Below are 144,179 nucleotides of genomic sequence, written 5' to 3'. Positions count from 1 at the left end.
TTCCAAAAGACCTCAGTTCCAAATTCTGTTTTTTTAAAAAAAGTTTCAGCCTGCAAAGATATGACTTTAAACTACACTTTCAGATTCTGCAAACTGGACTAAGAGCAATAGCCATCTGCAGGTGAAAAGTATTACAGGATATTAGGTAAAACAAGATATTATATACTAAAGAAGTTGACAAAATTTGGGAACCAATAAATAATATTTTATTATCTTATATTATTTTGTGATAGAATTCAAGAGTCCCATTTATTAATATTAAGTTCAAAATGCCATTTATTAATATCATGCCCCCAAATGGTAAAACGATTGTGGCCATTGAATAGAATCTGATGCATGGAAGCTTCTATACACTAAAGGGTCACTTTTCTCAATATATCTGCAGTCAAGGGAACTTTTTTTAAAAAGAATCAAATCAGTGACATCTTTCACACAAAGACTATTAAGAATGTTTCAAAATATATATACAAATGTTAACTTTGTCAAATAGAAGAGGAAAATTTCATATATTTGTGATAGAATGCTATAGAATATTGTGTACCTTTTCAACGTGGGTACACAGTATTATATTTGAGATACTAAAGGTTGACCTTTTCTTTACACTCAAGACTTGCTTGTTAATCACAGGCCCCTTCCGCACACGCAAAATAATGCGTTTTCAAACCACTTTCCCAACTGTTTGAAAGTGGATTTTGCCATTCCGCACAGCTTCAAAGAGCACTGAAAGCAGTTTGAAAGTGCATTATTCTGCATGTGCGGAATGAGCCACAGTGACTGATAAACCACCTCAAAAATGATAGAAGAGTTGTTTTTTATTCCCTGCTTTTTTCCCTACAGTAAGGAGTTTCAAAGTGGCTTGGAACTGCCTTTCCCCTTTCCTGCCCCCCCCCAGTGGGGTGATAGAATTCTGAGAGAACTGTGATAAGGGGCAAAGTCACCCAGCAGGCTTCATGTGGAGGAGTGGGGAATCAAACCCAGTTCCCCAGATTAGACTCCACTGTTCTACACTGAACAGTGTAAAGCCACCATACCACACTGGCGCCATCCTTTCAACCTGTACACATTCTATGGGGCTGTTTAAATTTAAGGAATCTTTCTGGCATCAATTATACTAATCTTGGGGTTTGTCTTGGCCTCGGGGAGGTTGAGGATGCTGACTAAACCCTGCTGCATGCTCAACACGCCCCATGCACCACTTAATGCAAAAATAACACTGCATTTCCAGATATTCTGCTGTATCTTTCACTTATGCTTTTCTATCTTTGGGACACCCTCCTAAGTATAAAGTTGCAGTTCGACCTTGGAGAGGTTCTCGCCGGAGGTTTTGGCTTAACGCCCGGGAAGGGGAATTTTACTGTTTTGGTTATCTTTTACTTGCTTGCTTGCCTATGTGAAACCCTGTGTGAAAACCTGCCTTGTTTATATTCTTTTGGTGGGAGCCTGTCTGATGCCCTGTATAAGCGGTTGCTTGAGATCTGGGGGTTAGTTCTCGCTTGCCTGTTCCTGACTAAGAATGCCAGCTCAATAAAGAACTTAACACGGTTGCTTTTGACTGGACTTTACTGGTTCATTACACTAAGCCCTTTGGGGACAGGTCTCAGGATGCCACTATAAACATTTCAAAACCATCATTGTAAACTGTGATACTAATTGTAAGTCTACTCTTTGAAACATCCTCTTTCCTTGTTGTACAACAGGCTTTTGCTTATTGTGTGAATTGTCTAAATGTGATACCCAAGAAAATAAGTGCAATTTCTTTTAAAGCACTTACTAATGGTAACCGAGCTGACAGATGGGAAGTACAAGATCAGCCCACTCGTTTGCTTTTCACCTGCCAAAGCAATGGAGATAGTGAATATAAACCTACTTTTACAGTAGTTTATTTTGGATAAGAGACTGAGAGCATCACATTACAAGAAGAAAGGGGAAAGCATTAGCAAGTTGGATGTGTCATCTACTGATGTGTCATCTTTTTCTTCCCCACCATCCCAGGGAAAAAATGATATTTTGATCCCTACCAGTCTAGTTTAATACTTTTGTTTGTAAGGGGAAAAAAACACATTTCATCAGATGTAAATTCAGATAGATGGATTTTGTGCATGCTTCTAACTCATTTCTTCTCTATATGAAAATCACATCTCCCTGCAATTGGAAAATAATTTCCAGACACTTTTCTCATATGAAGACATAGAAGTTGGTATACTCCTATACACTCCATGGTAAGATCTATTGATCTACTTCCCTATGTACACACTTATTGACTTTCTTCTAAAGGAAACCAACAAAGGATTACAATGCTTAAGTGCGTATTTTAAAAATGCCTTTCAATAATCCAGCTGTTTGCACAGAAGGAAAATTACAGGAAGCATAGAATACCATCTCTGCCTCCGTTACCCTCTCTAGAAATGAGACCAGGTAATGAAACAAATTCTACATTTAGTTGGAATCTAGTTATGAGAAGGCAAAACTGAGAACCCCTCTGTTGACCCTTTCTAGGAAGGGATATTGAATATGAAAGAAAGAAGGCAATAAGGAATTCATTTGACTATTAGAGTGTTTAATGGCATAGCCCTTGGGCCTGTCACCTTCTGTGTTTTACAGGCCCACTGAACACTGAAATGTGCCTGAGGCATGCACGTAGGTAAGGGGGGGGGGGTTCTCGGGTTTGAAAACCCCCCCATTCATGTCCGAAGCTCCGCCCACCCGTTTGTGGGTTTTTAAAACTTTTTAGTGCTTTTTTGGTTTTTGACCTGCAGGGGGCGCATTGTTTGGGCAAGCAGCACCAAACTTTCAGGGATTGTTTGGGGGACTCTCCTGATGATACTACCCGGGTTTGGTGAGGTTTGGTTCAGGGGGTCCAAAGTTATGGACTCCCAAAGGGGGTGCCCCCATCCCCCATTGTTTCCAATGGGAACTAATAGAAGATGGGGACTACACTTTTGAGGGTCCATAACTTTGGACCCCCTGAACCAAACTTCACCAAACCTGGGATGCATTATCAGGAGAGTCTCTTATTGATACCACCCAGGTTTTGTGAAGTTTGGTCCAGGGGTCCAAAGCTATGGACTTCCAAAGGGAGTGCCCCATCCTCCATTGTTTTCAATGGGAGCTAGTAGAAGATGAAGGCTACATCTTTGAGTGTCCATAACTTTGGACATCCTGAACCAAACTTCACCAAACCTGGGAGGGATCAGCGAGAGAGTCTCTTATTGATACCACCTAGGATTTGGGAAGTTTGGTCCAGGGGGTCCAAAGCTATGGACTTCCAAAGGGAGTGCCCCATCCTCCATTGTTTTCAATGGGAGCTAGTAGAAGATGAAGGCTACATCTTTGAGGGTCCATAACTTTGGACATCCTGAACCAAACTTCACCAAACCTGGGAGGGATCAGCGAGAGAGTATCTTATTGATACCACTTAGGTTTTGTGAAGTTTGGTCCAGGGAGTCCAAAGCTATGGACTTCCAAAGGGGGTGCCCCATCCCCCATTGTTTCCAATGGGAGCTTAGGAAATGGGGCTACACCTTTGAGGGTCCACAACTTTGGACCCCCTGAACCAAACTTCACCAAACCTGGGTGGTATCATTAGGAGAGACTCCTAAAGATACCCTGAAAGTTTGGTGCTTCTAGCTTCACCATTGCACCCCTGACAGCAGGCACCCCCCAAATTTCCCCAGATTCTCCTTTTAAATCCACCCCATTTGGCATGGATTTAAAGAGAGAATCTGAGGTCCTCAGTTTAGAATAAGAAGAGTTTGGATTTATATCCCCCCTTTCTCTCCTTTAGGAGACTCAAAGGGGCTTACAATATCCTTTCCCTTCCCCCTCACAACAAACACCCTGTGAGGCGGGTGGGGCTGAGAGAGCTCCGAAAAGCTGTGACTAGCCCAAGGTCACCCAGTTGGCGTGTGTGGGAGTGCACAGGCTAATCTGAATTCCCCAGATAAACCTCCACAGCTCAAGTGGCAGAGCAGGGAATCAAACCTGGTTCCTCCAGATTAGAATGCACCTGCTCTTAACCACTACGCCACATTGAAAGTGATGCTGTTTCAGGGTGGGGGATAATCCACCCCCAAACAGCATCACTTTCAATGTTGTTTAACTAGGGACCCCAGATTCTCCCTTTAAGGTGGATCTAGTTTAAACACCATTGAAAGTGATGCTGTTTGGGGGTGGATTCCTTCATCACAGTGGCTGCCCTGCGGGGGGGGGGGGGCGCAAAACTCAGATTTTGCACCAGGCTCCATTTTCCCTCTATGCCTCAGCCCAGAGGGGAGGGGCAGGGGAGGGCAGGGGAGTCTGCCATCCCTGACCTCGCAGAGCTGCTTTTATAAGCGCTGGGCCAGGGGCGGGGCTTTGGGAGGCGTGGCCATGCCCTAGGGGTGGGGCGGGTGTGGCCCCACCCCGAACCCCCCCTAAAAAATCTATACCTACATCCCTGGCCTGAGGTCTTTCTGGGTGTAAGAACATTTAGTGAAAAAGTATGTACCCAAGCAATTGTCTTATGTTCTAAAGACAGGGCTACTTTTGTTCACGTGGAAGGAGAAATTAGACCATTAATATTTATCAATACAATCTTCATATTGTCCATTTTAATCTAACACTGCAGCCTATTTTAATTTATTCTCTTTTTTATTTGGTACTCCTCCCCCCCCCCCCTTTTCTCATTTTTGGAGAATTTTATGTTGAACAAATCGGAGATTTTCTTTCATATTCTCTCTCAGATTCTTTGGACATATTCTCAGTTGATCATTCTTCTACCAATTGCTTAGCTTGTTATATTGTATTGTTAATTATTAGTATTAATTATTATCTCACTGATGAACTGAATCACCCAGACTGGGCTCTGCAAGCTAATAGCTATTCCACAACAGAAATCAGAAGAGCTATAAAACAGAGAAAAACGCAGGACTGAGAAAGAGCAGCTGTCCACAGGGAAGGTATTTTTAATGTGCACCGAGGGGATCACCAATCAAATGGAAAAACTGATAGAAAAACATAATCTTCAAACAGTTGTCAGACCCACCAAAAATACAACAAATGCTAAGGTCAGCAAAGGACAAGAAAGATCCCCTTACCTCTGAAGAAGTCTATAGCATATTATGCAGCTATGGACAACTATACATAGGACTACAAAATGCAACATTCTGACAAGAATTAAAAAACATGAAAGGCACTGCCAACTAATCCAACCTAAGAAATCAGTAGTAGTTGATCATGGTGTAAACCAAGCTGGACATTAGGCTCTTTTCTGAATATGCCAGCCATAGATGTGGGAGAAACATTAGGAGCAAAAACTACCAGATCATGATCGCGCTGGCTGGAAAACCCACAACAGCCAGTTGATTCAGGCATGAAAGCTTGCAACAACACTTATTATTTTGTCCTTTGGTAGTGCCTCTTCTATAGCAAATGGAACTCTCCAACATTTTTTTCCTTTGTAGAATTCATTTTCAGAAATCAAAGCCTTTCCTTTTTCTCAACAATCATGCAGTTAAGTCTTGAAAACTCTGTACTTCTTTCCCTGCTACTTTTAATGAAGATTCTCTTTGTTTATTCAGTATAGTGTTTCACGTTTTCTTATGTGTAAATCTGACCAGTGTATCCTGTGGCAATTTATTCTTAAATGCAAAAGAATGCAAATATCTGGTCAATATCTGGAAAGTCTTGAATCTTCAGATAGTCTTGTAGTAGCTTGTAAAAACTGCCATCTAAATCAGCTTTACTAAAAATTTGTTTTACTAAAATGTGTTGCTTCTGTGCTGCACTTACAGTGTTTCAGTCCTGTGTTCTAAGTGATTATCCATCTAAATGCATCTCAGTCCTTGTCTGTCTTTCTTTGATTTTCCCAATTTTGTGTGTTTTCTTGTATGTTTTCAAATTTCTAATAGTCCTGCTGATATCTTCTGTCTCATGCCTTGAATTTCTAAAGATCCATTCTTGTGTGTTCTCTTCTGCTTGTTTAATTTTTTCAGGTGTTCTTTCTTGTGATTCTTTAACTTGATTTGAAACAATTTGATTTTGCTATGTCAGTGTTTCTGAAAGCCTGTCTGATACTACCTGATGGAAACTTGCATGTTTAAGGGCCATCATCCAACTGCTGTAAAGGTGACTTAGCTGGAAATGAGGAGGCAAAGTATAATGCCATGAGCTTCACATTGTGCAATTACTACTATTAGTCTAAGCTAACAGCCCAATCATGAATAGAAGTGCTTAAGGGACTTCAGGAAGTGACATAGCCCTAGGCCAGCAGAAATGCCCTCCCAGGGGCACTTACCCCAGTGGAGGGGCAAATCTGCTGACAGATGGCCACCATTACCCCACTGGCATAGCAGGAGCATTCCAGAGGTGTGCCAGAGGCAGACCTAGCATTGCCTCCAGATGTGCTGTGGCTCCAGGCTTTGGGGGGCATAGGTCCATGGAGCCCTTATAGAGGGCTTGTGGCAGGGGGAGGCTACTTTTCTTTTTTGTCCCCCCACTCTGCCAAAAAGTCCCCCCATTCTGAAGCCAATGGGGTGGTGTGATAACAACATCATCCCAGCCTATGCCTCTGGACTGGGCTACAAAACAACCTGAAGGGTTTTGTGGATATTGGACATCGACATATCAAATATCAGGCTTTGAAGCTGCATTAAGATGCAAGAGAGTATCTCTGTACCATGAATATATCCTCAAGTTGTTTTTCCCTCAGAATTCATTGGCACACAGTTACAGAAATCTTAATCAAGTAAATGTATGAATTTTAGTTGATTAATCAATTAACTCTATATAGATTTGCATGTGAATAAAACAGTTTTCTGAAGAAAAAGAGTATTTTACTTGTGTTTAGATAATATGCTGCAATAAGCACCATCTTAGAAGAGGCATTCAAAGGATAACTCCTCTACCAAGGTGGTGTTTGCCATCAATGGTTTGCTTGGGTTCTTGTATTAAAACATTTAACTAGTGTTGATCACAAGGCTGTTTTCCACTGCCGGTAGTAGAGGGGTGATTTTTCTCAGATTCCATTCTCAGATGCACCCACTGTTCACAAATACCCTAAAAAATAATGCGGGAAGAAAAGTGAGATTTGCAGTGGGGGGGGGGGCAGAATTGATGAACACCCCCTCCCCACACAGTGGTATTGAAAGTGATTTACACAGTGGAAAGTGACTTATCCAATGTTTAAAAATCTGCTGCCTCGTAAAAGGTGCCAACAATTATGAGAGTTTGGATTTATATCCCCCCTTTCTCTCCTGTAGGAGACTCAAAGGGGCTTACAATCTCCTTTCCCTTCCCCCTCACAACAAACACCCTGTGAGGTAGGTGGGGCTGAGAGAGCTCCGAAAAGGTGTGACTAGCCCAAGGTCACCCAGCTGGCAAGTGTGGGAGTGTACAGGCTAATCTGAATTCCCCAGATAAGCCTCCATAGCTCAAGTGGCAAAGCAGGGAATCAAACCCAGTTCCTCCAGATTAGAATGCACCTGCTCTTAACCACTATGCCACAGCTGCTTCCTTCAACTACATGGTTAATTCAACTACATATAAAACAAAAGGCTTTAATGGAAATTAACTGAAAAAGAACTGAGACAATGATACCACCTTTTTCTGCACAGAATATTTAAAATGTCTTATAAACAAGAACCGTTTCAGCAAGAACCATTTTGGCTTTTTTCTCCCACCCAGTGGGGGGAAATAAAGCATTTCAGGCGAAAACAGGGAGTTTTTTCCCTGCCACACAACTGTAAAGCTCTTACTTCCATTTTGTTGAACTTGCTGTTTTGTGCCGCTTGTGATTCTCTGTGCCACCTGTCATTTGCAGAGTTTTCCCAGGGACGTTTCTTCTGCTGGCATCACATCTGGGCAACATTTCACTGATTCAAGTTTATAAATCTACTCAACTTTGCCTGTTGTTTCTGCAATGTGTCACTTTCCCCTTTTTAAAATTTTCAGTGAAGCATCTTTGAAGCCTTGAAGACTCAATACAAAAATCATATTGACTCTTCGAAGCTTCAAAGATACCTCACTGAACATTTTTTTAAAGGGAAAGTGACATGTTGCGCAAATTGACAGGCAAAACTGAGTTGATTCACGCACTTAAATCAGTGACATGTCGCCTAGACATGATGCCAGCAGGGGAAATGTCCATAGAAAAACTTTGTAAATGGCGGGCGGCACAGAGAATCAACCTGCAGTGGTGGAAAATGGCAGATGCAAGTAGCAAAAATGAAATGAGCGCTCTCTACAATCAGGCGGGAAAAATAAAAAATTTCTTGCTCTCTGCAACACAAGTAGGAACTTTTTTTAAAAAAAACATTCCAGGGGGAAAAGTCACTAGTTTAGCATTTTCAAAATAAAATGTTTTCCAAACATTTTGAGCAGTAAGCTGTGTGGACATCCTGCAGGAAATCAGTTTATTTTTTTATCTCAAAATGTTTTATTTGTGTAGTGCAGAATGGACCTCAGTCATATCACAGGAATGAACCATGTGGTTGAAGGAAGACCTAAGCATGCTTAGCTTAGAGAAAAATCTATCAGGATAGAGAAACATCTGCATGTCCAGTCCTTTTATGTAGGCACTGCTTCATATTGTGTCAGCAATCTGCCATTAGCCCTGGACCCTTCTACTAGGTTTCACACAGTGGCCAAGGCGCATCTGAACTAGACCCCAGGTTTAATGGGCAATAGACAACCATCCAATATATTTCCTTTTCCTGCCTCCACTAGCTTCATAGCTTAGCCAGCAATGTGAGTATTTTATAAGCTCTCTGCTGGTATCAGACTGAGCATACTGCCATCTCTTTAGCATCTCTTTATGTTGTCATAGCCACTTCAGCCCTGTAGGACTTTAATTGGTGGTTTGTTTAGAAAACCAGTTAGCCCTAGCCAAACAGGATTCGTCAGGGACAGAGTTGAATAAAATATTCACCCTACTGCGTACACACAAAATGTATCTTTGTCAGTGAATGGGTAGGACACATTTGTCCTATTCTGTGATCTTGGCAATGTCTGTCACTAGATTAAGGATGGTGAGCCACTGTCATGTGCTTTGCTTTTACTAAGGATGCTGCGGGTCTCAGCTTCTTTATGCTAAGAGTAAACTTGAAAAACATAACTTTATTTCCCTAATAATATGATAATTCCTTAATAGCATGTTTAAGAATTCCAAACGATTGACGTTAATTTAAGCTAAAGAGGTACAGTCTAGGTGTGAATAAAGCTGCATAATTACACTGCTCACATGTCTGAATATTAATAGCCTACATTTTTCTTTTTTGCATACATTTTGGACCATATTCTGAAGCTGTTTTGTACATACAATTCCTATTTTCGGGATCAGTAACACGTTTACTCAAACTTTACACACAGCATAAGCTCACTTGGGCATGTAATGGGCATCTGTGAAGCAGTGTAACACAGAGGTTATAAGAATGCTACTGTTATTATAAATGACCAGTTTGAAAGGCATGTCACCTCACATTTGGGAAAGTAATTGAACAATTCCTTTTCACTGTTCAAGAATGGCATTGTCATCAGGAAATATGGTTTATTTCCAGGTAGTTTTGGAATGAAGTCTACCCCATTTGGAATTATTTTCTCATTGGGATTACTTTCCCCTATAAGTTGGGTGATCCCACCATGTGAATCGAGTGGGGATAAATGCACACAGTACAACCCAATAGAAATTACACTGAAGAAGGCTCGCAGCGATTGCGGGTCCACTTTCAGATGAAGTTATAATACATATGGAAAACTACAAACAATACAAAAGTACCCCAAGGTATCTGAAATACAGACCCTAAAAATCTCTTATTAGCTCCCATTGGAAACAATGGGGGATGGAGGCACCCCCTTTGGGAGTCCATAACTTTGGACCCCTGGAGCCAAACCTCACCAAACCTGGGTGGTATGATCAGGAGAGTCTTCCAAAAGATCCCTGAAATTGTGGTGCTGCTAGCCTAAAAACTGTATCCTTTGCAGGCCAAAAAATGAAAAAACACTAAAAAAATACAAAACCCCCACAAACGGGGGGTGGAGTTTTGGACACGTAATGGGGGGGTTTGAGCCCGAGAACCCCCCCTTACCTATGTCCTTGACCTTCAGTTAGAATGGGTTTAGTTGCTTTATGTACAGTATCTGGGGTGGGGGGGGGAACATTAGTTAGACCCTGACCTTTAAGAAGCCCTCTAACGCCCTTAAACGCCAACCACAAACCCAAATTTTTCAAATGACAACTTGGCTATTCATAAGAGGCTAGATATGATACTAGAGAAACTAGAGTTTCCAAAAAGAGAATAAGAACAAACTAGAACAACTAGAAACAGAGATATACAATCTCAAGAGGCAATGCAAAGATACATAAAAGCTACAATAACATCACATCACAGCCACAAACCAAGAAGTGACTACACTTGAAGGGCAGCTGGAAACACATGAGACACAGAATGATGATAATTTAGAAAAATCTGAATGATAGAACACAAACAGAAGGAGCCAACTTTGAGAATACGAGGGCTTCAGGAGAAACCAAAAGAAAACCTAATACAAATACTTTCTCCACTTTTATCTGAAATATGGGACCTCCCACTTCATGAAGTATCTAAAGAAGTTCATCAAATTTACAGAATAAATTCCAGGAGCGCCAAAGAATACAAATCACCTAGGGATATAGTGCTGAACTGCTTGAGGAAGACAATGTCAGACGTGATCCTAAGGAAACATTCAAAACACAGACTTGCCTTAGAAAACGTAGATCTCATCATACTTAAAGAAATCCCAATATACTTCCAGGAGAAAATGAAAGCGTATCATTTTCTCACAGACTTTTTAAGGGAAAACACCATTTCTTACAGATGGCTGTTCCCTGAGGGGATCTCCCTTGTCTGGAATAACACCACAGTAAACCTACAGACAGTTGCAAAAGCACAGGACTTTTTATACAAGAATACAAAGTTCTCAAAGAACACAACAAACCAAGCAAAAAAAAACACCTCCTAGATTCAATAAGATAACAAAATTACACCTAAACACATGACGGATCCAAATCTCCAGAAGATATTCTCTTGTAATATCAAAAGACATATCTAATGACAGCAGTAAGAACAGTGATAGCCAGGTATTGGAAAACAAAAGAATTGCCATCATATGATGAATGGCTGTTAAAAATACAGGACTACAAAACAGTGGACAAATTGACAACTCTTATTCATATAAAATGCCTCAACCCTTTTTTAAAGTATTGGATCCTTAACTGCAGTGGTGGCAAACCTTTGGCACTCCAGATGTTATGGACTACAATTCCCATAAGTCCCTGCCAGCATGGTCAATTAGCCATGCTGGCAGGGGCTGATGGGAATTGTAGTCCACAACATCTGGAGTGCCAAAGGTTCGCCACCACGGCTTTACTGCAATATCTATACAATTCTGACCCTCAAAATATCACCTCATTACTATCTGCATAACTTACGATTATTATTAATCTATTAATTAATTAATTTGTTATTTATTTATTATTGGTATTTACCTATATATTTATTTATAATGATTATTGCATACTTATATCTGTATTTTCATAATGTATTTGTGTACCAAAATCTTAAAATACTGTTCCTTGTGTAACTATTACTTACATATGTAAACTACACAGTTCTTAATTGATGTGGTAGATCTTTCTCTGTTATTACTAGAACCATTCTAAGTTAGAATGACTGTTAATTTATATCTATTCCGAATAATAAGATAAAAAAATGAATTTTTAAAAAAGAAGCCCTCTAGAGGCAAAGCACTATAGCATTTTTTTATTAGTTATCAGTTCCTGTTTTACAGTCTGTTTAGTTCAGGTGTTTGAGGAAGGCAATATCTCAGACATTTAAGTTGTTAAAGATCCATGGTATTTGAGCAATCAAGTTTTGACAGAATTGCAAGGAAACAGAATCCAAATAGAGGACACCGGGAGATGTCAGAAGTGGCAAAGCAGCACAGACTTCCTTAGAACCAGTTAAGGAAAAGTTGGTATCTGCAAATTCAAACCATCTCCAATTGTTTCCAGCATCGAAAGTATTCTTTATTTCGTTAGACTTCATGGGAGGAGTCAAAGTCCTAAACTTTCAATATTATTAAACCGTTTTTGAACTATTGCTTATTTGTCTGTGGGTCTTACACTCTGTTCTGGCGAAATGCAAGGCACCTGATTTTAGTTTGGGAAACAAAACACTTAGTGCACATTCAGGTTCCAGTTAGCTTAATGGGCTTTTATTGTATTACATAGGGCCTTTGTTTTGTACTACACAAGATTTTTATCGGTGTTACTAGGGTTTTACTAGCCTTAGATTTCAATCTTTTCCCTCTAACTGTTTAAATGGAAGATACACAAATAAGGCAATCGACCAACGTATTTGTGTTTGTGCTTCCAGCCAGATAGAGGATGCTCTACATTATGTAATATCTTGCCCTCTATACTTCCATATCAGAAATAAATATCTTACAAACATATTAGAGAAATTGAAAGACAGTGGGGAAAATAAATTGTGTTTTCTTATGGCCAATGTTTTTACAGAGATCACTCAAGAAGTGGCCTCTTTATGTTCTTATCAATTAGGTGTAGAAGGAGAGCAATTGTGTTAGTGTATAGAAATAAGATAGAAGGAGAGCAATTGTGTTAGTGTATAGAAATAAGATGCTGTTTTAACACTATGATTTTAATTTTGTCTTACGCTATATAACTACTGGTTTTACTGTTTTATGTAATTCATATGTGTAATTGCTGACACTATTTTTATGGCCTATGGCTAACAAATAAAATTACACAGAGTTGGGTACTTTTGTATTTGGACATATATTATAATTCTAACAAGACTTCATCTGAAAGTAGACAGCAATTGCTGTGAGCCTTCTTCAGTGTAATTTCTACTGGGTTATATAAGTTGGGTGACAACTGAACTAGCCCTGGCAAATGTAATATGGTAACAAATGTACATTGATAAGAACTTTTCTACAAGTTTGAACTTATCTATTCAATCTCTAAAATTCCGTCTGTGAATGCCAGGCATTACATCAGAAGACGTTTTACCTAATACTGTTATACTGCTTTGCAGATTTGAAAAGTTAAATCCTGGATCTAAGCAAATAATGCAAATGCACTGCCATAAATGCACATTGTAATGCAAATGGATTTTTCAGCTCACATCCAAATAGGAAAAGCCACCCTTTTTTAATTGCTTGACATTGTATTGCAAAATCAAATCCTGCAAAACTAGAAAGAAGAAGAAGTTGCCTTTGGCAATGCATGCTTTTTGAAATGATCTGGCAGGTGTTAATATTTTACCAACAAGAAAGATTCAGAATCAGTGGATTCCTCACCGTCCAAAGAACCTTGTGCATGATTGTACCTTGAGAAAAGATGGTGGGGTGGGGGGGAGACGAGGTCAGACTATATTCTGAGCAGTTAAACTTTGTCTCACGTACTGCAACCTTAACGAGACCTCTCTTTACTTCACATAAAACCAATATTCCTAAACATATTTATACAGAAGATTTACCACTTTAGTAATAGTTACATCCAAGTAAGTAGGATCTGGGTTGCAGTCTAAATTACCGTGTTTCCCCGAATATAAGACAGTGTCTTATATTAATTTTTGCTCCCAAAGATGCGCTATGTCTTATTTTCAGGGGATGTCTTATTTTTTTCTGTGTTCTGTTCGTCGGGCATGCTTCCAAACAAAAACTTTGCTATGTCTTACTTTCGGGGGATGCCTTATATTTCGCACTTCAGCAAAACCTCTACTATGTCTTATTTTTCGGGGATGTCTTTTCGGGGAAACAGGGTAGAATTCTGACCCAAGGTACTTTTTATTTGGGGTTTTAATTTTAATCTGTGCACTGGTTAAATTCAAGCCCCCCCTCCCAGTGATTAGTAATGAGAAGCTTTTCTGATGTGTCCTTTAGAAAGCTGGCCTTGTGTAGGTAGATAGGTTTGCTGTGATAGACAGAAATTCAACCATAGAATTCCCCCTTAGTCATGCAGGGGGGACATAGTTGTCTGACTTTCTAGTAATTAGAGGAGACAGTGGCCCTTTCCCCACTTACCTTAAGCCCCGCACTACTCTCCACAAGTAGCGCGGGGTCCCACTGCACTCCCCAAGTCAGGGGCGGCAACAGCGCAGCCGCCCCGACGCTGCCGCTCTTGCGCCCACTCAGCGCGCGGCATCCCTGGCGCTGGTGAAAACGGCGCCTTTGGATTACCCCGCGCAGAGTGCGGGGTCGTGGGGACGCGCGCCAGGGATGCCGCGTGCTCAGAGCAGCGTGCAGTGATGGCGGCAATAGGAGAAGTGGGGAAAGGCCCAGTGTTGTGTAGTGCACAGCAGCCCCTGACCAGGTTCCAGAAGAGCCCGACAGCAGGGTTAAAACCATAATCTATATTTAGAGCTAACTATTGTTAAGCATTATGACTGCACCAGAAATGAAATGGTCTATTCTAAATTGGTCCTCAGCAAAACCCTGAAGTCAGAGTAGTCAAATCTCTTACTAGTCACTCTCCTTAGATGTATAAGTATTTTATTAATGTCAACATATTGTCAGCTCAAGGCACTATGCTTTAAAAGCTTGTCTTCAGCTACTGAATCTGTCATCCATCTCCTGTGACTTAAGGAACGCTAAACACTTTGAGCTGGGGAGGAGGGGAGGAGTGAGTCTGAAGTTAGTGAATTTTGTAAAATGAGGAACTACATGATTCTCTCTCTTGAAAATTACATGCTATCTGAGACTTCTTAAGTCTTTGGGGATTCTATTAGAATCTGCCTTATGAAACTGAAAGCATTAAGCAGATTTGCACAGCTGAACTTGAGCCTTCCAGGCTTCCCATTGACAAAGGTGTAGATAAAATCTAGGAGGCTGGAACAACAAATCCAAACCTTTCTAATGGTTTACTTAAGATGGTTTCTACGCAATGATGCCTAAATCCCCCACAGTTCATTTAAAACAAAACAAGGAGATGTACATTATGTGACAATGTGGAAATACAGCAAGCTTCTACCCTAGGAGATTAAGAAGGAGGAAGTCTGCAGGCTGATATTTTCAATTAACACCCTATACATTTTCACAATCCATAGCCTGCCTAAAATTAATGGAACTTTTTCCTCTATGCTGCACCAATTTATGAGTCAGTCCCAAACCAGAGAAAGGTGAACAAACATCCTTCCAGGCATACAAATAGTAAGGAGTTTTTTTCCCTTTTCAAAAAATAAAACTTATAAAATAGTGATGAAAAGCAAACATGTCTTCTGTGCAGGAACATGGGATGATCTAGTCTCTAAAAATTTCTTGCTGATCTTTATATTTTGCTTAGTAATTTTCATCTCTGAAACTTCATGACTGCTAAGGTTTATTATTCTTTTTCATATGGGTTTGTTCCTTAAGGCCCAGAGTCTTAATTCTGGTTATAGTCCTCTTCCTACCCTAAGGAACACCATGTATATTGACCAGTGAGTCTGCTCCACTCTCATTATAATTGCAAAGGCACCTGCATTGAGATTAAACTCCCTACTTCCAACGTCTCGTGCACAGTAATCAGAGCAGGTTATTAAAATAGGCTTTGGTAATCTCTGTAGGCTCTTTAATCTTACTTTCTGTGTTTTTATACCCAAATCTCCCTCCTTGTAGTCTTCCTATTTGCGGCGGATGGAGGGAAACATTAATTGAATAGAGCGAAAGTTGATTTAGTAGAGTCTGTTGGACCTGAGCAGAAGTGTACCTCAGTTATTATAAAGCACTTGTTTAGAATAGTAACTAAATAACAATTCTCTCCCCACCCCCCAACTGCATGCCTTAAGCACAAATTGCTCTCATTCCCTTTACAAAGGTTTCTATTATCAACTCTTGGATAACACAGCTGGGAGAAGACAAGAAGCCACTGAAATTTTTCAAGGGTAAGGTAAGCCGCAGCACATATTATTTTGTAAAATATTAGCACAAAGGTACAATTGAGCCCAGCCAGGTGCATATAAGGGCAAACATGGAAGATTTTGAACCTGTATATATTGGGGAGGGGGGGGGCTGCTTCTTATGAGCTGTTTTGTATTCAGGTTTTGCTTAGGGGAATAAGAGACAAGCAACATGATCATCAAACTAGCTCAATGAATCTGTTTAGAATGAGAATGAATTATTTTTAAGAAGATAAAATATGCATGTATTCTTTCTTGTAGCATAGAACCATTCTCCTGAGATACTCATTTGGTATGAACACTTCCCACACCCCACGTTTTTTGGAGGACAATTGGAATATTGCTCTCCGCTATCTGAAGGCAGCAAGTGGTTCTATTGTATTTTAACTAAAAAAATAGGGCTCATTAAACATTGGCTGCATATATTTGCCTTGTGACCTAGGCTGTTTCCGCATGGGCGGAATACAGCATCCCAGGGACGCTAAAAACAGCGTCCCTGGGGAGGGGTTCACACAGTCGGCCTCGCAATCCCTGAGCGGTGTGAAGCTGTTGTTTTCGAACCTCGCTCCCTGAGCGAGGTATTTCGGAAACAGCGGCTTCCAATGGCAGCGGCTGGAAGGCGCCATTTCCTCACCTTTCCTGAATGCCTACCTTGACTCCTGGCTTCCAGCTTGTCACAGAGGCCAGGGGACACGCTCCCCTGGCCTGCGACTCCAGAGCCGTTGCTCCAGGCTGCGGGGGCATGTCCCCTGGCTTCTGCGACAAGCTGGAAGCCAGGAGACAAGGTAGGCATTCGGCAACGGCACAGTCTGTGCGAAGGCTGCGCTGCCGCCCGCCGCCCTCCCGGGACCGTCCATGCGGTGTGGAAAGTAAATTATATATGAGATTGGGGGCCACTTTTTTATATTAACAAATGGGGTCTCTGGACCATCAGATATTTGCCTCTGATCAAGGGATATGAAGAGAGGGAATGGGACTGGTTTGCATCTGGGTTGGGTAGAAGTTGTGTGGGAGCAGTTTAGTGGTTGCTAAAATGGTATTACTACCCCTCAGTTGAAATAAATGTGCATGTAATCAAAACCTCAATATGGCTTCCTTTTTGAAATTTTGACCATAATAACTACCCTTCTGAATCAGGCCAAAGTTTAATGGTTTCCAAAAGCTTCCTGCCTTTGGCCACGCACAAGTAGAGCACAAAAGGGATGACCTCTTATGAGTCCACCTAATCAAGACTGGTATTGTCTGCAACTCCAAAGTAGCGACAGCTCTACAGTGTCTGAGGCAGCGATCTTTCACATTACTTATTTCACTTGATCCTTTCAACTGGCGATAACGAAAGACTGAATTCTAGACTTTCTGCACACAAATCAGATGCTCTACCAATGGACCACAGCCCTTCTCACATTATATCTGATATTCAGAGATATACTGCCTTTGTACATGGAGTTTTCATGTAAGTATCAGGGATAGTATCCATTGATGGAAGAAAATGCTATAACAACTTGATATAAGTCACCAGAAATAATTAGTATTTACTTTTTCTTCTCACAAATTGCCTAAAAATATGTTTTCAACTGACAACCTAATTAAAATTTGCCCTCACCAATTAAAATTTGTTGCTACCAATTAATCAAATAACACTTCTGATGATTAATGCTTGTAGTTTAAAATATTTCATTTTTTTTAAAATGTTGAGCTATGAAACAACACTCAGCCTGCTTTCTGGACTGAGTACCCCTGAGATGGTATGACAAAAGAGCAAAATGTTAGAGGACTAAAGATTCACAGTGAGCTTAGAAAGCAGTGTTGCACTTACCTGTGACTGTTATTCATCAGGTGGTCTTCAGTTCAGGAACACATGAGTACAGTGCAGGTGTATGCCTGCAGTAAAAAAGGACTTTCCAACGCTTTCTAGAAGATGCATTGAACAAGGAGCACACCTCCCCTCCATCTCTTGCTGGCGTTTCCTCCCAAATAACATTTGATGGGGTCAGGGACAGTGCTCATCCCTCAGTTCTCCCTTGGCTGTCATGAGGTGTGAAGCAAGAAAGCCCTCATTGGGGAAAAGAGGAATGTATACCTGCACAGAAGACCACTTAATAAACAAGTTACACATACAACACTCAGTGGTGGGATCCAAAAATTTTAATAACAGGTTCCAATGGTGGTGGGATTCAAACAGTGGCGCCGCCGCACACACGCACCTCCAGTCCCTATTGGGCAGGGAGGTTGCTTTAGTAACCCCTTCTCGCAACTCAGAAAAAATTAGTAACCACTTCTAGAGAAGTGGTGAGAACTAGTTGGATCCCACCTCTGACAACACTGCTTTCATTGTGGCTGGAGGCCACAACACATTGTTGTGGCCATGTGCAGTCCCACATGGGAGATTAGCAAGTGCACTTACCAAGGAGGTAGGCGTGGGCTGATTAGTGAAAGAGTGATTGAAGTACCACTTCCCCCCACAGCCACCTCATTCCTGGAATCCAAGTCAATGAAGTAGTATTTGATGAAGGTTGAGGGGGTAGCCCAGGTTGTTGTCAGAGTATAGCAATACCTCACTGAGCATATTGTGTGCTGGAGAAGATCAGTGTGATCTAACTGACAGCTCACCTGGCTGATGCAAGAGGCAGTGAGTTGGACCAAACCAGATCAAACTGGATTCTACGGGACTATGTGACCTTTACACTGCTTGGTCAATGCTTGTATATATACTGAACAGATGTGACTGTGTGCTACTGGTTAGGGTATTCTATGTTGGCATAGCATGCTGTCCGTTTGTTCCTTGCTTCTGTAAATACTTGTATATAGCTGCACTATACATAAACTGCACTTCACTGAAGAGGAACTGCTTCTTGTAGTGTTTTGCTATCGTGGTGTTGCAGCTGAGTGCCAAAGCTGTTTACTCCTACTCTCGGTAACAGGCCTACCGCTGTGCCACGGGTCTACTCGCTAACAATTGTGGCTCTGCAGATGTGTCGGAGGGATACCTTTGCAAGGAATGCTGCAGAAGAAGCCTGGGTCTGGTGGACTGAGCTTTCAGGGGAATCAGGCATGCCACCTGTGCTTCAGCATATGTTAGTCTCGTTGCTGAGACCATCTGGATGTTTGGTAAGATGTTGCCTCTTCCTTTTTGGGAGCACTGAAGCAAATAAACGAATTGCATTATTTTTAACATGATTTGTATGATTCAAATGAAAAAAAAGCAGGGTTCTTTGAATGTCTAATGAGTGGAGTGTTTCTTCTGCCAATGAGGTCAGGGATGAAAAAAACATTGGTAGAATGATGTCTTGGGTCAGCTGGAAGCAAGAGACCACCTTTGAAAAAAAAGTCAGACTGGGATGCAAGACTACCTTGTCTGCATGAAACTTGAAAAAAAAATAACCCCCCGCCCACCCTGTGGTCTGATGTAATACATAACAAAACATGCACAAACACTTGAATGACAATAAAGACACTTCATAGGTGGCCATGGCTTCTTGTCAGCACTAATGATAAACTCCACTGGAGTTTAACAGATTTTATCAGCTAGTATAGATTGAGGAACCCCTTAGCAACTTCATTGATTGGGGAACTGAGAACACAGTGAAACCACTGATACCATTATGACATGTAGAGATTACAGCTAGGTGAACCTTGAGTGATGAGATTTCAAAAACATTGTCTTAGAGTGACAAAAGGTACTCAAAAGTCTGCAATAAGGGATGCGACTCTGGATCAAAGCCATTCCTAATCATCCAATCAGAAAACTTCTTTCACATAGCTACATAAAACGTTAATGTTGCCAGCTTGTGATAACACAACCAAAACCTCTGATACTGTCTGATCAGGTGCCTATTGCCTTATCTGTTATGTGGTTGGCATGTAACCAGATTCTTCTGGACCAGAATAGTGTAATTATTATGCATGACATTTTGTCTGTCCTTATTTTAGTTACTGCCCTGTGGATAATACTGAAGGGGGCAGGGATATAGAATAGGAATTCATGCCATCAGAATTGGAATGCATCCCTAAATGACCCCTTCTCTAAATAATGTCCATTATTGAGTGAAATTGGGCACTTTTAGGACCAAAGCTCCTGAAGAATAGATCTTTCTATTATGTTCAATTTTTTTCTTTGTCCTTGGGGGGCGGGGAATGTATGCCTCCTTTGTGTCTGGATGGTATGGCCTTGGTGAAAAGTGAGTCTGCCTATGGGTGATGAAATAAGCATTTGCAGCCATCATCTCTGATCTTGTAGAAATGTTCAGTTTTTCCATTTGATGCAAGTGTTGAAGAAGGCTTGGTTCATGTTGTTTGAATGTCACACATGCTCTGAATTAGGGGCCGGGCTACTGGACCTGTATCTAGAGCATAAAGGATGTCCAGGGATTAGCAGGTTTAGTATTAGCAGAGTGATATTCCATGTTCAATGCTTTCACCATCTTTATAATGTTCTCCGAATGTGTCCTAAGGGAGGAGAGCCCATCTGGCTCCAAGGTGACAAAGATTGTTGTGATGTATAGGATGCTTGCCGAATTCTGAGTCGATGTCAAGGTGAGGAATTAGGAGAAATTCTTTTAGTGTCGAGGTGGTGATATATCCTCTCAAGGCAGCAAAGAGAACTGAGGAACGAGCACTCTCACTGCCCTCGTCACACACTCCTTTGGATGGGAAATACCAGCATGTGGCAGAAGGGAGAGGGGGAGCATTCTCGGTTCAGTGAGTCTTTTAGAAAGCTTTGAAAAATCTTTCTCCATGGCAGTCCTGCGCCTGTGCAGCCCCTATGCAGAGACCACAACATCCCTTTCATATTTATTTTACATCGTATGTAATCTGTTTGGAAATGACTGTGGGAACCAATGTGTTCATGTAGTATTCATATGCATGAGCATACAGACACCCCACCCTAGATAATTAATGGTCTATTAACTCTCTGGCAAAAGTAATCAGGAATCTGTAATTGATTAATTCTTAGATCCATTAATCAGGCACTTGAAATAAGAACTCATTTTCAAAGTAAGCATTAACAGTAACCCTGATCAAATGAGACTTTCACACTGATTTGATTTTTATTTGCAGAGGTCATTGTTTTATTAATGAAGGGAAAATGAACTGCAGAAGATGAATTAAATAGCTGGACTAGTGTATGGCCAAAAATGCATATGATGTAAGCTGCTCTGGGAATGAACCATCATGCTAAAAATGATGCTAACCGCAAGCAACTCTCGCTCTCTTTTTAATGCAGACTTCAGAGCCAAACTAGATGTTCCATGAAACACATGATTGCCATAAGGATTTGCAGCTATAGATGAGGCTTCCCTACAGAAACTCACAATTTAGATCAGAACCATGGCATGGGGGGTGGGGGGGTGGGGGTATTTCAGTCTTTCCCCTCATCATTTTCTTAAGCTGAAACAGGGCCAGGAGTATTTGTATGCCCAAATACTCAGTGTACATAAAGTTCTCAAAGGGGGGCAAATAACATCCCTAAGGTTGAGCTTTCCAAGCTCAGTTTTTTTGGCAATCAATGATGGTGAAGACTGATAGAGGAGGGCAGAAAAAGATCGATTTGTGGCAGGAGCAAGGGAGAGACTGCCAGAGGAAGAAAATATAGGTTGGTTAGTGCATGGGTGGAAGGAAGCAAATAAAGGGGAGAAGCTATAGGGGCTGCCAGACTAGGGGAAAAGAATTAGTGTGGGCAGGGATATACGGGGGAGAACAGAATGCCTTCTATGAGTCCTCATGGGTCCCCTGCCTATTCAAGTCCTAAATTCTGTCACATGCTCATTTATTACTTTACTGGAGCTGTGGCTACAATTGAATGATTGCCAATAGGAACCAAGCTTTCTGGAAAACAGGATTAGGAGTGGGGGCACTCATCCTGAGAACAGCAGGCTCTGGGCAAATTCCCTGGGGCTCAAGAGTCAGAAGTGTTGGAACATCAACTAAGACTCAGGCCAGGGTCTACTGGAAAACCACATTCTACCTATGTCTCTATTAGAATTTCCATTTGTTGATATGTTAAAACATATCTATATCTCACCTTGGTTTGGGTTCATTTCAGATGTCACTCACCAGAGTTTATTTGGGACAGCCATAAACATGCCTAAGCGCATGAGCTCACGGTTTCTTCTCTCACAGGGCACCAAGAGTGAAAATAAAATTGTAACAATGACATCAGAATGGAACTACATTCTCTGAATCTTAATCAGAATTCAACTACTGTTCAAGGCAACTTGTGGCATTCACAGAAAACATAAGGGCCAATTCAGATGTTCACTGACTGGTAACAGGCTTCAAGTACACAAGCCATTAAATTATGTACTAGTTGTACTGTTTACTATGCTTAGATATAGACAAGGGTCTTACTATTCCTTCATACCTGACTTGCCTGCAATGCATTTTTTTTCCTGTCTCTTCTGCCTGGAGGATGCAGATGCTTCCAATATGGAGATAGTTTGCTATCAAGTAGAAAGATGAACAGGAAATGTGAGCTACATATTACTCTGCTCCCCATGTCATACATGAAATCAACCTTTAAAACAGCAAAAGATTGGTGTTTATTATCATTAAGGGGCCAAAACTGACCAGAATTTGTCTCATTTTTACTCCCTCCCCCAAAATAAACCTAGACTTTGAAAGCATTAAAATATTTTAAAATAAATTACCCTATTTACACTACATTTAAAATTTGAGTTTCATTCCCTCATCCACTTATTTTCCCTTAAAATGTTTTCCAGCTTGTTTCTTCATCAAGCACAGCAAAATTAAATACATGCATAAGTCCCATGACAAACAAGCATACAGCACAGTTGGAGCGCTGGCAGGTGTGTGAATCTTGTGTCCACGCAACAGCCAACAACTGAATACTTTCCAGGGCTTGCCAAGATTTATTAGCACAGGGAGCAGCCATGGTTTTGCACCACAATCAAGCTGTGACTCGCAACAGTTTAGCCTGTAAATATCCAAATAAGAAAGGAACAAGCTGCAGCACAGTGCTGGAGCACATAATTTTCATGTACAAGGCTTCATATTCAACCTTCAGTGTTTATATTTAAAGGAATTGGAAAACCCTGAGACTATGGAAAGTTAACCAGTGCTGAGGCAGATGGTCATTTACTTGAGTCAATAAGCAAACAATAAAACTAAAGGCGAGCAGCCTAAAAAGATACATAGACCTCTATGCAGGTTTATAATGGTCCATAACCATAATCTGATGTATAGACCTTGAAACAGCTGTAGAATATAAGTCACAACTTTATCAGCAATTATGATAAGAGGTTTTGCTTATAGGTTAAAGGTTTTAATTTCCAGACATAGAATCCCTATAGTTTATATTATTTAAAAAGCAAGCCCAAATCATTGCTACAGCATATAAAGTTCCTCATTTCACATCTTTCCTTGAAGAAACTGTGGATCTTCATCAATCACAAGTCAGAGCCAGATTTCCTTATGTTGTGGGATTCTTCCTCCTCTTCTCTTCCAGCTGCTTGAAGAGTGTTTGAATCACAGTAGATTTCACTGGCTGGTTTTTCTATCTTATATCACCCCTAAGTATCTGCTCAGGCAAGATCCTCATTGGCTATAATACGCTGATCTATTAAGCAATCCAATCTCATGATCTAAATAGGAGACTTGCACCAGATTTGTACCAGTTAAGCAACTCCGAAGGCCTAGATGTATAGGTTAGTGTTAAGACCAGGGAGTCCCAAGTTTAGATTCCACTCTGTCCTCAAACTCACTGAGAGACCTTGGGCCAGACACTCTTTCTCAGCCTCATCTATCCCAGAGAGATGTTGGAAGGATAAAATTGGAGGAAGGCAAATCATGCCTGAGGTACTAGAAGGAGGGGCAGCATAAAACATGACAGTCCTATGCTTGTCCTGTTTTCAGTTGCCATGAGAAGGGGAAAAAATAGTTTTTGAGCTGCTTAACAATGAAAGTGGAAAGAGGAATTTATTCCTGCATAACACACTGATCCTCTCTTCATTGTTTTAATTCCAACTTCCTGTTTACTGACCTGACTCTTCAATTACTCTGTTTGGAGAAACTATTCAACACTATCTGAAGAAATAACTGGTCCCTTAAGTTCTAAATGCATATTGTACTCTTGTTACCTTTTGCATAATATAAATCCATCTATTTTAGATGCCCCCCCAAAAGAACACTATGTAGTGAATCTCTGCTATCAACATAATTTCTGCAGTCACATTTATTGCTAAACTAGTGTAGAATCTAGAAGCCTCGACTAATTTTGTATTCCCAAAGTTCACAAGTATTAGCCTTTGGGAATGCTCTGGGTCATATATTCTTTAACTATAGAGAAACAGTTGTGCAATTTATATTTTGTTAGGACAAGGATCGTAAACTTCTGTAGTTCCAAGGACAATGGTTTCTTAGCCAGAACAATCTGATCCTCCTCATAACCATTCTGGATTTCTGACGGGGCATTGGGTAAACCTGAAAGGGAAAAAAAACTGTGGAAAATTTACTTTTCTTGGGTTTTCAGTCAAAACACCCCAGGCTATTCCACCAGAGCTGAATAGACGACGTGGTTCTTTTACCACAGACTAGAGTAGGCTTAAAGTGTGCCCTAGTAATACTGAATAAACTTGTCAACTAGAACTGTTAGCCTTCAATTATTCAAAAATGATAATATACTTTAATAATAAAATGAAAAAAATAATTGGAAGAGCAATGGAAATTGTATTGAATAAGTCAAAAAATTTAAGTATCTGGGAGTAACATTCCAACATAATGGTATATCATTGGCACATACCCAATCTATAACCAATATTACACAAAGAAGTGCCAGTGCTCTTCTCAGATTCTTTCGAACAGAAAGATCTGGCCTAAAACTTGCATAATTAAAGCTATTTTCTGCTAAAACATTAGCCCAGCTTACTTGTGGGACACAGGTTGGTCTGGCCAATAATTGGCACTAGAGATGGTCCAGCCAGGCTTTCTGAGAGTAGTAGTAGTAGTTTGGATTTATATCCCCCATTTCTCTCCTGTAGGAGACTCAAATTGGCTTACAAGCTCCTTGCCCTTCCCCCCTCACAACAAACACCCTGTGAGGTGGGTGGGGCTGAGAGAGCTCCGAGAAGCTGTGACTAGCCCAAGGTCACCCAGCTGGGTGGGAGTGTACACCCAGGTGGGAGTGTACAGGCTAATCTGAATTCCCCAGATAAGCCTCCACAACTCAAGCGGCAGAGCTGGGAATCAAACCTGGTTCCTCCAGATCAGAGTGCACCTGCTCTTAACTACTACGCCACAGCATTATTCAGTGCCTCCAAATGTACAGCCAACATGATGCTTGGGCAGGAGGCCGGCTTGTGCAAGGTAGAGATGAAAATTTGGCTAATTTTGATCTACTATTGTCTGACAAACCATTTAAACCCTACTGGCCCAATTCCTTACCTACTTGTGTTGTCCCCTCATACTTACGAGCACTTGGAATAATGAATAAATTACAAATGGTTGGCCTAGATCTGGAACAACTTCTGGAAATGGCCTTGAGAAAAGCAAAATTCCTGGTCCAGCAATATCTAATTGACACTGAAATCCAAAATAAAAGTACACTCCTACTGAAGGCTTACAGCATGTTATAATCACAGACAGGAATATCAGTTGCCCCTTATCTATTAACCATTACTCATGGTAAATATAGATGGATTTCTTTCAGGGCCCACTTTGATGCTCTCCCTTCTGCTGTTCTCTATGGCAGATCTCATTATTGATCCATGGAGCAATGTTGCTGCCTAGGATTAGCCAATGTAATTGAATCAGTTTATCATTTAGCTGTCAAAAAATGGAATGTTTTGAAAAGTAAGAAGGTGGACTAATTATTTTATATGCAAAGAGAAGGATATATTTTTTCTGTTGCACAAAAAAAAATGTAATGAAATATTTTACTCTGATCTGTCCTAGTATAAACAGATGCTGTTCTATAGACTTTAATAAATTATATGCATGTATGTATGTGTATCCCTTGAATTTTAAGGGACACCAGGATTTTAGTGGATTTGGTTTTGGATTTTATTGAATGTTTTCAATTAATCTCTGCAAGTCAGCCCAAGTCCTTTGGGGAAGGGTGGTCTAAAAATCAAAGAAATAAAAATAAAATAAAATCTAGTTCTGCTGCATCCCTGCTTTACAATACAGGGGAAAAATACCTGCTAAAGTAAAATCGGCCAACCCTATAACAACTGAAAAAAGCCAGATTTGTTGTACCTAATTTTCTGCAGTTGTCTTCACCCAAGTGCATCATTTTATTTAAACCAACAACGCTCAGTGTGCATATGAAGACAAAATGTGAAGGTGCATAATAAAACTTTTATGCAGGCAGAATCCGAGAAAGGCACCTGGTAAGTCTCGTTATGGCATGTATTCTGGTTACTTATTCTCTGTTTCCCATTTAATATTAAAATACATACCTTTAAATTTGTTTGAATGAGACATTTCCCTTGGGCAGATTATATGCTACAAAGTCCAATGCCTGAATTTCTATCAAATTTCCTGTGATGGAATAAGTTGCTTACCTTATTTTCTCAGTATATGAAAGTTGCAAGATTTCATTAAAGTAATAAGATACCACCAGAGCATTATGCTTAAGGCACAAGCGATGCAACTGAATCTAGGCCAGGGACTGAAATACTTTGCTTTGGATGATTATTTCTTTTGCCTATTGCTTCCAATAATTGTAAAGAATCCAACTGGTAGTAAAATTTTCCACGACCCAGATTATTTCATTGAAAAAGTGATGCACAATGAATGACTTTTTGATTCCTATCAATATCCTTCCTACAGGGAAATTTCTTCAGTAGCCCCCTTACTGGATTGTGCAAACTACAGGAAGGTATAAATCTTGTTGGCTAGTCATGTCTACTTATTGCTTCCTAAGAATAGCAGACCAGACCATTTTATAACACTTAGTTCATGTGCAAAGTAATTCCAATCTGTATTACTGTTCCAAATTATACCGCACGAGGACAGGGAAATACATATATCAACATCAAACCAGATGCAGGGTAGCCATGTTCTTTGAAATGTGTAGGTTATTTAAAACCTCCTACAAACTATAACTTTAGGGTCTAACCAAAGGATTCAGACTTAAAAGGCAATCCAATTTCAAAACTGAAATCTTCCCAAAAATTATCTTCAGGAGCAACTTCACTTTTTTCTTTGGGGCAAAGGAATAACACAGATGTAACTAACATTAACTGTAAATTTTATATATGGAAACTTTCATCACAAGCTAAGTTAGGAATACATATGGGGGTTTCAATAAGAGTAGATCTTGTCTTCCAAGTTGTGAGAATAACTAAAACTCTGGAAGATTCCCCACTGTGGAAGTCAACAAGGAAAACGTTAATGTGCTGACCTATGCGTGCCTTTGAATCTCTGGGATATTGCTCACAACAAAAAAAGAGATACCTATGCTATTAGGCAGCATTTTAGTAGATAACAGAAATGCATGTCTAATATTTAAGTGCTTATTAGAAATGTGATAGATGTTCAGAAATGTTGCTGTTGTGCTGGAAAACACCCTCTGAATAACAAGGAGTCCAAAATGAAAAATTGGATGCAATTACTAATCAGGAAAAACGATTCTAATAAATCATTCAACATTACATTTGCTCTTCATCAGCTAAACCCATGGAATCTTCAGTTATTTACATTTTTAAAAGGCTCACCTGGCTTTGCAATGATATTCATATCATTTCCATAATGTGTCACCAGATAAAGACAACATATCAATTGCTTATTAATTTCTTGAACTTTTATCAGATCATAATGAACCAAAGGAGAGTATGAGTCATTTCATGTTAATAATTAATTTTTTAATGTACCATCAGCTGTAAATGTTATACTAAGCCACAAAAAAGAAAGGTTCAGTCACTGATATAGTTTTATACAGGCCTGTGTAGGCTTTTAAAAATACTGAAAATCTAAGCTTTTCTAAAACACAAAAAGGTACAATTCCAGTCTTTGTACTTCATTCACGTTTCTACCAACCTCATCACTAAGCCTTAATGAAATTTAAAATAATATGTTTTAAAACAGTATTAAAAAATTCCAAAGTAAAATTTCAAAATGCTAGTGTTGGGAATAGAGAGGCCATTTAAAATTATTCCCAAATTCTCCGCTTTCAAATCTCACAAATCAATCTTTAAGATTTTGGAGGATCTATCAAATTTCCTATGTTTGATGGAAACTGCTATACAATTAGTACTGTTACGGAATAAGTCATAATTTGTCTGCTACATTAAGAGGCCCCCTTTTCTGGTGGGTGGCTCATGCATGCACATGGAGATTTTGGGTTTTTCCCTGTAACAGCTGATATATGAAGTGGTGGGAAGTCTTTCCCTGTTAGAGTAGGGAATTAACAGGAGCAGACTTTTGGCTTAGCTAGAGATCAGGCCACGCAAGACTTTGATTGTCTATGTATATGAGTCTCAACTTTTCCAAGAAACTTGAAGAAGAGTGAATAACGTTTAACCATTTTTATTCTGAGATAGTGGGGGTACACAAGCACACAATAAAAACAGCAGAACACACACACAGTCCTAGGATATAAGCAGTTGTGAAGGGATAAGTCTAGAACAGATGAGGATAATATGGGGAGTGGGGAATAAGAGTTATAGTCACCTGTTCTAGGAGTGGAATGGTCTGATGAACAGAACTGAGTGACCTGTGCTTAGTTCTGGAAGAATGGCACACGGTGGAAAAATATCACAGACAGAGAGGTGTCTATTGATATTGACTACTGGGAGAGTGAGCTTCTTATACGGAAAAAGGGTCCCTCAGCGTTATGCAGAGAGGTTCTTAACCTCCCAAGATAAAGAAAGTTCCTGCCTTTCCAGGGAAAGACAAGAGATAGACATTAACCTTAATGGTTGGGTCGCTGGTCTAATGGTTTGAGACATCAGCCTGATGTTCCTGACTCGGGAGCGTCTCCAAAGGGGGAAGAGCTGATGAAATTACGCTGCAAAAGAATAACAATGTAAATGAGGTGGTTGTTAAGGTTATTAGTCAAAGGAAGAATAATCAGTTAGTACAACACTGGGCAGGTAAGCACATTAACACATCCATTGTCTTCACCTGGGTTATGGTCCAGGGCTGGAGATGGGAACTCTTTCCAGGGTGAGGTCTTTGTGTTCACTTAATCCTGTCAGCAAGGGTGTGAGAGAAGCATTAGACATGGCTGGTTTGGAGTGAGATAAATCCAGACATAGTTCTTTGTCTTTAGGATGAACTGAGCCAATGCAAGGAATGGGCTCCCCATTGTGGCATTGCATTGCTAGGCACCCCAAGTGTTGGCTTAGGAGGGTAGAGATGCCACCGTCTTCCAAACAGGGTCACCTTGGTCCACCATAGATTGGTCTGGCAACACAGCAGCTATAGTGTTTCATGGATAAATGTTTACAAAAGCAGCTTGTCTACTAGTGTGGAAGTACTGTTAGAAAGAAACTGCCTTCAGCACTGATAATTTTCCCATCTGTATTTTCCAGTTTGTTTCTTTGGATATGTGTGCAAAGAACTGAGTTAGCAAATAGGAACAGATGTTCCAGTACAGATGACTGCACATTTGTCACACAGCTAAGTTTACAAGTATTGGATACCATCTTTAAGAAAAAACCCTAAATCCAACCACACATTGGAAGTTCACTAAGTGCGGCCTATTAACAGGGTATATAGATTTAAAACATTAAGGGCCAAGTTACATGGTGACTTTTAAACAGAAGATCAATTTATGGATATTGGCTGCAATACAACATGTAGAATCAGTTAGGCCCTATTGAAATCAATAAGCCACAATCGTATATAATTGTGTGTTGAGTCTGAAACCCAGTGAGGCTAAAGAACAGACATCAAGATTTAAAGTAATTTGGTACTATTAAACTGTTCAGCCAAAGTTAAATATAAATCCTTAAAATGTACAAAAAAATTATTTGCTCTTGGGAAACACATAGAGCCAATTACAGTTTGAGCCCAAAGAGAAAATTGCCTCCATTTATTTAGGAAAAAATAGTATAAAATATTTGTAACATCTACAAACTCTCCGAGTAATGCTCTCAGCATCTTCAGTGCATTTAAGGAATAGAAAACACCACCTTCTTCCCTTTTCCTCACTCCCCCAATCCAGAATACAGCATTTCTGTTTGAGTGAGCTGGACTGTTTCAGTTTTTCAACCCATGAATGTATCTTATGATTAGTGAAAATTTTTAGCAGACACAGAAAATGGAAGATGAAACTGCAGCAAAAGCATGGCAAACCTGGAATTCAATTAGTGCATAAATCTATTTGAAAAAAACAACAACAGAAAAGATAGAATTTACAAGCTACAATAAAAGTTATGTCTTTAAAGCCATAGGTTATAACAGGGTGGGAAATGTTTAATAGTGATTTATATCTGTGCTTCAGCAAAGCACATATTAAGTAAACAGACAATAAGAATTGCTATGGTTTCCACAGCATTTGATTTTCATATGGTGTAAAGTCAGACAGTTATAAAATCAGATTATTATGCTTTTCCCACCCTGAAGAGAATAAACATGAATTCAGAAGCACAGTGGGAGTGAAAAACAAAGAAGAGAAGAGAGAAGAGAAAGCAGAGAAAGACAGAAGTGGTGAATACAGAGCTACAGAAGTGTTTATTGAGCATGCTACAGAGGCAAGCACGTACACATAGGAAGAAATTAAACAACCATCAAACCTCCCAACTTTGTTAGAAAATTAATTTTTAATTGTGCCGTTTTCAAACTATACTGAAATTTTACATTTCTAAAGATGTAAAAACTCAACTAATAGAAAATATACATGACCTTTTTCTACATAGATAACAGAATCTATGACTCTTGAAACTAAGTACATCAATTGCAAAAAGTATTGGTCATTCAAACAGAATCAAGACAAGCAGTTCGGACTGACAGAGGAACTGTTCTCAAATTTAATTTGTTCCTGTAGATTCTGAGCCATGTTTATAGTAAAGTCAGATCCATTTCTAGATACAAAATATTTTGAAGAGATTTATTAAAACTGAATATTACAATGCAAGGTAAATTAAGACTAAAGGCACATAAACTTTGGTCCCGCCTGGTTGTCAGCTTTGTTTTTGTTTGTTTGTTTATATATAAAGAAAACTGTCACAAAAAATTATTAATCTTTCTGCAAAAGTTTGCAATACACTTTCTTCATCCTTGAAATACATGCACCAACTCCTGAACTAGCTAGACCGGTCCGCACATGCTCAGAAATCCACAACCATATTTCAAATCGTAATTACTAACTAAAAATGGCAATATATATTTAAATGCACATAAGTCATGTCAACTTCAAAAACATCTACAAAAATATTCAGCCACAAACAAGACATTACTTAGTGCCAACACTTATATGATACGCCCCCCCCCCCACCAAGTGTGTGTACAAAAAAGGTTAAGACTTTACAATGCTTTTCCCACAGAAGGCTCAAAGCCATAAGAACAAATGGATAAAACAAAAAGAATAAACTCCCTGTCATTTAACAAAATTAATTATCTGTACCTTGTTAATTCTGACTAATATCTATATTCTTAACTGAACTACACCTGGAATATACAAGGCCATTTTTATTTATTTTAAAAAAAAGGGGGGGGGGATTAGCACAAGTCAAATGTGTTGCATTTTTCATGAAGTAATGCAACATATTAAAAAATATGGTTCACAAAAAGCCAATCAATTCCAAGCAGGAGAAACAAAGCTTAACCCTTTTTACACACTCCTGCCTAATATACATTCGGCATAAACCCACATAAGGTAGGTGTAACAGTGTCCCTCTGAAATCAATAGTGAAATTAAATGTTTTAATGCTATTGATTTCAATGGGATGGAGGCACACCGAACACTAACTGGATTGTACCCACTAATTCCCATGTAACAATGTGCCCCAGACAACCAAATTTTTAATTAGTAAATGCAACTCTAGCAACTCTAGGTTTTCCTTTTTTAAGGCACGTATGTTAACTAAGTTGAAAAACTATGGGATTACTTTGGAATCCCTTTTGAACAAAATGGTTTCATAAACATATGCAAAACCAGCAGGTAATACCACTGCTTCTTCCATATAAATCCTTTTTTGTTTTCTTTTTATACATAAACAATCAAGGAATGGTAACAGCATGAAAAACAGATATCCATCTCTGGTCCCCGCTTTCCTGAACAGTCATCGATGACAACACTAAACAACGTGACACAACCTTATTATTTTGATCTCTTTAGCTTCAAATGGTTGATTTAGAAAAAGAAACTCTCAGATGATGATTTTCTCCAAGATTGTAATTATGCAGATCAATCAAAGCCTGGATAGCTTCTTCTACCGTAGACATCTGAAGAAGAGCCATCTTGTGATCTCTTCTGGAACAAAGCAATAGAATTAGACACTGAAACAGTACTAGAAAGTTGCAACATAAGCCAGAGATGGTCATTTTCTTATTTTAAGCAAGATCTGGAACTATTATCTTGTTTTAAATTAACTTCCAAAGAAAATGTGCTTACTGAAAAAATTTAAATGCTTTCACAGTGCCTCCAGTATTAGCAAACAGTGTACGCAGATCATCTTCTGATACTGATGGTCTAAACAAAAGAATGGGTGGGAGGGGGGAGAAAGGATAAAAAAAACAAGTTAGAAACTAGTATTTAAATCTGATGCAAACCCTCCAGGTAATTTGTTGACTATCACTTACGGAATATTAGATAAGTGAAGAGTTGCAGATGGAGGAAATATATTCTGAAAATTTTTAGAACCAGGTTTCTTGAAGCGATGAAGAGGCGAGTTGCCAAAATCTTTAGTTAGCCCTTGGTCATCAAGTCCTTCTCGAGGTAGCTGTACTGTCTGATGTTTAGAAAGAGTAACACGAATAATCTTTCCATACATTTTCTGCCCATTAAGATGACTCATGGCTGGAAAACAAAACAAGGATACTAAACTAATCGTTCCAGGTTTTCTATTAAATTCAGTGTTAAAATTTCTAATATGGTCAGTGTTAAAAAAAAGTTTAATGGCAGTCTTTGTCAAATTAATATGCATACTGAAAATCTTTTCATTACATGGTTTGCCTAGAGCAAATTTAAAAGTGCTGTTCATACTGTAACGTATCCAGGAAAGCAAACATCTACATAAAATCTTTTCAAGAAGCATTATTTTTTTAATACATAAAGATGATAATTCACATACACTTTGTATCACAAAGCTTAAATCTTTTTTCTAGTAAGCCATTATTATTGGCTAGTAATGTAATAAATAATGTAATGCAAAGAGAGATTTCTATAGGATTTTAGTTTATTCAGAGATATTGTGCTTACAAGGCAGACCAAGATTCAAAGTATCTGTGTATGGTAGTCCAAATACACCAAGACATTTGAGGTCCCTTGTTCCCCAATCTTTAAGATCCACTCCTGAAGAATCTGTGGTGTTTGATGCAAAATGAGGGACTGAAACAGGAAAGGGAAAAAAACTGCAGCTTTTCCCCCACCCAAAACAAAACTACCACCCAACCCTTGATATGAACACAAAAGTCCTTTATGTGCTCTTTGGATTCTAGCCATTGGGTGGTACAATGTAGCATTTGAATCCTCCCTATAAGAATCTCTCTCCCTGCCTGCTACTACCTAGCCACATACTTAAAAATGGGAAAACATCAGAATATAATACCATGGAAAGGAGCTGAAATTAGAAAAACCGATCAGCCAGAATAAAAACAGGGCAAGTGCCAAAGGGCTTGCACTCACTTAAAAGATAGTTTGAATCTTGGCACTGCTCTCCAGCAGAACACTTCTCAGTTTAGAACATCAAGTGGATTAATGAGGAACTAAGTCCCCTTGCAGAAATCTCACCCCAAAGTGTAGAAAAAAAAATCAGAAGGGAACACTTTGATGCAAATACAGTTCAGCCACAGGGACACTAAACATTTAAACAGCACAGAGAGAAAAAAATAATCTCACCTAGCTGCGACTGATTTCCATCGGCCATCTGAATAAGAGCACTGTCTTTCTTATTGTATAAAATCTTCACACGCTGCACATCCCCATAAACACCTTTTTAGAATCAGAGAAGCAATCCAAAAAAAACACAGCATTTTAAGGATGGCTAAACAACACATTTTGACAGACCAATGAAACATTCGGACATTTCTCTCACTTCTCCCAACATTCACACAAATGAATAAAGAAGAACAAGATTTTGAATAGGTGAATTTTGAAAAAAGGAAGACATTTTTTGATAAACCCTCAACGCTATGTGAATGATATTAAATTAAAGATCATGCAAAAATAAAAAGCATGCATTAAAAGAAAATCTTGTGTCTATGGAGAGTTTTTAAAACAGCAAAAGAAAAGTAGCAAAAGATTTACTATTCAACTTTAAGCCAAAGTGCTAGCTACAAATAAGAATTAAGGTGAAACAAATAATTAAATCAATAATAAAAGTATAGTGCTAACGATAACATACCGAAGAGGGTAAACAGACTTTGGGGCGTAACCATCTTTAGAAGGAGAGAAGAGCAAGCAGCATAAGACAAGAAGAGAGAAGAGTCGAGGAAGAGCGGAGATGAACAGATCATCCATAACGAAGGGTGGTTCCCGCAGAATGGTGAGGTGGTCATGGATCATGGTTCAAGGCGGTTAATTGGGGCAAGTTGGTCCGAGGAACATTTTGTTCAAGCACAGAAGCATGAACATAGGGAATGGAGACAGGGATGTAGACACGGACAAGGTATGCAAAGGAGAGGACAGGGAAGGATGTGGGAATTTGGGTAGAGACAGGGAAAGGGTAGGTGAGCACAAAGGGAGAAGGATGAAATGGGGAAGGGAAAAACAGCAATGCAGAAGAAAAATAAGGAAGTGGGGGAACAAAAAAAAATAAAATATAGGTCAGTACATAGGAAATGCAGGAATTTGGTCAGAAAATGGTTGGTTTATGTACTGTACAAGAAAAAACTGAGTAAAATGTAGTCACCCAAGACAAAATATGGGTAAAGTACATCCATATCAAACAGTACATTACATTTCATCTGTACATGAAAAAAAAACATGCAACAGAAACTTTGAAAAAAATTCTGAACTTTAACTGCATAAGCATGGCTGGTTATGAAGTGCAGGCAAGTCTTCAAAAATGGCACTCTGATCCAAGCATTTTAACATGAAAGATTATGAGTACCAAATGACAGAAGTATGACAAAGAGTGCCAAATGACAGAAGTATAATGATTGATTTTTAAAAACAGAGGCCAATAAAAATGGAACATATCTTCAGAATAGACAGACTGATACAAACTATCCAACATTTCATACCAGCTTTCACAGCAAGTCAAAGTAAAGGTACAAGACAATAAAATGCAAAACTAAACAAAATCTCTAAGATTTCAGAGTTAAGGAAGTATTAAAGTGGAGAGATTTTTGGGAGACAAATGAATAGCAACTGCAAAGGAAAAAAAATTACTAAGAGAGACTGAAGAGTGCCGTGTCAAGATCTTTGGGAGAACCTTCAAAGAAAAATGTGTTAGAGTTGCTCACATACATTAATACTACAAAATGCAGTGACATGTAAGCATGAAATGAACAAGCGAATAATTAGCAGAGACAAAGAACATAGCAGTTTGCTTAAAATCTAATTTACAACATGGAGCACATTGGTACTTATAAAAAATAAACTAAAAGACATCCAAAACATGCAATATTTACCATATTTTTCTTAGGAAAAATAGGTAGCCGACTAGCAAAGGATATTTTAAAAGATGCTGGCTACCTAGGAAAACAAAAGTATTCAACTATAATAGAAACCATTAACTAGAATCTAGTTGTAAAACAATCTGGAGAAGCAAAAATAAAATAAAATTGAAAACTGATCTTAAATAATGAAGTGGAAGCAAGCTCAAAACAAAGCAGTATCTTTAAAGTTCACAAATGAAGAAGGAGAAAGGAGGGGAAGAAGAATGAAACAAGAACGTTCACTGACCTCTTCATTTAAGTTGCTAACCAGGAGGACTATATTGCCACCTGCGGAGACTCCAGGCATACCCACACGGCCAGCAGCTGCTGCTGCTGCTGCAGCAGCAGCATTTGGAATACCCAATGGACTCAGCGCTCCTGGAACAGCTGCAACAGGAAGCCCTAATTTTAAAATAAAGCATATTTTACGAAACACACACAAGTCGTCCCAATGTTATCCAATCTAGAAGCACTATTGTTGATTTTGCTCCAATGTTCATGGAATCCAGTTTGCTTGCTTTTCATGAATGAAAGTTTTAAAAACTTCCAAGCTTGACCATCTTTTCACACGTGCTGCTATTATTCTGACAAACCCAATTGTCTGTCCCCATCCTGCAGTCTCCATATTTTAGTGCATTCTCATTTGTGACCTTTGCTCTCCGAAGCACCATCTCCTCTATCTCTGGGTTCTTCCAGCCTCATTACTCTGCGCAGACTTCTGCCACACAATACAATACAAGCAGTGCTGCTACTCACTTCCAACTCTTCCTCCAAAAACATCTGTAGCCTTAATTCTGATGTATAATCTACTTATTTTCTTCCTATTTTGCCTAGTGTTCATGTGAAGATTTCTTAGAAAAAACGTATAGATCGTGGCACTGTGCAAACAAGTACAGTGGAACCTCGGTTTTCACCGGTAATTCGTCCGGCGACACTCAGTGAAAACTGAAACCGGCGAAAACTGAAGCTACGCTGTTTGCGCATGCGCTATGCAAACGGAGTAGCAAATTTACGCAAAAAGTGTAAATTTACGCAAATGGCGTAGCAAATTTACACAAAAAGTGTAAATTTACCCAAACGGTATAGCCGAAAACTGAGGCGCCCTGCGAAAATCGAGGCAAAAAAAACGGCCAGGGGCGACCGGCAAAAACTGAAACGGATGAAAACCGAAGGCTACAATTACCGAGATTCCACTGTAGTACTAATATTACTGCTTACACACTTCTTGGATCTCTTTCTGTTTATCTGAAAGACTAGAACTCATTACACATTTGAGTTAAAGCAGAAATTTCTAGTTTCACTTTCTAGCAGTTGCATAACTTGGGGGGAGAGGGTGCTTGTGCCCTAGGCACCATTTGGATTGGTCAAGTGGGAGTGGGTGTTTGGCTGGCACCACCTCCCTCCCCACCAGCAAGCCTCCGTTCCAGAGGCAAGCACAGCATGCTACATTAAGCCAAGTTCCTCTCCCGGAAGCGGCAGGCCAGGAAGACAGTTGGAGTGTGGCTGTTGTGCTAGGTGAGGGAGGGCACACTCTGCTGGGTGCCGCTGGCCTGATTGGAGGAGCTGTGTGAGATACAGCCCAGCGTTCCATGCCACAGAGGCCAGGAAGGCAGCTGGAGTGTGGCCCTCATGCTGGGCGAGGGAAGGAAGGCACACTCTGCTGGGTGCTGCCAGGCTTGCTGGAGGAGGTGTGTGAGTTGTAGGACAGTGCACTGGACCATGAAGGCCAGAGCATGGACTTCCTACTGGGTGAGGGAGGGAGGGCCTGCTCCACCGGGTGCCACTGGCCTGCCTGGGAGAAGAATACAAGATGCAGCCTGGCACAGGAGGTGAGAACAGCTGCAGGCATTGGAAAATCAGAAAGTGTTGGGCACAAGAGCTTTAAACTTGGCTGAGAGGAAATGGCGGGCTGGGCTGGGGGGGAAGCCTCTTTCTCCTCTGACACCTTTTTTGACTGCAGACAAAAAATGAGGAGGTGTCTGTTTAAAAGACATCCCCAGGACATCGTATTGTGCTGTGCATAATTGGCCACTATGAGGAAAGATTAAAGACACAGAAACTTTTCAGTCTTGAAAAAAAGACAACTGAGCAGTGACATGACATAGATGTACAAAATTATGCAGGGGCCAGACAGAGTGGGTAAAGAACTTTTTGTCCTTCTCCCGAAATATCAAAACTCAGAAGCACCCAATGAAGTTGACAGAAAATATACTCTGGGCTGCCAAAGGAAGCATTTCTTTATTGAACAAATGAGTAAAATATGTAATTTACTGCTAGAGGATAAAGTGATGCGCACAGGTATATATGGTTTTAAAAGAGGATTAGACAAATTCATGAATGACCAGTTCATCAGTGGCTTACAGCTACAGTGATTGAAGAAATCCTCCACATTCAAAGGCATCACAGTGCTAGGAGGCAAAATTTCTCCTACAGCCCACCTTTCAATGCTATTTTCACTTTCCTTTGCAAAGCAAAAATAACCTCCCTCCAATTCAGAGGCAAATGTCTGTTCCACTGCCTTTCAGCTCAGTCTACAATTTAGAGCACTTACAGTGTAATCCTAAAAAGAATTACACCTTTCTAAATTCCACTGAAGAAAAGGGTTTAACTGTTTTAACTTTCTACAATTAGGGGGAAAAAATCTAACTAGCATCTTTTGACAAAAATGTCCTATTTGATTTTTTGGGCTGGAGGGGGATGTTAAGTATTTGTGGAACAAGTTTGCCAACCCCGAACCCTATTAAGCTCAGACATCCCAATTTATAAACCAGTCACATTGAACCAATTAGATGGTATCTAAAAAAGCAGTGCTAAGTGACGTCAAACCCTTCTAAACTCATATAGTGCTATTTAGTAACTGGAAGAAAGTCTGGAGATATCTTCTCAGTTAAAAGAATGGTCAAGTTAGCATCACTGACAGACCAGCGAGTTATGTGTTTTACAATGCTTATAAAAATTCTCAATTATTTTTAGCCACATTAGGGCAGGTCCAAATAGTGCTGCGGTTTAAAAAATTATTTATTTAAAATCTGAAACACATGATACACAATATAAATTTTAGACCTTTTTAGGTGTCCTGCTGATTTCCCTTGTGCTCATTTTTTCAAGTGTGTCCAAGATTTCACAACCCAGCAGCATTTTATTAGCATTCAATGTTAAAACAATAGATTTAATTAGATGTGGGATTGAAGCAAAACAAAATTAAGTGATTTGACCTGATATCATCTGGCAATGCATCTTGGCCACCAGATCTTAACATCTGCTCTGGGTGAGAGAATAAAAGATATGCAGAAAAATAAACATAACTGAGAAGATATCTCCAGACTTTCTTCCAGTTACTAAATAGCACTTTATTTCCCAGCTGATTGCAAGCTGTGGGGAACTGAATGACCTTTTTAACAAGCTAGTAACCATTTACAGACTGAAACTTTCTGGAAGGCTGAAGGCCTATGCTCAAATTTTGTCAAAAAAATTCTTCTAGCCTCTGCTGCTATCTACCCCCTCGCCAGGCTAGAAGTAGAACTTTGTATTTTTCCGTTCCTGCCTCATGCTGAAAATTCAGTGCAGGAGGGGGGATTTTACTGCTTGCCCTGGGCACCATTTTATATAAATATGCCCCTGCTAACTAAATATGAGAATTACTCAAAACATGTTCGGACTTAGGATTTCTGAAATTATAAAGGTTGCTTAAGAAGTCTTTATCGGGCAACCAACCAACCATGAGGTCTCCCATCCAAGTATTTGTTAAGCAGTGTCAACCCTACTTAGCTTCTAAGATCTGACAAGAACTGGCTAGCCTGGGCTATCCAGGTAAGGGCTTCATCCACACTTTGATGGAAGTATTTTATTTCTTCGTGTGTGTTACAGCAGGAATAGTAGAAATCACTTTCACATTTTATAACCCTGTTGCCAAGTTGATGTGTTTGTACTATTTTAATACCTATTAACCGATAGTGTCAGTAAGGTACTGAATAAGGACAATTATTAAGCTCAGAAACCTCTACCAATTTTCCATGAATGCCTTATATAAAAAAGATAACTAATAGCAGGTTGTAAAATGTCTCAAAAATGCAGAAGGCACAATACACTGATGCATCTTTATGGAATCTTTTTTTGTCACACTACATCTGTCTTCTTATCCTTCACCAATTAGTCAGTATGTATGTCAAAATAGAGAGGTGCTGAAAGGGGGCATCTTGAAGGGTTCCCCCCCACTCCCAAAGTATGCCTGTTTAGCACCACATATAGCCATAGTGGAATACAGTAGGGTTTTTGTTTTTTTAATTACTTAATTGTGAATAGTAATGACGGCTGAGTCAGTCTGGGAAAAAAATAGTCATTTAATGTAAGTTTACCAAGCATTTAATAGGGACTTAGGTGTCATCTGAATTAAAATGATCCTTTGTTCAGAAGCAACTTGTCATGCTTATAGCTACAGTAGCTAAAGCATGATTTTTAAGGATTATTTAAGCACAAAATACTGGGTCTTCAAAAATCTACCCTGGTATGTTTATGTAACTATAAAGCCAAGTTATTATTTATTTATTTTGTTGGATTTTTAGACCGCCCCATCCCCGAAGGGCTCTGGTCATGCTGGGAGTGCCATCTCTCTTGGAAAGAAGAGGAGAAACCAGCAGTCACTTAAAAAAAAAGGAAATAAATTCTATCCTGAAAGCAAGGTCACACTTTTTATAGGGAAGCTACAGTATCACCATTTTTTGAATCTCTATTCTTGAAAACTTAGGAAGGGCAAACAAGGGATTAAGAAAGACTACAGTTCGGCTATTAACTGCGCTTGTGTGAATCTCCGAAGTGTTCAACATGCATATGTTCACACTAACTTCTGCAATGATGCTTTTGTATTTAGGAATCACATAAAAGAACTGTCAAGATTTAAATCAGTTAGGAGGGGAGATTTTGTTTCAACTAGATCCAGTCTAGTATGGAAGTTCTTCCCTGACAATATTTAAATGTTTGCAGTCTGGTGAAATAAGGCACCAATACAATTTAAACCCTAATGAATGATGAAATACACGCACCATTATTGTAATTCAAATCTCTAAGTTTATCAATGGAATTTTATCTACCACTCAATTATCCTCAAGAAGGCATAAAAGGAACACAAAGGGCTTTGTGTGACAGCCAATGCAGTGTGGTGTAGTAGTTAAGAGCAGTGGACTCTCATTTGTCTGAAAAAGACAAATTAGAGGTGTTTCTTATTTACATTATATGAAAACTCTGCAAAGATGCCTCCATATGTATCTGGCTCAATTAGCTATTAAACGCGCCATTATTGTAACTCAAATCTCTAAGTGTATCAATGGAATTTTATCTACCGCACAATTATCCTCAAGACGACAAAGGACAAAGGAACACAAAGGACCAAAGCAGTGTGGTGTAGTAATTAAAAGCAGCAGACTCTTATCTGGAGAACTGGGTTTGATTCCCCAGTCCTTCACATGAAGGAGTGGGCCCAGTCTTTGGCTTTGGCCCAGTCACAATTCCCTCAGAACTTTCTCAGCTCCACTTGCTTCACAAAGTGCCTGTTGTATATGTGGGGGTATGTGTGAAGGGAAGGCAATCATAAGCTGCTCTGAGACTACTTATAGAAGACAAAAGTGGGGTATAAAAACCAACTCTTCTTCTTCTTCTTAAGAGTGCAGTTTTAATGAACGATTTATAATGTGCTTGTGTTAACTGAGATGTTGAACTGAAACTATACACTGGCACATTTCTCTGCAGCAAGGGTATAGTTTCTGCAGGGCAGAGAGTTCTGTACTGATGCCATCCAAAATGTGGTGACGAAGATCCCGGTAGTCCCGCAGTTAGTGAGAACAGGGAAACCCTGGCAAGTGTTTAAGTCACGCCGCAGGCAGTGGAGCACCTCCTCAAGTTTAAACAAAGAAACATGAGAAAACCGCACTGCGAAGGCACTGCTGGGTTAGAGTGTCACGGAAAGCACTCCATGCATACTGGGCCCATGACTAATGGGATAGATCCTCTTCTAAGGCAGCAAACAGGGCCTCACGAACAGTCACCACAGAAGAGGAAACCTGACTCCTAGACCAAACCAAGATTCTAGAAATGGCTCCAACACTAGACGACGACTACTAGTAAAATTTACTGCGTTTAACTGAAGGCCATTACAACATGAAACAAAGATTAAGTATAAAATATTCACAATCTATTACCGAGATAAAATTGGTTAGCCACTCAACATTGAAATTTTTCTTTTAAGTGCTTTGGCTCTGATCTTTCTGGTCAAAAAGAGGACAAAAAGAGCCACTCTGTACGATACGTAAGAATCAACATCAATTAACAAATAGATTAGTTTCTCGGAGTATAAAAACACTGGGGATCTTCAGACTTATCATTTTAATAAATTTATTCCTGGGTTCAGCTCTGTGACCAGCACTACTGATGTTTTGTCTGGGCCTATCTTGTAGCAGTTATCCCTTGGAATCATTTTGGCTTTGTTGATTTGTTTGCTTATTATTTTAGGTGAATATTATAATTCCAAAACTATCTGCTGTAGATTTCCCAGGTGATACAGTCAGAGAGGTTAGAACAGATGTGGCTGTAATCTAGAGCTTGGTTGTAGACAATGCATTGTCTGATGTGTTTATCACCCCACCCCAAAATTAACCCCTGAAAATCTTGTTGGTCTCTAAGATGCTACTGGACTCAACTCTAGCCGTTCTACTGCAGACCAATATGGCTGCCCTCTGAAACTATCATCACAGATCCAGTTGGTAGAAAGTCAACAGGCTGAAGGCAGAGTGTCTGCAATATCTGACCATCTTCCAGATTCTGAGGCTTCGGTCTTCTGGATGAGGGTGAAGTACTGGCCTCTGACTAGTTTAGCAGTAGCCATGTTGGCTGGAATGTCAGTTCCGCAATTAGGGTCTCTTGGGCCAATGTAGTACAAGTCACAAGTGTTAAGTTGTAAGTGTTAAATCCTCCATTTGTCCTCCACCACTTGAGAAAGGAGAAGGGAAATGAAGAGAAAGGGGACAGGAATAGAGGCTTGATACTGGCTTGTTAGGACGAAAAAAAAATACAGCTGCTTTGGTACTGTACCAAGAGTGTATGCATCAACACACTACTTGAGGACTGACTTGGTGCTGTGACATAGTTGCTAGAGCTTTGCTGCCCTTTAATTGTGTGGATCCTTGTGTCACCCATCTTTCTCCATCTGCTTGTCTGCTCACCTACTCCATGCTATTGTTAGTCTCTCGCACTGTACACTAAGCACTTCCCTGCCACAGAAAGAGAGAGAGGATGATTCCTGCCTCCTGGTAGCAGGAAACTATTGTGGAAGCCAAGTAAAACACCACTGAGCAGTTCAATTCTGCACAAGAGCCTGTCTGCAAACCAAGAGGAGCTGTCCCACCAGTCAAAGTCAGAGAAAAACCCAACACAGAGAAAAGCTTTGATATCAACTAGAATTAGTCCATTAATGCAAAGAGGATGTGATTAAGGTATTCAGAGAAGTGGGTGATCTAATTTCATTTTTGTGTTATTTGTTCAAAAACAGTATTTAGCTAGCTACTGTAACTGAAATCATTCAATTCTAGTGAGTAGATTCTATGTTTTATGGGAGGGGTCCGAATACGGTGTCTAAAGGTTCCACGATGCCCTCCGACATCTTTCCTAGTGCCTGCCAAGTGTTTATATAAAGTGGTTGGGACTAGGTGGAGTTTTGCCCAGCAAGGCTTTTGATTGCCCACTGGAGATTTCCAAAGGTGTCCACAGACTCAAAACGTTTGGGGACCTATGCTTTACTGTAAATACAGCAAGCAGCTTTTAACACTTTCCCTAGTATCACCAAAGTAAAGTAATCAATCTTTATTTGTTATGATCACACACCAGCCAAGGTGGTTTTGTTACAGAATCTGAGAGGAGGAAAATACAAAATTCATCAAGTCTCCCTGGAAAATCTGATAAGACTGGAGTCAAGTACTGAGACCAAATGGCCCTACACTGAGGACAATACAACACATGATTGACTGTTTCAACCCTGCCCAGTTGCAAACACACTGAATGAAAGGGAGATGTGTATATCTGTCTTTCAAAAGTGCTGATGCTAACGTATTAAGACTGGCCAAGGTATTTTGGGAATTCTAAAACAGAAATAGTTTTTACTTTGAGTCTCTGCCACTGGATAAAACTATGCCCGTGTTGTTTACTTGAAGGTCTGTACCCAGGTTCACTGTTTATGGAATCCAAGATGATTCTACAGTATAGGACCAACAGTAGGAAAAAACCATACAAATGTAGTTTCTCCTTAACAGCTCTCACCCAGCATGAACTGAAATTATCTGAAAGAATTAAATTAATCCAGAAGGATAAAATTTAATTTAAAACAGAAGGACATCACCTTATGCTTCATGTGGTACCATCCCTGACTCTAATCCAAGGCATGGGACACTAAACATGGATCTAAGAAATTTAGTTTGTATTACCTCTAAGGAACAGAAATCTTTATATAAACATAGCTGTGACCCAATCATGAGTTGTGGAATTACCATACCCTGGAAAACTTTGACCACATAAGAAATATGTGATCTCCTTTTTGTGAAAAAGAATCTCAGGCTGGCTGATATTGCTCTGCTCAGTATGGGCCACTAGAGCTTTCCACAAACCATGCCTAGTTAATTTCTGTACTGAAGCTAGGCAAGATCTTCTGATTAAAAAACAACAAGCTGCATTGTGGAGCGAGCAGTGTCCAGTGTGGAGAGCGGCTTACACAATTTGCAGTTACACCACACTCAACCTTCCAGGATACTGATTGAAAAGGAGCAGAGCCCTTTCAGTCATCATGATGCCCCGACTCTACAATGCTTTGACACTGATCCAGCATCAGATTTGTTGCCTTTCTGGTACAAGATAAAAACATATTTGTTCTTCCAATGCCTTTCCCCACCCAGACACACTTCTTTTGTCATCGCCTCCCTCTTCCGCAACTTCATATCACAAGATCTTCCTACTACTACATAAATACACAAGCCAATTCTTGCTCCTCCCCTTTTTGCACAGGTATTTGTGGAAAAGTACTAGGTAACCTGTTCCTCATTTTCTACAACTGAGTCACATGGAAAACCTTACAGTCCCTCCCTTTCTACTTCAGAGAGATCTCCGTTCAACATAATCAGGGAAAATAAAATGCCTCGTTATGTCTTTGATAACAGATTAACCTTTTGATAACCTGTAATAGTCTTTTTGCCCATTTCAATGAATTGCCTAAGCACAATTCAACACAAGTTCTTCCTTATCTTAAGTAACTACTTGTGATAAGGACTTACACAGCAGACTGACAAGGACTGGTGTACTTACATAAAACACCAAAGAGATCTGCTGCAATCAAAGTATCCAAGTACACCATGGAAGAACCTCATTTGACAAATTAGTACTGAATTTGTCAACTTTTAAATTCCCCCAGGGATAAATTATGACACCTCCATAATGTTATTGCTCTTAAGATGAAAGAAAAAACTAGTAAGCTTCTACGCAGAGAAATTTCCCTCATGTAATTTTGTTTCATAAGCACAACATGTACGTCATTAGAAGGAATCAAGAGCTATTGGTGACAACAGATCTGAAAGCAAATCATTCTGCTTGTTGATGACTTTCTTCTATGAAAAGATAAGTGCTCATTAAAAATGATGCTCAGTCTACAATCTCAGTGACTGGTGGCTGCAAATTAATGAGATGGAGAACATAGCATATCAATATGTCTGAGTGGAGATAATCCGTTAAAATTTCATTTTCTAATCTTGGATACCCAGAAAAGTTCCAGAAATAGCACTAGGCCATAAATACCTTGGGTGCATTAAAGACTTGGCAGGAAAGGCTATGCATGTGCAATGTTGGATTAATATGGCTTATTGTACATTAGGAGAGGGCAGGTGTAGGTAGCCACCCAAATTTTTTTTACACAGGAGGTATGGATTTTTGGCACAATTAATGAAACCACTGACTTTTGCACGCCTTCACACTGCATATTCTCATGTCTGAAAAATGTAATCAATAACATTCAGTTTCATGCATAATAACCTATAGACATACTCACAGTTTACTGTAATTCCCCTTGAAGCAATATTCATCAGCACAAAGCAAAAAGTATATTTAATTGTATTTTGTATATCACACTGTTGCCCCAATTAGGAAAATTGCAAGATTTGCATGATTTCAGATGCAAACAAAATGGACTCTCCGAACCCTCAAATTTTACTAAGTAACAAAGATTTAGAAAGAAATAATTTTCAACACTCAAGGAACATAAAGATTGCAATAAAAGAGAATTATTCAAGGATTAGGTTTGCAAAATTTTTCAAAATGACTCATAATCCTGTAACACTGTGAAGATACATGAAAAAATTAAACAAAATTCTGTATCCAAATATCTGACCTATTCACACACACACCCTTTCAGGTCCTCCCTGGCATGTTAGGGAAATATTTTAAATAGAATCCATGGTTCGTCTCCTTTGCAACTATTAATTCCCACCAACAGTCAACAGCCCTTTGTTGCTAAGCAAGATTTTAATCCATTCTTTTTTCTAGGCTCCACCTTTTTAAAACTCCCTGTTTCCATTACCTATTGTTGTGCACCACAGATGTAGAATAAGCCTGTGATCAAGACAGAAGAGTGCGATTGTACCATCTGGTTCAGCTCCCGCTTTTCAAAAGATAGGTGTGTTGCAGGGGACAGCTTTACAGAACTCCTGCAAAATGTAGAACCCCAAGGTCTCCTGGGAACTGTAGTTCCTCAGGCAGTTTTTAGCCTGAACTGTAAATAGGCTGCTTTTTTCAGCCTCAAAAAGCACTACAAAAAGAAAAGGAACGTAGGTAAGTGTGGGAAAGGGAGGCGGGGTGTGTGTGCCGCAGGGGTGCGTGCGGGGGGCCACAGGGAAAAGGGGGAGGGGCTGGGGGCAATTTTCCGCCCGAGGCGTGTGCCCAGTGCATGATGCACCCCCTGCCCCCTTGGCACTCCGCCACTGGAATGTGGCCCTCCATCAGCAGTGGAGTGAGCCCCGTGAGCAGCCCCCTCAAAACTTGGAGGCAGCGGGTTGTGGTGCTGATGCCACCCCCCCACTCCCATAGAGGTTTCCCGGCAGCAGGGAGAGGCTGAAAAAGCCAAAAATCCTCCCTACCACCAAGAAATCCCTATTGGGTAAAATAGAGTTATATCACATTTTTGGTGGCGCAAGTCAGCCATTGCATTCACCGGTGTAATGGGCGAACAGCCGAGAGGGCTCCCACTGCTACGCCAGTGGCAGGGGAATAGGGATGCTGGCACCATGTCCCAGTGCTGGGGTGGGCTGCGACATCCACGCGCTGTTTCATCCCTCCACCGAGGCAAGTGCCAGGGGAGAGCACATCCACCGGTGTGGCCACATATTGCTTCCACAGGTGGACTCCCCCTTTAGGAACTTGACAAATAGATTGAAGCTTCACACTCTCAGACTCCTCCTCAAGGGGTTGTTGTGAGGATAACATGGAAAAAAAGAATGATGTAAGCCATGCTGGTCCCCACTGAAGGAAAAAGTGGGGCATGTTTAAACATGTATTTCTATAAGGGACAAAGATTATACTAGAGATATGAACTACAGAACTGACACAAATCTGAATACAGAAGATAGTTTGAATTTCTTTAGTCTAGGCACTGCCAATTTTTTGGACCTGCTTCCATACAAAGCAGTTTTTTTAAAAAGCCCTTGTATTAAACATTCAAGAGAATACTAGACACAAAGAGGCAGCAAAGGGGAACTGAACAGATATAGAAGACAGTGCTTTGGAGACTGAGGAAAAGCCTGAACTCTTGCTCTCAACTTTGTGAGGTCAGATCATTTTTACCCAAGAATATAAAATAGCTTGCACAGGAAGCAGAAAATGCATTAGCATTCATTTTAATAAAGAACTTTACTCTGGATGGTTACCCATGTAAAATATCTATATTCAAGAATGGATCTATTAATTTAATTTCATTAGCAGATTCTCAAATGTTAAAACTGGTAGCAAAGCAAGTAACATGGGTAAGGGATTAGTTAACAGCATAAGACAGAAGCATTTTATGGAGAACCAAGCTTACAAACTGAAAAGTGGTAATGAACAAAATCCCTCTTGAGGACTACTTTATTCAGTATTGTCATTAGTGGTCCATGTCAATGAAAACAGGAGTATATCACTACAATTCACAACTGACACCAGCTAAGGAGGCATTGTAAATAGACAGAACAAGAGGAGAGAGGGAGAGAGAAAGAACGAGAACTGAATCATACCTAGAAGTGAGGTCTCCTTTGCAAATGCCGCTGCAATAGCTGGGTCCAGAGCAGGTTGGCCATCACCAGAGGGAAGGTCAGGACGAGTGTAATCCCTACTTTTATCATTATTGTACTTTACATTCAAGTTGACCAGTTTTGAAAAGTCAATCCGTAAGGTACAACAGGCATTATAAATATTCTGACCATCTAATGCCTGGAACGAAAGGAAAATATTAAGAAGTATATAACAGAAAGATTAGAACATGCAGCAGATTCCTTCTGTTTTCTGAAATCACCTGGAGAATGTTTATAAATGGTTCCAATAAGAATACCTTATCGCAGTGGTTCTCAATCTTCCTAATGCCGCAACTCTTTAATACAATTCCTCATGTTGTGGTGACTCCCAACCATAAAATTATTTGTGTCTCGGTTCCTAAGACCATCGGAAACATGTGTTTTCTGATGGTCTTAGGTGATCCCTGTGAAAGGGTCATTTGACCCCCAAAGGGGTCGCGACCCATAGGTTGAGAACCGCTGCCTTATCGGTTTTAGCTCTAGCCTAAATGGCCATCAGAGGCATAGCTTCATAAAACAACACCTGAGGCTCACCGTGGGCACCAAGCTCCCCCCCACCTCGGCCACAGTCCCTGTGGAGTTGCGGCAGGGACACAGTTGAACAGAGACAAGCAGGGCTCACCTGCCCCCACTCTCCACGGGGTGATTGGGAGCTGTAAGGGCCCATTTGATCCTGGCCTCTGCAAGGCTTGGGTCCAGCTTTTAGAGCTTGATCCAAGCTTTACTGAGGCCAGGATCAGACTGAGCACGGGGGCTGTCAGCTCTAACTTTATACAACTGGCTCCGCCCCCAAGTTCCACTCTCATTGTATTGTTGAAATTTCAAAGCACAAGAAAAGTTCAAAAGGCACAATTTTTTCGCATGGAGCTTTGAAGAACAGAACCTCTCTCCATCACATCACGAGAGGAGGGTATTCTGCCTCCTTTTACGCTGGGAAAAGCAGAGCATCCTCTGGATCTTTTAAGCTTCAAAATCTTTCTGCAGCAGGCCTGCATATGCCCAACAACCCACATGGAACTGAACAGGCACCGCAACGATAAACTGTTTCTTTTCAGATCCACTATGTCAGTCACATACCAAAACAAAAAAAAAACAAAAAACAAAAAAGCAAACAATGGCAGAAGCAAGTTATGAAGGTTAAAGAAGGCATGTCTTTTTCCTTCAACAATATTTTCCATCGAGGCTTATGTTAATATGGATAATTACAAACAGCCACATTCCCTCTTTCAAACGAGATGAAACAGGATGTAAATGCAAGTGTTCTAGGTCAGTGCCACAGCAAATACATAGATAACATGAAATGGATGATTGTGGTTTCAATGACAGAAACCAAATTATAATTTCTTGTGAACTCATAAGGGCCTACATTTTATGTGTATGTAATGCATGAATCACAGTAACCCTACCTAAAAAGCTTCAAAGAGGTGCAATAAGGGCAGAAAAGTATCAAAATTTTGGATACCACTGTCGTACTTTTTAAATAAAAAACTTGAGCTCAAAAGTGTCTCTAAATGAGCATTCACAAAAACATCTCACAGCATGCATGCACATAAATTAGCATCTCTTAGATGATGCAAACATTTGCCATCTGCTTCAAGACCTGAAGGAAACTACTTCAGCCTATGGAACACAGTCTGTTGACAGTATGAATAGCTTTGGTTAACAATGCTTCTCCTGTTCCTTGCTTCTTCTCTCCCTTCTCTTCAACAGTATCGATTTTAGATGGATCCCAAATTAAAATTTGGAAATGTAAAAAAATGATCAGTGGTCACAAAAAGCCAAGAGTAGTAGACGATATTTTAAATGAGAGGTTCATCTGCTGGGATCGAATGAGAGATAAGAAACCTGGCTTTTCTGTGTTTTATTTTCATTGCATCACGTGACAATTCCACCGTTTCTCTAGATCCCAGAGAAATGAGACAATTCAACTTAATCCGAGCTCACTGATTCCACCACTTCCCTTTCATGAGCTTTCTTGCACCCCTCCTACATATATGGCAGTGGATGAAATGAAGAGTTACCCTTCAAAACAACATCTCAGGGTCTTGTCTTGATAGGCATGCTCCTATTTATTTATTGCTAAAAATGCCCCAGGCTAAAATGAGACATTCAGAGAAATCAGCATTCCATATGCTGATGTAGACATGAATCTATATCCTGATGGGGCTGAATTCTGTGGATGCCTGTGTTGATACAAGTACATGGGCCAACAGTGCCTAGAAAAAGAAGTGGACCATGAACTAAGAATTGTTGTTTTCCTTCAAAATCACTGTTTTTATTCATAGAAAATTTTACATAAATTAGTGGTCAGAAATAGTTTTATTTGTAGGACTAGCAAAAAGGCTTTGCCCACAGAAAAAAATTAAACGCCCACAAGTATCCACATTTTTCACCAGTGCTCCTTAAGTCGCCCACCAGAGCTCTCTGTCAGAGCAATGTGAAATTATTTATAGACTTGCCAAATGAACTTAAGTTTTATGGGTCATTGATTGAACTTTCATGAAGTATATAAGATTTTAATGGTTCTTGATTTATATTAGAAATTTATTACATTATTTGCTTGGTAATGTATTACTATATTCACACACACGCAAACACACAAATGTTTACTGGACATAATATATGTAAACGAGACAATTTCCTCTTTTCTGTTGACATATGCGTTTGAGTAAATATAATGTGTTTGTGTAAATATAATAACTCCTGGTGCTTAGGAATTGTACATGGATTTTAAAATAAACTGCATGGTGACTGGCAGCTAAGGTACTAAACAAGGACTGGCAGCTAAAGTACTAAACAAAAAATACTGACGCTTTACCAAATTCAGGAACAGCCAAAGGCCGTTTCCGCACGGCCAAATAACAGAGTCCTAGGGACAGAAAAAAAACCCGTCCCTAGGATGCTATTTACACAGGAGTGGCGCGAAAGCGCCCCTTTAAACCTCGCTAAACTAGCGAGGTTTTTGCAAAGCGGCGCCTTCGGGCCAGCGCTGTGCGAACAGCACCGGCGTGAGGGCACTGCTTTCGGCCCCTCCGGTGTGTGCAAGGCACTTATCTTGCCATCTCGTTCTGCTCTGGGCAGCTGCAAAGACACACCCATGCTGCCCTCTGACCTATGGGGGAGCCGCCCCTGTGGGCAGCGGCGGCGTCGGGGCTGCCTGTGCAGGACCGTGCGAGCAGTCCCAACGCCCCCCCGGCTTAATTTAAGCTGGTGGGACGCCGCTGCCGCCGGCCGTGCGGAAACAACTAAAGAGAAAAAAGGAGTTCCTACTAGTAAATCATCATTTTGGTAACGATAGGACAGCTCTTGCGGGGAAAAAATAATAAAATGAGATCTAGCACTATTTAATTTCAGCGCCTTTATCTAAGTACCAGCCTAAGCTGAACCAAATATTAACAAGGGAAAAATGTAGCAGCTCACACCAAAGACTCACAAGCTGTAGTTCAAGCCTGGTACACTGATAGGACAATTTAAATTATTATTTTGAAAACAATAAGAAAAAAAGGCTTCTAAAATCAAATTGAAATGATTTAAATCAAAGTAGAGCTTGGCAATTCATGTATTTCCTGCCTATTTTTCTGTTTATCGTCTTATTTCCACCCTTCAGTGGGATTCAAATCCTCTACATTTGCCACATCCATGCTTGTTTCCTGCCAAGAGATTGGGGAGATGACAGAAACACATTCTGAGTAAGCATTCTCTTTTCGCAGCGATCTGATACTTGGGGCATTATCCGCTTTGTCCCTCAAGGACCTGAATCTAAGTGGGAGAGGCCATAGCAGTTTCCTCTGCAAAGTGGACTGAGGAAACATCTGGGTGAGATGACAGGCGTGGCCAGGCTTCTTCACATGTGCCTAGTTTTTCAAAAGGTACATGATTGCAGATCTGAACTTTCATGAGCTATGTGCTAACCACAGACTCCATGAGGCGCAGCCTGCTGAAATTAATGGTGCTAATCCATGCTTCCTCAGAAGGCTCATATGCCTCCACGGAGCTCTCCCGGGGCATATTATAGTCAAAGTGCTGCATTGCTTCTGTTCCTTTCCATGAGGATGGATGGGTGAGGTCGACCTGACAAAGGCTCATAAGAGTGCAGTGGTTGGCTCCTTTTATATATGGCGAACACAGGGTGGAGGCATTCAATCCACTGCATGACTGGTGGATGTCAGTAGTGCTACTAAGGGACGTCAGTGCAATTAGTATGCTTTCAGCTCCCAGGATTAGGAATTAATCTGTTGAGAAAGCATAGGGTACTGAGCAACTATGTTGTCACAATCTTCAACATGCCAGCATTATTATGCCAGCTTAAGGCTGCTCTGCTCATGTCTTAAACCTTCCAGAAAAAGAGAGCTGGTCATTAATAGGCAGAAGAATATTTCTCTATGAAAGGGAAAGGAACCTTAGGGATAAACTTTTCCAAAATCAGAAATGGCTGCTGGGAAAAGAACAGCCAGGAACACCAGCGGCTTTGGTACCTTCTGCTGACAGATCATGGAATCCAACCCATAATTTGCAAAAATACACTATATAACCTGTTTGAATGATTAAAAAAAACAAATAGAAAGAATTAGGATTCAACTGGTTCTGGTGGGTTTTCTGGGCTGTGTGGCCGTAGTCTGGTGGATCTACCAGACCACGGTCACACAGCCCGGAAAACCCACCAGAACCAGTTGAATCTGGCCGTGAAAGCTGTCGACAATCAGGATTCAATTCAATAGCTTGGTTTAGAATTCACATAACCTCTCCCTCCAACTCTCTTTTCTTCTCATATACCAATTCCAATTTCTGTTTCCTGATTTCAGCCATAATGCCCAAATCAAGCAAGCAATGGTTAATTCTAATCTCTGAACCAAGATTTGAAACTACTTATTATGCCTTCCTTCTGCCACAGAAATCAAGATATTGAACATTGGGTTCTTAGTAAGGCTCACATCCCTGTATTCACCAGATCAAGATCTGCTTGGCTTCAGTAAGATTGCTTCACCATGCATTTCACATCACATCCTGGGTTATGTGCTAACCATAGATAACTTATATCATGGCAAATTATGAGCGGAGGAAGCCAGAAAATGGAGGAGGAAACACATACAAAAGAGGAACGAGACCCAAAAGTTCCTGAATCTCCAAAGAATGGTTTAGAACAGTGGTACCCCAGAGAATTTAGGGGCATGTGAAAAAAAATACATAATCAACTTAATACTATGGACGTACAATTTTAGGGAAATGGGTTGCCAAGGGGTATGTGAATGAAAAAGGTTGGAAACTACTGGTTTAGAAGATTTAGACAGTTTAGAAGATTGTGTGAGTTGAACAACTGAATTAAAATGACCACATTAAAACATAATGAGAGGAAACATTACTATGCTTGCTTGTATGCATTCAAGTTTTTGGTACCTTTGAAAAGTAATGCACTTGAACTGAAATTTAACCATGGATTTTAAAAAATGAAATAGTTTACAATAAAAAAATTAAACATAATCAATTTATATCCACCCTGAAAGTATGGATAGCAATTGTTTTTTCTTTACATAGAAGGGTTACCTTAACATGACAAGGCAGAAATATAAGTTACTTTTATTTTAACGCATATCAACAAATCAGAACAGGTAGATAAATGAAGGATCACTACCAAACAGAGACTAAAGGAAATCAATGTACGGCAGTATCCACTTTGCAACTTGAACAGTGTCTCAAAATCACAGACACTTCATAGCAGATAGCCTTGTTAACAACACGATTTTCATCAGACACTTTTGGAAAATGCTCTCTCTTCTGGGTGCTTGATTTTCTAAATTGCTCTTTAAACTTCCTTATGGAGCCTTCAATTTCTGTGAAAGCCACATTCGGATTCCCTATAAAGAATACCAACTGATAAGTATATTCACCTTAACTTTTACAGTAAAAAGTGGGGACAAAATTAATTTAACATCTCTGCTGCCTTGGTGACCCTCAACTAATGGCTATTTTAGTCTATATTTCGCCATCCTTTGCTTATTATTCTGTTTAGATGGCTGTAAGATAGTACTTCCTATTTTCCTTTATAACATTTCCAATTAGCTGAGAAGTTTTTATTGTTTAGGTAATAGTTCAGCTTTCAAAAGGACTATTTTAAATTACAAAATTTGGAAGTCATCATGGATATACATTTTTTGTAATACTTTTCTAGCTGGTACAACACATTTCACTGAACAGCATCCTTACATTTCAATGATTTCTGAACAACCCGAGCTGTAACTTACATATGAAGCATTCTTATTTCTTGGTTAAAAATGGTGTCTTTTACAATATTTATTTTAAGATGGCATGAAAGGATATCTAGAAGAGTGACCTTTAAGCACTTTAACCATAACCATGATGTTACCTAACTTTACTTCCTTTTTTTTTTTGCTTTATATCTGACATTTTCCCACAATGGTGGGCCTTTTACATGGCTTACCACAAATTCACCCAGTGGTTGAATGGTTTGGCTTGGAAACACTTTCTGGGAAAACATTCCACATCCCTCCATCTGCCTCACGTATTTCTGGCTCTCCTCCCCAATCATTTCAGTTGTATTTGTTCTGCACAGTACTGCACAAAAGTAGTGTTCCTGATGGAGGTCAGACCTCACCAGTGACTTGGCAGGTGACAGAACAGGACAACTTTTTTTCTTTTTGTGTAGGTGCTCTAGCACCACTGTGCAGTCATGTTAGACCAACTCAAAATGGATGCCCAAAACCAGAGAACCAGCAGCAATACAGCAGACTACTAACACATATTCAGCAACACTAAATACATATTCAGCAACACTAAACTCTTGATCCCCATTGTCATTTCAAGTCTGCTTTGTGCTAAAGCATTAAAAGTGGGCAGTATGTGCTGACATCATTAGCGATCTATCACACCTTTGATAACACAGTTCCATTTTTTTTCCCAAGCACCATTTTGATTTTTGGGGGAAATTTACATGGATGCGACTGGAGGGAGAGGGGAAAGTAAACTGGGTAGTTGAGCAACCTGTATTCAAACTGCTCAGATTGTTGTCCTTTAATAAACCATAATGTGTTTGCATCTGTTTATGGAACTTGTAGCAATTCACTATATGTGTGTGTGTGTTAACTCTAAAAAGTTTAAGTGGATGCCCGCATTATTACCCACAGAAAAAAAATTCCAAGTATTGCTTATACTTTCTAGTGCTCAGCAGCACTAGCCAGACAACACATTCTGGATGACTTGTGTGTTCTAGCGCTAAAACTTATTCCATTGCTTTACTGCTAATTCTATCATTAAAAATCTAATACAAAAAATAGCATGGTAAATGAGGGGAAGGGTGGGCAACAACAACCATGATCCAAACTGGGAGTGGGGCTGTCTCCTCAGTGCAGAGAACATGTAGAGGGAGGAAAGGAGCGAGACAGTAGCTGAAGTGGGGATTTGATCCTAGCCAGACATTCTAGCCCCGGGTCTCCAACCTTTTTGAGTTTGTGGGTACATCTGAAATTCTGACACAGCGTGGTGGCCACAGTCACAAAATGGGCTGCTGCAGGAGGCAGAGCCATCCACAAAACCTCAGTCCAGGGATCAAAATAATATATAACTCAAGTGGATTTTGCTACTCCGCACAGTAAAATCCAGCTTCAATGTGCACTGAAAGTAGATTGAAAGTGCATTATTCTGCATGTGTGGAAGGGGCCTATGTTGGGAACCTCTATCTAATCAGTGCACCATGCTGGCTCTCTTTAATTCACTTTAAACCTTTTGTTATAAATTTCGTGGTGGAAAGTGATATGAATTTGTAGCTAACTTATGATGACTCTGTAGGCTTTTCAAAGCATGAGAGTTCAGAGATGGTTTGCAACTATTTACCTCCTCATAGTGACCCTGAACTTCCTTGGTGATCTCTCATCCAAACACTAACCAGGGCCAGCTGCTTAGCTTCTGAGATAGGGCTAGCAGTTCAAATCCTTTGATTTAACTCAAGAGATTAACAATTAGTCAATTTTCACTTGGACTGATCCAAAAAATCTTGTTAAACAATTATTGTATTGAGATCTCCAAATACTACCAGTCTTGTTAAAAGAAACTCAAAACAAGTATTGCAGCCCTGTAACCCTGCGTCTATGAGTTACAGTAAGTACTCAGTCCAGAACTTGTCTATACTTCAGTAAAATTATTTAAAATGAAACAGATTCATTTCAATAATAGACTGCAACTCAGCAGTACATTCAACATAGATGTAATCTGCAACTTCACAATGTTTTAAATTCTATTTGAATCAAGACATCCCTCATTCACACATTTGAATATTCTAATACAAACACCATTCAAATGCATAACCACATGTGTAGCCTCTAGTCACTTTAAGACAGGAACATATGATGTGTTAAATTATTTCTCATATCGTTTTCTTAAAGAGAACTCCCTTCAATCTTTCCCATTAGACTCTCATTCTCAATGCCACATAGCAGAAGAATTAAACTGCTTCCTTGTGCAGTTATTCCAGTCTAAATCCCGTGAAATGAACACATTTAGATGGCACTAACTGTTGGATTGCAGTTTCGTTATTTACAAGTAGATTAGAAGCAGAGATCCCTGTTCAACAGAACGGCTTTGGAAACTATAGTATCCATTTTGGTCTCAGGTATTTCTTTGGATAACAGAAATCATAGATTAATGTGCTGATTTATGGGACAGCATTTACTCACAGGTGGGAGGTTATTTATGATCCTTAAGGCTGCTCATTCTTCCTAACACACACTACTTTAGTTTATCACAATCTGAAAATTTCACATACACTGCGAGGAAAAGCACCAGTATTGATTAAGTCCAAATGATTAGAATTGTACTTACTAGTTTAGCTTGTTGAGCATTTACTGGATCTCCATATTGTAGAAGTGCTTGAAACTGGTTATTCTTTGTGAATGTGATTATTTTCAAAACTGCACCAAATTTAGAAAATATCTGTTTTTTTTAAAAGAATAACAAATCAAATTAATGCAGAGCTGTACAAAATACAAAAGAACATTGCTTAATAAAACATGATAAATGTGCTACAGAGATCCTATATAAAATGTTTCATGGGAACTGTAGTGCCTTAGTCAAACAATACTCAATGACTTCTCAGTATGGATTTTCTACCCACTCCCTCATATCTAACAAAGCTAAACATCCAAATGGGGCACTTCAGGACTCTCAGAAGTATAGCTGTAAAAACCAAATTGCTCCTAGCTTGTCATTCCACGCATTGCTTGGAAACCAGAACTGAAATGAGCCCCAACATATTTAAGAAATAAAAAGCAAAACAGAAGTTTTCAATGGGGGTGAGAACACTCCACAACTTTCCTACTGTCTCTCTTTTAATACCTGAGGTCAGCCATAGTGTCCCCAATGTATTCATATTTTAGCACCTTTGAATAGAACTTATCTTCAAGTAATTAGATTTGATATTTTATACAGAAATATTCTAAACAGAACTATTCTAAACAAATAAATACATCTACCCACTAATTGAAACATGCGTTCGTCTGGGAATGACATCATGTGGATAACATCATCTGACTTCATGTTTCTATTCTCCCAGCATAACAGAACAGAACATAGTATCAGAACAACATTGCTTCTCTCTCTTTATAAACTTTTCTCCACAGGAAAAAGAATCACAAAAAATCATGCATTTTAAACATTCCAAATCCAGGACTTATTGTATAATTTAACCAGTTCAGCAGCACCTTATGTCCATAATATACTCAGTTGCTCCTAAACACAACAATATGAATACAGGTGTTATCTTCATTTATGACTCTGGGGGTCCTATATATGTTTTACAACAAAATAATTACCTTTTCTTCTTTCAGTAAAGCAATACCCCTTATCCTTTTAAAAAAAAATCATTTTCCTTCCCTTATTTTTATGACTACTTCAGCTGTACCATTTTTATGATGTTAATACAGCATCAAAGACAGCAACATGAGAATACCAGATGTGTAGCTAAAATGAGTAGAATATATCAAATCAGTTATTGAGCTTTTCATCATATCCTAGGTCTACTTCTTTTCCTCTATAATCATCCCATCAACCTGGAGCAGAGTAAACAGTGGTAAGCATGCTGCTCATACCAAGAGCAGTAGAATGACTAATTTTGCCACTTCCCTGTGAGCAACTAGTAGAATTTACCTCATCGCATGACAGCCTTCATTCCCCCAACCCCCAGCGGCTGATGACAGAAAGCATGGAAATGCAAGGCATTAATGACATCAACTCACAAAGCTAGTAACAGATGTTACAGGGAGTGAAGAGAAAAAAAGCAGACACATTTTCAGCAAAATTACTTTACATTTGGGTTGGCTTTTGTTCAAACAGCAAGGAGGGAAAAACCACAGAAAAACTTACTTGGTGAAGAACATCAAGGGTTACAGGATAGTACATATTGTCAATAATTATTCTAAGGACAGGGCTCTGAGCCGGGGTTACTGCACTTTCACTAACTGTGGTTCCACTTATGGGAGTATTTGTTGTCTGCACTGCAGTCACTGCCTGTAGAACAGCTTGAGCCCGCTAAAAGTTAAAAAAAGAAAAAAATTGAAAATAAGAGGTCAGGTGAAAGATGTCTATATATTTAACAGCTTCTCCAAAGTACCTTTGAAACAGTCAGAGACAGAATGAAATTGCTATAAATATGCCAATGTTTTCCCATTCTTGTATAAGAGAATATTTTATGTCAGACTCTCAGATTACTTGCACTTTTCACTCAATCTAGATATTGAAGCAGAGCAGGAATCTAACATCTGGTATCATGTTAAAGACACATATTTTGGCCTCCTCTTCACATTGTGTTCTGAACACGAGGACCTGCAGGTAACAAGAGTGTTCTACAACAAGTAATTTTCTTTAAGCACTTGTGGATAATAGGATAAACAAAGCATTTTGGCCTTTTCCTCATGCACACCTTACCATGGATTTTCCCAGTGGCGAAAGCTTATGACTTACGAACATTTTCTATGAAATCATTCCACATATCACCTTGCCCCCTGTCGTTTTGGGTTTTCCCCCTTGTCTCTTCAGTTGCTTTTGTTCCACATACTATGGTTGAAAACATATTTTTCCTGATGGTGTTGCAATGTCATCCGTGACAGAAGAGCAACCCTCCTCCCTTTTTGCGCAGGCACTTTAGTGTTACTGCACAGTTACATTTTGAAGCAGCAATTCAAAAATGTCTCAGTCTCTATTTCTTCTACTGAGAACTACCTCAATAGTAGAAATGAAGGCTGAGGCATTTTGGAAGCCAAAACAACCCCTGGAACAGGCGCCATTACCCAAAAGAACTGACAAATATAGCATCCCTCATGAAGATCTACATTTTTTGGTAAATTTGATCTGCACGATCATTATTGCAGCAGTCCCCCGATTACAAGCAGCGATCACCCCTAGTATTCTTTTCACTCACGTCCAGTTCAAAATTGCTATCTGCTGTAATGTTACTTCAGTTGTTTGATATGAAATTTACAATGCCGATTGAATCGATCCTGCTACTTTGTATTTCTGTTTCCATGTTAAGATTGCAAGTTCTATGTGAAACTGACAAAGCTGATCCAATCAACTATGCTAGTTTGTAGGGGAGGGTGAACAAAACACAGGGCATGGATAAGGGCCAGGTTTTTGGTGGGCCGGACAAATAAAGACTGTTTCAACGCAATTGAAAACTTAAGGAACATTGACTCGGAAACAAATGTTAAAAAATCACAGTAAAAGTGCTCAAGAAAACAACAGAGGAAAACTGAAGGGAAAATGTTTCTAGAATGAAACGGAGGGGAAAATGTGCAGAATTACAAGAAACAATTGTAATTTGGCAGCAAGATACATAGCAAATGACTTGTGTGGAAAAGATGTTAGTCTGCAAAATGAGGTTTTCCTACAACCTCATTCCCATTACAGACCCAAACCCTCTTGAAAAGCTTATGGTGGAGAATGAAAAGCTGAGCAGAGGATTTAGGAACCAATGGCATGTGGCCCAGCAGACTGCCACTGGATAGAAGAATCCAAAGAAATCTGGAATCTCACTTTTTGTACACAGAAGTGCTTTTTACTCACAAAATACCTTTAGATTGAATTAACCTATCTCTAATACAAAAATGAATTACAAAAATGCCTCTTCCATTCCACTTTTCCACCAAGAGGTTTTAGGTAACTTTATAATTCTTATGTCTATAAATCTACTTTGTGCTATAAAACCTACTGAACACATTCAGAAATAAAGATCACCTTAAGGCTTTCAAACAACACCTGATTACTTCTGTACATTCTAAAATAAATAATCAAGCTACGGTTCAGGTGTAAAGGTCACACAACGTACATGACCTCACAATGAAATGAATAACAAGAATGAGAAAAAATATCTGGTAAGCACCATTTAGATAAAAATTAATTTAACATTAAGTGTTAGGAGTTATTTTGAAGCCAATTTTTCCATTATAACAATTTTTAAAAAGAACTTAAATCCTAATCCAGCTCTAAATCAACAGCTAAAGTCCCTGGATACAGTGAGCATCCCCAATTGTGACAAAAGAAACATCCAGCCAGCCTAATGAAGCATGAGTAGTAATCACAACGCAGCTATTTCTATCAGTTGAGTTAGCCTGTTTTTACAAATGGAGCTCCCTGCCTGGACTGTGGGTACTCAGGTGCGACTTGACAATGAAGTCAGTAAAAATTGCAGTGCAGTGCAACTTACTTTTTAAATCATTCAGTTATTGTCTGACACTTATTTTACAGGTCTCTGGAAGGCTGATTAACATACATAAATATAACTCATGGATGTTGTAATATACTTTCTTAATTTTACTGATTCTATCATTTTTGCGCTCAAGTAGACTGCTCCGCAACAATGAATAAATAAAACAGAATGACATGAAGTTTATTGCAGCTATTAAGTATAATGTAGTTTCGACATTTCTGATGTAGAAAGTGTAGTTCAGACATTTTCAAGTTATTTTCTGAAAAAAATTAAAGGTTATTATTATTAAAGGTTAACGAGTGACAAATATATACAATGCTGCACTTGCCTGCAACTGTACTTCATTGAGTGGATGTCAGGATGCCTGCTAGAAGGGGTGCTTTTGGGGCTGCTTTGTGCTTTACTGTGGGTGGGGGTGGTCAACATTCTTGGTCAAGACCATGCTCAGCGGGTACAATTAGCTGCAAACCCAGGGTAGAAGCCAACATTAGTTAAGTCCACCCCTGGAAATGCCCTGGTTTGCTCCTCCACGCAGGTTTCCGTTTCAATGCCAGTGTAGCTCCATGGCAGCCTGGACTTTCGGGCTGCCTGCTGAGGAGCTGAGGGAAAGCTGGCGCATTTGCTCCCGGTGCTTGCGGGGATGTCCCTTACATGACGGGAAGGGAAATGAGCCAGTGCAGCCCTACACCGCTCCATAATTGTGTTTGGACCATCCATCTGGATTGGGTTGTGTGAACTCTAATAAAGCAACAATTGCAGGAATTTTCATCTGCTGCTATGCAAGATTTATGCTAGTCGGAAGACTTTTATGCAGGCCAAACTGACCAAGTTTAGTCTAGCAGATTATAAAACTGCTGAAGTGCAAATGGAACAAATGGACAAAAAGTATATTTTAAATACCGTATATACTCACGTATAAGTCGATCCGCATATAAGTTGAGGCACCTAATTTTGCCTTGAAGAACTGGGAAACCTTATTGACTCGCGTATAAGTCAAGGGTGGGAAAGGTCCATTGGCAGGTGGAACGCTGAGCAGGCAAAGGAGCCGCAGTTGGGGGAAAGGAGTGCCCCAGAAGCCTTTGGGAGGCTTTTTATAGGAGGGGTGAGGTGGGTCAGGGGAGAGGGAATAAGCTAGGGGCCATGGAGGGTGAACGGGATGGGAGGTGGTGGAGGAAAAGGCAGAGAAGAACAAGGCACAGAAAGCATCTGAAAGGGGGCGGCAGAGAAGAAGGCAGGAGACAGCGAAGCAGAGAAAGCAGTCACTAACTCACCCATTTGTTTCTTCCCCCCGGCAGGTTGTAAGACTTGGTTTCAGAGAAGCTGCCTGTTGGGCAGCCTGTCTCTGTGCTTTTCTTAAAAGGGTAATGCTCCAAAGGTTGCTTAAGCAATATTTGGAGCATTGCCCTTTTAAGAAAACCATAGAGACAGGCTGCCCAACAGGCAGCTTCTCTGAACCAAGTTTTACAGCCTGCTGGGGAAAGGAAAAAAAGGGTGAGTTAGTGAGGGGGCCTGCCAGCTAGAAGCTGGCAGGAGAGAGTGAAGCAGAAAACTAAGCACAGAAAGTGGCTGAAAGAGGGGCGGAAGAGAAGAAGGCAGGACAGAGCGAAGAAAGGACAGGGGGAACACCACACAAGAATTACCAGTAAGTGGGACCCGCGTATAAGTCGAGGAGGGCATTTTTCAGCCTAAAAAAAAAGGCTGAAAACCTCGATATGCATGAGTATATACGGTAGTATGGTTTCTTAAGTTAAAATAAGTGGTAACAATAGGAAAAGCTTCAGGATGGTTAGTGAGATCCAGTCCACTGAAAATAATGAATGTAGAGCCCAAGGCCTTCCTATTATAGCCAGCGTGGTGTACTGGTTAAGAGCAATGAACTCTAATCTAGTGAGTGCACTCCTCTGCATAAGCAGTGGACTCTTATCTGTTGAACTAGATTTGTTTCCCTGCTCCTATACATAAAGCCTGCTGGGTGATGTTGGGTAAGTTGCAGTTCTTTATTAACTCTTTCAGCCCCACCTATCTCACAAGGTGCCTTGTTGTGGAGAGAAGAAGGGAAAGAGTTTCTAAGCCACTTTGAGACTCCTTCCACACCTTCCACAAATGCCATCCCATTTAGCTGGTGCAGTTGCTGATTAAAGAAGTCCAATACCAAGAAATTAAAAATACCTGATGTAAAGTGCCCTAAAAAGGTAAAGTGAAAATTCTAAATGGCACACTAGCCACAGTTTATCAAAAGAAGAACAAAATTGTCCTAAAAACTACTGCTCATTATAGCACTGTAAGTGTGATCAAGGAAAGAATACAAGAAATGAACATGGAGATATCATCATCATTTGACATACGATGGGTCACAGTGCTTCTCTAACATTCTTCATAGGAAACAAGAACATCAAATACTTTGAGCAATCTTTCAAGTCAGAACCTGCAGGAGCAGTAGTTTTCCTGTGCAAGTAAGAATACTGTCTTGATCTGAAAGAACAGGTTCCAAAAGTCTAAGATCAAATAACTGTATTTTCAGTTATTTCCCAGAGTGAATATGAATATATTTTTCAGTAACTGCATTTATGGGAAGAGCATATCAAATAAGCTGAGGTTACAAGTACTATGAAATTTAAACAGATCATTTATCATACTAGAAATAATGTTTTGTATTACATGCAAGAAGGCAGAAAGTATCTTTCATGGGTGAACCTGAAGTTCTGTTCTCAAACCACTATTATTTTCTTTGTCAAAACAATTAAACATTATTAGATTTTTTTCGCAATAAGCTAATCTTTAGTATGCAATTTCACAACAAAACCCAAATCTATAACAAGTTCGGCCGGAACAAGAAGAGCACTGGAGTGTGTGTATATGTTACTAAACACTGCACAATTAAGTGTAATCCTTATGAAACACACGTATTACCTGGTTCAGTGTATTATCGGTCTTTAATTCTTTATGATTTGAATATTGGATATAAATGGGTTGATTACGAAGGAGAGGCGTCACAGCAGAATAATAATTAACCATAGTGATAGCCGCTTCTTCCGTTGCTAGCTCCAAAAAAGCCTACAGAGAAAAAGTTTAAAAGGAATAATTAATACAATGAAGAAAATAAAGAATTTATAGTCTATTTCTTAATCTGCTGGTCAACTTTGAATTCAGAGCTTACATGAACATATAACGAACTATACATGTACATAAAACCCTTGAGAATGTGTCCCAATGGTACACAGAATGCCAAAAGGACAATAATATCGAAACAGGCATGTTCTTAGCATTTCCACTGGGGGCAAAGCAGAGTGAGAAAGAATGAGTTAGAACCCTGATAATTAAGGCTGCCAGCTCACTCCTAGCTATGCTTGATAGCCAAACCTGAGGAAATCTCAAAGGGCAGGGGGTAAGAGAATCCTACCAGCTGTTTTCGGAGAGAAAAAAAACTTTGATATGAACTCTCATTCTCACAACTCGAGAAGAAGGAAGAAGACACTGGCAACATAAAAGATAGTCAGTTGTGCTGAAGCCATCAATGATAGAAACCGATACTATACTCAGTCTCACCAAAAGAAAAAACCCAAATTTGTAGCTTCATTTGCCATATGTTGAACCATCTTTGTTTTAGAATGTTCTGTTTGGGTCCTAGTGCTCACCTAACAGAACTAGGAAAGGGACTATGACCCAAAGGTAGCATTCTAAAACAAAGACCATTCTAAAACAAAAACAGCATATGGCAAATGAAGTTACAATTTTGTTTTTTATTATTTGGATGAGACAGTGAATACACTAGCTAAAGGAATGAGAATAAAGAGGAAAACATATCACACCAATCGCCAGCCACTGTAGTGTGCCAGACTGTGACAGGAAAGAACCTGGTTCAAATCCTCAGTCTGCTACAAAGCTCAGTCAATGTGAGGCCAGTCATTCTATCACAACCTACCCTACTACAGATTTGAAATGAAAATGAAATGAAGCAAAGGGAAGCCCATGTATACCGCCCGAGGTTCCTGAAGAAAGGGTACAAATATAAATGAACAGATGATTAGTGAGTGGAATTCAAGTTGACCACAGCTTTACGGAAGTTTTACATCCCCCAAACACCTGAGAGGAGCATTGCAGGTTAAAGCAACACAACAGGTATCATGCCAATACAATTAATGCAGGTGTTTCTCTACACCTTTTCTAAGTTTCTATTTCTCTTTTTAAAATATTAAATGATGAGTTTTGCAACAAAACAATAATACCAACAAAGCAAAACAAGAACAGCTACACATACCACCGAAATTTCAAATATCATTCAATCAAAAGTCTCTGTCTCAACAACTGATATAAGAGCATTCTTGTTAGCATCCCAAAAGTAGTAAACCATGTGTCCAAACACACTTCCTGAGTGAAGGTATTCCATGGCATAAGCAGAATCTTGCTCTGACTTCTAGCAGACAACAAACTTGTCTCCACAAAACATGGTGGCTAGAGTAGGTTGAATAATTGGTTTAAATTATGGGTGCAAAGATAATGGGAGGTTCAAGGAAAACCTTTTTAACAATAAGAGTGGTTCAGTGATAAAATCAGCTGCTCAGGGATCTGGTGGGTTCTCCCTCCTTGGTGGTTTCTGTGAAAGCTGGATGGCCATTTTGTTAGGGATGTTTCAGGTTATTCTGTCTTGAGTAGGGGTTAAGCTGGATGGTCTGTAGACCTCTTCCAACTTCTTACTTTTACGATTTTAGATCTCAAATAGCAGCTTGATCAGGGATTCCCTAGCAGCCCTTTGGTTTATGGGGAAAGTCATAAGACAGGAGATGCTTCTGGAGACTTCTCACCTGCCTTTCCATAGCTTTCAACTTGGGAATGGACAATTAAAGCCATTTGTTAAATATAATAATCCGTAAATCGCTAGATCTCCCAAATACCCTCCTTAGGACAAGCAAGGTTGTGAATGTCTTTTTCAAAACAGTGTGCATCTTGTTTTACACCTTTTGCCATAGATAATTTTTGATGTTAGAGGTCAATGAGATTATTTGGCTGTCCAGAGTCTGAGCTAAAGCCAGAAGGCACACTAGCTTATCAAAAGGACTCATAGGATGATGAAACTGGACTCTGAACCAACACACATATTGTTTGTGTAATCAACGTTTACTTTACCAAGAGATATGGTTCACTAAACAGAGATTATCTGACTTTTCTGCAAAATCTTTTGTGATTACAACACCACCACCACACCCCACCCCCAAAAAAACTTTCCTTGGGTCATTTACTGATGTGAAGTATTTGGGGAGGGAATAAAATATGAGAATTATTCCCATAAAACTAGTCTTCCAGCTTTTTAGATGAGTCTTTTGCTACTTTTTCCAGTTACTACGAAAATATGCTGGCAGGCAGAAGCTGATCGGCCTGCTTGTTCAAGAGTGTGCTAATCAAAACTATCGGCTAATCCTTCTCCAAGTTGATTGCTTCCTGCAAACACATGCATATAATTTTATAACATGCAATACAGAAGATTCATGCGATTTTGTGATATTGTGGGATAATAATGCAGGGCTGAAAAAATACTTGAGTCATCCATCCTCTTAGATAAAGCCCTCTGAAAACAATGAAATCATGCTTATCTATGTGACCTGAACAGTCTGTATGCTTCTTTCTGTCTGACTTTCACAAGGAGAAAATCCTCTGGCTGCATGGCTAGCTGAAGAACCTAAACTGAGAAATATGTATCCCTATATTTTCCAATATATACTATTTCAAAGAAAAGTTTGACCAAACATTACAAAACGCTTGGCATTTTAAAGAACTCTGAAAGATGCAATTTTAAAAAGGACATAGAAAGATGCTTTTATGACTAATATTAGTAAATGAAAAACCATCCAGCCCAGGGGTAGGGAACCTGCGGCTCTCCAGATGTTCAGGAACTACATTTCCCATCAGCCCCTACCAGAATGGCCAATTGGCCATGCTGACAGAGGCTGATGGGAATTGTAGTTCCTGAACATCTGGAGAGCCGCAGGTTCCCTACCCCTGATCCAGCCAATACAGCCAGTGTGGTTTACAGCTTGCAATGGTGGTTAACCTTTGGCACTCCAGATGTTATGGACTACAATTCCCATCAGCCCCTACAATTGGCCATGCTGGCAGGGGATGATGGGAATTGTAGTCCATAACATCTGAAGTGCCAAAGGTTCACCACCACGGGCTTAGAGTGTTGGATTAGGACCCGGAGACCCAGGTTCAAGTCCTCATTGTGATGGAAACACACTAGATGACCTTCAGCCTAACCTCCTTCACAGGGTTGTTGTGGGGATAAAATGCAAGAGAGGAGGATAACATAATCCAATTTGGGCCCCCAACAGGGAGAAAGGCAGGGTACAAAAAGGAAATTAAATAAAAAATAAGAGCCTGGCTGCAGGAGAGCAGGCCAGCATTCTGAGGTCCTGCTATTTCAGACAACGGATACCTGAAATGATTGCAAATATGCTGAAGAACCAAGGAGCAATTATTCAGTTTTATTCCAGTCCCCTTCCACATGTGCCACATTTCTCAATCTGTAAGAGACACCTTCAGACCTTCCAATACAAAGAGCAGAGATCTCTTACAGAGGGAGCATAACATTAACCGGGCTTTTGATGATCATGCAAATAGACCCAGGCCTGATCTACATTGGTGACTCAACTGCATTAGCTCAGGCCTGATTTGGATTGGGCAACAATGGGGAGACTATGTGCTACATTCCTGCCACAAGGTCATCCCACCAGCCTTCTCCGGTATAACCACTACCCTGTTTCCCCGAATATAAGACATCCCCTGAAAATAAGATGTAGTAGAGGTTTTGCTGAAGTGCGAAATATAAGGCATCCCCCAAAATTAAAATGTAGCAAAGTTTTTGTTTGGAAGCATGCCCAACGAACAGAACACAGAAAAATAAGACATCCCCCGAAAATAAGACATAGAACATCTTTGGGAGCAAAAATTAATATAAGACACTGTCTTATTTTCGAGGAAACACGGTATTTTCCCTGGTGACAGAGATCTCATGTTTAAGGCCTGGACATCTAAAGAATATATGCAGTATTATCCAATGATGCTACAAAATGGAAACAGTAGCTCCTAATATTAAAATGACATGCAATCTTAAACTCAGAATTTCTCTCTTCAGCTGGGAGGCCTCTCTGCCAACAGTTGTGCTTTACAAAGCTAAGGTTGGAAAAGGGGAGGAAGGGAAAGAGACTGGTTCTGAACAGGCTGAAACACTGGAAATCTGAAGTCCATTCTGAAGGGGCTTCTGCTTCTGTGTATGTGAGGATCCCAAAGTACATTATTCTAACTCTCCCAATTTAGATATTCAGCTTCATTGCTGTATTCAGTGAATGTTTTCTCTGTTTGAAATAACAGGGCTAAAATTAGAATTACCAGCCTCCAAGAGGTAGCTGGATATCTCCTGCAATTACAACTGATCTCCCGGTGACAAAGATCAGTACATCTGGAGAAAATGGCCACTACGCAAAGTGAACTTTATATACCATTGAAGTCCCCCCGTTCCCAAACCCTGCCCTCCTCAGGTTCTTCTCCCCTCCCAAATCTTAAGGTATTTCCCAGCCCATAGCTGGCACCCTACCAAAATACTTAAATACGGTCAAGTTCTACCTTTACTTAGAATCTAATCCTATGTTTTGCTGAACAATATCAGAAAAAGAATCAAGCATAGGTTGGGGGGGGGGGAGCAAAAACAGATGCCTACAAAAAATGTAACTTTTTTTCATCATCCCTGCAAAACAAGAGCAATGAAATTGCATATTGGCCCATGACTGATTCTGGCATCTGAGAAACTAAAATACTTTCAGCAAGAGCACTGAAAGATAGTAGAAGGGAAGCTCTCATCTCCTGGCTCCAATGCTAGTAGGTGGTTCCACTCCTGGCAGACAGAGTAATTAGGTTCTGAGGAAGGGGATTTCCTATACTAGAATAACAAAGCAAAATTAGAAAGTACCTGGTTCTTTCCTTTGAGCATAAGAATGTTGGTCACCTTACCAAAAGGTAAGCCTAACGCAATAACTTCTGTTTCTGTCACTTCACCTGGCAATTTCCTGATATGAAGAACGCGAGAAGGAGCCCCGTCCATTTTATCTTCACCTTTGAATTTCTTGTTGTCGTTACCATTGGCTGAAAGACATTTATTCATAGTTCATTTCATTTAAAAAAGCTTCTCTATTTATTTCTCTCTCATTAACCCCCTCACAAACAGTTTGTGCATGTGTACAATTTCCAAATAAGTGTATGAAATAAGTAACTTACCTTTTATCAAAAAGAAAATAACTCAATAAAAACTATGCTCAGTTTCTGAATGGTCAACTTACTATATATACATATATATATATTCTTCATCCATTACAGAATTTTCATAACTCACTAAGAAGCAATAAGCATATTATAACTGATAACATTTTCATATACTCATGTTATCAAGGGTGATAATCAGTGGTGGGATTCAAGCAATTTAACAACTGGTTCTGTTGGTGGGATTCAAATAATTTAACAACTGGTTGTTTACAAGCACCATTTTAACAACCAACTCTGCCAAAGTGGTGAGAACCTGCTGAATCCCACCACTGGTGATAAATCTTATTATCGAGTTAATAATATTATTAATTTATTTAATGATTCTCAAACTGTGGGCTTGACCACACTGATGCATCATCCAAAAACTGCTTGCATGCATTAAGGGCTCTCCTATAAAATTACAGCCCAGAGCTATTAACCCACATGGGCTGTTTCCCACTGTATCTCTGCATAATTTGCTATTCTGGCCTTACTACCTTTCGATCAGACTGTGCTGGGGTAGATAATTCAGCTCCATTTCTGTATTGGATCTGAATATAAAAACAGAGGAGAATTACCTATCTTTAGAGGAAGCTGCCTGGCAAGTGCCACTACCATCCAGTCAGGACAATGAGTTACAACTATCTAGGCAAAAAGCTTGTTCAGATGAGTGACACAGGAGGATAAGTTGCACAGGAGGATTGCACATTCAAATTCAAACTTTTTTCAAGAGAAAACCAGTAGGAATTTTAAAAAAAACATGAAATATGACTTTGGAAATTACTCCAACCCAAGTAGCCATACATTCTGACCAAATATTGTGAGAATCTGGTTTACTTTCCAAAAGCCATGTTTCAACCTGATTGCATAATGCCAGAAGCTTTAAATTAAAAAAAAACCCATTTCAAAAGATTGTATCATACTTCGCAACAGGAGACTTGGCTGAAAGAGATATTGTGAGAAAGGCACAGGATGAACACAATTAGTTCAGAAGAAAAGCAGTTGCTAAAAGTTGTAGTCATTTAAAAAAAACAGTAACTTTGACAAACATTTAAATTTGAAACATCACAATGTGTTGGTTACCATAATTTGCAAACCTGACTTAACACATTGCTGACTAAAGGTTAAAGAGAAATCATATATTCAAACGTAATGTTGAAGAAGGATGTCTTATTCTTGTCCTACAAACCTTAGAGGTTTAACTACTACTGGGTTTTATACTTGACCAGCCCTAATGTGCATGAGTCTATCCACTATCTGTAGCCAGGTCCAGATTTACCTGCTGGGTGGCAACCCAGGCCACACATCCAAGCCTTTGGCCATTCAGGAGGGGTCAGGGACTGCATTGCATCCTGCAAGTAGCCCCAGGACCATGCTCCAGGTCATCTCATCCTCTTTAAGGCTGATTCCCCAACCTGCAAAGCAGAAAAAGTATGGGGGCAGAGAGCTCCCAGCAGGTGGGCAGCATATCTGCCTTTTAAACTTTAAAGGGACAGTATTTTCAATGAGGTAAAAACTTGTCTCCACATTTTTAAAGATGGGCATTTTAAGTTTAATTGACAGATATCCTGCCAACCAGCTGGGGAATATCAGGTCCTCACAAGGTGCTCTTAGCTCCCTGATTGGTTTCCCAGTTCCAATGTTATCGAAAATGGTGACTGGGATTTGTGGGTGGGGTACAGGAGCAGTATTGGATGTTCCCAATCTGATACATGGAATATTTATTTTTGGAACTTATACCCCACCCTACAGAGAAATCTCAGGGTGGCTTACAAAATTGAAAACTACAATTTAAAAAATCAGTAAACTTATTTGGTTTGAAATATATAACCGCACACCCGCACTTTTCCTTACACTCTATCTTTCCTATTCCTTGGGGAAGGAAGCTGGAACAAAAGGAAATGATTATTAATCTTTGTCTTTACAATTATGTCTTTCACAGGAAGAAGGCAGAGCTCAGCAAAGAGTACTATGCAATTCTGGTTCAAAGTATGCATTCTCTTATGAAAGAGATTGCTCTTAGCATAGAAACATTCAATACCAAAATGAATCTCATTGAGTACACTCTGATAACTGCAAGAAAACCATACAGAGACTCAAATGGAACCCAGTGAACAGTGCTGACAATCAGATGAAGGTCCCAGGAGAAGAATTAGTAAATAGAATGTGACTAGAATGTGAGTGTTACATTAGAATTAGGATAATTTAACAACAACAAAAAAGGGGGGGGGGCGGCTTTGGCACCTTAAAGGCTGACAAATTTTTAACTACATCTCACCCTTTACTTCCTATATCACACAGCTCTTTACTCTTCCTTTTTATATGTAATTATCTAGTGCTTTCAAGGAGAAACTATCTCAGAATTCTACTGCCACATTAACGAAGGCTCCTTTGGGCAGTTCTTGAAAACTCCTCACATCCCATAAATAACAGCCAAAGTTTGAAAGATTAGCAGGTTGCCTCTCCAGATCTCTCACAACACAGATCTCACAGGAAACTTATCCAACAAGGGCCTTCAATATATCCCCCTGGTCAATGTCAATATGCCTGAGTCAGACCTCACACCCATCTGACTCAATCATCTGCAGCCAGACTTGACTCATCTCTCAGTATCCATTACATCACCTAGGTCAGCATGGCCAATTGGCAGGGGCTGATGGGAATTGTAGTCCATAACATCTGGAGTGCCAAAGGTTCGCCACCACGGACCTAGGTACTCTTGAGCATCATTCTTACAAAGGTAAATTTGAACAGTTCTAGGGCAAGATGTATCCTAACCCTTGCCCAAACAGGCTCTAGGATCCTAGTGTTGCGCCCGTCACAGTGCAATGAAAATTTCACAATGGGCAGGTGGATCCAGCACTTTTTGCTGAATGCCATCACAGATCCCAGTTCTTCACCATATTCAGCCAATAGCAGGGTTACCCTATCTTTATCCAGGTAAATCCAAATGCATATAAAGGACATGGCATAGCCTCCAACCTCATATTTCATTCTGCTCCCGCCTCCCAGAACTTCTTCCATCATCATGAGTCCAAAATCACTATCCCCTCATTGACATGACAAATGGACCATTCTCCTTCCCTTCCCAGAATCTGCTCTCCATGTTTTCCTATCCACTCTCCCTATTAGCTTCTCCCTTTTTCATTTGCAGTTGTTCTGTCTCACTGACCCCGACCCCTCTGAATCTTGAACAGGGTAATAACATTACTTGCTGGTTAAGTACTGTATATACTCGTGTATAAGTCGACCCGCATATAAGTTGAGGCACCTAATTTTACCACAAAAAACTGGGACCCCCTAAACCAGACATCACTAAACCTGGCTGGTATCAGTAAGAGATTATCCTGATGGGGGATGGGGGCACCCTCTTTGGGGGTCCATAACTTTGGACCCCTTGAACCAAACTTTACCAAACTTGAGTGGTATCATCAGGAGTGTCACCTGGTGCCGCTAGTCTAAAAACTGCACCCCCTGGCGGCTGACAAAGTAAAAACCCTAAAATATTTTTTTAAAATACAGCTGACTTGTGTATAAGTCGAGGGGAGCTTTTTTCAGCACAAGCATATAGGGTATGTCTCCCTTCCATTTTTCCTTCATTGGGAGACATACTTATGTTCTGATTCTACACGTGTGGAGGACATTATTCATATGACTGGTCTGATACAGGACTGACTGAAGTAACAATAGAGGCTGTGATTTTTAAACTTTGCGCATCATACAGAACTAGGCCAGCCATAGACGGAATCAAGAGTGTTTCTTAAACAGAAAATGACCATGGTATCTATGCTGCTTCTGTCAAAGCTAAGAACCACAGTTTTGGAGTCACTGGTGGGCAATGAAGATCAAAGCTTCTGCATTTTTTAATGTGACAGCTGCCCCACAAAAGCAGCTACATTTTCCACCTCCCTGCATCAAAATCCAGCAAAGCCAATTCAATTTGTGGTTTACTTGAAAACCAAAGAACATATAATTTCCAGAAAAACCCTGTGATGAAAAATTTATCTCTCTGGTTCAAACCTTCCTGTCTGCACAGCTAGGAGCAAAATGAGGATTTCACAAAGGTGCTTGGTTGTCAATGATAAGAGTGCTTCTTGGTCATAGGATAACTACAACTTTCCTCTGAACAGCAAAGGCACAGGAATTTATTTACAATAGCTGTTTCCACATTGAATCTCTATGTATCTCACACCATTGTGAATGCAGAGGCATTTGAAGAACCAGCAGAACAGTGGCACAACAGTTTCAACTAAGCTTTCTTTGCTTCCACTTTTGTGGTTCCCCACGCCCCCAGTCAAGCTATTTTCAGACTTTTTCTTTTTAAAAAGGTAATAGCTAGATACCACAACATTGTATTTTATCCATAACTACTGTACCAAGGTACTACTTTATCCGAGTTCTCAGCAGCCCCTTTCTTTATGGAGATACAAAGGGGAAGATGTATCATCACAGGCTGAAGTTCCTACAGTCATAATGCCTTGACAATAGTGCCAGAAAGTACTGGAAATGGAAAAACTCACTGCCCCAAGAATCTTTCCTCTTCTCAGTGACAACCTGAAGCAAGAGTCAGAGAATCTCTGCAGACTCTGTACAAGTGAAAGACTGTTAACCAGCACCTTTGTTTGAAGGAAGCAAAGTAACAGCAGCCATCTCAGAATTAAGGATAGACGGGACTGTACAAGGCCAGAACGTAAGCAGCAATGGTAACATTCCTTCCCTCCTGAGCACTGCACTTCCACTCTTGGACCAAGTTTACATTTTGGTTGTACAGAGTACTCTTCTATGATGAGGGTGAGGGGAAGTTGGACACAGATCCCTGAAGAGAGTATCTTGCCCAGAGATTCAACAGTATGAGGGGAGGGTGGGGTGGCATGCAAGGGAAGGGGAGTGAGTGAGGGGTGGCACGCAAGGGAGAGAAAGGAGGGGACCCAGCATCTGGACCTGGCCCACCCACCCTAGTGGAGGGAGGGGGAGGGAGGGGCGGCATGCAGTGCAGAGGTTTTCTATATTTTCTTATATTTCTGGTGTTGTTTGGAGAGGGTTTTTTTACACGTTTCTCATTTGGTTGAATGTGTGTTTTCTCACCCCTTGGCCTTATGTTCTGTACATTTAATCTCTACTCCTCTGGAAATGTAAAAATTATTACAGATAATATCAAATACCGAGTTAGATTCACAACAAAGTATCTTAAATATCACTAAGAGAACTGTGGTTGAGTAAACACTGCTCACTGAACAGATATGTCAAGTACAACTTGAGAAGTTCCTGCAGATTTGGGGCTGGTGCCTGGAGATAGTTGAGGTTGGGAAGAGGAGCAAGCTGTGACTCTATGGAGTCTGTTTCACTAAGTCTGTTCTCTGAAACTGATATTTCCATGAGGGAAGGGGGGATTTTTCTCTGCAGTCTGAATATCATTGGTCATTCTGAAAGGACTCCAGACCCAACCTGAAGATTACTAGCCTAAGTTTAAGACAGTTTGTAGTTCTACTTGCATTTTTAAAGGCTTTATGAATAAAAGGATTTGGAATCTTACAATGGACCTCTTAATGATGGCAAAAGTTGGCACTTCTTTACCTCTGAAATTTACTTGTGCTGTTTTCGCTAAAGAAAATGTTTTATGTAATGTTGCTTTTAAATTAATATTGCATCCATTGTAGTTGTACTAGCATCAGTATACAATATCAATAATTCTCATGCAAAAATAATAGTGTAAATGTTCCCTCTGAGACACAATGCCTCTGAATTTTAATTAATGAAATGTTTCTTGATTATGAAACTGAAATGTAATATAATGTTTATATTTCAAAACTCAAATTCCTTATTCTGGTCAACATTCCCTGTTAACTGCATATGATTATAAACACCTTGTTTTCATGCAAGTGTCCTTTTGTATGATACCACCCAGGTTTGGTGAAGTTTGGTTCAAGGGGTCCAAAGCTATGGACCCTCAAAATGTAGCCCCATCTACTATTAGCTCCTATTGGAAACAATGGGGGATGGGGCACCGTCTTTGGGGGTCCTTAACTTTGGACCTCTTGAACCAAACTTTACCAAACTTGGGTGGTATCATCAGGAGTGTCACCTGATGATATCCTGAAATTTTGGTGCTGGTAGCCTAAAAACTGCGCCCCCTGGCGGCCGACAAAATAAAAACCCTAAAATATTTCTTAAAATACAGCTGACTCGTGTATAAGTCGAGGGGGACTTTTTCAGCACAAAAAATGTGCTGAAAAGCCCGACTTATACACGAGTATATACGGTATCTCTACTTGGTTTGGGAAGGGAAGAGGAAATCAAATGTCCAAGGTTATACTTAGGTGTGCACCCAGCTGAGAAAAGCTTCCTCTGTTGTCCAATTTCCTACCTATACAATGGGATCTAATGGTAGAGTTATTCTGTTGTGTGAGTACAGCACTTGGCAGTTTTCCTTTGAATTGTCTGTGGTGGTAGTTTTGTGAGCAAATCTCAGATCCATGACTCCAGCTACCCAGAATAGTGAAGACAGGCTCTTTTGTGTGTGTGCATGAACACCTACACCTACACACACACACAAGATCTCTGAAGAGAAAGATGCTAAACTAGCAAGGAGAGTTGCTGCTGCTTGTTTTTGTCATTTCACTTTCATTGTACAGTAGATGTCATTTCACTTTCATTGTACAGTAGTTGTATCCTTCTTTGGTAATGGGATTTAACCTTCAAGGAAACCTTCAAAAAGGGCAGTTTAATGAAGCTGTGGTCAAATGACATACTATTTCTCTATATGCTATGTTCTATTCTACCTTTTATCCCAGGAATTAGTATGACTTGTTTTCTTCCACAAAAATGGAAGGCATGCAAGGGAGGGGAGGGAGGGGCCCGGACATCTGGACATGGCCCACGCACACTAGCAGAGGGAGAGGGAGGGAAGGGTAGCATTGAAGGGGAGGGGAGTGGGAAAGGGGAGGCATGCAAGGGAGGAAGGGGAGGGAATTATTTCTCCCCTTCCCTCCCCTCCCTTGCATGCCACCCCTCACTTCCTTCCCTCGTTTGCATGCCATCCCTCCCTCCCCCTCTCCTTCCTCCACTAGGGTGGGTGGGCCATGTCCAGATGCCGGCCCCCCTCCCTTGCATGCCACCCCTCACTCCCTCCCCTTCCCTTGCATGCCACCCATCCCTCCCCTCTCCCTCCCTCCGTTAGGGTGGGTGGGCCAGGTCTAGATGCCAGCCCCCCTCCCCTCCCTTGCATGCCACTCTTCCCTCCCCTCCCCCGCCCTATGCTAGGGTGGGTGGGCCAGGTCCAGATGCCAGGCCCCCTCCCCTCACTCCCTCCCCTTCCTTGCATGCCATTCTTAATTCTTTCTTTCTACAGAGCCCTTCTTTTGCAATATGATAACTCTCTAACAGTTCTTGAGACAATGGAGACATATTACTAGCCTTCATTTGAATAAAATGAGAAGGTTTTTCAAAGCCACTGCAGGATCAGAAAGATTAATAAGGTCCCAGGCTTTCCTTAGTGTGTGGCTCCATTACCCTTTAGGCTTTTGTTCTTCTTATTCTCCTTTAATATCTTCTTTTTCTCCTTTATTCCCCTTTAGAGATGCTTTTGCAAAATGAGGAGAGAAGAATCTTGTTTGGCTCCACTTCCCACGGCACCCATTTTGGGATGACAGCCTTTTCACAAAATTGCAAAGGTGCCTGCAAGGTTCATAAAGGTTAGGGACCCCTGCTCTAGTCCACGCTAATGTTCAGAGGTTGCATACTGTCTTCTTTAGTGGGTAATTATTCTATTAAAACCCCTTTTAGAAGAAGAATATAATGAAACTGTAGATCTAACAACAACAATTAGCATTGCCACATGAACCAATAGATTTGGTTTCCCTTAAGTGGCATACTACAGGCTATCAAAACTTTTTGCTAAGACTTCCAGTGGTTCCAAGGTTTACATTACACAACTGAAAAATAAAGAAGCTGTGTAGCGATTTTATGACAACGACAATAATTTCTCTGGTGGAGGCAAGTGCTGTCAAGTAGCAACTCCACAGAATTTAAGGCAAGAGGGCATTAGCAGTGGTTTGCAGTTTGCTGCCTCTGTATTGCAACTCTGGACTCCCTTTTTGGTCTCCCACTCAAATACTGACCAAGGGTGACCTTGCTGAGTTTCCAAGATCTGACAAGATGGGATCAGTTTGGGCTATCAAGGTCACAGCATAATATCTTTAGAAATACAAATTTCATTCAGTGACACCATTCTGTAACTGAAACAACAGACTGCAATCCCTGGTTTCAAACACCTGATGCAGGAATCTGATCTAAGCAGAAGCTTTAAATCAATGTGTTTGAAATATCCCCTCACACCAAGGATACCCCTTGGGGAGATGGGGGGCTCCTCATAGTAGGTGATTCGATCATTGGGGATGTAGAGAGCTGGGTTTATGAGAGGCGTGATGACCACATGGTGACTTGCCTGACTGGTGCGAAGATTGCAGATGTCACGCTTCGTCTAGATAGACTGTTAGACAGTGCTGGGGTGGAATCAGCAGTTGTGGTCCACACTGGCACCAACAACATTGGGAAATGTAGCTGGGAGGTTCTGGAGGCTAAATTTAGGCTGCTAGGTAACAGGTTGAAGTCCAGGATCCCCAAAGTGGCATTCTCAGAAATGCTACCTGCTCCACGTGCAGGGCTAGCTAGGCAAGTGGAGATACAGGGTCTCAGTGCATGGATGAAAAGGTGGTGTAAGGCAGAGGGTTTCAGATTTGTTAGGAACTGGGGAACCCTTTAGGACAAGGGTCGGGAACCCACGGCTCGTGAGCCGCAAACGGCTCTTTCCCGCTTGTGGTGCGGCTCCTGGCATGGCCCCTTCCTCCCCTCTCTGGGGCTTTTCCACAGCAATTTCCCTCTCTCTCTTGTCTCTCTCTTCTCCTCTCTCCTAGTGACCTCAGCTCTCCTTTCCACCCTCCACTTTCCCCAGCTTCTTCCTTCTCCTCGGAGACTCGTTCGGCCACCCCACCCCGCCTTAAATCCTGCCCCAGTGCCTTCTGGGGCGTTTCTCCCCTTGTCCTGCAACGAGGCCGGGCCGGGGAGAGGTGTTGCCGCCGTGACGCGCTCGGAGGCCTGTCCCCCCACTGCGCTCGGCCCGTTGTTCCTCAGGCCGGGGCTGGGCACATTGCCGCCGCCGCTGGGGCTCGGGGCTGCGTGGCCAGACTGAGGCCTGCCGCTGCTGGGGCGCACATCTGCGCCGGCGCCAGCCCCGTCAAGTTTGGGGAGGAGCCTCCGGTCACCCCCGGACACCCATGCTCCCGCATGAACGGGGAGCGTGCAGCCAGCATCCCGGCCTGAGCTGGGCGCTGCTTTTTTCTCCCCTCCCCTCAGGGTAGAATCCTGAGAAAAAAGCAGCGCCCGGCTCAGGCCGGGATGCTGGCTGCACGCTCCCCGTTCATGCGGGAGCATGGGTGTCCGGGGGTGCCCGGAGGCTCCTCCCCAGACTTGACGGGGTGGGCACCGGCGCAGATGCGCGCCCCAGCAGCGGCAGGCTTTGGTCTGGCCACACAGCCCCGAGCCCCAGCGGCAATGTGCCCAGCCCCGGCCTGAGGGACAACGGGCCGAGCGCTGCGGGGGCAGGCCGCTGAGCGAGTCACGGTGGCAACACCTTTCCCCGGCCCGGCCTCATTGCAGGACGAGGGGAGAAACACCCCAGAAGGCACTGGGGCTGGATTTAAGGCGGGGTGGGGCGGCCGAACGAGGTTCCGAGGAGAAGGAAGAAGCTGGGGAAGGTGGAGGGTGGAAAGGAGAGCTGAGGTGACTAGGAGAGAGGAGGAGGAGAGAGAGAGAGAGAGATCTGTGGAAAAGCCCCAGAGAGGGGAGGAACAGCAGGGAAGGGAGTTGAATGTAGTAGAGAAGGGGGGGGGAAGCTGAAAAGATAACTGAAAGCTGGGAAGAAATATTAGAGACAGAACAAGGGGGAAAGGAGGAAACAGAATGGGAAAAGGTCACAATCAGTGGGTTTGAAGCTGACCCTGACGAGAAGGGAGAAGTTGAGGAAAGAGGAGAGTTGCCCTTTATACAAAGCGTGCGTAAAAGTAAAAAACCAAAATACTCAGTGTTTTCTTCATTTTAAATGCCAAAAAGTATTTGCGGCTCCATGAGTTTTCTTTTCCGTGGAAAATGGGTCTAAATGGCTCTTTGAGTGTTAGAGGTTCCCTACCCCTGCTTTAGGACAAGGCAGGTCTGTACAAAACGGTCCATTGGTACTTACGGTGAAGGGCCTTTGTCCTGGCAGGCGTAGGGCATCTCTATGGGTTGTTCCTTTCCCTTGCTTAGGAAGCAGGGCTTTACTGGTTTTTTCTTCCACTTCCTCTTCACTCGCTCACTTCCCCCCCCCCCCTCAACTGCCAGTAACGGATTGACCACGCAAAATATGAACACGCATTCAGAAAACAAACCAGGAACTTGGATACAAACACATGAATAAACATCCACCTAAACCTCTCTCTCTTTTTTTTTTAACCTCAACTGTATAACAAACTCTGACTCATCCTTCCGGTAGACAACCTCAGGGAGGGCCGAGATGCCTTACGCCTGCCAGGAGAAAGGCCCTTCACGGTAAGTACCAATGGACCGTTCTCCTGGAGGTGTAGGGCATCTCTATGGGACATACCAAAGCAGTGTCCCACTCCCCGGGTGGGAAATTAGTCTCCAGAAACATGACTCAACACCCTGGTGCCGAAGGCAGTACATTGCTCAGCCCAGGATTGAATCTTGTAGTGCCGTACAAAAGAGCAGCTTTGCAAATGTCGTCTACTGACACCTGATATCTTAATGCCGCATTAGTAGTGGCACTCCTGATTGAATGAGTCGTAATGCCCGAAGGCACTGACAGGTTTGTATTCTTGTAAGCCTCTGCGATGGCTAATTTCAGGTTCGCACTGATGGAGGCAGTGGACATCACCTGGCCAATATTTGGATGTGACACATTAATGAACATGCGTTCAGTTTTCCTAATGGCTTCTGTCCTATGGATATATATCTTAAGAGCTCTACGCACGTCTAAAGTATGCCACATTTTTCCCCTGTCCCCCATTGGGTTGGGAAAGAATGTAGGCAAGGTAATTTCCTGCTGCATGTGAGAACCCTGGAAACAGACCTTGGGAGGGCTTAAAAAAGTAGAGGTCGGTGTGGGAGTAAGTGACCCTCTCAGAGTGGAATTTACAAATGTTTAAACCAATGGACAATGCCTTAATCTCTAGAGAACCCTTCCTGATGTGGTTGTTACTGAAATAAGAAATAGTAATTTGGCTATTCCTGAGCCTTCACAGGAAGGAGCTGGAATAGATCGCGAACGGGCTCCATTTCGAAGGGATGTTTTGTGAGTCCGACTAATACGATGTGTAGATTCCACAAGGGAAAACGGTGCGCTACCGCAGGCTGAGATTGACTCACTCCTTTAAGGAACCTCCGGATATCCCCATGGTCTGCCACTGGATATCCCATAGATCCCAACCATACAGTAGAAAGGGCTGGAATTTGTCTCTTAAGTGTAGCTACCCGTAATCCTGAGTGAAATCCTTCCTGCAGAAATGCTAGAATGTCACCTATCTGTGGGTACTCTGGATCTATGTCTCTTACATGGCACCACTTAGCAAATACCTTCCAAGTGTAATTATATATCCGAGTAGTGGACGCTCGCCTGGAAGCTAAAAGAGTAAGAATGACGCCCCTTTTTCCTGGCAGCACCTTAACGTTAAAATGGCGCTCACGACTCTTTCTCCTCACAATTGCCTCAGCGTGCTGCCCACCGAGAAGCAACGCCCCTTTCTACATCGACACACACATGGGGGAAGCAAAACCACATGAGGAGTGGGCAACACACAAACAACCATTCACACACCATTCACACAGGGAGCAAAGAAGAAGTCGTGCTCTCCTATCAAGAGGCAGGAACGTTACTGGCAGTTGAAGGGGGAGGGAAGTGAGCGAGTGAAGAGGAAGTGGAAGAAAAAAACAGTAAAGCCCTGCCTCCTAAGCAAGTGAAAGGAACAACCCATAGAGATGCCCTACGCCTCCAGGAGAAGGGGCGGGCTTCATCTTAACCAAAAAGGAACCAGGCTGCTGGCACTCAACATTAAAAAGGTAACAGAACAGCTTTTAAACTTATCCCTGGGGGAAAGCTGACAGGAGCTGAGGTGACTTCGGTTCGGAATACAGTATCCATGGGGATGCAGACAGAGAGGGAGGTTTTCTAAATAAGGTTTGTCACCCAACTACGTAGTAATCCAGATAAACATGGATGTTCACAAATCCCATCATCCCCTGCCAGCATGGCAGCCATGCTGGCAGGGGATGATGGGATTTGTAGTCCATGAACATCTGGAGAGCTGCAGGTTGCAGACCCCTGTTCTAAATCAACCACATACAAGTGCAGAACATTGCAATGTGCATGTGATAAGTGATAGTGTCTACAAAAGGCTAGGGCAAAGTACATACATCCTAGGTGAGGGACAGGGTATACAGGTGTCTCTATGCTAATAGTAGAAGTCTTTAACCTAAAATGGGGGGAGCTGGAGTACACGGTTTTGAAGGAGGACATTGATATAGTCGGCATCACAGAGACATGGTGGAATAAGGAGAACCAGTGAGATGCTGTTATCTGAGGTTACAGGCTAGACAGGAAGGATAGGACAGGGCTTATTGGGGGTGGTGTTGCCCTCTATGTCAAAGAGAGCATAGTGTCACATAAAATAGACAATGCATGGGGAACTGATTCCCCTACAGAATAACTGTGGATATCAATACCAGGGGTGAAGGATAGTCTAATATTAGGAATATATTATCGTCCCCCTGACCAAATGTGAGATGTTTTTCATTTCTAGATTCTGGGTCTGTATTTTATATGGCAATTGTATCTCCAAGCCCCTTCAAGCAATCAAGGTTCTAACCCAGTGGTTCTCAACTTGGGGGTCGGGACCCCTTTGGGGGTCGAACAACCCTTTCATAGGGGTCACCTAAGACTCTCTGCATTAGTGTTCTCCATCTGTAAAATGGATAAATGTTAGGGTTGGGGGTCACCACAACATGAGGAACTGTATTAAAGGGTCACGGCATTAGGAAGGTTGAGAACCACTGTTCTAACCAAAATTAGAATCTTGATTCTTAGCCAGAAACTTGCTAGAATTATCTCAGAAAATATAAAGAATAGCTACCTTATATATATGCCAAAAATATGAACTCTCTTAATTATTCAGTTGGACATCTTGCATGGAACCAGTCTCCTCTAGCCAGGTGCCTTGTGAGAATTTTCTCCACCTGTTTGCAGACTTGATAACCTGCTGCTTAAGAACTATTTTAAAGTTCTTATATCTTGATTTAGAAAATGCAAATGCCCTTTTCAAAGACCTCCAGAGTCCTTTTTCTTCATTACAAGACCCCAGACAAAGGAGGAGTCATGAAGATGATGTCATCATAATGCAATGAAGGCAAATTTGGCTAGACAACTATCAGTCCCATCCAAAGTGACAAATAAAGTAGATTCTTTTTCTTCATTATCACTTGATATGAAGAATACAGGATACTGGTCAGAAGCACACCTAATCATGCCATCTTAGCAACAAGAACATTTCCTGTCTGTCTATGGAACAGAGATGCTTCCTTTCCTGTATTTTTGAAGGGCCCTTTGGGCCTATATTTCTGAAGAAGTCTCCTTCAGTGACACATTTAAACTTTTACAAAACTACTCCCCTCTTTTGAGTCAGTAAATTATTTAAGTACTGAAATTAATACACCACTATTACATAATACTGCTACATCTTAATATAATCCCTGCTTGAGGTCTTGTAAACAAGAAAAGTGTTTACAGTGCTCCATAATTAACATTTACATTTCTTAAGCTATAATTAGCAACTTTTCTGGCAGTTAAAATTTGCTTCTAGGCTACTGGGGGAGTTGTTGCTGCTGAACCAATACATCTACACAAGTCTCTCAATTTCCCTTCTAACTTAAGAAAGCTATCGGTTATTGTAAAATAACACAACATACAAACAATTCAGCATAGAACCTCTACACTATAATTAATGACACAGATCTGTGCTATGAAAGCTGAGAATGAGACTTTTCCCCTTGTCTTTGCATTCTTAGGGAAAAAAGAAGTTCAGGTATTATATCAGGAGGTGAATATCTCTCCCATATCTTGTAATTCTTACAAAAGCATAAACATGTATATACCATACATATCCTGGCCTTGTGGCTGTAATAAAATTATCCAATTCTGTGAACAAAGAGATATATACCATATCTTCACAGGATGGAGTGTAAAGAAGAAAGGCAACTCAATACTATTACCTAGTTGATAACTATGGACAGTTCCGGGAAGGGGGAGACCAAAATTGTAGTTGATCCCAGAAGGACCTGCTCGTCTTTTCAATGCATGGATTGGCTATGGAAAGCGATACTGTAACTTCCTATTTTAGAGAACAGGTCTTATTTTAAAAGTCACCCCAATCCCAAGGAGACTGTAACTCTAGCAGAGCAAATCTGATGATACTTTATTTCTGAAATACAATTCCACCAAAGTGGTAGGATCTTCCCAAGAGGAACCCAAGAACTGGAAAGGGTTTTTTTAAAAGTCTGAGATATGCTTTCCAGCCTTCCTGTAGCTGCACTAACTCCACTGAAACACAGAAGGTCCTTGAAAATAGATGGTACTATTGATAACAGCAGATATTACCCAGATAAATATACTGTGGAAATAAAGGAATCACTTTCACTTGAGAACACTAAATTTAAAATCTAAAATATTGCTTGAAATTTAAAATTAATTACATCTGCATATCTTTGATCAAGCAACTGGTATTTTTAAAAATAAAGTTAAATATACAGATAAAGTAAAACCATAACACATATGGTTCGTGTCTGCTTATTTTATTCTCCAAGATACATCTGTTGGTATTAAAATAATGAATAGCTCCTTTAAAAATACATCACTTACCAGTAACTACCATGCTGCTCATGTTAGAGTTTGGGCTATTGAGTACACTGCCTGAAAGAAGCTCGTCAGATCCTCTCTAAAAAAAGAAAAAAATAGTAAATTCTTTGTGGTTTGTCATTTTAAAACAGATAGTAGAAACAACAGACTAACAAGGCATTATTTTCTAAAAAGTGAAATTCTTGAGTAGGATATCTATTAAGAGACACAATTATCCTGCCTTCTTTATCAAAGGTAGTCCCTCAGTAGAAAGTAAGTTTATTTGTACACAATTTTTCATTCAAATCAAGGCAATTTCCCTAAGAAGCACAGGAACACATTACTTGTGAAGACAGTAAGAGTTACTCAACAGTTTATGAAATTATTATAACATCTTAAGCAAATCAAGCAGAATCACTTATACCTCAACTGAAGTTAACATTCCGAGATAAGAAACAAATGTTATCTAACTACAACAACGATGGCATTTAAAAAGAAGCCTGAAGTATGGCCTATCGATGGATTTTTAAAAAACATATATATTCTGCTATGAGCTCTAAAATCTTTTGGACTACTTTTTCTTCCTTCTGCCCCACTCCTTCCAGTTTCAAACTGTACATTTTAGGCATACCGGAAAGACTACACAAGAAATTGTGTAATCAGAATTTTCTCTGGGATACACCTCTGAAGATGCCAGCCACGGATGCAGGCGAAACATTAGGAACAAGATCTACTAGAACATGGCCACACAGCCAGAAAACCCACCAAAAAACTACACAAGAGATTCTAGAGATATTGTTTAATGACACATTTCCTTGGAAAATATGTAAAAAAAACTCCTCACAGATATAAAGAAAATTACATTTGTTACTTTACTACAATATGAGAAGGCTGGATAAAAAATAATGTTGATTTTGAATGGATAGGCTTTTTATTTACATCAGAGTTTTTAAAAGTTAATTATTTCGTTAAATTACTGGGTCTAAAATGAAATAGGAAAAACAAGTAACAGTACTTTTATTGAAACATTTCATTACCCTCTATCAAATACACTGTGTCAAGTCTGCCCTTCTATTCAAAACATGTAAAATGAAATATTTTATGTAAGACAATCAATAATGTTAGATAATGGTCATTGCCAAATTTATTGTATAAGTATGATTAATTCTGGCAACAATTAATATGCTATGTGTCTGATAATCAGCTATTACAGTTTAGCGTTTTCAATGCTATGCAGTTTAACCAGATATCCAAATAAACTGGTAGTCCTTAATGTGACTGTATGATCTTGCTTCTGTCCAACAAAAACTTTTTTAACTACAAAGCCTTTTTTCTAATTTTAGCTTTTATTCTTTCTTATCTTTTAGGTGCTAAAAATTAAGATTAAAAATATTATATGCTTATGGTAGCATGGGGTGTAGCAGTTTGAAGCTCTCCCTAAACTACTGGGTGTAGTAGTATTTGTAATTCTGCTTGTGGTAAACTAAATTCCATAAACATGCCAATTAGTTCAGATTTATATGTTAAGTTAAATGATGTACAGTATATTGTTAAAGCAGCAAAATAAGGTTTGATTTGATTTTTTCCTCAAATTCCATATGTTTCCCCTGTGGCTTCAAATTTCATTTTGGAGCCCACATCACAAAACTTTAATTCTGAGAATCAAACCCAGAAGTAAACAGTCACACTGTTTGCAGGCTGGTGGTTGTTCAAAATATCCTGCCCTGGTTAACAAATGGTCTGCTGCATTCGGCACCAAGTGAAGTTTCTGAATTCTCCTCAGGGGCAGGCCATAGACATCTCAGGTCAAGGAATATGAAGTCGTATATTATGTTTACTATATGAATATTTATTACCATCAAACAAATTACATTGTTCAGAAACCCAATCAGAAAACCATTAATTCCATAATGAATGTACATTTTCAAAGGAAGAACAGCCATTATGTATTTATACTTTGAGGTGTAGCTGAGATGGTTTACCCAGAATTGTCTAATACCTAATTAACTCTGCACAAAACCTCTTTTGCTGTATTTTAACGGTGTCATAATCCATAGATCAATTGGCCTTAATGAAGCTATTAATCTATGGTGCTTGGATTGCCAAAGTTGTTCTTGTCAACTACTGTCCGTATCTAATAGGTTAGGATATGTCCCAAACCTACTTGTTTTGTTAATAAAACACTGATCTAACAGTTTAAATGTTGGATCTAACAGCATAGCACCAATGGCAAACATAACAGCATAGCACCAATGGCAAACTGCCAAGTGTTTTAAATTCCCTAACATGCAAACCATGTATCTTCTTTAAACCACTGGTTTTGCCATAAGAATAGTAACCCATTACTAAGCCACCACTCTGATACTAAAGAAGACTGAAGAAACTCAGGAGTATCAGTATGACATTAGTACCACTGCTTTGAAGGGTAACTTAAAAAAATCATTAATTCTTAATAACCAACATTAGAATGTTAAAAGAAGTTATGTGCTGTATGTATAATAAGATATTTAAAGAGCCACAAAGTAGTAACTACTTATGGGAAAAAGACTTTTTCTGTTACCACTGACTACAAAGTTATAATTTATACATGAAAAATAGGTTATAAATAGTTCAAATCCATTTACAGGAGACTGTTCTTATAAATTAGACTACAGTTCTTATAAAGTACAGACTACACACAACAGTTCAGCTTCTTAACATGAAAGCAATCATAATTATAACTTTCCATGAACTGTAGTGATTTTTTCCAAGTCCCTTTCTTCTAGTATACTTTACGGTACTGGTTCCCAACCTTTTTTCACTTGCGTACCCCCTGGCAACCATCTCCCTGGCATTGTATCCCCATATTAGCAAAATGTTTGCTATTAATACAACTGCTGTTATTTCAAATTAAAGCAATGGAATAATAAGATGAACAAACAATGCCTATTTATTTACACTTAAAACTCAAAAGATAAAAAGAGCTCAAGTTAATACTTAGTAAACACAAACACTACATTGCATATAATTAATTCTTTAAAATTTAATTTATTAACACTTGAAACCACCGAAAGAAAAGGAGGTGGGATGTGAGGGGGGGACTGCACAATTGAGCCTGGCCCTCGGATAGAAGGTGCCTTCACCCCGGGTTCAGGGGAATATCTACAGAAAACTGTGTTTGGGGCAAGTTCTCAAACTGCTCTCCCCCAACCTCTTGTGACCTGGATGTTATGGCCCTATTGATACACTCCAAGATCACATTAGCCTTTTTTGTCACTGCATCACACTGGCTGCTCATATTTAATTTACTGTTTGACCACACCCCCAAGATCTTGTTCACTCACACTGCCATTTAGTAGTGTATCCCCCACCCAGAAAAAAAGGGGGAAAGAAAGTGGAGAAAGAGAGCTGTGGAGGCAGGGGAAAATGTCACTCACATTCCCACCACCACAAAAAAAGTGCACCTGGTTTGAAATTAAGCTTACTTTTCTTTCAGACAAGTGTTGCTGTAGCTAGAAGGAGAATGGGGGCGGGGAGAGGTCTGGGAGGATGATCTTCCCTGGCCTCGTTCCTGCCTTTAAGGCTCCTCCTGGCCGCCACTTGCCTAGAAATAAGCTAATCTTAAATTTAAAGCAACCACAGCCCATTTGTTCCTGAGGGCAACAGCAGGGGAGGGGAACATAGGCCTCTCCCCCCCCCACCCCGCTGACATTGAAGATTTTTTCCACATACCCCTCCACATACCACAACACTCTGCCACATACCCCTCAGGTGGGGAACCAATGTTTTACAGAATTCCTTGAAAACATCCCATATGAAATCTGAGTTTCTCCGATAAGAACTCTTTCAATTTTGTACTAACTCTAGTTAGAAGATTCATGTGGAACATCTAGTTTAATCTTACATATCTTGAGGAAAAATGGAAGTGAAATTCTTCTGTTAAATCCTTCTAACACTATGGGCTTAAAAGGATGCAAGTCTGCTTAAGGATGCACAGCTAGCCCTTGTGCAAAGAACCCACAGATATTCTTAACCCTCAAAGTTTGCATATGTTAAAGTTCTTCCTATCTAAAAGTTACACTAACGACATACTTATCCTATCATTATAAGCAAGGGAACAGGTCAGCCAGTCATTTAAACATAACTATGCTAGTATTCTATCAATCCAACTTGGAAGGAAGAAAAGTTCCAGTTTCATGAATGGTCAATGATTTATATGCTTCGTAAAAGTGGGTACATTGAAAAATAAAAAAGTAGCCAAACAATTCTACTCTGTTAAAAGTTTGCATGGCTAGCAACGAGGAATTCTGTTTGCATTTCTGAATATGCTGGCATGTTCCCAAATGAAAATCAGTTGTATAAACACAGTACTGCACAACACAAGCTTCATCTAAATTGACAAGGCTTATGTTACAGAGGAGTTTGAAGTTGAGAGTCATATTTTTTTATCCCTCACTAGAAATGGGCTCTGAAGAAAGTCACACTTTACTGCTCTAAGTTAATGTGCACGGTCAAAAGAAACAAATTAAAGGATATCACTTAAAAAGGAACATATTAAAAAAACTTTTGGAGTAGAGCGTGCACAGAACGTTCACATTATTTGAATGGAATGCTGGTGTGCATTTCACTTAAATCTCCATAGGAAAAAGACAGGAGTGATTCTGACAACCACCACCCCAGCAGCCCAAAATGCTGCTCTTGGCTGATTATGAATCTTCAGGAACATCTTGGGCGAAGGAAACATCCCACAGAATTGACCCCTTCTTATTACATCTTATTACATCTATGGAGATTTAGGTGCAATCCAAGCCTGTAAATCCCAAATGTGTAAATGGATTAAAATTATTTTATCATAACTAACCTAAGTGGATTTCACACAGGGCAAATATAATGGGTGTAGGATGCTATATAAATAGTGGGGCGGGGGATGACTTTGCACAGGCCCCATCCCCAAAACGAGTCTTCTCTGTTTTATTTCCCTCAACACGGGATTTTTGAAAACCAGTAAACAAGCAATCCTTTTGTAAAATTCCAGCCAGCTAGGAGGCACTTTATTTTCCTCCCTTCCACTGTGCCAGTCTGGGAGAATTCGTCTGCCATTGCCCTGCTGTTGCAGGGAGACCCCTTTTTCTTTCTTTTTTAAATATTGTGTGTTGAACATGTGCAGCCATGCAGGTGCAGCCAATTGTATTGTGGAATGATTGGGATGACTGTGGGGGTTCATTTCTAGATGCCTATGCAGAAATGCATGCGTTGCAGGAAGTAACAAAAAAGAGAAACTTCTGTGCAAATGAGCGAAAGCAACCTAGATTGTTTCTATGGGCTCCAATCGCTGCCTGGACAGCATGCATGTGAATGGGAAAAAGAAAAACTGGTTCCTTTACAACAACTGGAACCTGTTATACGTTTTCTGTGCGGAATCGACCATAGCTTCCTCCACCTGTAATGCATTTTCTTACACACTATGGCAAGAACTTCCAGCTAAAGGAAAGACCATACTGAATATGACAACTTATTTATTTATTTATTTATTTTTATTTATTATTATATTTGTAGACCGCCCCATCCCCTGAGGGCTCTGGGCGGTGGACAACAAGCGTCATAAACAGGTCAAGAATAACAGTTACATTTAAAATCAATAAATACCTAAATTACATAAAAATTACAGCGTTCCATGTAGGTCACATGACGTCCAGTATTAAACTATCAGTAGATAAAAAGACCCCTCCCGGAGAGGAGGCGGTATAGATGTTATAGGCTCCCAGGATGATAGAGGGAGGATACAGGAAGGGCGCACACCATCAACGGCCGGCTTCCCCAAAGGCCCGGTGGAACAATTAGGTCTTACAGGCCCTGCGGAACTCTCCAAGATCCCGCAAGGCCCGGACAGATGGTGGGAGAGTGTTCCACCAGGCTGGAGCCAGGGCCGTAAAGGCCCTGGCTCGGGTGGAAGCCAGCCGTATCATTGAGGGGCCGGGGACCACCAGTAAATTGGCCTCTGCTGAACGTAGAGGCCGTGCAGGGACATATGGGGTAAGGCGGTCCCGAAGGTACGAGGGCCCCAGGCCGCGCAAAGCCTTAAAGGTTAATACCCATACCTTGTGGATGTTCCGGAATTCCACTGGATTAAATAATTCCCGACATGTAACATTAGCCGCTCCAAATATACCATATGATTGGTGCTTCTGCTACAAATCAGCTGGCTTACATGTGTAGCTAGAAAAGAGGCCTCTCATTTTACACTTGATGGATAACACACGTGATGCACATAGCTTGGGAATATCTAGGAACAAGGAAGGCTGTATTAATCTGGCCTAGTGACTCTCCAATGACTCAGGTCAGAACTTAAAATCCAGAGAACTAGGATTGAACCTGGAATTTTCTGTAGGCAAAGAATGTGTTTTACCATGATACATACACACACTGCAACAGGTACAACTCCCTACTTTTCTCTAACAGGGTGAAACTCACAACTTTCTGCCCTGCAACTAACTCTCCTAACCACTCTAGCACCTAGCCAAAGAGGAAGCCTTCAAGAGGCCATCAGATGCTGCTTTCACCAAGCAACCTTTAGATTTTGAAAAAGATGTGTTGCTGACTGTACAGAGAAGCTTTAACTACAGCTATCAACAAACAAAACAAACAAAGAACCTTTATTGGCATAACAATATTATATACACAAGTCCACTTAACCAAATAGAGGGAAACTAAAATAAATGTATAGGAAAAGAGGCTGATGTTCAGGATTTGCTCCTAGAGCGCTGTTTCATGTACAAATCCAAAAATTTGGCAACTGCATCGTTTGTATCACTACTGGGACTGTCCAACAGAACTACAGCTATCATTTAAAAAAGAAAACATATCCACGATAAACCAAGATTTCAGTTCTCACTTGCAGGGGGTACAAAAGCTTCTCATGCTTTTTTCAGCTGCTGAGATAGAAAACTAAGAGATTTGTTGACATTTTGTTACCTGATGGAATTCCTCACTACAGCGGTCAACTACCTCATATATAAAGCCATCCTGAACTTCACCATACAAATATGATAAATAAGTAAAACAAGCAGGGGACTCTCAAGGACTTACAGGGGGGATCTCATTTATATCATCCCCACACTGCATCCTCTTTTCCTTACATTTTCTCCACATTTCCTGTTTCCTTCTTTCCTTATCATTCACCAGCTAAGCTTCCTCTATCTGCCTCCTTGTCTTCAGCTTTTCCTCCTTCCCTCCCCCTGGCAGCCTCTACCCAGGAAAACTGTGGCCCAGTTTCATAAGGATGGTCACAAGGCTAGGCCCAAATGTACAATGAAGAAGCTGCTAAGACTTACTAGGGGAACTACACTTCTTACGACTTCCTCACTCCCCACACAATCTCCTCCTTCCCTCCCAATGGCAACCCCCATATTCCCTGCTTCCTTTTCTCTTTTCCATCCATCCATCCACACCCTACCATTCATCTGCCTCCCTACAACCCTCAGGTTTATGCTGGACCCAAAGTTATAACTGGAAAAGTTAATGCAGCAGCAAAACTCAACCTAGTCAGAAAGACGGCCGCCTGTTCAATTTATGTGGCTGATCTGATCACCTTGATCCGTGCCACAGTATCGTTGAGAATAGATGAGTGTAATGCACTGTACACTGTTCTATCCTCAAAATCAACTCAGAAACGCCAGTTGATGCAAAATAAGGCTTGACTATTATCAAGAACTAGACTGAGCATGTGTGTAACCTCCCTTCTGTAGGCATTTCACTGGCTAGCTGCCCATCAGCTACCAGGCACAACTGAAACTACTGACTACCACATACAAAGACACTCATGGCCCTGCACCCTCATATTTGCAAGACCACCTCTCCCCCTATGCTCTGCCATGACAGAAGGCTTTGATCATCAGAGCCGGACATTACACAGATGCCAAGCTGCAAAAGGACATAATCAACAACTGCTCAGACATAGCTCTTGTATGCTGTGTCCCCATGTTGGAGAGTTCTCTGACGGAAGAGGTGAGGAAGGTAGCCACTCTCCTGGCTTCATGAAACTTTGCAAAACTGAATTACGGAGGAAAGCTTTTCTGCGCAAGCAACAGAATCGCACTACACTAAATGTTTCATAAAGTCACTTGCATAAAATCAGAGGCATAGCTGGGCCAAACTGCGCCCGGTGCACAGAGTGTCTCCTGGGAACTGTAGTTCCTCAGGCAGTTTTCCCTCTGAACTGTAACTAGGCCGCTTTTTTCAGCCTCAAAAAGTACTACAAAAAGAAAAGGAATGTAGGTAAGTGTGGGAAGGGGGTTGGGGGGGGTGTGGGTGCCACAAGTGGGGGCCCCACGGGGGGGGGCGCGGAGGAAAGGGGGAGGGGCCAGGGGGTGATTTTGCGCCCCCAAGGCGTGCACCCAGTGCACGACGCCCCCCGCCCCCTTGGCCCTCTGCCACTCAATAAAATATTAGCGACTGTGGTCTATTGCATATAGCATATACTAAGATACTATTATGTAATTTTCGCATCCATTACTGTGTTGTGTTAACACTCATGCTTTGTTTCAGTTCTGTTTTTAGAGTTTTGGTTGGTTCTATAACCCTAAGACCTATTTTATTGCTCATGGGATGTTCCTCCCAGGTATCCTTCACGATACGAGTCAAATTCACAACTAACATTCCCCTCAGGATTGGTTAACAGTTGCCATTTTGTATTAATACTAAGGCCAATTCTTGCCTTGACGTTCTACATGAGTTTTTTTCTTTAAAGTAGCTTTTTATGTAGTTGTTTATAACTATTATGAAGCTCAAAAAGGCTTTTGAAAGTTTATTTTGCAATGCAATGCAAAGCCTTTATTTACATATGTTTATATTATATTCAAGTACATCAAAAGCAGGAAGCCAGCAAGGGAAGCAGTAGGCCCGTTAGATGACAAAGGAACAAAGGGTGTGCTAAAAGATGACAGAGAGATTGCAGAGAAGCTGAATGAATTCTTTGCATCTGTCTTCACCCAAGAGGAGGTGAGGAACATTCCTGCACCTGAACCAAGCTTCTTAGGAGGCGATTCTGAGGAACTAGCGATGATAGTGGTAGACAAGGAAGAAGTTCTGGCAGCCATTGATAAACTAAATGCTACCAAATGCTGGCCCAGACTGCATTCACCCAAGAGTTCTTAAAAGAGCTCAAGCATGGAATTGCTGATCTTCTCACTTTAATATGCAACTTATCCCTGAAATCGAGGAAGCCACACCCTGAAGACTGGAAGATAGCCAATGTCACATCAATAATCTTTAAGAGAAAGGATCTAGAGGGGGACCGGGAAATCCTACGGAGCCAGTCAGTTTGACGACATCTGTTCCTGTGGCAAATTAAGGTAGAGATCCTATCATTAAAAGATAAAATTATTAAACATGTAGAGAAAAGCAAGACCTGCTGAGGAAAGAGTCAGCATGGCTTTTGCAGGAGGCAAATCCTGTCTTACAAACTTACTATGGAGCTTCTTTTGAGGGGTGTAAACAGGCATGTGGATAAGAGAACCAGTGGACATTGTCTACTTGGATTTCCAAAAGGCTTTTGACAAAGTTCCTCACCAGAGACTAGTTGAGAAAACTCAGCAATCAAAAGGAATAAGAGGGGAAGTCCTCCTATGGATTAAAACTGGTTGAGAAACAGGAAGCAAAGAGAGTGGGTGTAAATGGGAAATTCTCACAATGGAGAGATGTAAGGGTAGTGAATTGTCCCAAGAGGATCCGTTTTGGGACCAGTGCTCTTTAACCTATTCATAAATGACCTGGAAGTAGGGGTGGGTAGCGTGGTGGCCAAGTTTGCAGATGATACCAAATTATGTAGTGTGGTGAGAACCGCCATAGGATTCTTGGCGAAAGAGCTCCAAAGCAGGACCTTGATAAATTAGGTGAGAATTGGGCTAATGAAATGGCAAAATGCAGTTCAATGTAGCAAAGGAAATGTAGAAGTGATGATGCACACATAGGGGCAACAAAATCCAAACTTCCACATACAAGCTACAGAGGGTCGAAAGATTAGCTATCAGTCACAGACCAGGAAAGGGATTTGTGCGTCTTAGTTGATAGTTCCATGGGAATGTCAACTCAATGCATGGCAGCTGTGAAAAAGGCAAACTCTATGCTTGGATGAGTAATTAGGAAAGGAATTGAGAATAAAACTGCAAAGATTGTGTCATGCCCTTATATAAAGACAGTGAGATGCGACCACTTGGAAGATACTGTGTCCAGTTCTGAGTAGCCACATCTCAAAAAAAAAGGATATTGAAAGAGATAGAAAAAAGTGCACAGAAGAGGAACTTGGCAGCCCGGGATGATTGAGGGACTGGAGCACCTTCCTTATGAGGAGAGATGCAGCATTTGGGACTCTTTAAGCTTGGAGAGGGCGATCTGAGGGAGATATGATTGAAGTCTATAACATTATGCATGGGGTAGAAAATGTTGACAGAGAGAAATTTTTCTCTCTTTCTCACAATACTAGAACCAGGGGGCATACATTGAAAATGCTGGGGGGAAGAATTAGGACTAATAAAAGGAAACACTTCTTCACGCAACGTGTGATTGGTGTTTGGAATATGCTGCCACAGGAGGTGGTGATGGCCACTCACCTGGATAGCTTTAAAAGGGGCTTGGACAGATTTATGGAGGAGAAGTCGATGTATGGCTACCAATCTTGATCCTCTTTGATCTGAGATTGCAAATGCCTTAACAGTCCAGGTGCTCAGGAGCAACAGCCGCAGAAGGCCATTGCTTTCACATCCTGCATGTGAGCTCCCAAAGGCACCTGGTGGGCCACTGCAAGTAGCAGAGAGCTGGACTAGATGGACTCTGGTCTGATCCAGCTGGCTTGTTCTTATGTTCTTATGTTCTTATTTTAAGCATGTACCTAAGTTTTCTTTTCATATTCAGACATTCTCTTTCATATCAAGAATTATTCAACCTCTTATTTGGAGTTATTTTAGTTGCCTTAATTAACAACTGTCGCAAATTAATACAACCTTTCCATTGGAATAATTAACCTCAAAATCCATTACACAATTTTCTTATTCATATTAATAATCTTTGTAATAAAAAGCAATAATATAGGCATTAATTAACAAAATTGAAACTTCTTTAAAAGATGGGTAGATTTGATTTAAATCAAATTAATTTCAATAAAATTGATTTAAGTCATGATTTAAATCACAATACTCAGTCTCACCAAAAGAAAAAAAACAAAATTGTAATTTCTTGTGCCACATACTGGACCATCTTTGTTTTATTATTATTTATTCGATTTATGAGTCGCCCTCCCCCGAAGGGCTCAGCCTAGAATGCTCTGCTTGGGTCCTAGTGCGACCCTCACGGACCTCACCTTCTAAAACAAAGGTGATCCAGCATGTGGCCATTGAAGTTGTAATTTTTTTTCTTTTGGTGAGACATGGCCCGTTCACCACAGCAGATTTATAATGAATTGCAATCATTACAAATTAACTTGCAACTCGTTATAAATCTGCAGAATCCACCAGAGTATAGTCAGTAAGACTCGAGTTAAATCATGGTTTTCCACATAAATACTTATTCTTGCTGGTATAACATTAATATTTACAACCAGATGAAGGTTTCATTTTTAGAATAATCACTTTTTCAGATTAGCTTTAGTTAAATCAAAAATTACTGATTTGGTCATACTATCAGAGATACAGATATAGATAGCTGCGAAATTATTAAGTGAACTGTTTCCAGTTTCATTGAGGCAACCAGGCCTTGCATTTCTTTGTTGAGGTGTTTGATTTTGCATGCAAGCCTGCCTGCCTGCCTTACCCACAGGTAGAGGAACTTCATTAAGATATTCCCAAAACCATATCCCTTTTATAACCTGCTGTGGTTATATTCTCTTCCAGGGAGAGAATAATATGATAAATCTCAGATTATATACACAAAACCCCAAAGAGTTGTGCAGCATTCTGTTCAAAAGGTTTCACTTTTATTTTAGTGCTTGTTTGCTCCCTCCTCGTGCTTAGCTCTTTGTGCAGATCTATTCCACTCCAATCAACCTTTTATTCATTGAACTTCTTGAAACTTACCACTGATGAGGTAAGGGATAGATTCTGTGTACACAGATTTGCAAAGAAACAATCAGGTTAAGGTCTTTTCCTCAGCTCTTAATGCTTATATTTTTACTGTGAAGAAGAGGCACGTTACCTCTGCAGACACCAACTCACAGTTTTGAGAACTGTAAAACTAAGCATCTGTGATGGAATAACTGCCCAAAATAATCTTACAGAAACCTCTGGAAGGTCATGACATTGTGAATGGATTAATGGAATTAATTTACCCCAAAATTTAGACACTGCACGAATATGCAGTCTCTTGCTACATAATTACAAATTAATTCTTATTTCATGATTAATAACCTGTGAACTATAATGTCTCTTAAATAGAAAACTATTTTAGATAGAGTTTTCCTCACAAATCATTTCATTTTTTAAAAAAAATCCAATTTAAATTTAAAATCCAATCATTAATTTAAAAAAAAGAAATCAATGATTTTTTACCCACCCTGTTTAAAAGTCAAAAGAAATGTCATAGTTAGGAAACATAGAGGCTACAAAAGTGTTATAGAACATTTTAGTGATGTATCAATCAAATAAGCCAAACCTCCACTCGACCACCCTCTATGTTCTGATGGAACAGAAAGATAATTAAATATACCCATTAAAAGTCAAACTGGAAATCAACCAGAAATAATATCAAAGACTTTTAGAAATTGAGTAAAGGTAAGATCTTGGATTTTGTTAGCCCAACCAGTTATATTCCATGAGACACAGTTTAGACATTTCTCTTTCCAAGACTCTTAATTGTCAATGTTGAAAATTTGCAGAGAAATCATTCTGATGTAAAATCTGATGTAATTTCAGTGTCTCCTGGAAGTAAACTAGTATCCAAGATACTATGATTTTTTCTTAAGATTGATTGAATAGGAGGCTGCAGTCCAGATTCTCAGCCTTTTGGCTAAAATCAAGCATGTGGTATCTCACTGAAGGCCCCATTCTGTGAATTGCATTGATTCACTGTTCTGTAATCCACCTTGAGCACCAAGAGAAAAAAGTTGACTATAAATAACATAAATACAAATTATAAATACACTTCTTATTTAATTCATTTACACCCTTTCTTCACAATGGGGACTCGCAGAAATTTATATCATTCTCTCCCTCTCCATTCCATCCTCACAACAACCCTGTAATGTAGATCAAAATAAGAATATATAACTGGCCAAAATCACCCAGTGAGCTTCCACGACAGAGTGGTAGTTAGAACATAGGTTTCCCAGATCAGTCTGAAACCCTCCACTATACCACGCTGGATTTTGTGGCGTTGCTGCTGAACATAGATATCAAGTTGTTCAGTGGCTTCTGCCAGGCTTGGCACCGATAAGTCCTGACCTCAACAGCCAAAACAGTCTTCCTGAAAAGGTACCCCCTACACAGGCAGACACTTTTTCTCTGGCAGAAACCAAGTGTTGAAAGCAGGAAACACTTGCCAAGCAAATTCCTCAATGGACACTGAGTATCTTAAAGCCATAGGCACTGTTTCTATTTTTTTTTTTGGGGGGGGGGAGGTTGAATCAACAATGCAATTTCTGGGGTGAGGGTTAGATTTTAGATTTTTCTCCAAGCATTTAGCATTTCAGAGGTTAGTAAAAAGAGCTGTCTTGTCTGTTCACAGCTCCAGTCTCAGGATTTAAATATCCACAGATTTGGCCACAAGCTAAGAATTTACTATACTGATAATAAGGTTACAGGAGCAACGTCTGATGATGACGTGTTTTCATCAAGATTAGAAAAGAAGCCTTCAAAACCTAAATTTCATATCTAGTTCAAGCCCTGATTTCAAATTCTTGTTACATGGACAACCTCGGACAGCATTAATCGTGAGGCCAGCAGAACCATGATTAAAAACTGTAGAAAGAGGGGATGGAAGCACACAGCTCTACAGCACACTCAGTCTTCTAACTGTGGTTAGGACACCAGATCTTCCTACTGAAGGACCATCTTTCTTTGTACCATCCAGCTCATCAGTTCAGATCTAAGGAAGGTATAACCCATTTAGGATTGCATCGTAAGTATCAAATAATTAGCAGATTAACCAGATTGATCTGTATTAGCCAAATATTCTTCAGAAGTTATAGAAAATGCCATCTATATCCACAGCAGGGTTTCCTTTGTTTTGGTTGCCTCCCCGCTCAGCCTGGATGTCCTTAGGAGGCAGCACTGCAGTGGCGCCATCCCCAGCAGCCAGAGCCTTTTAGATGGGACTGCCCAATCCACATTTTTCTTTTGAAGAAACAAGTCAGCTGGATTTATATGCTGACTGCTATTAATCTACTTCTTTACACCTAACTGTACAGAAATATGTTTGTGTTAGTATCTATCTCATATCCAACAATAACCAGAGTTAACATAATTTACAGTTTTTTTTGTAAATTAGTCTCATCACTTATCAGTTACTTTACTACGGTAGTCAAATTCATAGCCTACCTTCACACCAACTGCAACATCAGTGACAATGCTGAAAAAGAAAAACAAGGTTTTAGAGGAGAAACTGTACTTTCTTTTCCCCTTCCCAAAGAGAAAAGCATTTTCCTTGAAATCAAACTTTCAGTACATTTTAAGTCTCTTCAGATGACTCCCGACTCCAATGCTCTGGACAATCTCATCCAGCAGCCTCAGATGTGAAAGAATAAGGATGCAAGAATAAAAATTTGAGTACATTTTAAGTATCTTCAGAAACTCTTAAAATGTGGGATTATTTATGTATCCATCGGTCTTTGTATTAAACCAACTGTTTTAAAGCATGCTATCCACACAAACATTAATAACTAAAACAAAACAAAAACATACAGTTGAGTTTTAGTATAGAGCTAAGTTGGCACACTGAAAAGAGGTTGCTCTAATCCTCTTGGGCTTCCACTGTCCCAAGATAATTCACATCCATTCCATTCCAATGGGATAGTGCTGATTTGGCAGAGTTGAACTTACTCATACTTAAGCAGAATGGAGGAAAGAATACCTTAGATGCCATGCATAAAATTCCATTTCTCTGGTGAAAATGTTTTAAAATCATGCTGGGAAAACGTATTGGAGACACTGGTTAAAATTACTAGTTCTCTTCCAACACCTTTTAAGATGAATATTAAGACCTTTGTTGTTAAAAATTGTTCATGGGCTAGGGATAAGATGACCAATTATAGGACAGTCTCTTATCACCTTCTCTAGGAAAAGAAGAAGAAGAGTTTGGATTTATATCCTCCCTTTCTCTCCTATAGGAGACTCAAAGGGGCTTACAATCTCCTTGCCCTTCCCCCTCACAACAAACACCCTGTGAGGGGCTGAGAGAGCTCTGAGAAGCTATGACTAGCCCAAGGTCACCCAGCTGGAGTGTGTGGGAGTGTACAGGCTAATCTGAATTCCCCAGATAAGCCTCCACAGCTCAGGCGGCAGAGCTGGGAATCAAACCCGGTTCCTCCAGATTAGATACACGAGCTCTTAACCTCCTACGCCACTGCTGCTCCAGTGGAAAAGTCCACTGAGTGTGAGTGGTGCAGAAGTTCCGGTTCCTGGAGGATTATCAGCCCTTGACCCATTTCAATCCAGTTTCAAGCTTGAGTTTGGAACAAGGAACGCTTATGGGGCATCAGTGGAAGATCTTCATCCAAAGATGGGCAAAGAATTGCCACCCGTTTGTTGATTTATTAAAAGTATTTACACCCTGCCTTTCTATAGCCATATTCTTTCCCCATGTTCTTTCCTATGTGAGGCTGCTGAACAAGCCAGTCCAGAGTTTTAGGATAGGGAGTCATCAATATGCAGATGACACCCAGCTCTACATTTCATTACCCAAGCTTCCAAATTAATCTGTCTGGGTTCTGAACCATTTGAGACTGTAGTCACTTGGCTAAAGCAGAACAAGCTAAAGCTGAACCCAGACAAGGGAGCAGTATCGCTGATTATAAAACGTGATATTCTAAAGGGGTTAGATCCATTTGTCCTGGACAGAATGGAGCTGGCTTTTCAGACCACGTTAAGAGCCTGGAAGGTGCTTATAGACCCAGCCTTGCTGTTTTGAAAGCAAAAGAAGAAGAGCCTGCTGGATCAGACCAATGGTCCATTCAGTCGAGCATCCCACTGCATACAATATTCAACTAGTTGCTCTGGAAGAAAAAAAGGGCATAGAGGCCAAGACTCCACCTCAGCACTGGTATTCAGAAGTCTGCTTCCTCTGGATATGGAGGCTCCCTTCAATCACCATGGCTAGCAATCATTGACGGGCTTCCCCCTCCACGAATGCGTATAACGCACATGTAAAGCTCTCTCTGATTATGATCATTACTAACTCCCCTGGCAACAAATTCCACAGTTTAATTACTCATTGTGTATAAAAGTACTTCTTTTCGTTTGAAAGTGCTTCCTTTCGTTTGCCCTGAGCCTATTTCTCAGCAATGTACTGCATTCGCCTGAGTTCTGGTATTACTGGAGAGGGAGAAAAATCTCCCTTTATACTTTTTCCATCCATGAATAATTTTATAAACCTGTTATCATGCTTCCCCTTAGCAGCTTGGTGCAGAGGCCAGCAGCAACTTCTATCTGCTGAATCTGGTTGAACAACTCTTTCCTTTCTTACACTCAGCTGAGCTGACCACGTTGATCCATACTTTTGCAACCTTATGGTTGGATTACTTTAACACATTCTAAGTTGGAGTGCCCTTGAAGACAACAAGGAAACTGCAGCTGGTCCAGAATGCAGAATCTTGATTACTATGAGAGACCAGCTTGCCCATTTTGAAACAATTCAAGATGCTGCTAATGGCCTGTCAGACCATTCAGAGTCTGGGGGCCCTACACCCAAAGGACGATCTCTCATATGCTCCTATGCACCAACTATGATAATCAGATTGATACCTGCAGACTGTTCTCCCATGTAGCTTGCCCTGCCTAGCACAAACTCTGGGTCTTTTCCTTCACGGACTCCATTTTGTAGCGGTGAAGGGAACCCTGTCATCGGAGATGTTCTGAAGATAGTATTGCAAGGCTTGTCTTTCTGCCAGGGCTTTTGATATGAATGCAGCCCACATCTGTGGGGAGGGGGAGTTAATACGCCTTAATTTGGCTTTTATCTGTAATGTTGTAACTATTACTTGTAAACCACCTTGAACCAAGATGAAAGGCAGGGTACAAACATTTCAATAGCCAACTAATTAGTGGAAGACAAAGATGATAAAGGAAAGCAGAAAAAGCTAACGGTAGTATAACTATGCTACATGCTAAAGAGAAAATTATAGACAGGTGTTAGAATTTTGAGTTCTAAAAACCAATCATTAAATGCAATCAAATGGGGGAAGGTGTGGGAAGAATTGTGGATGTGGTGTGAGGGAGTGCCAATGTGAGTTCCCCATACATCAACATAAGGGACAAATATGCCAGTGCATCGAGTACCCACAGTTCTGTGGCACCCAAACACAGAAACTGCTGCTGTGCTGATGCTCCTCCACTCCTGGAGCCCATGTTGGCATGGGTGGGGGCCGATTTTAGACAGTTTCCGGTGAGCTATCTGCCCGGGAACACACCAGACACCATTAAAAACCCATGGTGAGTTTTAGGTTTGGGACTTTCCACATTTTTATGTCTTCCCTGCGCCAATTGCCTTTGGAGGAAGTATAGCAGCAAAGCCACAGCACCAACCTTAGGTGGTTTGCATTGCCTATTGTTTGTTGCACTAAAAAAAAGCCAAACAGTTTATAGCACACTGTATTTACTATTAGATCTGTCAAACATCATACAGAATTTCATATGGCCAATTTATTCTGTCCATGGCATTTTGTAAGTCACCTTTTAGCACAGTTACAGTAGAGCCAAGTTATCTAAGCAGCCCAAAGCATGAGTTTCATCAGGGTTTGACCACCAGGGGGGAAAAGACATTTCATTAAGGAAGCCTTAACTATTTAACTTAACTATTAACTTAACTTAACAATTTTGACTAAATTGCTATCATCACCATGACATCATGTTGTCATCTTCCCATGTTATAAAAGGTAAACCTTCTCACACTTACATATGCTACAAGTGACCTAATATAATCAGGCCAAACACTGGATTTTAGCCAGGAAAGGCAATAATGTTCAGGTTAAAATGAGAGCATGCCACTCTAAATGCCTTTCTCTTTAGTGACAAAAACTGCCCATATTGGTTCACAACTTGTGTCCGGGGCAATCTTTTTTTCTCTACCAGTTCAGAAAACTCTCTGCCATGAAGGTGACTGAATCTGTCCCAATTTGATAGTATTCATCATGTTAATGTTATGATCAGTGATCATCACGCAACAGCTTAGAAAAGTCAATACTACTGTTTATGATGTGCACTGGAGCTAAACAGCTTCATTTCACAAACAGGCTTGGGAATGATAGGGGGAGGGGGGGATGTAATTCAGTGTTCTTTCTGCTAGTAACGTCTATAGCCAAGAGTAGGACTTCTATAGCCAAGAGTAGGATTTCCCAGCTTCCAGTGAAAAGAGGGCCTTGTCTACCCACCCAAGCTCTCTACCTCGAAGGAAGGCCCTGGTGATGTTTCCATATGGCTGAGGCCTGCAATCCTTTTCCCTCCCTCACTCTGGCCGCCTTTCTCCCGCCCAAACACAAAGGCATCTTTCTACCTGGGAGGAAAGCAGGCCATTCAAGCAACCAAGGGAAACAAAAGCCCTAGACATCTGCTTCCTGCTGCTGTCTTGTCCCTCATCTGGGTGGCTCCAGACACGACGAGGGCTTGTCTAACCCGGGGGGGGGGGAGGGGGAGGAGAAGCAAAAATATTAACAATAACAAAGGCCTCCCTCCTGTCATAGCCCAAAAATGTACACATAAAGGTTGATTAACAAGATGAGCAAATCTCTTGGGAATTAAAGAGAAAGGCCTCGCTATGAAGGCCACCCCCCTCCCCTTCTGCTGCTTGCAATGGACAACATCTCAACCCAGATCCGGGAGGATGCTCCAGTCCAGCCCCTCCAAGCATACTGGGGGCACCAGACTCTTACAGAAGCAGCCCTTTTATTCCCCCCCCCCACCCTTGAGGAGGGGCCATCAGCACCCCAAGCTAGAGGCGCGCGCACACGCCCCTCTGGGTTGTCGTCGTCGTCGTCGTCTTTCCGACCTCACTCGCTGGAAGTGGCAGACGGGAAGGGAGTGGGAAAGAGCCCCGATGGATAAAGGATGCACCGCCTGTCCCTATTAAGGTACCCAACGGGCAGAGGGGAGTCAGCCGCGACGGCAGGTCCCTCCTCCCCGTCCTTCTCCCGGAGGCGACAGCGGCGGCCACATCCGTCCCCTCACTCACCCGTCCATCGCCGAGCAGGACAAAGCACTGGCGACCAGGGCAGGGAGCCGCGGAGGTAGCGAGCAAAGAGAGGGAGCGAGAAAATGGCGGCCGGGCCCCAACGGAAACCGCCGAAGGTTGCCGAGTTGATTCTGCTCCCCGCCCGACCGGACTCCTTTGTTCTCAGTGAGCATGCGCGCAAGGTGAAGGCATGCTCAGATGACGCGGCTGAAGCTGTTTGCTCTCCGATGGCCTAATGAGAGAGAGTAAGGGCAAGGGAAAAAATACGCCCCCTCCCCAGAAAGCGCGGGATTGTGTGTGTTTCGGTATGAAAACTGTGAAGAATTTTTTTAAAACAAAACCCTGTCCTCGTGGGGCACACCACGGGCAGGATGTTATTTAAAGCTCTTCCTGCTTTTGGAAAATGTGACTATGGAAAGCCCCACTACTATTCTCAAACTACAGGGGCGGCGGTGAAGATCTCTTGCAAGTCCAATGGATCTCCAGACTAGACAGATCAGTTCCTTTGGAGAAGTGGTTGCTTTGGAGAGCAGATTCTATGGCATTGCATGCCAGGCTTGCCAGCTGAAGTCCTTCCTCTTCCCAAAGCTTCCCCTCCACCCCCTAAGTCTCCAGAAATTTTCCATCCCATAGTTGGCAACTCTTTATCTGGTTGCTTTTGAGAAAGAAGCCTTTACACACTGGCACTTTTCCTCATCAGATCTGATCCCTTATCTAGAGGCTGACTGACTGACAGTACTGAAATACTCCTGTTACATGGAAATGTGTCCATAAGTTCAGAACTACATTTCTAAATAGCTAAAAAATAGATGAGTTGGGGAAAAGAAATTTGTGTCTTGTTTTGACTCCTACCAAAATTGTCATCCTCCAGGTGGAGTCTGGAGATCTCCCAAAATTACAAATGATTTCCAGACAACCGATCAGGATGCCTGGAGAAGATGGCTGCTTTGGAGGGTGCACTTTATAGAATTATGCTTTACTGAGATCCATCTCCTCCCCACAATCCACCCTTCTCAGGCTCCCTGCACCCAATTTTCCAATACAAGTTCACAGCTTCTACTGGTGGCTGTTCTTTCGCCTGTGTGGCCCCACAATATGCCAGTATTTTAATGGTAAAGTTGGAGAAGCTGTTCCTCAACTCCCATGCGTTGTCTTGTACCTGTGGTTTATTGATGGCATTTTCAGCATTTGGACATGGAAAAGAAGCACTGGAGAAATTCTAACAGGTCTTCAGCAAATTCCACCCCACCACAGACCTAACCATGAACCAATCGATGCGAGAAATACACTTTGTAGATACTACTGTACAAATACATAATGGAAGCATAAAAACCACCTTGTACCAGAAACTTACTGGTGGTCACATTCAGCTCTCAGGTCAAGCATAAGCATAAGCATAAGCATTTTATTGTCATTGTGCACGCACAACGAAATTTACAGCAGCATTCCTCGATGCACACAATTTCAGACTCATACATCATCATCCTCCACCCATCTCTACACAGCCCCAAATACATCAATATGAAGCAGCGGAGTTTAGCATAGCCACAGCTCTAGAGTAGAAGCTGTCTCTAAACCTCTTTGTCCTAGTTCTGAGGGCCCTGTATCGTCTGCCAGATGGTAGCAGTTTAAAAAGAGAGTGTGCTGGATGAGACGGGTCCCTCAGAATATTTTGGGCTTTATTTGGGCTTGGGCATTATAGATTTCTTCCAAGGAGGGGAGAGGGCAGCCGATAATCCTTTGTGCAGTGGTGATCACCCTTTGGAAGCCTTCCTATTAAGCCACTGTGCAACTGGAGAACCATACACAGATGCAGTAGGTTAGGACACTCTCTATAGCACAGCGGTAAGGACACCAGGAGTTTTTTCCATCCAGTTGCTGCTTCCTTAAAAGTCTCAGATAGTACAGTCTTTGCTGGGCTTTCTTAACCACCGCGGCAGTCTGTACTCCCCAGGTCAAATCCTCTTTAATCATAACGCCCAGAAATTTAAAACTAGCCACCCGCTCCACTAGATCTCCATTTATAGTCAAGGGCTGAATTTCTGAGCTATTCCTTCTATAGTCCACTATGAGCTCCTTTGTCTTGTTAGTGTTAAGAACCAGGTTATTTTCCCTGCACCATGAGAGCAGTCGGTCCACTTCATTCCGATAGGCAGACTCATCCCCTCCAGAGATGAGCCCCACCACCGTTGTGTCATCAGCAAATTTGACAATGGTGTTACTATGATAGACAGGAGTACAATCATATGTATAAAGGGTGAACAGTAAAGGACTCAACACACAGCCCTGTGGCGTTCCCATATTTAGAGTAAGAACTGAGGAAACCCGATTTCCCAGTCTAACCCTCTGGGAGCGTCCAGACAAGAGAGTCCCTAATCCACAAACAGATTGAATGCTTGAGAGTCCAAGGTCCACAAGTTTTGTCCACCAGTCTTTGTGGCGAGATTGTATTAAATCTTGAACTACAGTCCGCAAAGAGCATTCGCACATAATTCCCCTGCTGTTCCAGATGCGTCAAAGCTGTGTGGAGGCTAATGGCAATGGCATCCTCCGTAGATCTATTAGTCCGATATGCGAACTGATGTTTATCAAATGTATCTGGAAGGCAAGAACTAATATGCCTATGGACCAGTTTTTTCAAAACACTTCATGATGATGGGGGTGAGTGCCACTGGTCTATAATCCTGAAGATTGTCAGCAGGAAATCTCTTTGGTAGTGGAACAATGGTGGAAGCTTTCAAACAAGATGGAATGGTGGACTGGGATAAAGATCGATTAAAGATCCCAGTAAAAACACCAGCCAGTTGGTTAGCGCATTCCTTTAACACCCGACCGGGAATACCATCCGGTCCAGCAGCCTTCCTTGGATTCACAGCCCTCAAAACTTGCCTCACCTCATGTTCCTCCACAGTGAGGTGTGAGCTGCAATCACCTAGTGGCTGTGTGTCATCTCCTTCTGATAGACCTGTTTCAAAGCAGGCAAAAAAGTGATTTAGCTCCTCTGCCAGAGAAGAAGAATCCCCATCTACAGAGATGTCATTGGTTGGTTTATGATTGGTAATTTGTTGAATCCCCTGCCACACCTGCCTCATGTTGTTATTATTAAAATAATCTTCAATTTTTCTCTTATAACTCATCTTGGCTTGTCGAATGCCTCTCTTGAGACTGGCTCTCGCCGCACTATACTTTGCCTCATCACCAGATCTGAAAGCAATATTCCTGTCATGCAAAAGTCGCTGAACCTCCCTTGTCATCCAGGGTTTATGGTTGGAGTAAATCCGGATGCGCTTATCCACAGTAAGAGTGTCTGTGCAGTAGGTGATATAACTCAGAACAGCAGTGGTATACTCCTCCAGATCTGGGTGGTAGAAAACATCCCAATTTGTTGTCTCAAAACAATCTTGAAGCTGGTTCAAATCCTCTTTAACAATCTCCAACCTTTGGGAAATGGCCATTATTCATAGGATACTTACCTTGGGCCTTTTAGCTGTGCAGTGGGGCTGAAGTGTGGTCTCCTTGCGTTTCTCTCTTTACACGTGAGGAGGCAGCCCAGTCCTTCCCCATAAAAAAGATGCTTGTCTGAAAAAAAACTTTTTAAAAGCCCTCCCAATCATCAGAGAGAAACACATCACTTTACATTTTGCTACATTGAACTGCGTTTGCCATTTCTTAGCCCACTCACCTAATTTATCAAGGTCCGCTTGGAGCTCTTCCCAATCCTTTGCAGTTCTCACTACCCTACATAATTTGGTATCATCCGCAAACTTGGCCACCACGCTACCCACCCCTAATTCCAGGTCATTTATGAATAGGTTAAAGAGCACTGGTCCCAAAACTGATCCTTGGGGAACACCACTCCCTACATCTCTCCATTGTGAGAACTTTTCATTTACACCCACCCTTTGCTTCCTGTTTTTCAACCAGTTTTTAATTCATAGGAGGACTTCCCCTCTTATTCCTTGATTGCTGAGTTTCTCAATAGTCTCTGGTGAGGAACTTTGTCAAAAGCCTTTTGGAAATCCAAGTAGACAATGTCCACTGGTTCCCCCTTATCCACATGCCTGTTTACACCCTCAAAGAACTCTAGTAAGTTTGTAAGGCAGGACTTGCCTCTGCAAAAGCTCTGCAAAATCTTCTAACCAGATCTAGGATAAAAGGACACATATCTCCATTTCTACTCATGTCTGAAGAAGGGAGCTTTGATTCTTGAAACCTAATAACCTGAAATTCTTGCTGGTCTCTAAGGTGCAACTGGATTTTAATCTAACTGCTGACGAATAGAGCTACTCTCTGAAACTGTCTTCACAACTGTAAAAGAAGAAAAGGTTTAGAAGTGGGTGGCCAAGTCTCTTTACAAGCTAAGACTACATATGATGTCCTTGTACATCTGAAACAACTATAGGTGGTTCACATACAGTTGATCCACCACCTTGCCACCAATACACTGGAATAGATATGCAGCTCCTTCAAATATGACAGTGTATACTGCATTTCTACTGTATACTGTAAGCCAACATGGTGTAGTGGTTCAGAGCAGTGGGTTCAATGTATCACTCCTCCAGATGAAGTCTGATGGATGTCCTTGGGTCAGTCACAGTTTTCAGAACTCTCTCAGCCCACACAGAGGCAGGCAATAGCAAATCACGTCCAAATGTCTCTTGCCGTGAAAACCCTATAAGGGTTGCAATAAGTCAGCTGTGACTTAAAGGCGTGCACACAAACACTGCATTTCAACCTGAATGGGCCAGACTAATCTGATCTTGTTGGATCTTGAAAGCTAAGGAGGGTCAGCCTTGGTTAGTATTTGGATGGGAGATCACCAAGGAAGACCAGAGTTTCTATGCAGAGGCAGACAATGGCAAGCCACCTTTGAACACCTCTTGCTTTGAAAACCCTGCATAAGTAGCTGTGACTTGACACCACCACATTGCATTGGATGCACACTTAGGCAGATTCTGCATGGGCCAAAAACAGTGGTGTGAAAACAGTCTAAACCCTTTTGCACTGTTTTCACACTGCTGTTTTTGGCCCATGTGGAATCTGCCTTAGAAATCCTAAGTAGGTCTACCAAGTGAGTAGTATTTTATTAAATGGGTCTTACAACCAGCAAAATATTCTGGCGTCTCCAGCCAAATCTCTTTTCAGATGTTCCCAGCTTAGATTGTGGGAGCAAGTTCTGTCTCCAGTCTGCTGATGTTCATTGGAACATATGCATGAATCTGTGCATCTGCCCATGTTTGCACATGTGGCTGTGTCCATTCCACAGTTGCCAATCTCAGAAATTGCTATATCTCTGGCATGCAAGGGAGGGAGAGGGAGGGGGCCCAGCATCTGGACATGGCCCACCCACCCTAGCAGAGGGAGGGGGAGGGGTGGCATGCAAGGGAGGAGAGAGAAGGAGGTAAGTAGGGAGAGGGTGGCATGCAAGGGAGGGGAAGGGATGGAGCTAAGCATCACGATCCTGTCTCCCAACCACATGTACTCATTATGCTTATCCAAAAAATTATAAGTCACTGGGCCAAACCCAGCCTTCCGACTGTTCAGCTGCTAACCCACATTGCTAGTATTAGAAGATAGATTGTAATCTTGCATTTCATTTGAGTACATGCATTTCACATTAGTTGAAAATCTTGCATGTACATTTAAGCTACTGCTTTGCAAAAAACCCCACATGCACACAATCATGATTTTCAATCACTATTTCTGTAAACTTTGCTGAACACTGAAAAAAATAAGATATTCTCAGCTGACATGAAATACGTGAATTTTATACTTGATGTCAACATCCAAGTACTAAATGTGAAATGAAAACCCCTTAGCAAAGAATACTTTTGAAGATGTCACAGTCTTCCCATAATGCACATGGCTGTATAGTGGTGAATGTGAAAAGTATTTTTTCCTGTCATAAAGGCATGATCACATGATACCCTACTGAGTCACACTCAGAGTACTCATGCCATTATGCACAGTATAATTACAGTTTGTCAAACTCTACACCAATCTGCAAAAAAAAAGTACATTCACATATTTTGGAAGAAGGAATCAGAATCTGGATATGAATTGTGTTACATTCAAATATCGTGGTTTAAGTGTTTTATGGATCATAATCCACTTAGTCATTAAAAGTAAAAAATGTGCTATAAAATGTTTTCTCACAGTAAAAATGGTATATATTATAACTTATATTTCAACAATAATCAAAATAGATTTACTATAATTAGTATTTACAAAAGATAGTGAATAACAGATCGGTTCCAAACAGAGGTGTACTGGGGGTAAATGGTACCCCCCCCCGGCCTGGGGGAGTGGCTACGCCCCTGGCCACCATGCCACCACACCTAGGGATCTGCGGGCGGGGCTACATGTCTGCGGGCGGGCCTACGCTGGGCTCCGGGGAGGCAAGAAGAGACTGCTGTCTCCAGCCTCAGAGAGCTGCTTTTATAAGCACGGGGGGGGGGCTCAGGGGGCATGGCCATGCCTCCCGAAGTCCCACTCCTGGCCTCAGTGCTTATAAAAGCAGCTATCTGAGGCCAGGAATGGAAGTCTCTTGTGGCCTTCCCAAAGGGGAGGGCAGAAGGGACTGCTGGCAGCCGGCTGGGAGACCAGCTAGCAGGGAGGGGGCGGAGCCTGGCACCCTTGACCATGCCCATGTCATCATCGACATGGGCAAGGGCGAGGGTGCTCGGCTCCACCCCCACTGCCATCTTCTTGGTCACATGGGGGACCGATTTTGCAGGGGGGGGCACGTGACCAGAAGAGTGGCGCCCGGTGACAAGGGCTACCCCTTGTCCTTAAGCAAATACGCCACTGGTATTTAAAAAGTTCTTTAGGTGTTTATTAAAAACAAATGGAAGCCCACAAAACTTACAGGGGGAAACCCATATCCCCCTCCCTTGTCAACAGCTCCCAGGTGCTGTTGCTGCCTCAAAGGGAGCTTGAGCTGGGCCAGAGGCAGTGGGTTGGAAGTGGTTGCTCTGGGACCAACTGGACAAGAAAGGGCCAGAGGCAGCCATGAAAGGTAAAAGAATTCTGTATGCATTCGTACAAAATGCTTATTTATTTTGGGGAGGATTTAAGCCTCCCTGTTTTGATAGCCTGCTGGCTGCTGGTGTCAGGTTACAGGGTCTTTCTAAGAGACAACAAGCCAGAGGAATTTCCAAGAGCAAAATAATGCAATCTAAAGTCAGGAAAAAACAGAAGTTGCAGCAAATCAGATGTTCAGCTCAATGTCAGATTTACAAGAATCAGTCAGTGGGGCATTGGCAAGTCTGGCGTTCATAGAACTTATTGCATCTATGACCAGCAACACCTCCCAGGAAACTTTATGGCCACATACTGGGTCCTGCATATACCCTACCCCTCAGGAACAGTTTTGCAAAGACTCATCTCTATCAATGTGCAACTGGTGCTGAGCAGCAAGGCATGCACTGCACCACCTAGCTGTAGCTCTGACCTCGCCTTTGCCTGCAAGATTCCAGAGTGGATGGTAACCCTAGAGAGTTGGTACTATGTGGGTGATCTGCCCTTGCTGCAGTGATGGGATTCAAATAATTCAACAACCGGTTCTGGTGGTGAGATTCAAATATTTTAACAACTGGTTGTTTACAAGCACCATTTTAACAAACGGTTCTGCCGAAGTGGTGCGAACCTGAATCCCACCACTGCCTTGCTGACTCAGAGTCTGAAGAGGCAAGTGATTCTGAGCTGACTGTCAACCACAAATCTGGGGAGTGCTGGCTACACCTTATCTCTCTGTCATTTATCTATCTGTCTGTCACCTTATCTATCTGTCTGTCCTTATCTCTCTGTCACCTTATCTATCTGTCATTTACTGTCAGTTGTGGGCTGACCTCACAGGGCCCCTCCTCTGAGGAGTTCTCACTGTCACTGAGCTTCAGCTAGATCATGACAGCCTGCTTATTTAGTTTTTATTTTTTAATTTTCAGGTTTTTCTGCAAACTAGGGGAGTACCCCAAGTTTGAAGAAACATCTGATTGCGGTATGCGTGCCCCCCATCTGCATATTTAAGTATCCACAGATGGGGGCACAGTTCGGCATTAAATAGACAAGTGTGGGTTTGCAAAACTCATTGGGGGAACCCCATTCACCTCCAACTGTGCCTCCATCTGTGGATACTTAGAGCAGGAATGGGAAGGAGGCCTCCCTCCCTCACCTAGAGTGGCTTCAGGCAAGCTGGCAAGAGCTGGGGAGGGAAGAGACATCACTCACCCAGCAGGATTTTGGATGAGCCAGAGAGAGCAGGGTGAGAGGCCCCTCTTGCCCAGAGAAGCTTCAGGGAAGCTGGAGAGAGCAGGGCTGTGAGTGTGGGGGGAGGTTTCGCCCTCCCAAAGCTTTGCCAGGCAAGCAAAGAGAAAGGCATCCCCACTTTTAGCAGCTTGCACAAAATGGTGCCAGGCCCAGCATGAATCCTTGTGGTAGCCACACCACTTCATTAGGTAAGAGAGCATGCGCAGACAATGGTGCTTTTAAAATTGGAGATTTAAAACTCCCTTTTGTGTTTTTTTTTAAATCCAGATTTTTTTGTATATCTGTGGAGGGGTCCCTTAAATCTACAAAAAGCCTGTTGGGGCAAGTGTGCCCCCTATCTGTGGGTTTATGTATCTGCAGGTACAGGGCACACTTCAGGATTAAATATATAGATGTCACACACACACACACTAACAGTGTGATCCAATTAAAATGTACCTATGAGTAAGGACCATTTAATACAATGGGACTCACTTCTGACTAAATATGCATAACTCCATGGTCCACAATTTTAAGCTTCAAACCACTTACTCTGCAGTAATTCCAATGAATGCAGAGTCTACTAGACAGTGATTAGTGGATCATAGCCTAATTCTTAAGTGAATATATTTGCATTGTAAGCATATCATGTAATTTGTTCAGGTTCAGGGAAACACATTAAAGACAGAGTCATTAGCAAAGTTAAGTTAAATTTGCTGGTTTAAACATTTTCAAATTAGTTGAGGTCTAGTGAGATCTTTCATGTTAATTAGAAAATGGATGTCACTAGCAAGAAATATTTGATTTTATGAGAGACCCTCTTCCTTTTCTCTATCCATCAGGAACCAATTCTTTTGTCTACTATTTACAATTAAAAACAATGTAAATGTACTGAATATCCTCATATTACACACCTTCCTGAAGTATAAATATCAAAACAAATGCCAAATTACCACTGTATGCTATGGGGGAGTAGAGGATATTCCAGTTCAAAAATGACAAGATAATATGATAAAGCTAGGATACAAATGAAGTACTGATGGGTTGATGAACATTCCATTTGACACCAAGAGTAATTCTTTTCCGCTTTGTGGTTATCACATCCCATTCCCACACATCAGTCCCCAAGTTCATTTAACACTTACTAATGTGTGTACTTTTAAGCTCAGAAAGAGAAACACAAGAACTGTTGTACACTGCAAACGGGTATAAGATACAAAAAAGTCTTCTGCAAGGAAATAACAATGAATAAGTACTATGTCAAGTTCTGTTGCCATCAGGAGTGCGTCCAGGGCTATCTCACCCTCCAGCTCCAGGGAGGAGAGAGTTCCTCTTCACCCAGCTCCTCTACTCTGCCAGTTACCTATTCCCAGCAGCCTTGGAAAGATCTAGCTCTTTCTCCCCGGCTGCTTCTGGGCATGCCCTTTTAATACTTTTCCAAGGAAGAGCCAACTCTGGGATCAGCCAGTCCTCTCCAGTCCAATCCTGGGAAGTGACAACCCCTTGGACTAATGAATGTTTGCCTGAGTGGTGAGCTCACAGACCCTTCCCCTAGACTTCTTTAAATACCTGACTGTCCCATCCAACCTCTTCTAAGGTTAGTGCTGCTGAGCATACTACCAAATTCAACTCAGATGGCTCAAAAATGAAAACATACATACATTAAATTCACATTTACAACTAGCTAGAGAACACCAGGTAAAAGAAATAGACCATATACACATTGCCAGAATTCTTCTGCACTGAATCAATTTCTTCTAATTAATGAGCTCTTGATAATCTCATGATCTATAATAAGATCCATCTCCCAAGAGATCCGTTTATGTGGAAGAACCATGTGACTGAGCTTGACCTGCCTCATATCTGATTGTAGAAAGCTCTTCCTTTTCCAATGTGTGGGATGAAAAAGGTGTGTGTGTGTATAGCATGCTGTCAAGTCGAAGCTGACTTATGGCAACCCAGCAAGGGGTTTTCAAGGCAAGTGATGAAGCAGATATGGTTTGCCATTGCCTTTCTCTGCAAAGTACTGACACTGCTTAGCTTCTCAGATCTGACAATACCTTTTTGGGAGGAGGGAACGGGGCATGGTATACTAAGGCCTATTTTAATAAGCTATGCCAATTGTGATAGTAGCTGTTGCTGATGGTTTTCTTGCTTTTAATGCAGATCTATCACAGGAACTGAAATTTTAACTTCCTGCTTCCTTGCTAGAGCAGCAATAGAAAAAGACTTGGGATGAATCTTACAGATTCTTGCTGAAGCTTATTGAAGCTTACTGTGTCATTAAGATGGCAGCAAAACAAAAACAAAACAACACCTTCACCATCATCTGGACTTGCCAGGTTCCTGCTGGTCCACCATTTTAACAGGGTAGGTGCATAGAAGACACTGGTGGCGGGAACTCTCCCAATACTAACTTCCCACTGGATGGTAGGAGAAAAATGAGTGGGAAAATCAGGGTCAAAGGACAGCATCCCAATGTGCTGATGTCATTCCCCATGCTCTCAGAAATGATGTCAGTGCATTGTCAGTGATATCAATGTGTCACTGGTGATGTCCCACACCTGGTTAGTCTCATGCCACTTGACAGCCTTGTGCTGGCAGCCCTACTACTGCCATTATGTCTGTACAGTGTCAGTCTGGGATCTTATGGAATTAGAGTGGGAAGAGGGAGGGACACGGAGGGCAGGCACTAGAGTGAAAGGCCGTTTCTGCACGGGCAATTCATGGTGGCCTGGAGACGGTAAAAACACCGTCTCCAGGCTGCCATTCGCACGGGCGGCGCAGCTGCAACACAGCCGCGCCGCCCTCGAGCCGCCCGGCCGGCCTGAAGGCGGCGTTTCCCCAGAGCGCTTCCCAGCGCTCTTTTTGGGGAAACGCCGGCATGAAGCCGCTGCCAAGCGAACGGCAGCGGCTTCATGTCAGCGCCCCCCCACTTCCGGCATCTCACCTTCTCCCGGGCCTCCCGCGCGTACATACCGAGGAGCCTGGGGGACACATACTCTTCCTCTATTCTGCGCGCGCTACAGGCGTTTGTTGAAGCGGCGCGGGGCATGGTTCCTCAGTCCCTCGGCGGCAGCGCCCGCTCAAGGGAGGCAGATAGGCAGGGGCTTAGGTTGGTCATTGGGCCAGCTACGCCCGGCTGCCCAGTTAAAGTTTCTTCAAGAGACCGGCCCATGTGGAGCCCGGTCCCAGCGTCTTCAGGTCGGCGCGCAATGCGCCGACCTCGCCGTTTCCGCCGCCGTGCGGAAACGGCCTAACTTAATTCAATTCAATAAGCCTTTATTGGCAAACAGAACATACAATATAAATACAAAGTTAAAAATTACTTTCAGATAAAACTTCACACTGACTGATCATAAAGTTCAGTTCGCAAACCACAGCCAGAAACTTTGGGCCACTGCGTAGACAACAACAGTCAAGGTCATTACAGCTTAAGAGCATATTTCGCTCTTTATCCAGCTCTGTCAGGGTTTTCTTGTTAGAGTCAAATGACTTGTAATAATAAGCTGGCTCTTGGTTTCTGGTAAAGTGGGCAGTGGAGGAGAATGTGCCGCGAATGGAATCCAACTGCCCTGGGCTGCAGGGCAAAGTCTCTTATCGTTTGGTGGTGGCTCCCTTGAGTCTTCCTCTCATGGAGCGTGGGGTGGCATAATATTAAATCTAGCCAGCATGTAGGCTCTCCTATATATAAGGCTGGTAAGCGCTGCAATATAGTAGGCTGGGTTTCCCCTGCACAAAATGGAATTGCCACGCTCATTGGCGCAGCAGGATTTGTTGGCCAAGCTCTGCAGTTGTTGATAATCCATTGCTAGTAGCCGCCTTTGATGAGGGCAAATGTCTCAGTAAGGCAATTAGCATGTTCCAGAGAGTCACTATCATAGCCCAATTCCGCAATCTTTGGTGTTATAACTGTTGTGCACCATTTAGGAGTGATGGGAGTCCTCTCAAGGTGAGTTAAGGCCAGTGAGTTGTCGGAGCTTTGATAATGAATATGCAGCCAAAATTTTATGTGATGTTTAACCAGATAGTGGCCTCTATAGAGTATTGGCTTTCAGATTCTTAGACATAGAACTGCATATGGGACGCAGTTTGGCATGCCAAATAATTTATGCAGAAATTTAGAATGGAATGATCTAATGGCACTGTTGCTGGTGTTAACCAAATGGGCTTCAATAAAGCAGCTGTGCTCTTGCTCCTTGCTTTGAAAAAAACTTGCAGAACTGGGGGAATATATTGGTTGCCCCTCAGAAATGATAGGAACCTCCCGAAGTGGCATTCTTGGCGCTTTGACTGGGCCCGTTAGCCAATATATATTTTTGATGAGTGGACTTCAATGCGACAAGTTATTGCTAAACCAGAGTCCTAGATATTATTTTGAAATTTTTAACTCTGCTCTCAATGTAGTGGCCCTCTTATCTTCCAGGCTTCTTTAACTTCTGTAACTGCTTTTTCCAAAAACAGGATCTTAGTTTTGTGATAATTCATCTGCAGATCATTTGTCTCACAAAAGTCAATGAATCCATGCAGGAGTCTTGTTAGACCCACACGAGAAAAGGATAATAGGGCTGCATCGTCAGCAAATAACAGGAGAGGGACATGCTTTGGGCCGATCTTAGGGCTGTGCCCATCCACTTGGGCCAGGGCTATGGGAAGGTCATGTAAGAAGATGTTAAATAATAAGGGGGTTCAATTAAAAAAAAAAACTAGAGTGTAACAGAGAAGGTGGCAGAGAACCAATCTAAGTGGAAAGAACATTCCAGCCAATGTTGATTTTATTTTCAAATTACAGAGGCAGGAAATTATTTAAGCATCACTTGTAAAAACAGCCAAAATGTTTAAGAGAGCATCTATTATTTTTCACATTCAAGTTGAAACAAACTCCAGTGAGCCTGCAGATCCCATGGATATATTTATTTAAGTCATCCCAAGAGGGATTCAATCTCGAGTAGACTTGAAAGAACAAATTTAATTCACATTTTTAAATACTGACACAATTGGATGCAAATAGACACATATTTCTACCATTCCCATGGTGCTAATTTTGAGCATACTGTTGCAGTGTCTTGCTTGCAACTTTTTAAAAGCATGTCCCTAAAGTTAAATTTATTTCCTTCTGTCCTTTCAATGACTGCAGAATTTAATTTACCTCTAAATTACATTAAAGGGGAAAAAAGTTTTGAGTTCCATCAGTAGGTGTAAACTCAAGGCTCTGGAACTTCATCTATCCCAGGGGGGTTCTCATCTTGTCAAAATTACCCGCAAAAGGTGACGTCCTTCAGCATCATATCCTGGCCTGATTCTGTAACAGCAGTTTCTTTCTCACAATTCTTGCTAACTACATATATCTGTGGAGCAACTCTAGCTTGAGCAACTGGTTACCTCACTTTGTTCTTTGCCCCTAGTGGAATTTTGTCCTTGATCCGATGTATGTCAACAAATATCAATTCTCTGCAATGAGGTTTCCCAGGCCTGTAGGAAAGGGCAAAAGGACTCCAGGGAAGAACGAACATCAAAGAACTGCCACCAAACCATGCACAGCTCACTCTCATCTGAGAATCCAGATCTTATGACATTAATGGTGCTGTGCTGTGCCTTTAGAAATCAGCTTGGCATTGGCTACAATATCTACAGTGCACCACTACATATTTGTGAATATGGGTCTATTTAAAATGATAGTTCCTTATATAAACTTTTACTTCACTGGCCCCTGATTGTTTGATAGTCATAACAAAATATATTCTCTGAGGAAAGATATTAAAATAGATGTGGACATTAATCATGACCATAGCTTTAAAGTGAAGACTTATGCACATCATAGCTAAATGTGACTGATCAGTAAGTAACAACAACATGCATGGAGTAAAAAAATTTGGAATATCCAGGCTCATTTCTCTACTTGGCTCTGCATTCGGTCATTGTAAAAAGCCCCACTTTGCTTAGTGCTTGTCAATCTTTTCAGGCCATCTAAGATTGTATACATTTTTCCATTAGACAATGTGAAGAACTGGCAAGCAAGTCTCTTTGCTCCATTAGCTCATGCTCTTTACAGCCCTGTAAATGTCTTCAATTCTCAGTACTTTGGCTTGGTTTTGTCTCAGTCCTTTGTACCGAATTGTTCAGCTGCTCCAAGTAGCTTTATAGGTGAAAGCATACATACAGGTGGTTTTCTTTAAATATTCAGATAAGAAGGACTCTTGCGAGTGCAAGTGAATATCAGAGCGAAGTCCTATGGGCTATCCTCTGGCATTTTATTTCTAAGTATGTTCTGTTGTATTTTCTCGCAACAAAAGGTGTTTATTCCCTAAATGTGCAGTCCTGGTCTCTTCTATCTAGATGTAAAAGCACAAGATTTAACTCCTTGTGTTTCGTTCTACTAGGCCTCTTGCACATAAAAAGAACCGGGCTTTCACATCAAAGTTATGTATTTTCCACTGGATTTAAATATCCAGCCATGAAAAAGCTATAGAGGCATATTAGTCCAATTCTCTTCAGTGTGGAAGAATCCAAAAGAGACATTTTCCTCATTCTTTCCAATAGTTTCTTAAATTCAGTTACTCATCTCTCAATCCAGTAGATTAGTTTTTCGTTGTTATAGATATAAAAAACTCTTTATGGCAGCCTAGATGTCAAAGTAACATTCATTCACCATCAGATTCCTCTATTGTGTTCTGGAAAAGCAGATGGATTGACAGATTGCAATTGGGAACAAAATACCTCTTAAAATCCAGCCAGTGGTGGGATGTCTCAACTATTCTTAAAATAAGTAATAGTAGAAGTCATTTGATCTTAAACTACATACAAATTCTAGTTCAGTTGTAGTACTACTGGGAAAAGTATCTGTTTCCTGAAAATGCAAGAATCACTGGAAGAAATAAGATGCGCACATTATTATCCTATGTAACATTTTATAGACTCTTAATTGTATGATTGTTCTATGTCTGTATAATGTATCTACATCAAACAGTTCATCCATTTCATTTGAATTTATTAAAATCAATAAATACTACAGGGCAAAAATACATACAAGGTTTAGGATTATTATTTTACAATTATTATAATTTATTATTTGTAAATTATTTATAATGTATTATAATATTATAGTAATATTTAAAATTATTATAAAAGTGAGGGGAACGATCTAAAAATTAAAATCAGGAAGCTCTTAACTTTATAATTAAAACATTATTGTGTGGAAGAGGAATCCCAGCCATCAAGTTGTTGCTTATTTGCACAGACACCTTTGGTAACAATTAGCAAATGTAATGCAACAAATTGGCAGCGAAAGTATTTACAGCATCCCCTTTTAAAGCAATTAATAGGCAGTAGACAGCACAAACACAAATACTTTTGCAATAGAAGTGCAAAGAAAAAAAGCAAATGATGCTTTGTGCAAATGAAACAGGGAGAGTAGGGACAACAGCTTCTCATTGTAAATATTCATGTTCAGTTCATAAACCTCGTTACCTGTCTCCCATCTGTCTAAACATATATTCCATTTTCTTTCCCAAAATCCATCATTAACATACAACAGCAAAACAAAAATAGATTACTAATCAACTCTCCAGGCCCAGGACAATCATGATCATTAAGTCCCAACTGTAGAAGAAGAAGAGTTTGGATTTATACCCCTCTTTTCTCAACCATAAGGAGTCTCAAAGCAGCTTACAAACTCCTTTCCTTCCTCCCCCCACAACAGACGCTTCATTAGGTTGGTGGGGCTGAGAGAGTTCTGAGAGAACTGTGACGAGCCCAAGGTCATCCAGCAGGTTTCATGTGGAAGAGTGGAGAAACAAACTTGGTTCACCAGATTAGAGTCTGCCAATTGTGTGAAGGAGTGGGGAATCAAACCCTGTAATCCAGATTAAAGTCTATCTGCTCTTACCACTACACCATGCAGGCAGATACTGAATCCCAGAGGCTCATCCAGAGAACATTTTCTGGAGTAGACCATTTTACCTAACTTCATCCTCTGGAAGATTATTCCATGAAGGGCTTGTTTGAGAAGGCTGAACAACAGATAGAAGCCAAGTGGACTTGCCAGGAGACCTTGAAAGAAGGTTTGGGGCTGACCTCATTTGATGAGCAAATTTATGCAAAGAGAGGTTGGCCTTTAAGTACATAGACCCTAGTCATGAAGGGCTTTACAAATTCAAACCGGAACCTTGATTTGTACCTGGAAATATAAGAGCAGTGAGGCCAACTGATGCAAAATTGATGCTTTATGCAAAAAGGCACAGTGAAACAATGATAAGATTTATTCTGCACAAGTTTCTGAGCTACAATAAATCTATCTTACATTTTTGTTTTTTCAACGACGACTTGGTTTTTGTTCATCCTTTTCATTCCCCATCTGTCTGAAAAGTTTAAGATGGATTACAAAAGTTTTTTTTTTAATTCCGGTCATCAAACTTTTTGACAAACTCTTAACTTTTCATCTACCATGGAGACATCTCACCTAGTATTAGCTGAAGGTGTGCACACTTCAGAACTTCAGTGAGGTTTGGTCTAGAATGACACAGCCATCCTGAGATGATCTGTTTCCAGTGGATCATTTGTTCAAAAAGATTACCATCTGCATGGGGCATGATGAGTTATTAGCTTGCACATCTCAAGAATCTACCTCAAGAATTATATGATTATTTCACTTGGTTTGTTTATTCACCTCATTTATACCCTGCCTTTCTCCGCAGAGGGACTTAAAGCAGCTAATATTGTCCTTCTCACCTCCATTTTAACCTCACAACGAACTCATGGGAATTTGTGGGAATATATTAGGCTGGGAATATATGACTGGGCCAAGGTCACTCAGAAAGTTTCCATGGTAGGGTGGGGATTTGAATGGGTTTCCCAGATCTTAGTGTGATCTTAGTTCCCATATCTTAGAGCTTACTTCTGAGTATAGCTGGTTATGATTGCTCCCACTAGGTCTCTCTGATCACTTTATCCTACAGCTATTACACATTTGCATTATGTTCTCACTAAAGGTTTTGGATATCTTTTACTATGGAAGCCTGATTCCTAACCATCTGAAAGAATGGGACTATAGTCTGTCTCAGAAAAAAATATGTTAATAGAGTTATATATTATTCCACCACAGAACTCAACATGCTGGACCTTCTTTGCTGCAGAATGTTCTGCCTGGGTCTAAGGTTATTAGTGCCTGCTCCCTTCTCCCCATCAGCTTGAAAATAAAACTACATTTTGGCATTCAGTTTATCAAAGTACCAACGTTTATCTTGTATCAAAGTACCATGTTCAATAATGCACAAAATAATGGTTTTGACAAATGCAGTGCGTAAAAATGAATGATAATTATCTTATTCATTCAAACTCTATTCTAGTGCGGAAGCATACAAGTTTCTCAACTGCTGCACCTCAACTGACCATAACATCTTTTTCTGAGACAGAGTATAGCTAGCCTTATGTATCTATGGTTCCAAATTGCTAGTACTGCTACTCCTTCCCATATAAAGATAGCAATTATTTGTGGAATAGTGAAAGCCATTGTGGTTAGTGTGTCAGACTAAGATCTGGGAAACCCAGGTTCAAATCCCCACTCTGCCACAAAAGATTGCTACATGAGCTTGGGCCAGTCACACTATTTTCACCTAGTCTGCTGCACAGGGTTGTTCTGAGGTTAAAATGGAGGACAGTAGAATGATGTCACTAACTTTGGGTTCCCCCTGCATAGAAAGGCAGGGTATAAATGAAATAAATAAATAAATACAACCTCCATAGAAAGTTTAATATGGTCCATTCTTTTATTTATTTTAAAGATTATTAATGTAAAACACACACAGTACAGTGCTCTGTCAGTCTTTAACCTATGAAACACCAGCTTCCACAGGCAGACCAGAGGGTTTGTTGGCAAAATGTGATCAGCAAAAGTTCAAAGGCGATTTTAAGTTACTCTCAAAGCACTAACAGAGTCTGTATTAAACACTAACCTTCTGAAGATATAATTTTTCAACAGAGGTTCATTTCTGAAGTGTAATTTCACCAGAGTGGGCTGTGTATTTAACGGTCAAATCCATCCAATATGAACACCAGATGCACCTGTATAGCACTTAGATTTAGCCACATTACAAGCTTAATTTTGTGGACTTTTTCACAAATTCTGGAACTCTTCAAAGAGAATCAATGTCAGAGGAGGATTGGTCACCTCTCAGCGATGTGAATGCATTCAAAGGGGAAATCCTTTAAGTTGTAAAAAAGAAAGAAGAAACTCAACTTCAAAGAGGATACCCAAGCAATGTGACTGTTTCTGAAGAGGAAAATAATCAAAGGAGAGCAGACATTACCTCTGCAGTGAAAAGCCTCAAAGGGGAATCCCTCTGGAACAAGAATCTTTGAAGGTGAAATCTCTTTAGTGATGAACAAACTTTCAAAGCAGAAAAAAGGAATCTCAAAAGTTTAAAGGAACTATTCTTAATATTCTGCATTCTTCACAGGGAAAACTATGGTATTGTCAGCTCAGAAAATGTAGCTTTTCCTGGTGTTTTACCTTGCAGTACAGGATGAAGATTTAAAGGGTTTTTAATCAACAGAGCCACATCATTGCCTAGTACATAAGCAACATGTTTAAGCTAGAAAATATTGGCTGCAATCCCAATGCATTTGTACCAGCTGAGCTCAACTAAACTGAACAATAAATTCCAGCTGGTAGAATGACTTCCAGAATAGGAATGGAATTAAGCAGCAGGATGAATGTATCACTCTAATATATACAGATCAGCCCAGTCTCTCAGGCCCTTGTTCAAGTTTTTCCAAAGGGCTATAAGGGCCTTTAGTGGCTGCCCCCTCTCTACATTTGGCACCATCATGATGCATCTTTCAGCACCAGCCAAAGCCACTTTTAGTTCAGGTTGCTTTAAATTGTTTAGTTGATGTATGATTTTATCTTACGGGTTTTGTTAATCGTCACTGTTTTGGTTGTGCTTGTCTGCTTTTATTGCTTTAAAAAAATCTTTTTGAGGCTTGATGATTTCTGTTCTGTGCACCACCTCAGGCACTTAGATGGAGAGGCACTATAAAAAGACACTGGTTCCATTAATAAAGTCCGAGTAAAATATAGTAGCAGCCCTGTTTTCTCCTGCCTTTAGTATTCATTTTAGTACATTTACAAGGGACTCTTGTGCACTTACTGCTTTCCTCAAGGTTGTTTGCTTCACAGTGGGGTTTTCCCCACAGTTTTCTGTTTACATAAGAGATTGGGCTGGAGTAATCACTGGAGGACTTACCTAGGCACTGGTTTTCAGCAGAGACTAGCTTTTACTTGCAAGACACATCTTGCAACCATCAGCATTAGTTAACATACAAGAACTAGAAACTGAAACCAGGAACTCCACCCAGTAGGACCAAACTAAATCACACAGATAGGGGAGGAGCAGAGTCATCTATTATATACATACACAACAAATGTACCACACTAGCAAAGCCTCTTTTGCCTACACTATTTGCATTTAAAATAGTCCTTTGCTTCTTATTCAAAGTATTCCTACCTGTCCAACAGGAGCAAAAGTTTAAATCCTGCATGCTTTTTTGTTTTCCTGCAACCTCCCTGCCCCCTTTTTTGTTCTTTGAGACTGATAGCTCAATAGACTAGTCCCTTGCTCCAGCATTACACCTGCAGCGTTTAAAAACACACACACACACACACACAAAAACAAAGTCCTTCTTTGTGTGGAAATGGTGACCAGAAGAGGCCTTGGGGTGAGGCTGCCTTTCTCCCCATGTGTTTTTTTTTTTTTTGCTGGCTTCCAACAGCTCAATAGACTGGTCCCATGCTCCAGTGTTAGAACTTTAGCATTAAAAACAAACACATAAAGAAACAAACATTAACAAAGCCCCTCTGGTTGTTTGGGAATGGTGTCCAGAAGAGCAGAAAAAACTGCTGTTGGGTAAGCTGAGGAAGTTAGGAAGGAGCAACAAAATCCAATTAAAGAATTACGCTTCCTGTTTAGCTGTTTTGCTTCATGGGGAAAAGCAAAGCAATTTTGTCAGCATTTGGAAACAGTGCAGCTTCTCTGCTCTGCCCTGTGGTGACTTTGGAAAGAGCAAAAAAAGGCATAAAGGAAAGTCTATGGCAAAGGAAGGGTAAGCTGGCTGCAAGGCAGAACTCAAATGTGTAAATGGCCAGTGATATTTCGGGGAGGGACTGTGGCTTAATGATAGATGATGTGCTTGCTACACAGAAAGTCTCAGGATCAATCCCCACCAAAAGGGATCAGCTATTAAGTGAAATGAAAGATCCCTACTTTAGCGGTTCTAATTTTTTTAATATGGTGACCCACAAGATCAAATTTACTCAGTATAGTGAGCCATTGATTTACTGTCATACACATTTTGAACTATAAGTTTTTGACTGCCATTGTTTTTGTGCATTTTAACTAGAAGTTTGCCTATTTTATAACCACTCCTTAAATTTAAGTGATCCAAGTAAAAAATTACTTAATTTGTTGAATTTGTTGAAATATTCATTGCACCTACATAAGTTAGTATCAGTTTTTAAAACAAATATAAGAACACAGCAATCTGATTGCAGGTTATAGCTTTATGAGCTATAAAAGTTATGGACGCAGCAAATGGATTCCGTTGAACCTTGAAGCTACCAGATGTATACATTCCATCTCTGCCAATGGCTGGTGTAAGGGAGGGAATGAATTTGGCATTTTAACCCTGTGAGATTCAGGGTTGAAAGCTCATATAAGAGATCTTTTTTGGTCTTAAAAATAATATAGACTGATATGAGAGGAAGGTATAAGAAGAGTGTACTATTCTTTCAGCGATGCCATTCTTTTGAACATTTGTTGCAACTACAAAAACAGGCACAACTCACAAATGGCATTTTTAAAAAGTACCATAGGGACTTCTAAGAACCCCCTAAGTGGTATTGCCATCAAAGGAAAGGGTGTGTGTGGGGAGGGGGGGTTAAGAAAGGGAAAAATGAAGGGGAGGATGGAGCAGACTGCTGCTGCTATGCTGAGCAAGAAGGTACAAGTGCTGGTTTCCAGGAGCAGCTGCTGCTTCAGCTTTGCTCTCCACAGACTGCTACTTGGCTCATTGGCTTGCTACACTCCACCACCTCCACTATGAGTCTGGCTGGGCACAAGGCAAGAAAAAGAAGGGGAGCTTACAAGGGCCCACAACCCACTTCTGCAGGCTTTGCCACCCATTTGTGGTTCCCGACCCACAGGATGGGAAACACTGCTCTACCTAAGAACCTGGTAAACTGCTGTCAGTCTGAGTAGATGATACTGATCTTGATGGACCAAAAAGTCTGATTCAGTATAAGCCAGCTTCATTTGGTAAATAGAGCAAGAAAGCACTCTGTTGTTATTATTTGGCTCCAGTATTATACAATCTGCATGAAACCAGGCTAGTTCTGCTCTTTCAACCAAGAGAGATGGCCCAGTATGGCCACAGCAAATTTCTTTTTTCTGTTTCCTTAGGCGGTCATGTAGTCTAACAGTTGAGTGTTCTCATTTTGATTTGGGAAACTTTGGGCTAGGTACTCTCATCCTAATCTACCTCATAGGATAGGTAGAGACAGTGTTGTATAGTTGTCCAAGTATTGTACTCGGATCTGAGAGACCCACATGCAAAGTTTAATTCAACCATAATGCTTGGTTGGTGACTATGAGCCAGTCACAGTGCCATCCTAAGCAGATTTACACCCTCCTAAGCTCTTTGACTTCAGTGGATATAAAAGGATGTGACTCTTCATTGGATTACCCTGTTAGACTCTCTCAGCCTAACCTTATCTCACAGGAATGAGGCGAGTAGAAACGTAAAATTATGTTTGTCACTCTCAGCTCCTTCATGTGCCCTTTCCCCACTTACTTTAAGCCCCGCGCTACTCTCCGCAAGTAGCGCAGGGTCCCACTGCACTCCCCACGTCAGGGGCGGCAACAGCGCAGCCGCCCCGACACTGCCGCTCTTGCGCCCCAGCTCAGCGCGCAGCATCCCTAGCTTGCAGGTGAAAACGGCGCCTGGGGATGACCCCGCACAGAACGCGGGGTGCATTAGAGGCCTTAGACGCAGCTAGGGATGCAGCATTAGCTCAGAGCAGCGCGCAGCGACGGCGGCAGCAGGAGAAGTGGGGAAAGGCCCATGGAAGAGTGGGATAGATAAGAATGTGATGGACAGAAAAAGTGTAAACAGGATTGTTGTTAAGATCAAATGGTAGATGGAAGAACAAACCTTGGACCAAGCAGCGCTGGCACAGAGATACATGTGACCTTTGTGGGGTCCGTGTCAACGTACAGAGATAGTCCCTCCACAGCCTCCATTTGTCCAGGGAGATAGCAGCATAGGACTGTGAGGCATTTTACGCACAAGGTTTCACTGTCATTTCATCTCACTTTTCGGCCTTATGCTAGTTCTGGGCTACAGGCAGCTGGGTGTGTGCATATTGCAAGAGTTACCTTTAAAGACTGGTGATTCATATTGAATTGAGATCAAACGTCCTCCCCAAATAATCTTCCTGTTTTCTCTCAACTCTTGCAAAAGGATTGCTCTTCGCATTATGAGTTTTGTTTTCACTGCCAGCAGGTTCAAGATGATGATGTGTCTCTATTCTTCCATTGACAGTTTAGCCCTTAAAGTAACTCAGGATTAATTGAGAAATGGCCCTTCTTTGCTGTACCTTGAAAAGAGAGTGAATTTTTTTTCTTTTCCATAAACATTACACTTACCAAATGCAAAGAGTTCTCTTCTTTTGGGCGGAACAGTTAATTCATTTTTCTTCATAAAAAAAAGCTTTTAAGTAAACAGATGGAGCAATAGCACACCAATGAATCTGTAATGCATTGAATATATCTGGAGACATACATATATTCTTGTGTGGCAAGTCTGTTCTTGAAAAGTGTTATTTGTTTGATGAACTGTTAGAATAAGTGTATTTGTCTCCTTATAGGAGCATAAATACCTGTAGAATTCATTGTTGGGGGGAATGAATGTTCCAGGAAAGCACAGCTCAAAACATTGAGCTATGTACTAGATCAGGTAGCATAGTGAAGATAAGACCCGTGTTTTTCAAATTTAATATTATTACTTTCAAGAGCCGCGTCTGCTGAATAACAAATACTGATAATCAATTTGAGAATCATTTGCTGCTTCCTCCCTTGCATGCTGTCTCTCACCATACAAACTTGGACAGGATTGACATCCCCCACTCCCCCCAACACAGACTGCCAAATGTAAATGAATATATTTTTAGAAAGACCATCACAAATTGTAATCAGGAACAAGTGACAATGGTTTGACAATTAATTCTAGATGTTTGGGAAATAATTAGGAGACAGGACCACTTTGCCTCATTAAACAGATTGTGAGTAACTAAACTTACCAGTGGCTGAAATGCCAAATGCCTTATTTGCTTAAATGACATAATGGATTGAAACTCATTTAAGGCAAGAGGTTGGAATAGTTTTGCCCTGAATTTTCAGATTAAAATCTGAGCACAAGAAGATTAAAATGATCTCACTCCTATTCAATTACCCGTTTCTTTGATGGAAGGGATGACATGAAGTCTGTCTCTCTTCCCACCTCCTCATCTTAGTAGCAATTACCAGAACAGAGGGTTAGGCTGCCAGTACAAAGCTGACAACCGATTGGAAATTGTTGGGTGGTGGGGCCCACTCGCTAGTGATGTATTAATGTTATTAGCAACACAATCATATCACTTCCGGTTGTGTGTCTGGATCCCAGCAATCACCCTCCCCACTCACCTTCCATTTTTCTCCCACTGCCCAGCTTAAACGTGGTAAGAAGGGCTGTGTAGGGATGGGGCATCTGCCTAAAAAGGGGACCTGCACATGCTGGAGGGAATAGTTCAGATGCCACCAAAAACCCACGAACATTCTTGCAAGGAAATTTCTCCTGCACTTGCATTGGCGTCCGCAATCCACCCCCCGTTGATGAAAAGAACACTCCCCCTTGAAATCTCACTAGCAAAATTGTGATATAAATTGTGATATAGACCAGCTGCATAACATATTTGAATTATTATAACTATTATTGTAACTATTGAACTACTATGATGAGGTGATTTTTTTTGTGAGGGGATGGAGAGCATGCCCAATCACATCCAATGGAAACAAAAGCTGGCTGGGCTGCACAGGACAGAGCTGTCATTCCAGTGAACATGATGTCATTCACCCCAGCAACAAGAAATGCTGCCAAATCCCAGGGTAAAGGGAAATGCCTACCCTGCTGTAGACAGAGCGAGAAACATGGGAAAACGGGGCAATGGGTAATAACCACAAACATGACCCGAAGCAAAGACTGGGTGGTGAATGCTCCTTCTGAGTCATGGTAACTTGCTCCCCATGCATAATGAGCCTGGGTCTCCTAGTCCAACACTCTAGCAAGCACTCTGCCACCCCACCAACCTGCTTTTCAAACAGCAAGACTAGGTCCATGAGCACCCCAAGCTCTTAACCTCCTCTGCAAATGGCAACTCTACTGCATTCAGAACAAGTGGGTTCCAATCCCTCTAAAGCATCAGCCTCCCTGACCAGCAATACTTCTGCCTTATCTGGATTCAGCTTATTCTACCTTAGCCACCTGACCATTCCATCAAAGCATCTCTGAGGATAGATAGACTGACATTCCCCCCGCCCCTCCTCCCTCCCCTCCCCCACCCCCACCCCCACCCCCAATTCAGAAAGGAAAATCTGATAAGCAATGACTGACCCTTGTACAATTTCAAGTCATAAGCATGCAGGTAGCAAAAACTTTATTCCAAGAAAAGCTTTATCAGCATCAAGAAAACATCAGCTGACCTATTAACCAAACCATTAACAGCTAATGAGACATATAAAGTTTGTCTTGCCAAAAGGTTGTGCCGGTGTTTGTATTTTTTACAGTTAGAAAGTCGGGGATAAGAAGAGATCAATTAGAACAAAGCTAAGCTCACTCTTTAGGATTTGCTCCATTATTGCTGCATATATTTACCACCTGGATCAATTTTACTTATGGATTTAAGTACAACTTGCTATGTGCAGATCTGTCTCACCTGCTGTTAAAGCCCTAATAAGGTGTTAATAAACTACAAAAGTACAAAGCACAGCAATTGTTTCAAGAATGATTTTCACACATTTCTGCACTTTTTATTTTGCTCTCATTATGTTTCTCTTCTCTATAATAATTCTACATCGAATTACATATTTATAACAAGGCTGAGATTTGCCAGAGTTAACAAGATAATGGCATTAATGTATTGGAAACAGTTTAGTGGGATAGCAAACTAATGCAAGCGTTTAGTTTACAGATTATGTCACAGAGATAAGTGGAGTGTAAGTCAACAATGTGTGTGCGTGTGTTTAATAACAGTCCAAATAACAATCATGAAATGCAATAATGGTCCTATAAGTCATGAGTTCATTTCTACTAGAAGATTGTACATTTAGAATTTGATCCTAAACATACTTAGCTGGAACATAATTCTGCTGAAATCAATGGGGATTAGTTCCAAGGAGACGTGCTTAGGATAGGGGTGTCATCCTTACAACTCACCTTGTAAGTAGAGCTGTCAGCTGATTAAAGATTTTTAATCCATTATTCCTCTTCCTTTTAACCAATTAATTAACTGATTAATTTACAGATGTAAATTATTACTTCTCACACTCACTAGCCAGGTGAACATTTGGTATTAATTATCCATGTTGAGGCTTATGGTTAATTACTTAACCTAGAATTATAGGATTGTTGGCAACTAGTGGGATCATCAATTCCAGTCTCCTGACCCTATGCAATGGTGGGATCATTCACACATCTGTCTTTAACAGATTCCACATGACAGGTTGTCAGTAGCAGACAGTTCAAGTGAACAAGGTGTTCCTCTCCAGGTGTCTATATAGAAGGGACTACATAGTTTGAAGCAACTAAGAGCTGGTTTATATAGAGGCATTTTCCCCATGGCCAATATATCCTGGGATAAGGAAGTGAGCCATCCCAGTTTGGCCATAAATTACGCATGCCTTCCAGTCTTAAATCGGGCCCACACCACGAGATTTGCCTTATCCCACGCCTTTCAAAAAAGATGAAATTGGCGGTTCTTTTGAAAAAACACGAGCCGATCCTACGCCCATGCAAACACTGCGGGAGGCGGGACAGTTTATTTTTCCTGCCTCGCCAGCTGCAGCCAATCAGAACACCGGAAAAATGGGACAGTTTGCACATGGGCGGCATCGCCAGCGAGGAAAATGAAAGTAAACTGGGGGTTGTATGTAGTCACCTGGAGTTCTTCCTCCTGGCCTGAATGTGCTGGCGGCTGCCGTGCGGAGGAAGGAACCGAGGTGGAAACATCCTGGTATGTATGATTCCGGTCCCCCTCCCCGGGGAGGGGAAATGCCAAGGGGGAAAATGCCAGAATCTAATAGAAAAGCTATAGATGAGCAGCTTCCAAAATGCTGATAGCTAACACATGGCTTTTTTCCTTTGCGAAAAGGTGTGGTATTTACATTACAATATCTGAAAAGATTTAATTTCAGAGTGTACAAGTTGGAGGTCCACAGAAATTACATGGAAGAGAGGAGAAGGGAAACTTTAGGAATCTCCCAGAGCACAATAAGAAGACATCACTGAGCTAGAGAAATTCTTCCTACTCCACTGGCCCTGGGCTCTGGTAATTTAGCAGAATTTTTACCTCTTCTTAGGTATGCTGCATCTTAGATAGGATATTAGAAAGCTATCAGGAGCACAGTCTGCTTTTGCATTTTGCAAAGCCCAGCATATGTCTATGTTATTCTTATCAGCCTGTGTGGTATACGTTTTGGACTAGCATCTGGGAGACTTAGATTTGAGTCCTCCCTCTGCCATGGAAGCTTGCCAAGAGACTTTGGGCAAGTCATGCATTCTCTCAGCCCAATTTATCTCACAAGGTTATTGTGAGGCTAAGATGGAGGAAAGGAGAATGATGTAAGCCACTTAACATTCTCAGCTGTCTTCAGCATTCTATCACTTTTGGAGAGGAATGTCATGCTGAATGCTCTTCAGGCGTGTGTGTGTGTGCGTGCATGGGTGTGCATTTCAGCTGTTCTTTACCCTTTAATATTTTTCAATATACCTGGTGACTCCCCCCCCCCCGAAATGAAGAAACTCATTCCTTTGCTGCCCTACTGGTATGCATTTGACCCAAACTTCAGTATGAGAACAATCAGAACATTCTCCCCTCACTGACTCCCACTTCCTCCACATTTATGGTGACTCCAGGTTCTCAGCTTCATTCTCCCCTCTGATTGTCTGTTTCTCCCCATGCCCATGTGCCCAATCACTCACTTCTTCCTACATCTATCTGCTCAGTTTTCCATTTCCTTCCTCAACTGCCCACCCAATTTTCCTTTTTCTTTCCCCCCTCAAGTCATCTGTCCAGAATTTCTTCCCCCAATTGCCTACCATTTCCCCCCCTTGTTTTCCTATGCCACATAGAGCACTATGGGTTGCTAGGCTGTTTTTGCTGTTTACATTTTGATGATGTTATCCTCCTTTTTTTTAAACTTGTCATATTTGTTACACTAGCCCTGGATTCCCCCTCCCTGTAGTTTGTTCTTTAGATTAGCACAGTGGGACAACTTTTGACTATTAGATACAAAATTATAATAGGACTCCTAAGAGAAGCTTTTCCCCTGTGCTTTGGTACTGATCTGATCATGCCTCCAGATTGAATTGGAAACCAGCAAAAGAACAGTCATCCATTCAGAGATGCAACAAGAAGTCTCCTCTGAAGTATACAACAGATGAGATAGAAAATGGCTGCTTTGAATGTCAGACTCTATGGCATTATACCTCAACAACTCCCCAGAATCTGCCCTTTCCAAATCTTCAGGAATTTCTAGACATGGAATCAGCAACCCTACTGTAGAAACCTTAAGTAACTACTGTAATACCCATTTTGTAACACCTATTCCTGGTTTGTCCTCCCAGACTCCATCAGAAGGCAGAATCCTTATCTATATATATAAAAATCTAACAGTGTGTTTGTCTCTGAGGGGCTACCTCATAAACTGCTGGATGAACTCCTCCCAAACTTCCCAGGCACGTCACTCTGCCAAGCGAGAGTGTTTAGCAACATTTACATGACTCCGGCACCCGTCCTGAGCCATCAAATCCGCTTCTTCGCAGCTTCCCATCCCACGCCCCAGTGTCCTCCCAGATGCTGCGTCCATTAGAACTTGCTCTTTCCACACACCCCTTCCTCCTGCCAACACGTTCTGTGCATGCCTCAAACTCCCTTCACATCCCTCGCTGAGCGAACTGTCCCGCCATTTCCAGCAGCCACGCAGTCCACTCCCCTCCACCAGCTGCACGTTCGCTCCCCTCCGAAAGGACAAAGACTCCTCCTGCGCGCTACGACAACCCCTCCCCACCCCCCTTGCTTTCCCGCTCACTTCATCCCAACGCGGCCTCAGTCGCTCAGCCAAACGCTGCCCCGCCCACTGTGACAAACTTTTCCTTCCCACCCCCCTTGCTTCCCCGCTCTCTGCCTTCCCTCACAGACACACTTCACACAGCCACAGCCTCCTCCATCCTTTTCAAAACTCTCTCACTGCACTCCCACACACCTCAACACAACCACCTCATCTCACACACCTCTCTCTGCCCTCCTCACAGACACACTTCACACAGCCATAGCTCTCCTCCATCCTTCGTGACAACTCTCTAATTGCACTCACACACTTCAACACAACCACCTCTATCTCACACACTCCTCTCTCCCTCACAGCCACACTTCACACAGCCATAGCCTCCTCCATCCTTTTTCAAACCCTCTCCCTGCACTACTCCTCACTTTGTGCCTTTTAATCGTTTCAACTGCCTCACCCAGGATTACCACTCAACTCATCCACCTCACCCACACACGCTTCGCTCTCCCCTCCCTCGCATTCAGCCATTCACACACGCACAACTCATCACCACACTCAGCCCTCCCTCGTGACTCTAACATCACATTTCCACTTCCTCACCCATCTTCACCACACCTCTCTGCCTTCCAGCAAGTTACTTCTAACACCCAGCAGCAAACGACCTAGCTCCTCTCACACACAAAACTCTCCACCGACACCACCATCTCCCCTCCCCCCTGCCTCGGCACATAACTGGCCTGCACAAGTTCACCCACTCGCTTCCTCTTCAAACCTTCCCTTGGTGTGTGGTGGAGGTCTGATGTTCACCAACCCTCCCCCCCCCCCCCCTCACAACAACAACCTCTGTGTAGACGTGCCCATGCACAAACATCCAACGACCAGCTCTCACGGGCTGTACCATAGGCACCCAACAACACTACTCAAAGGGGTCCAGCAGCCAACAAGTCCATACATCACAACCACACATCTCTAAAGGTACTACTCCCTGCAACATTGCTCACTATGGGATCTTTTCTCTCATCGCCACCTCCTCCCCTGCAACACCCTGCAACCCAAAAAACACACCCATTAACAGAACAATTGCATCCCACAGACCATCCTCTGCCTCCTTCTGCTACGAGTACAAACCACAGTTCCCCACCTCACAAGATGCACTGGCTCAAACACAATTCCAAAAAATACAACCAAACTAATGCACTCAAGCTGATATGAAATAAATTTTTCTTTACTTTATTATGTATCCAGTTTTGTCGCTTTATTTACTTCATCGGCTTGTTGTAATTGAGGCCACAATATTGACAGGCCCTTTCAAAGGTGAGGATGTCCTCATCCCTCGTGATACCCATGATACCAACAGATATGCCATTCCAATTTAAGAGACTACAGTTCCCCATCCGCTTAGCATTCGCTATCACCATCAACAAAGCACAGGGCCAAGCTCTATAGTGGTGTGTGTCGATCCACACTAATGCTTCTCTCATGGCCAACTATACGTCGCATGCTCCAGAGCATCTCACCCCAGAACACTTCTACATCTACACCTGCAACAGAGAAGCAAGAAATGTTGTTCACCCACAAGCACTGCAACCCTAAACCTACAGGAATACTACACTCTGTCTGCACACCCTTCCCCCTTACATGAGACTACTAAGCAAATCAAATCTTATAACAATGTGAACTGAAAAGGGAAAAAAGGATTCCATTTGACTAATTCTGGGGTGGCTATGCTGCGGATCATTGAACCTGCATGCACATCTGTGTGGGTTGCGGACTGTTATGAGAAGGACAATTGCCACAGCAACGCGTGGCCGGGCCCCGCTAGTTAATTATACAATTCCTTTGTGCACTCTATATGCCACACTTTTCTCTCTCCCACGGTCACTTTCTAAATTAGTGGTCTGCATAAAGGAAATTTGACTTTTAAAAATGCTGGGAAATCCTTGATCTCCACCTCATCTGGTTTGATTAGGTGCATGTGAATTATTCAGCCACATCTCTCACTGGAATTAATTGACTGATTCACTCACACCCAAGGCTGAGATGGTCAGAACTGCCATCCTACAACAAAGGCTGATTAGAAAAGCCACAGCAGTTAATCATTCAGAGACACACCGGGTGCCTTCCACAACCTTAAATTGCTTAATTCCTTTATTGTTCACAAGATACACAGTCGAGGGATTTCAGGGAGAAGATTGTCATGGCTGCCTTTCTTGTTTTAAGAAAGACATTCATTACCTATGTCTTGTACTTCCTCTGAGAGTCTCTTACTACCTACACAAATGAGGAAAAGTAACTTTATCTGCCTCAAGCAGTCTATTTGTATGGTGTCCATCACAGCTCAGTTTTCCTTTATTTTTCCTAATGGGTAGCAAAGAGTTCAGAATGTTCAGGTTGAGAGACAGATGTAGGCTTGCTTTGACCTTTCTCAGCATGTGATAAAGCCCTCCAGTACGTTGCAATGAAGTGTACCAGCAAACAAATCAGAAATTGCCATCAAACCCCTCAAAACACATATTTCCCACAGGATACAAATAACCATACTCTAAGGCCACAACTGAAGTCTCAGACCACCTGCTGTAATGGTGAATGCATCAGTAGCAGCAATGGAACCCAAAATTCATTTGGTATTGCACCTTTGTCTCTTAGCCCGAATATTATCAGCATAATCAGTTCATCTGCCACTGGGTTGAGTTAAGGTATTAGCTATAAAATACCAAACCCTTCAGAGAGCCAGCGTGGTGTAGTGGTTAACAGCAGGTGGATTCTAATCTGGAGAACCAGGTTTGACTCCCCACTCCTCCACCTGAGTGGCAGAAGCTTATTTGGTGAACCAGATGTGTTTCCGCACTCCTACATTCCTGCTGGGTGACCTTAGACTAGTCACAATTCTTCGGAACTCTCTCAGCCCCACTTACAAGGTGTCTGTTGTGGGGAAAGGAAAGGAAAGGAGCTTATAAGTCACCTTGAGTCTCCTTCCAGGAGAGAAAGGTGGGGTATAAATCTAAACACTTATGGGACTGTCTCTCTCCCTATGTTCCCTATGGACCGTCATGACAATTTTGCAGGTACCAACATGCAAATATGCAGAATCAAGAATTGCCTATGCATGCACTTTCTCCATTGTGGCTTCTGCTTTGTGGAATGGCTAACTCAAGGGGATCAGGAAAGTTGCCGCACTGTGGGCTTTCTGCAGACAATGCAAAACTGAACTATTCAAGATGGCTTTTCTGTACAGGTAAGATGCTTGTATGCTTGTATAAACTTCCCTGGATTAATGGTTAGGGACTGTTGTCTATACTGCTGTATATAGCTTATTGTACATAGGATCCAATTTATGTAATTCCTGTAAGGGTTAAATTATCATATGAATACCTATGCTAAGCTTCAGTTCTTTCTGGTGATTCCAGAGTTCTAAACTCCTAAAACACTGGTTGTTGAATGTTCTATTTTGCTGACTGTATTCAATTACTATGTGTAATCCACCTTGAGTCCCTTTGAGAAGGGTGAACTAGACAGAACATAAATAAATATAAATTAAAAATAAATAAATAATCAATTGCACTGTGTATCAATCAATCCATCAAATTCTTATCCCATTCTCTCTCCAAGGATATCAGAATATTGTACGTTCTTCTCCCTTCCTGCAATCAATATTTCTATCCACAGAGACCTGGCATGGTAATCCCAAACAGGCATGGGCACATTCAGAGACTTTTGTTTTTAAACAGAGTGGAAGACATGTAGCAGTTTCAAAATAGTTAACACATTCCCCAAAACTAGCCCCTGACAATAATCGGGCTGCCACATGCTGGACCAGTTATAGTTTCCAGGCTGTCTTCAAAAGCAGCTCCAGGTAGAATGTGTTGCAGTAATCCACGCTGGTGTGTGTGTAGGGGGGGGGGGGATGGCACCCGGGGCAAAATGGAGCCCAGGCCCCACACTCCCTGCGTGCCCCCCCCCCACTTACCTTAGTTCAGCTGGCTGCAAAGAGCAGTCAGCTGAAAAAGTGTCCTGGTGGGAACTACACCTTTTAGGAGACCTTGCCAGCCCAGTCCCAACTCCTGCACTGGCCTCCATGAACCAAGCCCTCTAGGCCGCTTGCTGGATAGAGTCAAAGAGAGGAGTGGGTGGCTTATAATATGAATTCTTGATAATTTTGTAGACATTCAGTAAGTGTAGGGCTGAGTATTAATTGTAACTTAAGTTAAAATCCAACATTCTGGATGTCACTACATGCTATCTTTGTGGTCCATATATTCAGGATCCCCTTCCCAACTCTTTCTCTTCCCATGGCTCTGCTTCTTTACTGACCTACCCATGACTATAGGTTGATCTTTGGCTTTACTGGAATCACTTCACTCTGGAATTTTGGTCCACTTAGGTCAGTGGTGGTGAACCTATGGCACTCCAGATAGTCCATTAGCATCTGGAGTGCCATAGGTTCACCACCATGGACTTAGGTGAATCTCATCTTTTTTCTGCAACAGAGAAAGATGAGATTCAAAGAGAAAGAAAAGATTTTAACTCCTATTTTTAACTGTCATAACTACTTATGTTATTATCAAACACCTCATTGCCCAAATACCAACATTTCCCAAACTGCACACTGGCAAGGTTAAGAGATCCAGCTCCCAAGACAGGCATGTGGTGCACAGCCAAGAAGGTAATCTTGACAAATAACCTTTAAGCTGAAATTGAAGAACACTCCATTCACCTACTTATATAGCAAGAAAAATCATATTGTGACTCTAGACACCTGGAGGGTTTGTGAGCCATGCTTCTGCCAAGCACCAGTACATTCTGGGCACTTAGATTTTAATGGTTATGTAGCTGGAATCTTGACTCTGAAGATACCTGAAAGCTTCTGTCTTGACTCTTTTGTCTTGCCTGCACCTGAGTGCTGACAGACTAGTTTGACATTTTAATCCTGGTACTGTGTATATTGAGTATGAAAATGCTGCCTATGAATATCAAGCATAGTCCCCTTCTGCACAGGCCAAATATAACGACTGTAGGGCACAATATAAACTGTTTTTTGGGGGGGCGGGGGGAATGCTTCGCACAGGTCCCATTCCCAAAACAAGTTTGGCTCTCTTTAGTTCCTCCAACCCTTATTGACTACAGTTTGATTTCCCCATATTTGAAATCTGTGGTTCAATCTTTTCAAATTGGGGACTTCCTGTTAGGTGATCACCTCCCTCTCTGTCTTGTTCTAACACAGAGTAATGAAGCCTGTTGGGTCTGTATGCCATCAGCGGAGTACCTACCTAGACTGACTTGGTCCTCCAATCTGGCTGCTATGCACCAGGATTTGCTTAGGTCTCATAGTCTTTGTTGTTGGGTTTTTTTCTTGTTGTCAGTGCTGACTCACCACGAGACAATTTCCAACTTCAAATAATTAATTAAGTATATTGCTGATTTTTTAATTGAATTCCCCCTTCTTCCTTTTACAGTACAGGTCTTTCCTTTATACCTGCCGCATTAAAAAATGTCAGTGTGAAGATTCACAATTATGGGGTTCCAATATAGATACCGGCTGTTAACCATTCACTGAACTCTCTCTAATCTAAATTTTTTCACAAAATTATGAGATTACCAAAGTTTCTCCCTTTTTCAGCCTTATGCTTGGAACTAGGTCAAACTTCCTTGGAACTTAGAGCCTGACTTAGGACCTTTAGATTTTGGCTGCATGTTCACTACCTACGATCCAATTTTTCTCTTGTTTCCTTAATACTTTTGGACACATAGGCTAATCCCTGGTTTTTTATGATTGAAAAGAAAATTGTATCTATTGGACAAAACCTTGAATCACTCTACCTTCTCTCCTACTCAGGCATACAAATTACTAAAATGTTGACTTTTAGATCAAGAGTTTGCTAACTTATCTCTAGCAGCTAACCGAACTTGCTCTCCCATGCAATTTCTAATTTCATTAGAGCAGGGACTTATGGCCCACTATTTATACTCTTTAACCAATGCCAGCTCAAGGAGAGCTCTCACAACCACTAGATTTAATGTCATGCCATCTGCCCTGTTAAATGACAGGTTCAATAACCTCGAAAAATCCAAGACACTATGCAGTTATAATCCCAAGCAAGTTGAAACTAAAGAATTCATGTTACCTGCTCTGGAAACCTAATTTGAACAAACCTTTGTGTTTTATTTGGTCGTTTCCCCACTTACCTGGGTGAGTGGTTGCTGCGTGCTACTCCCAGTGCGCGTCATTTCTGACGCGCGCCCGGGCTTCCCCACGCCCCCAGCGCTCTGCGCGGGGTCATCAAAAGGCGCCATTTCAAAAGGGGCCAGGAATGTCGCGCGCTGAGGGGGCGCAACAGCAGCAGCGTCAGGGCGGCTGCATTGTTACTGCCCCTGTAATGGGGAGTGCCGGGGGAGCCTGCGCTATTTGGAGAGAGTAGCGTGTGTAATGTCGCGGACCGCTGAGGTCAGCGCATAAGAGGCTTGAACGCAGACGGACGTGATAACATCTGGTGGTGGAGAGTGCCAGCTTGGCGGAGAGCTGGCGGTGTCCGTGGTTCCCTGGCTGACTCTGCCGCGTGCTGGTTCCTGGCACCTTTTATTATGATTCTAACGGGGGCGTGTAGAAGGGCGGAACGGGGGGAATTCCGGGAGAGCTGGAGAGCGGGAGACTGAGAGATCATCATGTGATGCATGATCTCATCTTGGCTAAGCTACGTATGCGGAGAGGAGCATCAGCTGTCTGGGTCCTAATCCTCACCTGTTCCGGGCAAGCAAGACCATTGTCCCTTTGTCCTGGGACACCCTCGGTGGCTTTATTGAGCCAGGTAGTTCTCATGACCTCGGTGACTCATGGCGGGGATGAGGGGGTGGGGGAGCCTGGTAAGCGACCAGAAGGCCGATAGGGAGCCCGGTGTGCCAGCGCTCTACTTTTTTCACGGTGCTGCTGGGTCAGCAGTGCATCCCTACATCTCCTCCTTTTTTACATTTCAGAAGGAAGGCCGAAATGTTAGGGGGCGATTTAAGGGGACGCTCGTCTCCCTCCGCCGCTCTGGCCAAGCTGGCCGAGCTGCTTGGTGCGCAACATTAGAACTTGGATTTTGCGATGTAAGGGAAAGTCGAGGGGTTTCTTACATTGATGTTACATGCAATATTAGATATACATTGAATGAAACAAGATCCGACGATGAGGGACACAAAATCAAGCCAAGTGCAGAGCTGTACAATAGCACTTTCTAACCATCCCCGGTAGCCAGCCTCCAGAGGGCTGACCACCAGTGGGGTAAAACGCCATACTTCAGATTAAGATACAACATCCTTTTGCAGCTTCACGCACTTTCATATGAATCAAATGGGAATTATCAGAAAGATTAAAACAACACATATCATGTACATTCTCACAACCTTGGTGATGCAATAACAACAAATAATCAATAGCCGTACGATTATCTAAGAGTCAAAGCTTGACGAAAGTTCCTTGCTGCTCGAGGCCAAGGAGCATCCATGAGCAATGGAGGTCAGGAGTTGATGGACTTCGCAGAAGGGCACAGGCCAGCCGCTGCCAATGGTCTTGCCAGCGTTGTAAGAATGCGAGTCCGGGGACTCCCACTCAGGGAAGTCAGCGAGGGAGCACTGAACTCCGGGCTTTTCGGAGAGGGCAACCGCTGGTCGCTGCCGGCAAGAAGAGGGTCGAGGGGCAGAGTGGAGCTGGGCGGGCGATCGGCAGCAGTCCCGGCTCCCAGGTGGAGCCCTGAGTGCAGGAGAGACGATGGTGAGGCTGCTAAGGCAAACAGAGAGTCCCTGGGTAGAAAGCCGAGCAGGGATGTAGTTGAAAGTTCTCTTCCCCAAGCAAGTCCAGAACCAACCCCTTGGGGGAGCAAGATATTTCCATACACGGGGAATGTCCCTCCGGCGGCCAGGTAGCAGTTCCAATTGGTCCGAGCCGGGTGAATGGGCCCGGGTCGGTCTCTCGATCTTTCTGTCACTGAAGCAATGCGCGTATAAGTATTGGACTTGGTGGGATTGGCTGACAGTCTTGGTGACAAGGGAGAGAGCGCCCGTCTGGGAGGGTTTGGACGACGGGTCCCCAGTCAGCGCTCATAGAGTACTCTGGATGGATGAAGCTATTCATAAGGGGCTTTAAACCAGACTCCGCTTAGGGAAGTCTCCAGGGGCTTTGCAGGAACGGGGAGGCCAGGCAGGATGCTTAGCAGGCTCCCCGACTCCTAGAGTACTCGGCCCAGGCAGAAGGATCGAAACGCTTGGCAGCGGCAGCAAATTTGCTTCCAGATGCTTGGTTTGGTCAAAGCTTCGTCCGGGGGGGTGGCCGATTGCCACTGGCAGGAGAGCAACAGAGCAGGCAAAGGATGGTGGCCGCCCGAAGCTGGCAGGTGATGATTGCAAAGCAGAGAGAGAAGCGCGCACAAGATGGTTCTCGGGCGTCTCAGGGTGGTACTTGCTGGCGCAGCAGCTCTTGAGCTTGGCTGGCCGGTTGCTTTTGACATTCCCAGGTCATCCGGGTCCTTGGACCGCCTGGGCGTCGGTGGCGGCGTTCCCGGTTGAGGCCGCTGGACGGGATCCCTCCAGAGAGATCGCGTTCCATCCTCCGGGATGGGGTTGTTTTCCTCCTGGCGCCATTCCATGGGCACAGCTGGCCTGTCATGAAGCGAGTCGGGATCCCACAGGAGATCTGTAGGGAGAAGGACTAGAAACACACCCCCTTCCCGGTAAGGTTATAGGAGGGGGCCGGGTCCCCGCCAGGCTTGGAGAGCCGATGGGCGGAGAGGTCAAAATTCAAGTTCTCTTGTTGGATTTAGTGTTTGATATAAGCATCGATCTAATACACGAGAGGCTGCTATCTTGCAGCCTCGCGTAAGCGGTTGCTTCTAATGCAGAAGTTCTACTGGGGGCACCACTCCTCTTTCTTTTAAATTCTCGTTTGACAGGAAGGGCAGAGGGTGGAAGCGATCCTGGATGGAAAGCCATGGCTTCAGAGCCTGGCCATCAGGGTAAGGCCAAGGCGAGGGTCCGAGCCTCGGGGAGGAGGGCAAAGCGGACCCACCTAGAGGGTACTGTGGGTATGCATGCTAAATTTGGCAACACAAAGAAGGAGGGCTTGGAGTGCGCTTTTGGGTGATGGATGCATCCGGGGAGACAAAAGCAATTAGGCAATTAGGGGTGAATTTTCGTTACACACAAAGGGGAGGAGGGTATTTCTTTGCAGGAAAACATATACTTTCTACCATGACCTCGGGTGGATTTAAAGCGCCGAGAGGCTGGAAATGAAGATTGCTGAATTTGTGTAATCGAATTATCTTGGGAATTGTTGCCCGCTGGAAAACCGGCCCTCCCTATAAAGCAGGCGGTTTACCGCTAAGCCTGGCTTTGGACGTGGTATTGAGTAAAGTTGCCGTAGGCTTAGGGCAGCCATAACCCAAACAGGTTTGGAGTATTAGGGGCATAATGGTGGCTTAGCCCCTTTTTAACTCTGGGGCCTGTCCTGGCAGTGCTGGGCGGTACCAGAGACGGGCCCAGATTTTAATCCAGGGAGGGCCAGAGTCAGCCAATTGGCCCTCCCTGCCTTGCACTGGTTGAAAAATAGAGGGAAGAGAGAAAGTGAGAAAGGGGAAAGGGGGAATAGTTTCCCTTGCGAGGAAGTTCGGAAATGAGTTCAGAAGGCAACAATTAGGATCAATAATAATCTGGTGTGATGGGTTTATCCATCCCCAGGACTAGGGCTCGCTTTTGACCTGGCTCATGAGGTCCCTTCCCCAGAGATTGACATGGATGTCCAGGAATGGCAATAGAGGCGGACCGTGAGCTGCCGCTTCGAGCCCTGGGCTGTGGGACCCGTGAGCGGGCCCGGACGCCCGTTTCGCGAGTTTGTCTCTTCCCCCACCCCCCCAGATGTGCGGACAGGTCTCGGTTGGCCACTGGTCAGGCCACTCGGCTGCTCTGATGACGGTCACATCAGCGCCGGTGTCCACCAGGCCCCTGAACAGATACCCCTCCATGAGTGAGCTCCAGATACCGGGCGGAGCTTCCAAATGGGTGTTTCCACTGCTGCGATGGTGGTACTGGCTGCGCCCTGATGGCTGCCGGGGCCTTCGTGGCCTTTATTGCGTCGATGGCAGGCAGCGCGATAGGGGCAGGAGGATCAGCTGTGTGCAGCTGGTTCCGCTGGGCAACTCCTGCGGGATGTCTCGGATCAACAGACTTCTGGAGATGGATGGGTCCCCTGGTGCGTGGAGTCGACATTACTCCGGGGACCGATGAACAACTCCCTGTTCAGCGGCGGAGGCCTTTGGCAGCACTCCAGCCCAATGGTCCCGGGTAGGGATAGGGGTCGCCATACTGCCAAAGGTTGGGGCCGGTACTCAGGACCCGCTGCGTGGGGGGAACTTGAAGGAGATGGGCTGGGTGCACGGAGCTTGCAGATGCCAATGCAGAGAGGGGGGTGGTTTGGGTGTGGGTCTTGGCATTTGGGGCTGTTATTCCTAGTGCACTCTCCCCCTTGGTCCTGGGCTGGGGAGATGCCCGGCTTGAAGTTTCCAGGACGGGCAGTCGCTTCTCCAGTGGGAAGCCTTTCTGGCACTGGGGGGGCCATCGGGTTTTTGGCGGCCTCGGGGGCCTTTCGCTGCCTCTTGGGGGAAGACCACTCCTCCATGCGGGTTGTAAGGCCCCCCCCGGCTGGAGCTGCCTACACCTCCGAAGCTGTCCTGACCTGCCGCAATTAAAGCAATCATCCTGGGGCTGTCCCCTGGCCGTGGAGAGTGCACTGCGCGCGAGGAGGCTAGCTTGGTGGAAGCGGAGGATCCGGCATGTCCCTGGGCAAGTTCCTTAAGCATGTCGGCCAGTTCCAGGATCCTTGCTCTAGGTCCGTGATTGCTCTGGCGGCACTCCAGCGTGGAGGCGTTTCTCCCTTGGCGAGGCGCATGAGGAGCTCATTTTGGGCCCTCCCTCACTATCTACCTGCCTCTTGGAGAGCCTCCCTGGAGCCTGTTCACAAATTCCAAGCCGTAGGGCTTCCTTGGGGTTTTTGGCCGGATGGCGAGGAGAAACTTTGGGTTGGCTGGCCGGCATTGGGGAACCTTGATAAACGCCTTGGGGCGCACTCCAGAGGCTGGGCATCGGGGTGGCGATTCTCTGGCAGGACAATCTGATCGTTGGGGTTGGCCGAAGGCATCAAAGGCCGTGGAAGTTGCTTACTGGGCAAGGTGTAGGCGCCGCCTCGAGGCGGCTCCCCTAAGCTGAGACATTGCTGAAGCGGAACTTCGCTTTCCCCAGATCAGCTATATTGTGCAGGGCCTCAAAAGCATGCGAAAGGTGGTCTTCCAGTCATCCGGAACCGATTAGGTGATTCCTTTGCGACTGCTTCCAGCATGCCTCTCTACATAGGGGCTGGTGACTCCTACCGCCCCGCTGACGCTTATGCGGAGCTTCGGTGAGGATGTTATAGCCTAAAGGGCGGTACTTTCGACAACTCCATCGAATAACGCCATCCTCCCCCTCGCATCCGTAAAGTGAACGGGCATAGAGCGAGGATATCGGCATCGCCTCTTCCGTCAGAGTTTCCCTTTTTTTCGCGGAGTGTTCGTGGCTACATACGTTCTGCGAGGGTCTCTGAAAACCATGCCGATGCATTACGTCTTCGGCGCTTGACGGAGGTGCTATGGCTTCCAGAAAATGAAGGCCCGAACCAAGGCGGAGGGAGCCCGAGCCGCTGGGAGAAATTTGAAGCGAGTGCAGGGGAGCAAGGGGGCAGAAGGAGGGACGAGGCTGGTCCAATTTAGAGGATAGAGAAAATTCTGGGGTGAAATCTGAAGTTGAAAAATCGAAAGGAGGGCTGACCTACAGCAAGGGAGCCATAGGGTCTACTGCAGGCTGATGGCGAGCATAGCATTGTCTCCGACCGGGCCAGTAGCAGTAGTGACACTCACGCGCTACAGGCTCTGTAGCGAAGAGGCGCCCGATGTTTTCCCCAATCCTTAAGATTCAATGTCCCCCCCTCCGGGTACCATGGACATTGAGCTTCAAATCTCACCTCAACCAATTTGCGCAGCTCCCCTCTCTTTACGGGGACCCTGTCCGCATTTCGCTAACACTTTTAGCTTCGTTAAGCGCAGCTTGTCATAAGCCCTGCTTTTGCAAGCTCCCCATACCACCGGTGTTCCGTCCGGACGTGAGAGTGTCCTGGAGACTCGGGTCCCTGGATCACGCTTCGATCCAGCGGACGGGCGATACCGGGCGGTGGGTCCCTGGATCGCTCCGATCCAGCGGACGTCAGTACCCAGCGGCCCTTTCCCAGGCTGACGGTAAGCAGGG

General features: G+C 41.9%; 1 protein-coding gene across 5 annotated transcripts; it reads right to left on the bottom strand.

Annotated features, from left to right (window-relative positions):
• Nucleotides 1–29,895: 29,895 nt before the first annotated feature.
• PTBP2 (polypyrimidine tract binding protein 2) lies at nucleotides 29,896–103,409 on the bottom strand. 5 transcript variants are annotated; one of them, XM_048498999.1, is made up of 14 exons: nucleotides 103,261–103,409; nucleotides 98,418–98,448; nucleotides 83,941–84,016; nucleotides 68,739–68,825; nucleotides 63,603–63,746; nucleotides 58,352–58,516; nucleotides 56,813–56,923; nucleotides 47,927–48,122; nucleotides 35,890–36,044; nucleotides 34,385–34,418; nucleotides 33,880–33,972; nucleotides 32,622–32,838; nucleotides 32,434–32,511; nucleotides 29,896–32,292 (listed from the first exon to the last, which is right to left on the bottom strand). In XM_048498999.1, the coding sequence occupies exons 4-14, from the start codon at nucleotides 68,820–68,822 to the stop codon at nucleotides 32,160–32,162; spliced, it is 1,410 nt and encodes a 469-aa protein (XP_048354956.1). In that variant the 5' UTR covers nucleotides 68,823–68,825; nucleotides 83,941–84,016; nucleotides 98,418–98,448; nucleotides 103,261–103,409; the 3' UTR covers nucleotides 29,896–32,159. The 5 variants fall into 5 exon arrangements, with proteins under 5 accessions (XP_048354956.1, XP_048354952.1, XP_048354953.1 ...); XM_048498995.1 differs by having other exon boundaries at nucleotides 30,619–32,292; nucleotides 68,653–68,825; XM_048498996.1 differs by having other exon boundaries at nucleotides 30,619–32,289; nucleotides 68,653–68,825.
• Between the last annotated feature and the right edge of the window lie 40,770 nt (nucleotides 103,410–144,179).

Source organism: Sphaerodactylus townsendi, linkage group LG05, assembly GCF_021028975.2.
Source record: "Sphaerodactylus townsendi isolate TG3544 linkage group LG05, MPM_Stown_v2.3, whole genome shotgun sequence".
NCBI lineage: Eukaryota > Metazoa > Chordata > Lepidosauria > Squamata > Sphaerodactylidae > Sphaerodactylus > Sphaerodactylus townsendi.
Note: the sequence above shows the minus strand (reverse complement) of the source record. Positions and strands in the feature narration are given on the sequence as shown.

Coding starts and splice junctions, on each gene's coding strand:
- PTBP2 (XM_048498995.1), bottom strand. Junction 68,826..83,940: donor GAGCAGCATGGTAGTTACTG/GTAAGTGATGTA, acceptor AATGTCTTTCAG/CCAATGGTAACGACAACAAG. Junction 48,123..56,812: donor ATGCTCAACAAGCTAAACTA/GTAAGTACAATT, acceptor CTTTCGTTCCAG/GCATTAGATGGTCAGAATAT.